Source organism: Pezoporus flaviventris, unplaced genomic scaffold (assembly GCF_033815535.1).
Source record: "Pezoporus flaviventris isolate CSIRO_AGI_PZ_B2104156 unplaced genomic scaffold, CSIRO_AGI_Pfla_v1 ptg000096l, whole genome shotgun sequence".
Taxonomy (NCBI): Eukaryota; Metazoa; Chordata; class Aves; order Psittaciformes; family Psittacidae; genus Pezoporus; species Pezoporus flaviventris.
In genome coordinates, this window is record NW_026892644.1 from 335260 (window position 1) to 462781 (window position 127522).

Genomic DNA, 127522 nt, shown 5'->3' on the forward strand with positions numbered 1-127522 from the left:
ATGTGTCGCAGATTACTGTTTTCCATCAAGAATCTGGGGATTTATTAAGGTGATAAAACAGTGATGAAGCAAAAACTGCAGCAAAGGATAAAGAATCACATTTCTTCCTCAGCTGTGCTCAGCACTGAAGTCCTTATTTTTGAGCAGTAGAAAGTACGCGGAGAACCTGATGAAACCAAACTGCAAAGGTCGTTCTCATCTTGAAGAGTAGGCCTTGTGGTAAGTTGGGCACGATGGCATTTGGCCCATAAAATCCCATATATACCAGAATTATGATACCGAGACCATAATGCTCATGTTCATTGGGAATATGCGAACACGGAATACCTAAGTTTTAAAAGCTGGGCACAGATGATAACCCTTTGTCATTCCAGGAAACAGTAAGTTGCATATGGGTCAGCCTTCTTTCCTGAAAACATGGACCAGAGGTAACAGAACATATCTGATGGCCCTGGGCTACAAACTACTTTGTGGTACTTGCTGGAAGTGTGCTTTTCTTCACTTAAAAGGTATGCAGAACCACGCACTGTGAAGCAGAGGTATCCTTAACTTGGCTCTTTGTACTGTACTCAAGATAGATAATGAGTTGTACTGGGCCAAAGTAAAAATCCTGTAGTTACAGATTCTGTTACCTTTCAATACATGAGTCTACTCCCTCTCCACCATTAAGCTGTGGTTCAACTTAATAAGTACTTAAAGGCAGGGTCATTTCTGAGGGCTTAAAGTGACTCTTATATCTTAGCAAGATGGTAAAGATAATGATTAAGTTAACTGCATTTTTCTTAAAGGGCACAGATGAGGTTGAACAGGAAGGAGAATAGCTCAGATACATGAAATACTGCCCAGCACATTAGTGGGTGCATTTCCCAGTGCCAAAACAGATTGGGCGTCATACAACCAAAAGGCACGTTCTCATTTAGATGGGAACTGTGCAAGCCAGGCTTTTAAAGCCTATTTTCAAGCTAAGAGTTAAGATGCAACCTGCTGCAAACATTGTGAAATACAGGAAATAAAATGTTTTAGAAAAACATTTGCTGGTATAAACATGTGATCTCATGTAACTGTTGCTTTCTGTCAGCTTGATTATAACACTAGAATTTTAAGACGGAAAAGTGCTGTGATTCTTTTTTTAACATCTCTCATTCTCTTTACAGTTGATGTTTTAGCATGGGATGTCCTTCTGTTACTCATACAGGGCAGATAGGTACACTACAGCTTTTAAGCAGATAGGTACACTTACAGTTTTTTGGTGTGCCTAACATGAAAATGAAATTTCCAATTTTATATAAACTTAATATCACTTTCTTTAAAAGAATAGGCTCTTGTTGCTGCAAAAAAAAAACCCTGAAATACTGATTTTTTACATGTATCTTTTTCCCCACAATTAAAGATATATATATATATATTTTTTAGGTCTTAAGGCATCTAAGAGCTTGAAAAGGGTATGAATAAGTCCATTATTGCTTCTCTAGTAACTGCAAGAAAATCCAGTCCTCGACAGAGGACACCAATATACTAAGTTCAGAAATTAAGACAATTTTAGGATGCCAAAATAGCTTAAAGGTCTAAAAAACACTCACTGAAATAATGTTGATTTCTTTTAACAGACACACAGTTCATTCTACTAAAATGATCACGTTTAGATGCTGACATAACGACAGATGATGGGGATGGAAGAGTTGAGCAAAGAGATGTTAACCAAGGCATTAACGGGTTCTGAACCACTGGCCAACAAAAGCTTGAGTAAACACATGATTTCATGGTTAGGGAGCATTCTAGACATATCCTTAAGGTGTGGAACTAAGTGGTTTTTACATAAATGCCACTTAATCTTCCCTGTAATTAAGACAAAGTCAGCATAGATAATTGTGAACCTTATTTTTGAGCTAAACAAACTACTGCTTTCCCAACAGACTGAAACCCCTATTCTCACTGCAGTTTAATTGCCCAGTTCAGGAAAGAATTAAACTTATTAGCTGAACTTTTCTATTATTTCCAGATTAACTGATGTGACAGTGAAAAGGAAGTCATCTTTACTTGTAAAGTATAAACCAGGTATATTACGGATCCTCTCCTGTTGCTGTATTTATGTGGGCTTAGAAGATTGAGGGGAAAATTACTGCAACTGCAAGTAACTTGTATCTTTCTTTTCTTTTATTATTATACTGGTATTCTATTACAAGAGCACCTACTTTCAGAAATCTAATGCTATGATAGTATTGATGTTCTAATCTTGAAGAGTCTACGTATTGCTATGGGTATCTGTGACATTTTCTTGTAACTATTTTATTTTAGACTTAAAAATAAAGCTTTGACTTCCATGCTTATTGTAATCTTATCAGGACAGCTCTGTCATGTTAACAGTTGGTGTACACTGACATTCTTGGATGTATACTGAATTAAGCCAGATAAATCTGTCCCAGATTTTCATAACACTGTAGGAGTGTCAAGAACAATACAAAACATTAAACTAACAAATACGAAAACTGGGACATGGTTCCTATCCTATGCACTGTTCAGTTTTTTACTACATGCGCTTTGCATGATGACAACAGGCTTGTCTGCCTTTCTTTCTGGCTCTTCAACACCTTCAGGCCATACTGCTGGCACTGCAATCGCTGCATGACAATGTTTGAAGCCAAGCCAATTGTAAGGAAATGTGTAACTGTGTTCTGTAGTAGCGAGATGATGAAGGTCACTTCTTTAAAAGGAGTAACATGATAGTCTCCAAAGGGAGAAAGGAGAACTGGCCAAAGAACTGTCTCTCTTGGTCGTTCAGTATTTACATTCTTGTATCCGTTTTTCTGCAGGAGGATTTTTCCTGGGGCTTCCTTTTATCCATATCTTCTTGTATTTCCAAAGGAAATGCTTTTAGATTTTCATTCACACAAGGGAGGCAGAACCTCTTCGAGTAGAACAGACTACATTCCTGCAAAGAAAGTAACATTATTAGCAGGATAAACAAAATGGAACTGCTTCCGTTCCAGTCTCATTAAACCACATTTATATTTAGAATTATTCTAAATTAAATTCTTCTTCTAGGTTGAAATATCCCAGCAATTTTGCTTCTTCCTATTCAATGACTAACATCTGGTTAGAGGTAACTGATTGAAAAACAAAAATGTTGGGTCTGTAACACTGCTAACCAAACCAGTTGTGAATGAAACCTGTCAGATCACAGCGTTATTCCACTTCAAGAGCAGGGAAAATACCTTCTTTGTGTACAACGGCTTTTATACTTTGCCATCAAAAGTTCAGAGAAGAGACATCAGCTCAAGCTTTAGCACCATGTATGTTTTTAGTTTCTAATCAGTGAGTACATTTACTTATTCAAGGTAAAGGTGGGTAATGGATGAGATCTCGGTTTAATTGTCTCAGCCAATTTACAGCACAGAGTTTGGGCAACTGGAAGAGAAGCTTATTAATGTATTATTCCTTTGCCCTGCAGCAAGACTGAATGAAGTCCATGGTTCTCCCTGCATGCTGATCACTAAATTCCAAATAGGATTTAATGGGTAAGCTGGTTCTGGTATTGCTGATGGATTATTCTTGGGGATTTAAGCATGAATAACGATATCAATTTAGATGGCTGAGGACATCTTTTGGGGAGTAATGGATTCCACTGCATTTTTCCTAAATAGCAAAGTTTTCTCTTGCCATGGTCATTTGTGACTGGCCTTTCTCTGGGGGCTCGGCTTGGGTATTTCTTCTTTCCTTCCTTTTGTATCCCTTGTCACTAGTGAGAATTTAGCAGTAGATGATTTTATCACAATCTCTATCAGCCTGCTTCTGTGCAGCTTCCAAGCCCAAGGAACAACTCTTCTTCATCCATTGTCCGTTTCTGCGCTGACTGCCAGGCACCTTCGTATTGAGAGCTAGCATGAGGACTTGGGTCTCTGAAAAGCCCTGAAACTGGATTTCAGTTGCACAACCTCCAGAGCCTATTGTTTTTTGTCTCTTGGTGTCCCTAATACTTTAAGCTGCCAATTAAAAGTGAAGATTAGAGTTTAAGTTGGCCGTGCTATTTTTGTTTGTGTTGCAAAATGACACACAGCTCCCCCTGCCTCCAGGTTAAGTTCATGGCTCCACAGTGATGGCCGCTGTGCCACCAGGCAATAGCAAAGCAGGGGAGAGGCTTTTCTTCTGTTCTGCAGATGGGGAACTCCGATGTCAAGGCGCAGCTCCTCACAGATATACAGGTGCTCAACTTACATTCTTTTAGCTGAAATAAGCTGCCAACTTTGGCCAGTGGGACTTAGACAAATGATGAATATGAACCACTGCGTATCTGAGCGCTGGGCCCATCACTGTAGAGCCATGAACTCAACCTGGGGGCAGGCTGTGGAATCAGAGTGGTGAGGCACTGGAACAGGTTGCCCAAGGAAGTGATGAATGCTCCATCCCTGGCAGTGTTCAAGGTCAGGCTGGATAGAGCCTTGGGCAACATAGTCTAGAGTGAGGTGTCCCTGCCCATGGCAGGTGGACTGAACTAGATGAGCTTTAAGGTCCTTTCCAGTCCAAACCATTCTGTGATTCTGTGATTATTCAGCCTAGCTGTTGTTTTAAAGCCTTACAAATTACCCTTACTATGTACAGACAAGCCCTTCTTTGACCATTATCCTGATAGGCTTCAATGCTTAACTGGAAAATTCTTTAATAGGTTTCACCTCTTCCATGACCAAGGCAGGATGAGGCCATTTCAATTTCAAATCTAACTATCTGGTTCAGGCAAAACTGTGCTGACAAAGCATACTGCCAGAGTTTATTTCTGTTGTGACATGGATCATGTCTGGAAGTAATATATACAGGGATAGTATCTTTATCACACTTGTCAAGGAAGTTGTATGTAAAGGAAAGGTTCTGCCTAACCGTGTCCAGGATTGACCCTGCATGACTGGAAGTCGAGTGGAAAGTAGCTGTAGTGTTACATTTATCACTTAATACCTACAGTCATGTCCAAGGTCAGTATCTAGTCACTGTCTGCTGAGGTGAGCAATAAAAGATGAAACTTGCTCCTTGTCCTACTTTCTTCTCCAAAAGACACCTCTTTCTTTTCCTATGTTTAATGAGTGTTGCAATAAAAAAGAAGTAACTGTTTTAAATTACTAATATGGTGAGATGGTATCACTTCCTCTTCCATTTTCTGAAAGGGAAACAGGAAGAAGGGCACTCAAGCTTCCTAAGGACTTTTAAAAGCATTTTTGTTGTCTTCCTTTCTGTGGGGTTTTGACATGTTTTAAGACATTACAGATAATAATTAGAATTATTTCCAGTTGGACCACAAATAACAACACTTACCAATACACTGTGATAATGATTGGTTCTGTAGGGTGATGGACACTGCAAGCTGACTGGAGTAAATTAACTGAGTGGGGCTTAAGAGAACATTTGCAGAAGTGAGTTTATGAACATTAAACAGAGCAGTTGTTAAGTCCTGACTTTCACTGGCAGAGCAGCTGTAAGGGAAGCCACTTCAGCTAACACAGGTTGTCTCATGAAAAGCCTAAAATCTGATCTGTATCTAAGCCTCCTTAGATACAAAAGCTACAGGTTAGTCCAGTACAATTTTGAGTCAACACAAAAATGAAAGCAACCTGCCACTGAAAACTTTCCATCACTTTGGTCCAGCTTCTTTGCCAAAGAGACCCAGGAAAGCACCATCTTCTTTAGTTTCAATTGTTATGTTACAACATGACGGACAGATTCGGAACAGGACTGAGTTGATCTACTTGGGTCAAGCACAAGCAGGAACCAAAACCAATCCACAGAGATATTATCCTAATTTCATCTCTCTCTACTGCCTTGGATGAGTCTTTGCTTCTCTGGACTTTTAATTTTCCTTACATGAAAGAGGAATAGTATGTGTTTACCTACTTTGTGGTGTGGGTGTTTAAAGCACTAATCTTCATTTCTGCAGGTCTCTTTCAATGTTACCTAAGCAGTATTGCTAAATACATTTTGAAACCATAGTCATAGATGTGATTCACTATCTGGCCTGGCCAGTTTGGTAAGAAATTTATTCTCAATTATTTGCAATCAAGGTTTTGCTTTGAGTGATACCATCAGGGGAATCTTGAAGACTCAGATAACAAGAAGTAAATGATTGATATATTTCCACAATGGGTGAAATAGGCAGGAATGTCAAAAAGATTAGAAGGGGCTTCTATTAGCTCATTGCTAACATCCTCTTTACATTGTTATGCTCTAGAAGATTAACAGAAATAATTAATAAATCTTTTTAAAAGAAAAAGCCCCACCTTCATTCAGAAATGCACAGTGAGGAAAGATACTGAGAGGCTAAAAGGCTGTATTTCTGACAGATTCAACTGCCAGACTTGGAAATGCCAGTTGAATCCTTCCTAAATTCAAGAAATTCATTTGGGAATGAAGACAGCTAAATGTGCTCAAGTTTGCCCAAAATGTGCCAGAACTGCCAGTCTTCTGCTGTAAAAAAAGAGGGCTAAACCTGACATGTCAGGGCAGGAATCAAGCTCAAAAGCCCAAACTATCTGACTAGTTGCATCTGCCTCTACAACTGGCTCTGTGGGGGAGTGAGTCAACTTCCAGCCAAGACAGTGACATTGTCACTAGGAGGATCTTGCTCACATGTGTGCTCTGCCTCCACACAACTGCCTTTAGCTACTTGGCACTGGAAATTTGAGCCCAGCTATCAAAGACGTAACCAGAGAGCAGTGGTACTTCATCTGACTCCCACACAGTCCTCAGGTAGTTCCAGAATGGAAAAAAAATCATCTCAGTTGCAATCCCTAGTCTGACGTTCTGGTGATTCTCATTCATTTAAATGACAGAAGAGACTTCAGAAATAGGAAACAAATTTAATCAGGAGCAAGGTGCTATTCCACACTCCTCTTAGGACAGGGGGTCAAATCCATCCTTGGTGCTAACTCCCTGCAAATCAGAATAGCAGCTAAACTTGTCCAAGTGTGCCAATTTACTTTTGGCTGCGTTTGTCCAACCCTCTAAATTTTGCCCTGTAATCCGACCCTTTGTTTTGCTCAAGAGAATTTCCTCAAGTCCCCGCACAGAAACTGTCTGGCATTGGCCTATGAGCTGTCTCAGTTGCCCAGATTACCTCACCTCGTGCTTTGAGGAGGCCAGGAGTGTTACTTTGTGAAGATGTAGATTTATTTATGTATTTATTTTTCATGTTTGGTGCCCAGTTATAGCTCTGGTGGGACAAAGTTTTTAGCAGGTCTGTTTGTTTTAAAACTCCCACTACTAGCTACCTGCAGTAAGGATCATGCCGCTGGACCTGGCACCTAACCACTGCAATTACAGAGCAGGCTGAAAAGGTTGAATCTGAAAACTACAAAAGCTGACACTGAAGACCCAGGTGTGCTCTTGCTAACAGCTCCTGCTACTAGCTGCACTCAGATTTAAGCATGTTACTCTAGGATAGCAAACAACCACTTTGAAAGAGGAAGCCGGGATCTGGCTGGCATTAGGGCAATGGTGTTTGGCATAACAGATACATGCCATTGTCCATGTAAACAAGGCAATGATGTCTCCTTGTGGGTTGAATCATACATGAATCCTGACTACTGCAGTCCCGACTCTCTTTCAACCACAGAACTGGCTTGTTGAGGGAAAGGAGTGGAGCCTAAGTTTTCTCAATTCATTTTACTGCCTCCAAGACGCACAGTACAGCCTCCAGACACTGATAACTGTGTAATAACTTGTCTTCATTTTTGCTTTGAACTCTCAGCAAACAAAGGGGCAAGTTCTGCACTGAGGAGAAGGAATTAAGACAACTGTAATTTTACACCACCCTTCTGGATCGCACTCAGATTTCATAGTTTTAAGGTTGCCTACCAGCTGCTACTCAAATGCTTTCTTCTTCAGAGAGCTATCATGCCACTTCACAGCTCTCCTCCCTGCTCACTTTGTACATTAACTTTTGCAAATAGGATGGTAGCCCTGTGATCTGGACAAACCTAATAATCCATGGATAGAATCATAGACTGGTTTGGTTTGGAAAGGACGTTAAAGCCCATCTGGTTCCAACCCCCTTGCCATGGGCAGGGACACCTCACACTAGACCATGTTGCCCAAGGCTCTGTCCGACCTGACCTTGAACACTGCCAGGGATGGCGCATTTACCACTTCTTTGTACAACCTGTTCCAGTGCCTCACAGTAAAGAACTTCTTCCTTATATCCAACCTGAACTTCCTGTTTAAGTTTAAACCCATTGCCCCTTGTCCTGTTGCTACAGTCATTAGAGGCAAAAAAGAAAAATCTATTGTTGGGTATGGTATGATCTACTGAAACTTTAAGGTCTTAAAGTGACATACAATCTGCCTTGCATTTCCTTGTGCTAGGAAAAGAAGTGGAAAAGAATACTCATTGTGAGGTTGGACTGTGCTCATCTGTATATAGGACACTCGAATTGCTGATCATTTTCCTTTAGTACAAAAAGCTTTATCTGTGGGAATCCACAAGAGCATACAATTAGCTTGCCTTACAAATAGGCTGTTTGTTTTTTTTCTGTTTGGTCTTTCTCCAACAAGTCACCAGGACTGAAACAAAAAGAAGCGCAGCAGCTTGTTTTACTTGTTACTTACTGTACCAACACACACTGATCTGCCACACAAACTGCAATGAGACCCAAGGATGAGGAATTTGTCCTTGTCAGGGGTGAAAGGATCCTTCATGACGTAGCTTTCTTCCAAAAGCCTATAAAAAAAAAAAAAAAAGAGTAATTTCAGGCTTTTAAGGGTACATTTCACCGTAGGGGAGAGTTGAAAGGCTGGGGCAATTGTGGAGGCTGAAAAGGTATCAGCCCTTTCTACCTGACTTCCTTGGCCTGGTGTTGCACATGAGGCAATGTAGCTCATATGCAGCTCCTTTCTTCTTCAAATACCAACGTTGTGGCTGCCTTAAGTCCTATACTGCACTTCCTATGTGTCTTCTAAAACTAGGGGAATTGGTGATCATTTTAACATTGTCTTACCATGTTTTTCTCAGTGCTCTACCTTGAAGTATTTTCTTATCTTCCATATTTCTGACAGGCACACCTTAGCATGGCCAACTTCAGTACCTCGTCAAGTTAGCATTTCGATTTCACAGCTTTTTATTAGAAGTTCTATTCCAAAGCTGTGTGCATGACAGTATAGAAAGTTTTTACTGTTCTTAGTTATGTCACTGCTGTAAAGCTACAGTTCCCACCTCTTGAAAGCTGGAGCTACTGGCACAGAGCTTTGCAATGACCTGGAATATGCTTACTTTATGTCACAGACTCCACTGTTTGCTTCAGGGTATTAAGGGAGTGTATTTATTAATAATTTGGCAATCTGCTTGAGAAAGACTAAGGCCTTATTCTTCCTGTGAGCTCCAGGCAAAGTATTACAGAAGTCACTTGGGTGCCTGTCTGCACACGGCATCCTGCAAGGCTGGCTTATTGCTGGACTTAAATCAAACTCAGATTCTGTAGTAACATGGAGTACAATATATATTTTAAAAGGTATTCTTTTAATTCATATTGCCTTCTCCTTGTCTACATACATACACTCTTATGTGTGCATCTTTGAGTGTATTCCTTTTTCTTTTTCATCTCCACCCAAACAAAAAATGGTATGGCTCAAGCCTTCCATAGGAAAGATCAGGCATTTTATCATTGGAAATCACCTTGCCAACCAGTCTCTCAATATACAAAGACTGGATTGCCATTGCAAAGTTTCCCTTGCAAGATTCAGTTAATGTAACATTGTCATCATCTGTGCAGAGACCTGGCCATTATACAAGCTTTTATGTCTGGCGTATGTTTCCCACATCAATTGCATTTAGGACATATGAGTAGGCCAGAAAGAAAGCCAATCAAGGTAGTGTGTAAAGCTACTTCTTATATGCATGTATAGAATTATTATGCTTCAGCATTATTATTTTGCTTTTTGAATCTCAGTCACCTAAATAAAGCTGAGATGATAACAGAGAGCTTGGATAACCTAAAGTTAAGATTATGTTCAGCTTTGATTTAGACTCTTCAGGAATGGACCTGATCAAAGGTAGGCCATTGCTCTGCTGAGTAGAAGAGAGAAAACCAGTAGCAGTGTGGGGTTTGGAATGATAAAAATACAGCTGCCCAATAAGAACGGCCCAAGCATGTAGTGATCAACAGCTGTGTCCATTTTGTAAGAAATTAGCAGTCTTACTAGGGTGAAACACTGAGTACATGCCTGACTTCCAGTTCCTGTGAGTTCCTGGCCATGCTTGCCTGACGGGTTCGTTGACCAGGATGGACACAACAGAGCAATTCATACAGTTTAATGCCTGCAGACAATATTGTAATGGCATAGTTTCTGGTCAAACTATCCTTACTTTGCAGAGATGGAAAAGGCTTTGGTCTCCTAAAATATAAATTTGCACTACATTTCCACACACTTAAATACCACACAATGGGCCAAAGAATTGTCTAATTCATGCAAAAAAGCGTGGCTGTTCAGAACTCCAAGTCAAACAGCTCTTAAAAAGTGTTTTTACCATATGTATTTAATTGATTCTGTGTTTACATGTTCCCCTGCTGACACAGCTGAAAGGAGAGGGCTATTCCCAAAACTGATAGGCTGACAATCAACAGCATTCTAGTTAGAAAATAATGATATAGTTGTATTCTAGGGTGGTCAGTGGGGTTAGGAAGTAAGTTAAATGAAAATCTTAGCACGGTGTTGATGCAGATTTGGAAAGTTGATTTTTGTCTTTGCTATGAATGCTAACAATTTTTAATATTTCTTCCCGTTGGAAATAGGTCACTTTAAGTACCAAGCCCCATACTAAGGGGCAGTATGATATGTTACTGCATTCACGCACTCTATGTCATTCCATGGTACAAGGCTTCTAATGTTCGTAACATAAATAACATCTGTAGTATCAAAGACTACTTACACAATAAAGCGTGTGTGTGGTGGCTTCTGCCCATAGTATGTGTATGGAGCTGTTAAGTTACATAGCTGACATGTGAACTCTCCTGTAGGCTGAACTTCTTTGGGAGCATCCATCTTTAAGCTACCTACAAGCAACACAAACACCTTTTAGTGCCAAAATGCAATACTGGGAACATTCCTGCCTGCAAGAAGATTAAACTGATGTGGGACATCTGGCTATGCAGATTAAAATCCAATGGAAAATTGACTACTGCAAACCTTGATGAGTAAATCTTTTCTCCTAAATCAAGTTGGTTTCTCTGTCCCAGTTACACTTACAAATCCCTTAGATAGCTTTAGGCTTCACTATAAAGTTCACCTGTTAATTTGGAACTTCATCCATAAAAGAATTTAGGTAACAAAGCACATGGCTGTGATCTGGAAAACCCTTTGCCCAACCAAGGCCTGCACTCACTCCCAGTTCTGCAGTGCCTGTCTCCTCCTCCCTGCAAATGGAGCCATGAAAGGGTTTGGGACCCTGCTCAGGAGGCAGGCACCAGAAAGGTGGCACTGCAATGATCTACTACATGTTTTTCTTCGCTTCTGGTTCACCTTTGAATGGTTTTGGAATCTTAACCCTGGCTCCTTCTTCTTATCTGGCTTCCTATGGAAATGAGGCTGATGTAATCACCCTGTGCCTAGGGTGATTACTGTGATTACTGAGTGCTGGCCCATACAAGTCACAGAGGACAGAGGAGGAGGTGGCACCTTTACAAAAGTTTAGGTTCTATAACTTTCATGAAAATAGGCAGAAGAGTGATACTCTGCTTTCCCCTCATGGAGGATACCTATGTATTTCTATGAATCAGAGAATCTACACATAGGAAAGCAACTGTATCTATCTGAAATACTTCAGACACTAATTACAAAGTATAGCTATCTGTCAATGAGATATAAAACCTAGAAAGCCATGTTTCATCAGCTTTGATGCTTACAAAATGACTTATTTAACATCTTGGCCATTGGTTTACACTTGGGAGCTCACCCTTCACTAGTACCACTTTCATACACCAAGCTTTTCAGAACGTGGTGTGGCAAGTATGCTTTTGGGACTGATTTTGGTGTGCATGTATGATCAGATCAAACACAGCTAACCATGTTATTTGTCCCCAGATTTGCACTATTCACACTTTTCATGGCATGCAGTTTGCTGATGCAAATCTGCCAGCTTTTTTAAGTGAAGCAGAGGTCGCATCAAGCTGTTAGGAAGGTGAGCAGTAGGAACTCGGATTTGAGCAGTATCTCAGCAGTGAGGTTGTGTGTGCTCGCAGCTGAGCAGACACACAGCCTGCCAAAGGACTGCAGCTGATTCCCACTCACCTAGCTTTGCAGTCATACCCTTCCCTTACAGAGCTGATTCAGTTCACTATGTGAACATCATGAAGCAGTCTTAAAGCACACAAACTGGACAGCTTCAGATGAAACTAAACTGAAAAATGTGCTCCAGAAGCACACCTAATACACTTCAACCTGAAGACCTAACTAATGGCCATACAGTCTACAGGCTAGCACCAGAGGTAATCTGAAACATCCTAAAATATAGAGTGAGCAGCTGGTATCCACCATCAAGCACCTTGGTTTACGGTTTCATTCTTACTGCATCTCACCAGTTATTATTGTAGTAACGAGTAAAAGAACTACCTTTTTTTTTTTTCCTCCAATGTCTTTTTCACTCTTATTTTAGGGAACTAAATTGGCTTGCAGAGGAATCCAACAACTGTTAACAGCAGTTCAAGGGAAGTGGCAAAACTACACAGCCAGGAGAAAGGGAGGTCTGAGACGAGAGACCTGTATTTCCCTCTTTCAATGACAGTAAGCTGCTATTTCTGCTCACCCTATGTGGTGAAACTGAATCCTTAGGGACATATGCTGCTAAGGTGAATTAGGGGCAAGGTGAAGCAGAGTTGTGACTACTTGTCACCTAATGTTCCAGAAGAACAGGGAGCCCCAAGCTATTCAGAGGTTACAGAGGCTTCATAACAGACATCCAGTTCAGAAAGCCCTAGCCTTTTAAATTTTGGGAATAATCTCCCTAACCCCATAATTCTTTCACCATCATCCTTTCTACTTCCATTCCTGTCATTTCAGTGGTACAGGGAATTCTTCAAATGTAACACAAATGGGGGTGGATACTGGTTTAATAAATAAATATGACTTATGAATACTTCTGGCAACTACATTTTTTCAAAAGTAATGTAACCCGTGGATATTGTGTATTTTCTCTACCTCATAGGGCTGCTTGAGAGAATTTAGTTAACTAAAGTGCTTTCAGACTTTTCAGTTAGATATAAGTCATGGACATCCTACCCATTTCTCCCTGTATATTAAAACTGTGATTCTTCAAACTATTCACAAACTTGACTAAGAATACGCTTTTTGAACCCTGCCTCTGCATTTTAGGATTACTAGGTAAGTCCCCTGAAATATATCTAAATTTACCTTTTCTGTAGGTAGTCAGTAGCATTATCAAGACACCAACCTGTCTGAATGAGATTCAGTCCAGTACATTTTTTATAATTTTTTGTAATCAATCTTTTTTTTTAAATGGGAAATAATTAACCCCACAGAGATAGAGTATGGAAAGTCACTTGAATCAAACAGAAAAGAATATCATGGTGATATTTTCTTTAAAATAATGCAAAGACTCAGAACAACAACAACAAAAAGAAGTATTTATGGCAGTGAGGGTCATAGACCTTGGAATGAATGTGTGCTGATTCCAAGTCAAAATAACAGCCATGGGTTCAGAGCTGAAGTACGTTAGATATAGAAACACCTGCTCTCTTATAGTCCATTGGCATGTAGAACAGAATCTGTTCAGTGACTACCACTGGGAAGGAATGATATCTATGTACGAACAGATTTTTGGCTATGCCAGTTGAAAAGCATATGATCCTGCCTGCAAGGCACAGATGAATTTATGATGCTTTCCATTTTACTCCCAGCTTACAAGTCACTGGTATCAGCTGTATCACTTGGTATAAAATTGGTATCAGTTTTACTTCCCTGGGAACATCATTTGTCTACACAGCAGCACTTGGGAATGTTAGTTACCAACTCAAGGTGTAAAGTGAATGTATAGATTTCAGAGCGAATGCTTCAATTCAGAAGTTATATTTATTAGTTACATATATTGCTATTAACCAAGTAAAGCCATTTCCCTTCTTAAGAAAGATTCAATGGCAAATGTAACAAGCTTTTAGTCTATGCATGTGCTTCACACCTTTAGTCTAAACAACCAAGCAAACAAGTCCTAAGATGCACTCTCTCACACAAGGCTTCCAAAAACCTCGTATGCAATTAAAAGAACTGTATGTCAGATAGCAAACACACAGAAGCAAATCTGGGATAAAACCACAGTCGAGACAGACACTGGTTTATCACAGAGTAAGTTTGTTGGTTTGGCTCCATACACCATTTTAGTAAGATGCCTGATATGACAACTATGACAGGGTGTCTGCCTCCCCTCCACGCAGACATATAAAGCGTGAGTGAGAACTTCTTTCTTTCTAGTATGCCAACAACAGGATGAAGGATCTCTTGAGCAGATAAAAGTCTAGGGCACTAATCCCTTCATGACAATGACAGGCAAATTTCTGACCTCAAGTTACTCAAATCATCACCTGTGCTACCACTGGCTTTTTGTCCTTTCCCTGAAAATTTCTGAAGCAGCAACATGTCCCAGTAACATGTCTAATATCTGCCTGGCTGGTACTGAAGAAGTCTTTCAGAACAGCTTGTTTAGAACTAAACTCTGCCCAAGCATTTGCCATTTTGGCTGGAAGCTGCAAGGTACTTAAATGCATACTTACTTTAAGCACATGCAGAGCTCTCCTGAAAAGAACTCGGCTACCCACACATGCTTGATTACGAAGCAAACACGGAACTAGCATGCTCAGCAGAAACTTGCCAAGTCAAGCCCAGAATGCTGTAGGATATGTGTGAGGTTGGCCCATGTGTCATGGCGAAAGGTAAAGAACACAGATTTGAATGCCATACTATGGAAATAATCGCAATGAAAGAAAGGCGCAGGTTAGACAGTGATACAGGAGTGTTTCTCCATGCTGTCTGTGACTGATACATGATATGGATGTGGGGTAATGGCTCTCAGTGCTGTTCTCTAGGGACTCCTAAAAACTTCAGGGCAGTTCTGCTTAGAGTGTTCTGCTAACAGGCCTGGAAGGCATGCCAGAAATAATAAATCACCATTAAATTGTCAGGGTCAGTGGCAAAGTAGCAGCACAGATAAGTAACCTGATTTTCTTTGCTTCAAACCTCATTAGCACAAGTCTTTACAATGCATAGGTTAAGCCCTTCTTAATACTCCACAGGAGACTCATGTATTTCTAAGTCACTGATAAACTAGAGAAACTATACAAGAAACAAACTGCTGATAGACGCAGGCTTTGATTTGAAAGGGTGTCAGATAAAACCAACACTGACACACCTTTAATCCTCTCCAATTAAACCCTTGTTTCTTTTACTTGCCAAGATTTTCCTGCAGTATCCACTGTTGATGACAATGACCTACTATAATATTCACAGCTTGATTCTCTATGGGAAAGAGTGTTCTCTCATAGGAGGGCAGGAGCCAGTAAGTTCATAGCCTGGTAAATGCTAACTTATTTTGCAGTGTGTGGTGTGACATAAATTTAGAGACACTTTGGCACCAAGAATGCACTCGCCTCCTTCAGAAAATTGCCTAATTGCTTAGATAGTAAATGAAACAGCAGAACCTTCTTACTTGCTGGTTAATCCCCAAGTGAACAACTCTCCCTCCAGTTCCTCCATGTTACTGGCCTGAAGGCATGTTTAGGTCACCCGTTGGCTGCCTCCCTGCTCTTCCTTTGAGGTGGCTTACCTTGAGTTCAGCATAACAAATTAGCCCAGGAATGCAATTTCACCAAGCATGGCCACTTTTTACATCTTTTACCCTTATTACCTCTTACAAAGATCACTTGATTGAATTAAACCTTGACTTGTTGAAGCAACTTCTCCCCTTAGGCTGCAGGGACTGTGCTGGTATTGCTATGCTTTCTCTGCTCTGAAGGAACTGAGATTGCTGCAGCACACAGGCTTCTCTCTAGGTATCACAGGGTCATATCACAGGCCCCAAGCCCTGCTTTTCAACAACAGCTTGTGCAGATTCCCTGTGGATATCCCCTAGGACAAATAACCTAGGTAGTCACAGATGTGAGCATGTTTTCTGAACAGTTGTAGGGACTGTAGGGTGTGTCAGATGAGCAATACGGACAAGCAAATCAAAGCACCACCTTAGGTAAAAAGGCTTTATGAACACAAGATGAATCTCTAAAAGGCATCTATTGAGAAGACATACGATTTAACAAAGCTGAGAAAACAAAACTTAAAAAAATCTAGCCCAAGTACTCCTTACTTGAATATGGCAGGCAGCCAGCTCTTAATTAGCATTTAATAATCAAGGATCTCAAATTAGGCGAGAATGTAACAGCTTCACACAAGAACGCTGCTAACCAGCAGGTACCACTGTCCTCTAGTGGACACATAGGACCTGCACTGCCCTGGTGACTAGCGGTATCCCCGTTAGTAGCTGCAGGGAATACTCGTCTCAGCACCTCAGCTGTTGAGAGTAACTTAGTTGCAAAAGCCCAGCTAAGCGGATCACACAGTAGGAGTGAATGACAGAATAAAATAAAAGCAAGCTGCCTAAGCATGCCTGCTGGAGGCCATCTCCACGTTTGTTTGGAGAGGCACAGTGTGTGGTGGATCTCTTTTCCGTGTAACAGAAAAATTAGTCCTGATAGAGGAGGGAGAACTATACTGTCATTAGTTCTTCCTTCTCCCAAGAATTAACCTCTCATCATACCAGGTTTTCTGCTTAATACCCCTCCTTCCTCTTCTCCTTCTCTTCCAACATGCCTTCCTAAGCAGAGTATAAAGCTTATCACGTCATCATCCATGATGCCATTCTAACATTCTATCAGTAAAATGGCCTAGAAATTAAAGAAAGGCAATGCAAGATTATTGCTCTTCTCACAGCACAGTTACAGGGACTTAGAAGAGAGGAGGTTAACTGCAGCTCCCTATTATAGCTTTGTTAGATTAATATCCATAGTGGGGAAGAATAAGTCAGTAAGGCTCTATTAATATAAGTGATGATGATTCCTTTTAAGTTGTCCTTAAAGAATAATTAAGGACACTGTTCAACAGAGTCTAAAAATAGGAACTCCAAGAATTTGTGGAAATACATGAGGAGAGGCTAACATGCTGTTTCAGGAAATAAGACACTGCAACATGCCATAATCCTGAAAGAAATAAATATAGCTTCACTGATTTATCTCCCTACAGAAAGCAAAGTTGGTACTGTAAGGAAACACTCAGCTCCCACTGTGTGGGGTTGCAAGTTACAGTGTCCTCGCTGGGACAGCCACTGCCCACTTTCCCTTGTGTTCAGCATTAATACACCTGTGGAGATTTCTTTCCAGTAAAATGTGAATGAAGCTGTCAGTTTGTTAGGACTGGGCTCAAGCAGAAGACTTCATAATGAAGTAAAACAAAATCTTCAAAAAGAAAAGACAACACAAAACTATTGGTGGGGCAGGGGGCATGGGGTAGTGTCAGCTTCAAGAAAGCCTGAGAATAAAGAAAGATCTGTACCTACTACACTTAACAACTTTCTCATGCCCATAGTCACACACACACACCTTCATACAGGCATGCCCATTTCCTCCAAACAACATGTTCATCAAGTTTTGTTATCCCAGCTGTTGAGAAGAGCGAGCACAAGAAAACACCAGAATATTTCCAGTGTGTCTGACAAAGCAAAGAAGTCCATTGTCACTCAACCCTTAGAAAGTTTTCTTTTCCAGGGTACTTGCTGGGAGTTCTATTACAAGAACTTACAAACAGGTGCCTTGTTTCACACCTTCACACAGTGGTCATTTTGGTTTTGCCCCTTTGGTTACATTTTACATTGGAAATTAATCCTTCATTCAGGGGCTAACAGCTTCAAGACTTCCTAACTTTCATCTGGTAAATTCATTTTTTTTCTAGCCATGTAGCAACATGAAATAAAGTGAAACCAGACAGGTACAGACACTGAGTTTTTTGCATTTTTTCAGGTTAGTCTGTTTGCTCCTCTCAGACTTTGCTTCCCTACTTGGATTACTGTGCCTAAAAAACAGGCAGGTACTAAGGCTGCACTTACTTCTTCCAACACCTGATACTCTCATCAAACAGGTATTGAGGCACATATACAAGAACCACTTCCACAATTTTCTGCAGGACACAGAGAAATTACGCTTATCGTTAGGCAAGTATGTGGAGACATTTTGCAATAGACAGCCAAGCCATTTTTGTGCATGCTCTGCAGTCTGCACAGCCTGTTCTCCAGAACACATGTGTTTATGTTCTTCCCTTCAAGAAGTTCTTCTAGACAAATTCGCTGCTCTGTTCATCACAGGTAAAAGAGGAGAAAGGTGGGGTTTTGCCATGTGACAAATTTAATCATGGATAGAGAAGTGTGGACCCTGGAATTCTCTATAAACAGAGTAAACTGCCCCTACTGGGTCATATGCTAGGAGGGCAGATGTTCAAAATCTTTGCAATTGTGTCTTTTTGCCCAAACAGCTCAAAATCCAGTGAGAATTAGCAGCATCCTCAATGTGTCACAGATACTTAAGGAACTTTCCTTTGTTTTAAGATCTTCGTCTGTTCAGCAAGCATAGATGTGTCTGACTAAGATTTCACCGAGTTCCAAGAGGAAAGTCTGGGCTGCAGAGTAGAGCTAATTAAGCAGGAGAGTTGATGGGGTCTTGACAGACGTTTTACATGCCATATGCTTACATCAAGAGTTTTCAAAAGTACTGGCCATAGCTAGATAGATAAGGCTTAAGAACGCTGTGATGTCTGTTACAGAATTAAACATGTTTTCTTTTTGCACATATGCACAACTCTAAGTGTGGTTAACTAGTAGTAACTTTACTCAGTGTTAGACAGAATAAATGAAAATGCGGGGAAGAAAGCTTAGTGGAAAATTGTTATGGCATGTAGTTATAAGGAGACTTTACAGGAGGCAGCACAGTTCATGTTAGCTGGCCAGTAAAAAAAATAAAACATAAAGCAGGTGAAAAATGCTTTCATTTTTTACCTGCTCAATACCCAAGGTATTGAGAAAAGGAACATAACAAAACACCCTCTCTTGCTTTATCCTGGCCTAGAGCAAAAGCGAAATCTCGAACTGTTGCAACCACAGAGATAACTTATTTATTAATCCAAATCTCAAGTTTTACTTATCTATTTTGAGTTTTGGGACTCTTTGCAGTTTTTTGGTTGACTGACTTTTGTGCCAGTAAAAGCACTGCTTTAGGAAATAGGCCAGTGCAAAGGTAATGCACAGGCTAGGAAGTTTAGCATCTCAACAAACCTAGGGAGTAGATCTTAATTCCAATTCAGGTTAACAGCAGAATCCAATCCACTGTTATTTATCACTAAATAAAAACCTCCTTTGGTCAGAATACCTCCAGGCAACCCCAGATTGCTGTATATGTGCAGAGTAAAACTTGCAGGGGATCCTCCACTGTCTTGATGTAACCTTATCATATTTGTAGAGATCACAGATGTACATCTTGACTCTACTGGAGGCAAGACAAAGTGAGACAAGGTATAAAGTAACACCCTTGTAACAGCTACTTTGCCTGGCAAACTTCTCTGTTTACATGGAAATTAAGGCATAAGGAAAACCTTATTTATTTTTTTTTTTTTTGGCATGGAAGCATGAAGGTCTTACATTTTACATTTTGTTTTGTATAAAACATACAATTTCAATTATAAGCATATAGTTAAGGCAGTGTTATAATTAGTTACACTGACATAAAAGGGTTTGTATCAATACAACCTGTAAACTACACCAATTAAGGGAAATTAATCAGCACATGGTGTCTTTGCACCACTAATGTCCATCCAAGCTGATACACTGGTAACATCGCCAATCTGATCTAGTTGAAGATGTCCCTGCTCATTGCTGGGGGTTGGACTAGATGACCTTTGAAGAGCCCTTCCACCCAAAAACGTTCTATGATTCCGTGATTCTGTGACTACAGCAGGGGAAAAACCCTAACAGAAAAAGAAAATAAAAGCAAATGTAACCAGTGCACAAACCTGTGAGTACTAGTATAACTAGCCGCTAGACATAAATCCAATTCTTTGACTCACAGATGTGTAGAGATGGAAGACAGCTCAAGAGATTACTTAGGCCATCATGCCTAAGGCACGACTGGCTTTATTTTGATGGCATTTTGCAGTGTCTGTAGAGACTTCAACCAACCCAAGTGCCTTAGAGACAAGTAACAGGTCAGCAATCAAGCCTGGATTGAGTATGAAGGAAAGCCATGTGATTAACACCTCTCCTTAAGCAGAGACCATTTCTAGCATCACTGAGATACGGATATATTTATTACTATATAGGCTCTCAGAGCAGAGTCAGAGAGAAATTGTGGCACCCCATCTCTCATACATCTTGCAACCTCCCCTCATGTCGCAAGAGGAGTTGAGCACCCAATTATTTACATAGCTCTACAGCCCTCTAAGCCTAAGATTGTAGTCCCAATACCACCTAACCTAAGTGCAACCTCAAACTGGAAATGCCTACATATGACAGGAAACAAGGGTTTCCCCCAAGATCTCTGGAGTCCTTCAAGCTCCACCTTTGTGTATATCCAAGAGCAGTACCCTCAGACAGCTCAGAATTTCCCTGGAATACTCTCCCCAGTCTCCTCTGAGGCTGCATCCTGTAGCTCCAACCTCAGCTCATGCAGTTCCTCAGAAAAAGCAATCTATGGCCACTACATTCTATTACACAAAGAATATACTTTATGCTAAAAGCCCTGTGTTGAAGAAAAGTCAGAATCAAGCTTTGGCTGTAGATCCAGAATCATGAGTGTCTCCCAGTAAGCAGTCAACCTGCTCAGCAGGCTACTCTCAAGAGACTCATGCTCTCTCTTGACCTCAACGCTTTCCTCACTTGGTTCAGAAATCTGAAGGGAAGAGGCAGTTTAATTCATGCTCTAGCAAGTCAAGCACCCTGGAGGTGGGAGGTGCAGACTTTAAACCTTCCCCACTCCAAGCAAATCATAGAATGGTTTGGGTTGTAAAGGACTTTAAGACCACCTAGTTCCAACCCCCTGTCGTGGGCAGGGGCATCTTCCACTAGATCATGTTGCCAAAGGCTCTGTCCAGCCTGGCCTTGAACACCGCCAGGGATGGAGCATTCACCACTTCTCTGGGCAACCCATTCCAGGGCCTCACCATCCTTACAGTAAAGAACTTCTTCCTTGTATCCAACCTGAACTTCCTCTGTTTTAAGTTTAAACCCATTACCCTTTGTCCTATTGCTACAGACTCTGATGAAGAGGCCCTCTCCAACATCAAAGGGGAAAAAAATCCACAGTTTGAACTCTGCGCTCCCACCTCTGCAGGGATGCTTTGGCACTGCTGTGCGCTCCGATGGAGAAGCCTCCACAGCAACCGCTGAGCCAGCCCGGGTCCTGTCCGAAGGAGGGAGGTCTTCAGTAAGGGACCACGGCTGATAAGAGCACAGAAAAACCTTTCTCAGATCCCAGCTGACGTGAGAATAAAAACTCGCTCCTTTCAATAATACAGAATCATAGAATCACAGAATAGTTTGGGCTGGAAAGGACCTTAAGATCATCTACTTCCACCCCCCATGCCATGGGCTGGGACACCTCCTACTAAACCATGTCACCCAAGGCTCCGTCCAACCTGGCCTGTTGCCGGGGAGCTCAGGCTTCCCACGCGGCCAGTACACCGGGGGGGAGAGGGGAGCCCCGGTTCTGTTCCGCTCCCTTCGGTGCACCCCCAGGCCAACTCCCGGGCACCGCGACACGCACCATACCGACCCGACCGCTACCAGCGCTCCGGCGCAAAGCCCCGACGTCAGCTCTCTGCGCCGCTCCTCCTTAAAGAGCCAGTGCCGCAGGGCGCGCGCGGTTGGGGTGCGCCTGCGCGGGTGTCTCCCGTCTTCCGTTCAGCACCGCGGCCGATGGCAGGCGGTGCCGGCGCCTTTCCTGGTAACCGATCCGCCGGGCCCACGCCGCGGTGCTTGAAGTTCCTGTAGTCTAAGGGAGAAAAGGGCTTTGGTTTTGGTCTCGGTCGTCTCTGCACCGCGAGGAGCAAGTGGCTGCGGGCCTATGGGCGACACCATCCCATCGCCTGGAGTGCTGCCTGTAAACTCGCTGCACCGCGAGGAGCATGTAAGACTTAACTAAACAGTAATAATAAAAAATTCAGCGGGCTCTGTGCATTCGGAGGTAATTGCCTGGAGGACGCCCCCTGCTTTATAAATAAGGGTTTTCACCAAATTGCCCTGTCTTCCCAGTTGACTTGGTCAGTCCGTCCTTACTTACGGGGGGTTTCAGGGTGACCCGTGTGCAGGTACAGTTTTACAAGACAAAAAGTCTACTTCCCCCCTGGCCCTGGAACAGGATTTTACGGTCCACAGTTGATGCCTTCCAAAGGGACATCCTAACAAAGTCATCTGCATATAAATGCAATGCAGTATTGTGAAGCTCTATTTTTAATTGCCGGCTGGCACCCTGCTAACTCGTCCGGTCTTTTCCTATCCCTTATGCTCCGAGTGGGAGGGACTTATCACCATTTTCAGATGTCAGGCCACTTCTGCTCTTATGGTAGCCTGTGCTCAGCCGGAGGGGAGGGTTCTGCGCACACTCCTGAGCCAACTCCTTATGCACCACCTCTGTGATATGGGCATCCCTTCCTGTGCAAACCGGGCCTGGCTGGCACGGAGTTAGTAAAACCATGAGATACAAGGTCACACTTCGCAAGAAAACTGGAGTTACTTTTTGAAAGTAACTTTGACTCAGAGACTGGCAGGGCATCTGCCTATCCGTGATGAGTGACTGCTTTTCATCACTTGTGGGTTTGGGGTTTTTCTCCTCTTTGCTTCTTAAGCTGTCAGTACCTCAACACACAGTGTTTTTTTCCCTCCACTTCTCTCCCCATTGTGCTGCGAGGGGAGTGTGTGAGCAGCTGGGGGGGAGGGGGGGGGGGTTACCTGCCAGCCAGTGGCACCATGACAGACAAGTGCCACTGAAATTGATGCAGAACAGTCTGGAGAGCATCTAAGCCCAAGCACTAGTAAGGGGATGAATGATAAAAAAGTCTTAAAAGTAAATAATTTATTCATGAACAATTATTTGAAATATGAATATTACAGAATAAAGTGGTCTTGAATACAAAACTAGTATCTCCTTTCTCATATGACAAGGTAAACCATTTTCTTTCCATGTATTTTTCTGCTCTTGAGTCCTAAATGTCGCCGACATCTTCTCTCAGACTGCCCATAGACTGCCCTGCGAAAAAGGTCGGTCTCACTGGTTTTGGATCTTTTACAGATCAGAAGATAAAACATCCTTCTGAGCCTTTGCAATACAAAAGTAACCATTTGTGTTTCATCAGATGGTTCTTCATATACAGGTTGTTTCATATCTAAATAGGCAGACATAATGACACCTTGGAACAGATTGATCAAGACACAAACCATCACCACCACAAAAGAGGCTAGGAAAAGGCCCCCCAGCAGCCTGTTGGATGAAAATTCGGTATCTCTGAAAGCTGAGACGCAGTAAGAGACTATGGTCTGAGCCGAGTGAATCATGTTATTGTAACTCTTTTCATGCTGACCAAACACAAGGTAACCGAAAGCCAAAAATATAAAGAAGCACAACACTACTATGATGGCCATTGAGGAGATTCCAGGAAGGGCTACCAAGAGTGATCTTTGTGCCAGGTGCATGTCATAAAAGAACTGAGAATATTTTAGAGTTTTCAAAATTACAAGAAATGCTAAAAAGCCCATCGTACCCATTAAAAACTGATCTAAAAGAGAAACTGCATGAAAATAAATGAAATCATTTGGGTGAAGTAAGTAAAAGTTCACTATATCTGCTCCCATCTTAAACTTTATGCCCTTTAAAAGAAAAAGAAGGAGGAATGCTAATTTTAAGGCAAAGTTGATTAGATTGGAAATTTTTTTCACATAGTCTTTTTTTTCTCGGCCTATGACATAAAGCTCATCTGCAATGTAAATGATCAGAAAGGCAAAACCAATTGCAGACACAAACATCTGAGCTTTGGTTTGCTGATTAAAAATTGGGAGCGCAAAGGAGTGGACTGACAAACTTGGTTTGATGATCCCCAAATGAGACATTTCAAATATGACTGAGATGGTACAAAAGAGAGCTGCATCTGAGTTAAATGTAGTTAGTTCAACGATCACAGCCCATGTCTTTTCATCAAGCCAGTTGTTCTGTTGTAGAGCATCCAACCTTGTTGTTGAATTAGATCTTCCTTCTTCAGGGAAGAAGTAAAACGTGTATCCTGCAGGTCCATACGTGTACAAATCTCCATACGAATAATACATCCATGGAGTCTTGTTTGGCTCATATGTGAAACCACTGTAACTGCTGGCATACCTGGAAACAGACTGGTTGGCAACTCTTGTCCAGGTGCCGGCGTAGTCGCCTTTCTCTGGGATGTCGCTGCCGTACTTGTGAAGACAGTGGCTTTTCCTGATCACAGAGCTATTTAGAAAGCTCTGAGGATGGAAACATTTTTTCTCAGTCCCTTTAGCCCTCACCTGCCTCATTCGGGGCAAGCCGATGATTTTGGACCAGCTCTCAGGAAGAAAGGTTGGCTGAATGTCATTGTGGATCAAAGGCAAGAACACATCTTTCACCCACATGTAGATATCTTCTAGCTTATCTGCACTGGAAAGTTGTGGAGAGAATTGGTGATGTATGAACTTGTTGTAGTGGAAACTGCTGGCTTTCTCAGCAGAATAGGCAAAATTTAATAGCAGTGTTAAAAAGACAAGGTGACTGATGAAACCTGTGGTGAAAATAAATGCCTTGACTTTAATTTTTGCTCTTTTACGCATTTTTGCTACATCATCAGCTTCTAAAGGCCTGTAGCGCTTGCTGCCTCTGACTTCAGCCAGTTTCAAGTGCGCCTCTCTCATCTCATCAACAGTCATTGTTTCCCCAGCCAACGTAAACTCACAACACTTGTCCTGAGTTAACCATGGGATGTCTTCACAGTGTTTTGGGCGAATCGTCCTCGCTGCTGAGAAAAAAATGATTTTTAGAATTGAAAGGAAAAACACGCTCTCAATAAAGGAGGCTGCAGATGCTATAAGCCACTCCAGTGAAGTCTGATAGCCATAAGACAGACCATATAACACAATGAAAAATGATGATAGCCCAGTTACAGCTATAACTAGTGCCCACGAGACATAGACACACCAGCAAGGGAAAGCAATGGGTGTTGTCTTGCACAGGAGTGTAGAGTCAGTTCCTGGTGGTTTCCTTTCTTCCTGAGACTTGCTGCCTGCTTCTGCATAGTTCTTACTAAAACTGGAATGTGATGGTGGCCTTCTCTGGCAGGCTTCAGCCGCTGGAGGGGAACTTGCAGTTATCACCTGCTCTTCTGTTCCAATGATATTTGCATCTCTTTCAGGAACAGTGCAACTCCTCCAGTTTCGTGGAACTCCCTTGCTTCCTGTCCTCTTGGAATGTAGTGGGCTCTGTGAGTTGTTGGGACCAGGAAGGGTCTCTGAGGGACTGATACTCCTTGATTGTTCTGAGAGGTATGATTTTTGCAAGTGTTCCTTCAAATTCTTACAATTTCCAGATAGGAGGTGTGAGCTTCCCTTTGGGACTCTCTGAACCACACCATGAGGAGGAAGAGGTTCCTTCTGGGAATACTTAAAGAAGGCAGTTATCATCATTTCCACAGGTATGGTAAGCAAAGCGCATTCAATTCCTAGTGTTACTGATCTCAAATACCTCAGGTGTATTGATGATTCTTCATTCTTCATAGCATTAAAGAACATGATGTTAACAAGCAGGTTAAATAACAGTATTGCTAAACATGAAGACAACCTTTGGAACCTGCTGTAAGTGCCAGTGAGATAATTAACAAAAATGGAGAGCCACAGATGCCCCTCTATTAGACTGTTGGCAAGTTTAATAAAAAAATAGTCAGTTCTGGGCAGCAGTGTTTTGTGGCTTGTGACAGAAAATGTCCTTTCTATTAAACCATCGCCCCTGTTGACTGCAAGCCATTTCCTGCACATAAAGAACCAGGTCTTCCTAGTGGACATGTTCTCAACTTTGGCTCTGCTTAAGAACCAGCTTGGAGAGGGGCCCTTGTTATTGTGCCAGACCCTGAGGGAACAAACATCTCCCAAGTCTTCCTTAGCAGTTAACAGAAAGCAGTCCATGCTTCCTGTTCGGAACGATGGAAAATGTGGGTGCCATAAACAATGGACATCGCTCATGCCATTTTGGCCGATGAGCTGAAGAAAGACATTGGCTGTGGTTCCAGCTCCCCAGCGACTGCCTGTGTATAAAGTGACCAAAAAGCTCACTTTGTCAAAGGGGTCATTGTCTGGCAGAACTACAGTCTTGTTTTTGCTTACCCTGTCACCTTCATCCTTTCTTATGGCCCAGAGAGACAAAAGAAAGTAGATGGCAAAAATAAACAACACTGTTAAGAGAGTCACTGGGTTTTTATAGATGTCTGCTATCAGGATTTTTCCCAGATCTACTGTGTTGGGGGTAACTATTACTTTGGCTGCCAGGAACCTGATGTCGAATGTGGATGCATTTAATGCAGTGTGTACTGACAGGCTTCTGTGACGCCGCTTCATATTGCAGACACAGTGTATCGTCTGCCAGTTGGTCATGGAGCCAAGCCTGCACGTGTCTTCTCTCCACAGACTTTGAACCCCCTCCAGGAACAAGCACTGGTCACTAAAAACATATATGCTCACCAGTCTCTGGCTTTGATACCTTACAAAATAGGGTGTCATCAAGACAACAGAGATGTTCTGAGTGTTGGTTCCGCTTTCTTGAGCTGTGGCTGTCAGCAGTGACTCTGGGAGACAGATAATATAGGGAGCCTTGATGTTACAGTCAGCGCTGGCTGTCTTGGTTATGCTTGCAACCACTGGCATGTTATGAGAAACAGCAAACGAAGCTATGGGATGAGCATCAGTGATGTTGGAGCCTGTAAATACTAGCACCTTGAAAGTAACTTCTAATTTTGTCAGGATCTGGATGTATATGCTCTTGGTGTTTCCATTGACTTCTAAAGTAAATCCTCCAGTTGTGTAAGTTTCTGTTTTATCAGGTCCCATTGTTAACTGAAAAGTTGAAGATTCCTTATCCTTTCTAGCAATTGTAATTTCTGCTCCTTCAGGCACTATCCCTAGCTGATCCCCATTAGCTTTTGTCTCTGCCATTTTGAACCCAAAGACCGTTGTTACAATTTCTGTTGTGTAACCTAACCAGGGGAAGGGATTCTCATCAAACTCAAAAAGGGCAGTGGAAATAACAGCATTATGGGGCAATTCAGAATAATTTCCCTTTTTCAGTGATGGGTAAAAGCAATTCCTGCAGGTGCTTGTTGTAGAAGAAGCATTTACACTGTTCAGGTTTTCATCTTTCTTCAGAGTGATGTTCCAGTGTTTTGTTTCCATTAGAGTAGTTGTTTCTCCAGGGACTTTGCCTTGGAGAACTATGTCCGTTAAATTTTCCATGATGGAGAAGACTTGTTTAACTGCACCTACATTGACATTTCTATGATGCAGAAGAGCAGCTCTCAGGATGTTGGACAAGCATGTTAGTATTCCACTACTCTGAATTTCTGCTTCTTCAGACCAGTGCTTCTTGTTCCTCTGTATCTTCAGCAATCCCGTAACTTCTGTCAGTTTCCTAACAGCAAGGTCTTGTGATCTAAAGTTCAATTCACCAGGGTTGTCTGTGACTTGAGAAAGAGAAGCAACTACTTGATTGATTTCCATTATGCTTTCAACCGAAATATTCACAGCTATTTTAATCAGGCTTTCCCGAAACTGAGTGTTAGGGAGCTTGATGGTTGGTGTGGCTTTAATATAGTTTAAGACTGAGGCTGTCAGATAAGCCAAATATCCTGCGCTAAAATAATCTCCAGTCTGGAGATAAGATGTCATTGGTGCACTAAAACCGCTTACTGAGGCCAGCAGTTCATGAAACACAGCAGCTACTGGTCGACTGTCAATTGGATTTTGCACGCGGGCATATAAGTTCACTTGGGTAAATGCTCCAAGGGAATCATGGATTTGAACGTAAAGTGTCAAGATGTACTTCTGAGATGGCACTCCAATGGGGAGAAAAGATGGAGGAGTTTTAGGCTGATAACCAAAGTACATAATTATGCCAAATGTATTTTCCTTCACAGAACTTATTTTGGTAGTTTTGTCAGAAGCTACTATCACTTTATATGTCAGAGGTAAATTGCTGTCAGAAAATCCACTGCATTGAACAACAAATTTTGTTAGAAAGGCAGTACCCCAGCGTGGGTTGATGGTACACTTGCCAGACCTAGGAGGAATATTTATCTTAAAAGCGTACTTGTAGATGGAGGACCTGCCATCCCAGGTAGTTACTTTTAACAGAAGTATGTAGGATTGATGTGCAGTCTTTGTAAAAGTCAGAGCATGTATAGATAGGTAAGTCCCGTATCTCCCTGTTGAGGTTCTGGAAGACCAGTCAAAGCTAATTTCTGTAGAGTTTTCTGACAAAAGGGACCAGTAGTAGACTGGCTGGTTGTGTGTTCTACAGTTCAGGCATTTTCCAGACAAGGTAAATCTCTCTGTTGGAATGAGACTGCTCCCACAGTTTTCAAGACATGTCACGTCCAGAAGGAGCTGGGAGCCGGGCTGCACATTTACAGTTTGGTCTGCGTAACTCATCCTTGTATCCTTCTGAATCACTAGACGGAAGTAGTACATGGTGTTTCCTGGGAGGGATTCTGGTGGCATTGCTTGAACTGGACCTGAAGATCTTAACCATTTCAAATCACTCTGGGCTGGATGGCATTTTCTTCCTGGGCTGATTTTCATGTTTTTGTAGTCTGATGCCTCTTTAGTACAGTACCAAGTAAATGTGATTCCCACTAGTCCTTCCTTTGTGTATGAATCAGGATCATAGGATGCAGAGCCATTGAGAACCCAGCTGTCATAAAAACCCACTGTGCGGAATCTGCCCCCTGCAATATTTGCCACTAGACTGCTTCTCTCAATCAGAACGTAAATCCCATCTGAATCCTTGACGACTTCTTTGGTAGCAGCAACGATTATCTCAAAAGTGAAATTAAACAAATACAGCCCATAATCTAAAGCAAATCTGGGAACTGTTAAGAGTATCTTTTCTATACCATCTAATGAAGAAATGTTCATTGGGTTTGTCCAGTCTGGAATAGTGGTTATGTCCTGAAGAGGATAGACTCGCCAGAAGGGTTTAATAATTCTGACAACTCTGCAATCTGCTATCACTTTGGCAGAGAGGATGAAAGTTGATGACCTTTTCTGATGCAAGATAGAGGTATGAAGAGTAGGTCTCTGTATATACACGCTGTGTATTTGACAGGTTTTTTCCTGGCAAGACACAGGTGCTTCTATGGTTTTTTCAGCATAGTTGTTGACTCTGGCTCTTAAAAGAGCCGGTGTAAGTGCATTTCTGGTACAGTTCACTTTTGCCACAAACCCTGTATATTTCTCTGCATCAAACGGTAAAGCAGAGCGACGGACAAAACGTGTGGCATTTCTTACATGATCATTGTATGTGTAGGTGCTATTCTGGAGAAGGTGGTCTTTTTGTGTTCCAAAAATCTGCAGGTGGAAGGTCCACTCACACTGTAGCATTGGATGTTGTGCAGGGATAAACCACACTAAATAAGTAAAGCTCTGCAGAAAAGGATGGCTGCTGCTGAAAACATGGACTTCAAGGTCTCTTTCTGGCAGGGACCTAAACAAAGCCCTCTTCTGATTTACATAAAGGTACATATTGAACTTGTAAAAATAGAAAGCCACAAACTCTATGGAGAGTAAGTACGAGAGGCCCTTGTGTTGGTAGAACACGGTGTGTGTCTTAGGGCCGTCTGCGTAAATAGGGCTGTGGTTATCTTTGGTTGTGTAAAACGTTCTATGGTTGTACCTGAAAATGTATGTGCTACTGTTGGTCTTCCCTGGCTGAAGGTTGACATGGGTGGGTGTTTCTTTGCCTGCAGTTAGACTGAGAGTACCATTGAGTAGATGTATTTCTCCTGTCAATTCTTCAAACCTCTTTCCATCAACAGGAAAGTAAATACTGGCCACCACCACCTCACCCCGGCTCTGAGGTGTGGGAATAGCACAGAAGTTGCTCTGCAAAGTAAAGGCACTGTAGGAATGGACCCAACCTCCTATAGCCTGTGTGTCCACCAATCTGTAGGCCAGTGCCTGCAGGGTAAGAGGCTGAAACCTCCAGGAGAGGCTGAGTGGCTGTTGAGAAACACTAAGGAGTTTGGAGCTGATGCTGAGGACATGCAATAAGTCAGGCTCTACCTTGAGAGAGATGTTGATACTTATCTGAGGCATCTGCTCAATGCTGACTGAAGCAACATGGAGCCCGGGGTGCCTGTAGCGCACAGTCAAGCGGTAGCTGTAGTAGGTGGCACAGGTCTGCTGCAACTCAGCTGTTGGGTAGATATCAAGTGGTAGCGTCTCTTGGTGCTCACTGCTGGGAAGGAGAAGGGTAGAGGGGCTGCCTCCCTGGCTGTTGAAGCGGTACTGCCAGTTGACACTCTTGAGACGTGCACACCAGCTGAGCTCTACTGGCTGCCACACAAGGATCAGGTGTGTCTGTGGCCAAAGCACAAAGAGCCGCATATCCTGGGCAGCCATCTGGATGCTCACATTGTGATGGAAGCACTCGGGTGCAGCACATGAAGCAGATGAGCACTGCACAGTGAGAAGGCTGGAGCCCACAGGTGGAGGATCACTTCCTGGTAGAAGGCCTGTTTGCAGTGTAACCTGGCCCAACCAGCGTGAGGTGTTCTTCACCCAGGCTGAGTTCAGGTACCAGGAGCAGTGGGGTGGGGACTGTGGCCACCCCGCTTTTCTCTCTACCTTGGGCCTTGCTCCCAGGGCGGGCTTGTAACGCAGGTTCATGGTGCTGCTCCACAGGCATGAGACCTGGCTCTCGTTGTCCTGCCGTTGAAAGACTTGCCCGTGACTGCCCCAGCAGCTGACCAGCAGGGGCGGTGGCTGGAAGCAGGGAGCGGAGACCCCCGAGCCCTGGGGCCTGCAGCAGAGCAGCAGCAGGAGCAGGTGGAGCGCTGCCATTGAGCGTGAGGCGCAGGACACCGAGCGAGGCACACGGTCACTGGAAAACGTTGTGGGCGCTGACGGTTAGGTGCCCGGTCCCGCGCCTGGCCCGGCCCCGCCTCCTCTTCCTGCTCGGAGGCGCGAGGCGCGGAGCTGCCGGGCTCTGGCTGCGGGGTTCATGGCGCTGCTGAGGGACTGCAAGGTGAAGGCAGGCCTGAGGGGAGCGGGACGGAAGCCGCCCGCCCGACAGGGCCCTGCTGTCAGCGGACTGTGGCCCCTGCTCCTGCCAGGCGGCCAGGGGAGGCGCGGTGCGCCCTTGTGGCGGGTGTCCTTACGGGTGGGCCTTGGAGGGGTCCCGGCCCGCCCGAGAGCCGGGCGGAGAGGGGAGGGAATGGTGGGAGAGCCGCTGGGTCTGGGACGGGAGAGCAGCGAAGGCGGCCTGGGCTGGCAGGAAGGCGCGGAGAGACCCCCTGCGTGGAGAGGCCTCTGCTGGAGAGAGCCCGTCAGCCTCAACCCGCGGAGCATGGCGCTCGGGTGGATTCGTGGAATCAGCTGGGTTTGAAAAGACCTTTAACATCATCAGGTCCAACCATTACCCCAGCACTGCCAAGGCCACCAGTAAACCATGTCAGTGAGGGCCTCATCTACATGCTTTGTGAACACTTCAGGGACGATGATTCCACCACTGCCTTGGGCAGCCTCTTCCAGTGCCTGAGCACCCTTTCGGTGAAGAAAAGTTTCCTAATAGCGAGTCTAAACCTCACCTTGTTCTGCTTGAGGCCTTTTGTTCTGTCACTGAGGAGAAGAGAGCAACCCTCTCCTCACCACAACCTCCTTTCAGGCAGTTGCAGAGAGCGATAAGGTCGCCTCTGAACCTTCTCCAGACTAAACATCCCCAGTTCCCTCAGCCGCTCCCCATCAGGCTCGTGCTCCAGACCCTTCACCATCTTTGTGGTCCTTCCCTGGACCTGCTCCAGCACCTCAATGTCTCTCCTGTAGTGCGGGTCCCAGTACTCAGTGTGCAACCTCACCAGTGCCCAGTACAGGGGGATGCTCACTGCCCTGGCCCTGCTGGCCACACCAGTGCTGATATAGGCCAGTATGCCATTGGCCTTCTTGGCTGCCTGGGCACAAGCTGGGTCATGTTCAGCTCCATCAGTCAGCACCCCCAGGTCCTCTTCCACTGAGCAGCTTTCCAGACACTCTTCCCAAGCCTGTAGTGTCGCATATGGTTGTTGTGGCCCAAGTGCAGGACCCGGCTTTTAGATCATCCCTCTGTGCTTGGAACTAGTGAGGCACTGGTGATACAAAGAGAGGAAATGGCCTCAAGCTGCACCAGGGGGAGGTTTAGACTGGACATTAGGAAAAATTTCTTCACCAAAAGGGTTGTCAAACATTGTAACAGTCTACTCAGGGAAGTGATTGAGTCCCTCCAGGTATTTAAAAGACTTGTAGATGTGGCAGTCAGTGACATGGTTTATTGGTGGATCTGAGTTAAAGGTTGGACTTGATGCTCTTACAGGCATTTTCCAACTTAAACAATTCTATGATTCTGTGATTTTAAATCATCTGCTGTTTTTCACCAATTCAGTGTCATCACTTAATACTGAATAACCAGCAGTGACATAGCATAGAACTTCAAAGAATTAATGAAATGCCTCATGTTTTCAGGTCAAGTTATGCCTAAATAAATAATGCTCTGCTTGTCTAAGTACCTTACATCACAGAATGTCAAGCCACTTTGCATGGAGTGATTGATGCCAACCGAAAATTGGTTCCTTGTCACATGGGCCTTAACCCAGCATTTTTAACCATAGACCCTACAATGTTTGCACTGTAATCTTTCAGCTTTTTAATAGGAATCCAAAGGTGGAATTGTTTTTTTTCTGATCATCTGATCTGTAGGCCTCCAGGTGACAGACACGTAAATAGTTTTGTACTGTAACATATTTTTTATTACTTCGCCAAATTATTTTCATCTTTAGACCAAGCAGTATGATCTGGAAATCAGATTAATACTGCACAGAAATACAAGTTGACAACACCCCGATATTTCTAGTGTTTCAGAAATGAAACTGAGCTTCAGGAATCTTACAGAAGCCAAGATAAAAGCAGTTCTGGGGTATGCACTTATAAGGCTTTTTCATTTTATTAGGTTTTCCCATTCCTGAATACAATCAAGATACGTATTACAGGAGTAAAGTTACTGTGAGAGGACACCTAGTGGTATTTTGCAGAAAGGCACAGACATACATTGGATTTTCTGAAGGCACTCAATTCTTTATATCATGTTATTCGTTATTCCCTTCTTACGTCTAGGTTATGATATGGAGTACTAGATATTCCTTGAGCACACTAAAGAAAGTATCAGATACCTCATCAATTAAGCAAAAGAAAGCACAATCCCAGTTTATTTGTATAATCCTACAGAATATTGTATAATTCTATCCACGGCTTTAGGGATGAAGCATTATTCCATGACAAAATGGCTTAGTGTGTGAGGCCACTGGGCACTGGCAAGCAAGACTGAGCCCAGCCATGAGAAAGCCACACAGAGCAAAGGCAAGGCAGTATAACCCTCTGTGAGCTACTGTGTACACTTTGTAGCTCCAGATTTGGAAGAGCAACAGCAATGAAGCTGAAGGCAAGTGTGCAGCAGTGCCATATTTAGAAAAGGAGGTCTTTGTCCATGATGGAGCCATCATCTACTTCTTGTATCTAGGTAAGCTAGATGAACATCCCAGAGTATCAAATAAAGAAAGCCAACAGCAAGGTGCAATAGCACAAGCAAATAGATGATAGTCCAGTAAGCATACTGTCATCAAATCCATGAGGCCTAGCAGGCCATGCAAGGTTGCAAGCCTCTTCCCAGCTATTTGTAATATTTTTTATGCCATTACAAAAACAGATACAAACAAAAGCAGATACTAGCACAAAGGACAGTTAAAATGAATTGCAGAAAGATAAGATATAGCAGTTAATCTTGCTTGAAGCTTGCCAAGAAAGAAAAATCTGGTGGAACTACCAGGGAGCAAGTGAGTAGGAACACTACCCAGGGGCAAACTGCTCTTGCATGTTTGAAGTGTGCCTTGCACCTTGCTCTTGCACTTTGGAAGGCAGATGCAGGGATTGTGAGAATGAAGACCCTAGGCCCACTGTAGGAGAGGATCTGGTTAGAGACCATCTTAAGAACCTGAACATACAGAAGTCCATGGGACCTGATGAAATCCATCCGTGGGTCCTGAAGGAGCTGGCAAATGAAGCTGCTCAGCCACTGTCCATCATATTTGAAAAATCATGGCAGTCAGGTGAAGTTCCCAACAACTGGAAAAAGGGAAATATAACCCCCATTTTCAAGAAGGGGAAAATGGATGACCCAGGGAATTACAGCCCAGTCAGTCTCACCTCTGTGCCTGGCAAAATCTTGGAACAGATTTCCCTGGAAAGCATGCTAAGGCACATGAAAAACAACAAGGTGCTTGGTGACAGCCAGCATGGCTTCACTAAGGGGAAATCCTGCCTGACCAGTTTGGTGGCTGCCTATGATGGGGATATGGAACTGATGGACTGGGGTAGAGCAGTTGATATCATCTACCTGGACTTGTGCAAAGCATTTGATACTGTCCTGCATGACATCCTTGTCTCTAAATTGGAGAGACATCAATTTGATAGGTGAACCACTTGGTGGATAGAGAACTGGCTGGATGGCCGCACGCAGAGTTGTGGTCAATGGCTCAATGTCCAGCTGGAGACCAGTAACGAGTGGTGTCCCTCAGGGATCGGTGTTGGGACTGGACCAGTCTTGTTCAACATCTTTGTCGGTGATGTGGACAGTGGGATTGAGTGCGCCCTCAGCAAGTTTGCCGATGACACCAAGCTGTGTGGTTCGGTTGATACCCTGGAGGGAAGGAATGCCATCCAGAGGGACCTCGACACACTTGTGAGGTGGGCTGATGCCAGCCTTATGAAGTTTAACCATGCCAAGTGCAAGGTCCTGCACCTGGGTGGGAGCAATCCCAGGCACAGCTACAGGTTGGGCAGAGAAGAGATTCAGAGCAGCCCTGTGGAGAAGGATTTGGGGGTGTTGGTTGATGAGAAAGTGAACTTGAGCCATCAGCGTGCACTCGCAGCCCAGAAAGCCAACTGTATCCTGGCCTGCATCAAAAGGAGTGTGACCCAGCAGGTAGAAGGAGGTGATCCTGCCCCTCTACTCTGCTCTCATGAGACCTCACTTGGAGTATTGTGTACAATTCTGGTGTCCTGAACATAAAAAGGACATGTAACTGTTGGAACAAGTCCAGAGGAGGGCCACGAGGATGATCAGGGGGCTCGAGCACCTCTTGTATGAAGACAGGCTGAGAAAGTTGGGGCTATTCAGCCTGGAGAAGAGAAGGCTGCATGGAGACCTCATAGCAGCCATCCACTATCTGAAGGGGGCCTATAGGGACGCTGAGGAGGGACTCTTCATTAGGGACTGTAGTGACAGGACAAGGGGTAATGGGTTAAACCTTAAACAGGGGAAGTTTAGATTAGAAGTTCTTTAGAAGAAGTTTAGAAGTTCTTTACTGTGAGGGTGGTGAGGCACTGGCATGGATTGCCCAAGGAAGCTGTGAATGCTCCATCTCTGTCAGTGTTAAAGGCCAGGTTGGACAGAGCCTTGGGTGGCATAGTTTAATGCGAGGTGTCCCTGCTCATGGCATGGGGGTTGGAACTGGATGATCTTAAGGTCCTTTCCAACCGTAACTATTCTATGATTCTAACTATTTCTACTAGCAAACATACAAATAAGCATTAAAGAAACCAAGATCCATATCAGAAATACGGACTTCTACTATAATTTCTTATACAAAAGTGTACAAGTATTTAACATGTTCTTTACTCTGGTTTCCTGGTTCTCATTTCTGTGTCTCATTTGGTAATATTAATTTCTTACATGTGCAAATGTTTTGTCTTCTTGCAGTTTGATAGCAGTCTCCTCTTGTAGGTACTTTCTGTTCCAGTCGTTTCTTCCATAAAGTGTCTTGGCATAAGTAGGGAGTTTCAGCTTTTCAGTAAAAGGTTTCAAGGTATGACAAACCCTTAGTAAAAACCACTAGAAGCAAGTTTAAACACCAAGTATCTGGTAAATATTAGCAATTGCTTGGCTCTATACCCCAATAAAGTTTCCATTATCTACAATACAGGGGTTCACCTATTCCTAACCATTAGCCCCCTTTTTAGAAGCACAGGCTCTATAATCTTGGCAAGCTTAGAAAAAAAGAGGTTTTTTCTCAAGCCATAGAAGAGCATCCCATGCAAGATAAGAAAAATAAAGAACAAAGTGGAATTGAGACAGTGGTAATGACTCGAGAAAAAAATACCAACATGTAAAGTGCCATATCTCAAGATAAAATATCATAAAGCCAGAAGACCACTTGAGAAGAATAAGGACGATCCTGTTTAAATAGCACAGGCCAACAGGTTCCCACTGGATTGTCAGCTGCCTGGCCAGCAGGCTCAAGAAATGCCTGAATGGGAGTGCTAGGCATACAAGTGCTTAGCCTATTATCACATTAGTTCTAGCAATCTGCTATGAATATTAGCCAGAAATGATTGATGTGTACCTCAAAGTATAATCCTGCTTGCAGGGACTCTGAACATACTGAAAGATGATCAAATAAAAGCAAGCAGAGAAGGTTACAGCAGGGTTGTGCTACAGGGAAAACAATATTTTTGTTTCTTCTGTGGTTAAAAGTGGTAATAAACTTGATGAATAAAGGATTGAGAAAATGAAAGCTTTTATCCTTGTTTAATAGCTTCCAGTTTGGTGGCTTTGATTATGAAGTAGCTTTCTCCAGAAGATTTATGTGATTCCTTTGGCTCTGAAGGTGTTTATTCCCAGCATTTGCCCAATTTAATTTTTCAGTAAGAAGAAACAGGGAAAGGAACATGTTCAAGTAGATCACCATCCTTTTGTTATTGGGGGGAAAAAAGAAGTCTAAATTGGTGAAAAAGTGTGTGTAATTTAAGGGACACCTTAAAGCAGCACTGTTCATCATTTACTTTTCTTTAATGGAACAATGGCATTGCTAGCTTAAATCACATTCTACATATCCCAATAGTCAAATCCTTGGGCTGCTTGAAGAACTTAACTAAATAAAACCCTTCAATAGTAAATGATTGTATCTAAGCAGTCAAATTTTCAAGCAGCTTAAGTTGCTCTGATGAGCTTCTTCCATTCATTGTTTTCACTGGGGTAAAATATCCACTCCTCTTGCAGATCACAGTGAAGACAGCTGAACCAAGATCGCCACAGTTTAACAAAAATAAACCTGAAGTTACTAATTATGCAGGACTGCGGAAATAATTTGTAAGGAACAAACATTGAGATGGAAGGTTTTTCAGTCTTGCATTTTTCAGAATTCACTATGCCTCCCAGCTGTTTTGGCTATTCTTTTTCAAAATGCTCTGGTTTTGAGTTGGCAAAAATAAAAATAAGGTGACCAGAACAAGAGGAAGAAACTATATCCAACCAACTGTGCAACTAAGAAAAGGTCAGAAGGCGCAAGCACGAGTGGTAACTTGGACAGCTGGACTAAGAAATCGAAGAGATGACTGGTTGGTTTTGTTTTGCCTTTTTAATTACCACTCAGCAGCAACACAGTGAAAGTATATATATGTAAACACATTGCAATCCTACACATTGCATCACAGACACAACAGTCTGAGTTCAATGGGGTTATAGCTACCCTTACCAATATTTCTTTCCAACATGCTACCCAGTTTGTTGTTTTTCTTACTCTGGTAGCAGTGCTTTGAATCACATCAACAAATCATTATTTTTCCTTCAGAAAACATTGATAAAGTACAATGATAGCTCTTTCCAAACCAGCTACTGCACTTCCTTTTTTCTATACTGCTCTATTTAGTTACTACAGCATGGTTAAGTATTATGAATTACTGAAAGATGTAGCTTTTGGCATTAAAAATTAATTTGTATTTGCACTAGTTCAATGATGAAATGTACCTGCAGAAAGGGGTGTTGTTCCTCAACAAATATCTCCGTATCTTTTATTTATTTACACTTGATGGCAATTTTTCTAGTGCTGCACGAAGGCTTGTTAAGCTCATGCCTTGCAAAGCCAAACACATTTTTTAGGGGGGAGGGTGGGATGAGGAAAGAAAAGGGGATAGATTCTGGGGATAGTCAATACTTGTCCTGGGTTCAGCAGTAGCAGTCATTTTTCTCCTTCTTGGTAGCTGGTGCAGTGCAGTGTTTTGACTTTCAGCTCGGGAACAGAGCTGATAACAATGATGTTTTGGTTTGGCCAAGGACTTTGTGAGCCTCATGCTCTGCCAGGGAGGAGGGGAAGCCGGGAGGAAGCAGGGACAGGACACCTGACCCAACCTAGGCAAAGAGGTATTCCATACCACAGCACGTCATGCCCAGGATGTAACTGGGAGTTAGCCGAAAGGGCTGGTAGACTGCGGGGTTGGAGGAGGTATGGGTCGATGCTTGGTCGGGCTGGGGGGGGTGAGTTATCGGTTGGCTGGTAGTGAGGTGATGTATTCTCTTCCCTTGTTATTTCCTTTACCATTGTTATTATTGGTAGTAGCAGTAGTGATTTGTGTTATACCTTAGTTACTAAACTGTTCTTATCTCAACCCATGGGAGTTGCATTCTTTTTGACTCTCCTCTCCATCCCTCCGGGAGTAAGGGGAGGGCAAGAAGGGGGGGGGGGGGGGGGGAAGTGAGTGAACGAGTTGCCTGACTGCGTTTAAACCATGACAATACTCCATTAGGAATAAAGAGTAACTATTATTAAGTGTGAAGGTCAGCGGCTTTAAAACTAGTTTTGAGACATAAAGCAAGCAAACACGGTGATGTTACTCATTTTCCATCTCAAGCCACCATGTGCACACATGAAACAGGCTCAGAGCACTAAGCCCAAACCAGCTCAGAAAGTCACGTGTGTGTGGACTTTCAGCAATTCCATTGTCTATTAAATCCTACCATCTTTTCAGCTTCCAGTGATGCTGATCAGATTTGTGCTGAGCTTTGGTATTCAAGACCTCATTTTGACTACACTGTGTTAAAATGTTCTGCTATAACAGAAGTTGGTAGGGTGGCGCATCGAGTCAAGATGCGTCAAACCTTGACTAACATAACACAAGTCAGCTGTTAGAGGGCAGCATAGCAAGGCACTAAGTAGCCATTCTCATATGGCAAGGAGAGAGAAATGTACCAGCCTCTTCTGTACATAAAAAGGGTGCTGTTCAGGCTGTCAGGATGCATGGCTCTTGCAGAACATTTACAGGATTGGTAACACATTTACTATTAACTGTGGTGCTTGTCAGGTTCTACCATTTAAACAGTACAGGCATGGCCACAGGAAGTTTCTGAGTGTGTAAATCTGCATTGAGTTTTAGCACTTAGAAATGTAAAAAAAAATCAAAGCAAAATTAAATGAAACCAACTCCAAACTGCATGTGTGATTCTGTCATTGGTTACTGAGAGTGCCCACCCCATTCTTCTTACATAGAAAGGAGATGTTTATGCATGTGAAAAAGAAAGCTTGAGAGGATGGTGAACTTGCTTGTCTATCGTCACGCAAAAAGACAGAGAGAGAACATTGACTTTCAGAAATTGCAGATAAGTATAGAACACAAAGAAACAAAGCAATAAGCTTGCACTTATTTCACTATTAACGAGGTTAAAATTAAAGACAAGGAAAAAGTATATTTGAAAGTTTAAAGAAGATGTCATTGTTTGCAGCCCTTATGAGTTTAGAAGTCCTTATATAATGAATTCTAGACATCAGAGGCAATTTCAGCAATACAAGCTTTTTGCAAGATTACTTTTCTACTTCTGAATCAAGTCTTTGAAAAAGACCAGATTTCATAGCAGAGATAAATGTATATACAAATTTTGGTAGGAGAGGCAGTATTTGAGCTGAATTATTCCATCATATCCAAGAGAATGCTTGGGGGGGGGGGGGGCAGGGAGGACACCAAAATACCCAGGTAACTGTGTGGGAAGTAGGATGTAAAAGCTTAAGATCTTCAGTAAAACAAGGTGTGTTACTGATTTTTGCTGCAATAATAGCCAAAGACCTCAACAATGGGTCAAGGCTTTACTCTGTGAGGCACTGGACAAAGCAAAGTCTTTGCCCACAGAGCTCACAGTACCCTAGGAGACAGACTCTCTGCAGTAGTAAAATGTTGAAGTGGATTGCGAGCATGGGGCATGGTAACATTCAGAGTTTATAGCATTAGAGCTAGATGACATTTTACTGGGTGTACGTGGCAAGGTTGTTTGTTTTTTTTGGGGGGGGGGTGCTGCAAGAATGGGTTCTGTTAGATAGTTTTTTATAGCATTATAACATGTTAAAAGTTGCCAGGAGAATTCAGGCAACATTCTCTACTACCTTCAAAAATGTTGAAGTTTTTTTTGGTCTAATCTTGCGCTTCTAAAACATTTTTAGCTTGCTTCTGAGTTTAGCACTGAACATCCAACAGCTGCCAATGGCAGCAAGTGTGTTTCAGCTGTGAGAGTAAAATAGTTGCTATTTTGAAAGGCTGCATCCAAAGTTCTGCATAATGGCCAAGGGGAAGATTTTCAAAGATCAGTATGTAAGATGAAATTTAGCAGAAATCAATACAGGCTTCGTTTGGGAGGAAAGGCTGAGGAGAGCCATAAAAACTGTTAGAATCCACCTGGGATGGCAGGTGGACTTTTGCGTTATCTGACATGGACAGAGCACCCCATCTGTATCCACTCCTTGTTCGGATCAGAGCTAGAACTAGCTTTGCAAAATCTGGCTTAGAAATTACCCTGCTTAAAATCTGTGATGCACATCCATTCCTGTGCAAATGGGGCCTGAGTGGCATGGAGTTAGTAAAGCCATGATATAGAAGGTCACGCTTCACAAGAAAACTGGAGAGAGGGAAGCTTTTTGAAAGTAACTGACTCAGAGACTGGCAGGGCATCCGCCTGCCCATGGTGAGTGACTGCTTTTCATCACTTGTGGGTTTGGGGTTTTTCCCCTTTTTGCTTCTTAATCTGTCAGTACCTCAACCCACAGTGTTTTTTTCCCTCCACTTTTGCCCTTCACTTCTTTTCCCATTCTCCTGAGAGGAGAGCGTGCGAGCAGCTAGTGGGGGGGCTTACCTGCCAGCCAGGGTCAACTCCCACACCGTGACAGACAAGTGCCACTGAAATTGATGCAGAACAGTCTGGAGAACATCTGAGCCAAAGCACTAGCAAGGGGATGAATGATAAAAAAGTCTTAAAGGTAAATAATTTCTTCATGAACATTTATTTGAAACATAAGCGCTACAGTCCTTAAAAAATGAGAAACTTGAAGAATTTTCAAAATGAAATAAGAAATGTTCTGTTGTAGAGTGTCCAGCCTTGTTGTTGAATTAGATCTTTCTTCTTCAGGAAAGATGCAAAACTTGTATCCTGCTGGTCCATACATGTGCAGTTCTCCGTGTGAATAATACATCCACAGGGTCTTGTTTTGCTCATACGTGAAAACACTGTAACTGCTGGCATATCTGGAAACAGACTGGTTGGCAACTCTTGTCCAGGTGCCAGCGTAGTTGCCTTTCTCTGGGTTATCGCTGCCATACTTGTGAAGACAGTGGCTTTTCCTGATCACAGAGTTATTTAGAAGGCTCTGAGGATGGAAACATTTTTTCTCAGTCCCTTTAGCCCGCACCTGCCTCATTCGGGGCAAGCCGATGATTTTGGACCAGCTCTCGGGAAGAAAGGTTGGCTGAATGTCATTGTGGATGGGAGGCAAGAACACGTCTTTCACCCACATGTAGATATCTTCTTGCTTGTTTCTACCCGACAGTTGCAGAGAGAATTGCTGATGGGTGAGCCGGTCATAGCTAAAACTGCTGGCTTTCTCAGCAGAATAGGCAAAATATAATAGCAGTGTTAAAAAGACAAGGTGACTGATGAAGCTGTTGGTGAAAATAAATGCCTTGACTTGATTTTTCACCCTTTTCAGCATGTTTGCAATCTCACCAGCTTCCAAAGCCTTGTACCGCTTGTACAAGGCTTTGACTGACTTCAGCGATTTCAAATGCACCTCTCTCGTCTCATCTGTACTCATTGTTTCTCCAGCCAACGTAAACTCACAACACTTGTCCTGAGTTAACCATGGGATGTCTTCACAGTGTTTTGGGCGAATCGTCCTCAGTGCTGAGAAAAAAATGATTTTTAGAATTGGAAGGAGAAACACGCTCTCAATAAAGGAGGCTGCAGATGCTCTAAGCCACTCCAGTGAAGTCTGACGGCCGTAAGACAAACCATATAGCACAATGAAAAATGATGATAGCCCAGTTACAGCTGTAACGAGTGCCCATGAGATGTAGACACACCACCAAGGGAAAGCAATGGGCGTTGTCTTGCAGAGGAGCGTAGAGTCAGTTCCTGGTGGTTTCCTTTCTTCCTGAGAGTTGCTCCCTGCTTCTGCATAGTTCTCACTAAAATTGTAATGTAACAGTGGCCTTCTCTGGCAGGCTTCAGCTGCTGGAGGGGAACTTGCAGTTATCACCTGCTCTTCTGTTTCAATTACATTTGCATCTCTTTCAGGAACAGTGCAATTCCTCCAGTTTTGGGAAGCTCCCTTGCTTCCTGTCCTCTTGGAACGTGGTGGGCTCTGTGTGTTGCTGGCATCAGGAAGGTTCTCCAAGGGACCGATGTTCCTCGATTGTGCTGAGTGGAACAATTTCTGCAAGCACTCCTTCCAGTTCTTAAGATTTCCAGACAGGAAGAGCAAGTTTCTCTTTGGTTCCTGCTGAACCACGCCTTGAAGAGGAGGTTCCTTCTTGGAATACTTAAAGAAGGCAGTTATCATCATTTCCACAGGTATGGTAAGCAAAGCAAATTCAATTTGTAGTGTTACTGCTCTCAAATACCTCAAGTAGACTTGAGGTTCTTCAGTCTTTGTAGTGTTAGAGAGCATGATGTCAACAAGCAGGTACAAGAACAGCATTGCAAAACACAAAGACGACCTTTGGAACCTGCTGAACGTGCCAGTGAGAACGGGAGCAAAAATGGAGAGCCACAGATGTTCCTCTGTCAGGCTGTTGGCAAGCGTCATCAAAAAGTAGTCGATTCTGGGCAGCGGTGTCTTGGGGTTTGTCACAGAAAATGTCCTTTCTGTTAAGGAACCACCCTTGTCGAGTGCAAGCCATTTCCTGCACATAAAGAACCACGTCTTCCTAGTGGACATATTCTCAACTTTGGCTCTGCTTAGGAACCAGCTTGGAGATGGGCCCTTGTTATTGTGCCAGACCCTGAGGGAACAAACATCTCCCAAGTCTTCCTTAGCAGTTAACAGAAAGCAGTCCGTGCTCCCTTTTTGGAACGATGGAAAACGTGGCTGCCGCAAACAGTGGACGTCACTCATGCCATTCTGGCCGATGAGCTGAAGAAAGACATCGGCTGTGGTTCCAGCTCCCCAGCGACTGCCTGTGTATAAAGTGACCAAAAAGCTCGCTTTGTCAAAGGGGTTGTTGTCCGGCAGAACTAGAATCTTGTTTTTGCTGTGGCTTTCAGCCTTGTCCTTTCTTATGGCCCAGAGAGACAAAAGAAAGTAGATGGCAAAAATAAAGAGCACTGCTAAGAGCATCACTGGGTTTTCAGGGACGTCTGCCATCAGGGCTTTTCCCCAGTCTAATGAGTTGGGGGTAACAACTGCTTTGGCTGCCAGGAACCTGATGTCAAATGTGGATGCGTTTGATTCAGCATGGACTGACAGGCTTCTGAGATTCCGCTTCATGCTGCAGACACCGTGTATCTTCTGCCAGTTGGTCATGGAGCCAAGCCTGCGCGTGTCTTCTCTCCACAGACTTTGAATCCCTTCCAGAAATGAGCACTGGTCACTAGAAACGTGTATGGTCACCAGTGGCTGGCTTCGATACCTTGTGACAGCGGGTGTTGGCAAGACAACAGAGGTGTTCTGAGTGCTGGTTCCTATTCCTTGAGCTGCGGCTGTCAGCAGTGACTCTGGGAGACACATAATATAGAACACCTTGATGTTAAAGTCGGCGCTGGCTGTCTCAGTTTTGCTTGCGACCATCGACGTATTGTGAGAAGCAGCAAACGACGCTATGGGATGAGCATCAGTCAGGAGCTGGATGTATATGCTCTTGATGTTTCTGTCGACTTCAAAAGTAGATCCTCCACTCGTGCAAGCTTGTGTCACACTGCTTTCACAAAATGCACTGGCCGGATGACATGTCTCTCCCAAGCTGACTTTGGTGTTCCCGTAGTCTGGCACGTCTTCAGTGCAGAACCAAGGAAACGTGATTCCCTTTGGTCCTTCCCATGAATCCAAACTGCAGGATGCAGAGCCATTGCGAATGCAATTATTAAGGCGGAGGCAGAGAGAGGAAGGCCCTGAGCCTCGAGCCCTGCAGCAGAGCAGCAGCAGCAGAATGTGGAGAGCTGCCATTGTAGTGTGCATGCAGGACAACTGAGCTGAGGGATCACAGGGGCTGTGATTACAAGGGCTTATACATAGCAACCCCCCACCCCCACCCCCCCGAGTGCATTATGATGTCGACAGTTGGGTAGTTACCGTTTGGAACCAGGACCTGCTCTTCACCCTCCTCCCTGGCACAGCTGGTAAGAAAGGTTCTTCATGGTAGGAACAGCAGATCGCCTGGGGGTATACACAATGCCACAAGAAACAAGTATCTGGGGGCCGGTAACCTCCACGACGCACATCTGTTGGCAGCACCAAGGCCCACCTCGGTGACGTGGGGGCTCAGGACCTGTGTGGTTAGAGACCCTTGCCCACAACTCACGGAACATGCATGGTGAAATAAATCTACACTGTGTCTTTAACAGATGAGAGAATGTAGGAGTCCATGAATGTCGATTGCTGACCAATCGCTGCAAAAATGGGGGTTTACCGCCTTGCAACTTGTGTGTATAAACATAAGGAAGAAGCCCACATTGCATCGGGTGTACTTGCTTTGTGGAAATGCACCACTGAGCACCCTGTGCAGAATAAAGCGTCTCTAAACAGACTTGGAGTGTGCCTCAAGAGCTCCCTTCCAAACAGTCAACATTCCCAGTTGACTTGGACAGTCTGCCCTTATTTACAGGGGGTTTCAGGGTGACCTGTGTGCAGGTACAGTTTTACAAGACTTTTAAAGACCCCCAGGCCCTGGAACAGGATTTTACGGTCCACAGTTGATGCCTTCCAAAGGGACATCCTAACAAAGTCATCTGCATATAAATGCAATGCAGTATTGTGAAGCTCCATTTTTAATTGCCTGCTGGCACCCTGCTAACTCGTCCGGTCTTTTCCTATTCCTTATGCTCTGAGTGGGAGGGATTTATCACCATTTTCAGATGTCAGGCCACTTCTGCTCTTATGGTAGCCTGTGCTCAGCCAGAGGGGAGGTCTGTTTCGGCGGCTATAACCTACACGAAACACATCCATCAGCAGCACCGCGGCCAGGCCCCCTAGGCCACGGGTGCTCGGGATAAGCCGCTGCCAGCGGGCCAAGTGGCGTCCTGCCCTCCCCTCTGCCGCGCCAGGCCCAGCCCCGCCTCCACCTCCTTCCGTGTAAGAGGCGCGGAGCTACCGGGATCTGACTGCGGGTTCATGGCGCCGCTGAGGGACTGCAAGGTGAGGGCAGGTCTGAGGGAAGCGGGACGGAAGCCGCTCGGCAGCCCGACAGGGCATTGTCACGGAGGCCGCTCTGCCCGTGGCCCCTGCCGGGATGCGCCCTTGTGACGAGCGGTGTCCTTACGTGTGGGCCTTGGAGGGGTCCCGGCCCGCCCGAGAGCCGGGCGGAGAGGGAAGGGAATGGCGGGAGAGCCGCTGGGTCTGGGACGGGAGAGCAGCGAAGGCGGCCTGGGCTGGCAGGAAGGCGCGGAGGGACCCCCTGCGTGGAGAGGCCTCTGCTGGGGAGAGCCCGTCAGCCTCAACCCGCGGAGCATGGCGCTCGGGTGGATTCAGGTGGCGTGAGGCTGCTGTTGGGATCTGAAAATGGGGACGAGTCACTGCAGCCTCGTCTGCCACCGGGGAAGCAAACCCGTGGCTGAACATCTCTGGGCCTTGTTCGTAGTGCACACCAGTCACACCTGCCCTTTCTGTGGGTCTCAAAAGTGAATCAGGCCACTCTAAATCGTCTTTGAGTCCAAGGGTTCAAAATCTGTCTGTAGGGGCTAGTTACTGATTAGTTATTTGAGTGCTTGCTTCCCGATGAAGTTCATGTTGTCACTCCTTTTTTTGTTATTTTTTGTTTAATTAGGCAAGGGGAAGTAAACAGAAATCTTGAAGATCTTCTGACAGAGTCATAGGTTCATGAGCAGCAGAGCCTTGGAGAACTGCCACTCTATAGAGGATGTGCTAACAGCAGCATGCAGAGAGCATATTTCTCAGATGCAGCTGGGACTCTAGCAGAACAAAATACAAATAAACAGCAGATCTCATGACTAAACTCTTACAGTAAAGCAGGAGAAAGGGCAGGGCTTTGGTCTTGCCAAGAAGAAGTAAGGAGAGCCAAGGCCATGGCACTCTCCTGCAACAGGCATCACAGAGTCTTTTCTGGAATTAGAGAGAAAGGTTGTGGGAAATTTGTGTAATACAACTTAAAGTCAGCTTCTGTGGGAAGAGCAGCTGATAATGTTTTACAGTGTCTTCTGGCTGAGTTTTACCTACTTCCTTTCCCTCTATTGTGGATTTCTTCAGTCACAGTCTGATATATGAGTACAGACAAGTCACAGGGCATGAGTGTACCAGGTAGTCTGGGCAGGACCACTTGTGTATGATGGAGAGGACAAGGGTTGCCAGCTGTTCTGTGCTCTTTGGTTCTTGGTGACAACAACTGATTAGGTTTGGAGCAGATACTTTCTTTTTCTGAGGAGTCAGCAGCTGTTACAGGGTGGTTCTTCCCTGCAGCTAATTGTCCTGGTATGCCAACAGGAAGAGCCTTGCTGCCATCCTCCTGTTGGCAGAGTGTGAGTCTTCCAGTGAGGAATGAGTTATGTGGGCTGGAGGCTTGGCAGAGCAGAGGCTTGCTAGAGTGGGTAGAAGTAGCATGTATGAGAGAAACGGTGTTGTTTTCACGTGCTGGGGATGGGGCTTTGCAATATTAAGGCTTTGTAATATTGGGGCTGGGGTTACGTTACTAAGGGAATGAAGGAAAGGGTTTGAAATACCATGACTTAAACCAGACACACTGTAGTTAAAGACAGCGTCATCTTTGGGCAACAGACCCACTCTGTGGTTAAAAAGAATACTATCTTTGCACAACCTATGAACCTAAGCTGGTGTAAACTGGTTCTGTAGTTAAACAGTAAGTTGGGGGTATCGCATGTATGCCAGAGAGTTATAAAATCGAACCATAAAAGGAGATAAATAAGAGGAAGGTGTGTACGAAATTGAGTAAGGGGAGATGTAAACAGAGGTGGGACAGTTAGCACGTAAATGGATAGGCTGTAAACCTTGGAGTACCCAAGCAATGGGGAAACAAGGGAACTTGTGGACGGGATAGGAAATATAAAAGTTCTGCCTTTGCTGTGTGTGCCTACTTGCTAGGACACCCATTTTTGCAAAAATGCTAATAAATAGCTGCTTTACAGCTGTGTCTTCCCTGAGCTTTTACAAGAAAAGTTTTTATCTAGAGACCATTTCTCATAGCATGTACCTCAGCTAGATCAGCAGTGCCCTTAATCATGGGTGCAGGCCCTTTTTTTACTAACCCTTTTTCTGCTGTTTTTTCTGATGATACAGAAACGTTTTCATTCCTAATAATTGTAACATTAAGAAATCTCAAAACCAGATGACATTTTCTACTTGGCAAGTACCTTAAGCTGTTGTGCAAAACGGGCTGTGGCAAAGAGCTGCTTCAAATGGAGCATCTTCAAATGGAGCATGACTGGTGATGAAAGTGGCTCCTGGTCTATCTTTTAGGGCACTGTGAAAGATAGCCTGTAAGTAGCAGGCCTAACTTTGCTACTCTCTTGATTTTTCTCTCTACACTGTTTCTGGATACAGCATGAATTGTAAAGAAAATCTGTAATTTTATTTTCAGGTCTAATCTTTCAGGCTTGTAATTGGAACACTCAAGTGCTTGAGCTGCTGGAATGTGAGCCTTTAATCCAGTCACAGTGGGAAAGCTTTAGAATATATTAACAAAGATCTCATTGCCTAGGTACTTAAAATTTGTGAAAGTTGGGTCATTAGAACCAGGAATTATGTTAAAGTGTAAAATGAGATGAGCTGAATTTTTGCAGCATCTGCAAGGACTAATCTCCTGTTAGGAGGACTCTAAAATTGGTTTGCCTCGGGTCTTTTTTAATGTCTATCCTGTATGTTCTCTGTTCTGGAAAAAAAGTGATGCTGAAGTGATTGGGGCAGCTTCTCAAATGTGTGTATGCTTAGACAGGAATGGATATGGTGTGCTGAATATAAATTTGTGCTTGAGAAACAGTTGTAGAGGTAATGATGGTTGCAGTATCAGAATACTGAATGATGAGTGATTACTGGAAATAAACCCAAACATATTAAAAATATCTGATAATAGATTGCTGAGGGAAGCACCTCAGCTTGTGAAATGACAGGCTTTGTGGCTGTGTGGCCATCCTGTGTAGGGGAGAAGGCCTGCAAACAACTGGAGTTTACATGCCTGTTTGCCTGAGTTACTTAATAGAGCAGTCATGGAGACAGTCATGAAACAGGGTGCTGCCAGCTCAGTTCCACCATTCTGGCTAATGAGCTGTTTTCGTTTTTCGGCAGCTAACCAGGAGATGTAGCACCTCAGTCAGTGTTGCATAGCTTCTGAAGAAACTGCCCGATTTCTGTGGTTGGTGAAGCGCTGGCACAGATTGCCTGGAGAAGCTGTGGCTGCCCGGTCCCTGGCAGTGTTCAAGGCCAGGTTGGATGGGGCTTGGAGCAGCCTGCTCTAGTGGAAAGTGTCCCCACCCATGGCAGGGTGTTGGAACTGGATGAGTTTTAAGGTCCCTTCCAACCCAAACCATTTTGTGCGACCCCTTTTTGTAAGGCTTCTGTACAAATCTGTGGCCCAAATTCTTTGTTCTTTAACTCCAGCGACTTGGTGGATTTGCTCTGCCAAGCTGTTCGGCCTGCAAGATACCTGAAGTATTGATTTCAGTTCTAAAAGAACAGGGTTTTATTTTACCATGTCTCTACTTCACATTAGGTGTGTCTGCAGCAGGGGGACTAGCCAAAACTTGAGTTGTAATGAATTAAGAATGAGTCTCTCATAATGAGATGCGTAACCCATCAAGATCTATTATATGTTACAACTTTTTGTTACTTTATTTCCACTGCTAACCCCAACTAATTGAATCCTTATATGTGACTACAACAAAATAAAAGTTCGTGTGTCTGCTCATGCTGTCCTTCCAGCTTTTATTTATTTTTTTTTTTAAAAGCATAGTTGACAAAAATACCGGTACATGATCAATTTGAAAACCTGTTGGAGTAGTTTGGAAAACAAGTATGCAAAATGAGTGTGTTTGTATCCGTTTGTTTTGCAGGCCTGGCAAGATGCTGGACTTGTCCTGTCCACTACTAGCAATGAAGCCTGTAAGCTATTTGATGCTGTGTTGGCACAGGTATGACCAAAAAGTTTAAGAAAATGTGTTTTGAAGGAATTTGTGCATGAAATAGTCTTCGCTGTAGTTCACCTTCAAATTTCTTATCAACTGTGAGAGCCTCAAAATCAGGCTGCCAGAGGATTTCAGCCATTAGCAGGCAGCAGAAAACCCTCCTGGCGCAGGTCTATGCCAGGTGCTGCCACTGTGGGGAAGGTCCCAGCCAGCATGCTTGTGCTGCTTGATATTGGAGAATCAACCCATTAACATAAACCACATAGAAATCCAGGGTATTAGTTCTGCAGGTGGCCAAACTGTCTTGAAGAAAACTGGTTTTCTGGTTTGCTACTATGCTAACCCTATCGGAATGCAATGTTTGTCTTTTAGTCATTTGCATTGCTTGCTTTTGAATTTTAAGTGCCCAGGAGAACGAAATGAAGAGCAATATCATTGGGCATTCCTTGACTGCCTCTCTCTGTGTCTCTTCCAGTATGCAACCTGGACCAATAACGAGAGCCTTGGAGGTATTGAGGGATGTCTCTCCAAGTTAAAAGCAGCAGATCCAAATTTTAGTGAGTATAACCTTTAATTCATAGCATACAAAGTGTTGGATAATACCTGGTGTCTTGGTGTGATGGCTTAGAGAATTCTGTAAGGTGTCTTCAGAATCTAGAGCAGGCTGGAGTGGTTTTGTGTGTTTGGGCTTGTTTTCTTTTGCCTTCAATTTCAAGTCCTTTAAATGGCTTTCATGAAAAGCCTCTAAGAACTTTAGGCTTATAAGACTTTCTAGACCCCTGTGAGTACAAGTCAATCTTTTTCAAAATAAACAACTCTTATGTTTATGTAGGGATGAATGTAGTGCTGTACAGTTCAATTTGTAGTGTGTTGCTTTCCATAGCAATGGGACATGTGATTGCTAATGGTTTGGAGCTGATTGGTACTGGAAGTTCAGTGCGGCTCAACAAAGAGCTGGACAGTGCAATGAGAACGATGATGATGCTTTCAAAATCAAAGCCACTGACTGAGCGAGAGAAGCTTCATGTATCAGCATTGGACATGTTTGCAAGTGGGTAAGTTTGCTGTCATCTCATTTAAAGGACTCTGAAGAGTTTTAGCTACCACATGTGGAAGTGACAGTTGGCAGTAGTGTTGCCTCATATGCACTGACATCTAGCAAAGGGTGAGATGTCAGTGGTTGTCCTTCACCTTATCTCTCCATACTGTAAGCACCATGACTAGTTAGTGAGCAGCACTGTAGAAGGGGAAGTGCTCTTTTGCCATTGCTTCATATCATTAAGGACTCCATGTTTTAAATGTCATAGATCCATCAGTGGAATAGTGGTTTAAGACTAGGATGCTAAATGTTTGACTACAGTAGGGTCCAATATAATAGAACACAGACTTGTATGCACAAAAGCAAAGCTACAGACTTTTTTTCTCTCTGTTGTCTCCCTGTGTCAAAAACTATTTCCCCTGTAAAACAAGAAGACAGCAGAGGGTCAGAAGTGCTGTAAAGGCTCATTGTTATGTTCAGTATAATGAATTTATGTGCACTTCAGAAAGTATGGGCTAACGCTTCACTTTCATTATTTGTCAAGCAAACAGGTGAGCATGGATGTACCTCACATACTTCTTAACAAAGGTAAAGAGGAAGCTACTGAAACCCTGTTACTATGGATTTGTTTCTCAGTAGAAGGGAAGGTGTCTGTGAATGTGAAGTTAGGCTAATTGTGGTAGATCTCTCTCTGTAAAAGCTATTCAACCCTGTAGGAAAATTGTTAGATTTATGGTTTAAGGTTGTTTAATTTTCCTTGGGTGTTACAGTGACTTGTAACCCAAGGACACATCTTTCAGAAGAATTCCCAGAAGGTGCTCAGTGTAGATAGTGCCATTATTACTTTAAAAAGACTAAGAAATTCCATCAAAGAAAAAAATCCAAACATAATTTGATGTTGAATTTTGTATTTTTCAGAATAGCATGAGTTCAGAACTAACAGTAGAGACATGTGTATGTGCCTTCTTGCAGCAATTAAAATACTTTTTTATTTCTAGACAGCTTCCAAAAGCTTGTGATTTATGGGAGCAGATTCTGCAGAGCTACCCAACTGACCTTCTAGCCCTCAAATTTTCCCAGGACACTTACTTCTACCTGGGATATCAGATACAGATGCGAGATTCTGTTGCCCGGGTTTATCCTTTCTGGACACCTGATATTCCACTAAGTAGGTGGGTCATGCTTCATTTTGAAAACTGCTCTTTATCTGGTGTGCGCATACTTTGTGCTTTCTAAGTTCAGACACATCTAAATAACAGGATCCATTGGCAAACAGACATGTAGATAAAATCAAGGGCATATAAGTGAATTAGACCTGGCCACAGCTAGAACATCTTTCCTGTATCCCTGTTGACACTGTTGTTTTTCTTAAGTGAGCTGAGGCTCAATTAGTAAATTTTGCTGTCAAATACAGCACATGACATGTATCCCACAGGATAAAATCACATCCTCACTGAGGGCAGTGGCAGAACTCTTTTGAGCTTTTATGGGTACAGTGTTTCACTTGGGGATCACATTGTGAGTGATAGAGCACAACAGTGGAAGGAAGAAAGGAATTGTAACTTGGAATACCCAAGTGTAGTTCTGAAATAAAACTTTTGAATATACTTTAACAGCTGGTGCAGCAAAGACTGAGAGGAAGGCAGAACTTTTTAAAATGTCTTTAGTTCAGACCTGAACTTTTCAGTTTCCCAGAGTTAGTTGAGGATAATCCAAATCTATTGACACACGTGAATCATTAATAAAAAGTAATTTGGGATGAGTTTTTTAGATTATTTTCTTAAAGGATAAAACCCTGGCAAGTACCCCTTATCCTCAAGCTTACAGGTATGTAGAGTTAGCGCGTTAATTGATACATGGGCAAAAAATAAATCAACTTTTACTCATCTCGATCCATGGAATAAATGTTTTGCAACATACCCCACGTTTTAATAGTTCCTGTGCTGTAGGAGTTTGAAACCAAAATCCCAACAGATATTTTGAGAAGCACAAACATATCCTGTGGTATTTTGCAAGCTATGAATTTGCAAAAAAAGCATTTCAATATTTCTTAAAATGACTGCATCAGGTATGTGTGTAACAGCTTTTGAGATGCTCAGATAGCTCTGGTGACAGCACTGTCTCGCTTCCAGCCTCTTAATTGTGCATCTTGCAGCTGTTACGGAGATCAGCAGATGTTCTGTGTGACTCTTAATTCCAGTTTATCCAGCTGTCAGAATACTGGTGACGTACATCTTGTTACTGTTTCCTGTGCTGGTGTCTCTGGGCCTTTCATTTCCCCTGAGAGCTGGCTAGTTGTTCTGTATTCTGCAAACTTAAACCCTCATTGTAACTTGCATGTTTTGAGTTAAATGCTATTTGAATATGGTTTTCAGTCCTAGATGAAATCTAGTTCTAAATGGATGGTGTGCTTTTTTTCCCCTTTTTACTTAGCTATGTGAAGGGCTTCTACTCTTTTGGACTCATGGAAACAAACTTCTTTGATCGTGCTGAAGAGCTTGCCCATGAGGTAAGCTGCCTGCTACTGGTGCTAAAAGGTTTCAGAATTCTTAAACATGGTCCCTGTCTCTAGGTGGTGGTTTGCACAAATTCACGACCTGACTCTCTCCGTCATCCCAGTTGTTAGTAGAAGTAGCAAAGAGATAAAGCTTAACATGGAAATGCTTACAGTTTCATGAGAGACTATTAGTAACTGTTCCTTAGAAAGGTTTGCACACCTTTGCTATACAATGGCAGTTTCATCTTGACTGTATTTCCTTCATTTGCTTATGAACATAGCTTGTCAGATGGTGTCAGAACACCACTTTAAAATCCATTTATTATCCGATCTGCTGTTTCCCCCCCAGTATAATTGACTGTATACTCCCGCTAAAGAATGTTGGATTGTTTTGATGTAATCTGCTTTTGACAGTCCATCCTCTTTGGATTCCCCCTCCTTTATTCCCAGACGATTGTTTCTGGATTATAGCACAGTTAACTTTACAGTGTTCCTGGGGATCAATATTGGCTGGTCTATTTCATTTTTATGAAGATAGTAATTATGCTTGACTTTCTCCAGTCCTCAGGATTATCCCTGTCCTCCAGGAATCTCAGTTATAATTAATTTCTCATGGGTATTTTTGCAAAATGTCTGTTACATCAAGTTGCTGAAAGTGACAACAAAGACTAAATATTAACATCTAACATTTACCAGGTTAATAGTTAACCTTGCAAAATGCCTAAAACCTAGTGGGAGTTGTTAGAGCCAGAAAGAGGAGTTTTCTGAATGTTCAGAGCTGGCTGTGTTCTTGAAAAAGACACGGTTACCTGCAAGGCACTATGTAATGGAATATATTGTGCCTGTACACACAGTTCTTTCACAGCTGGTATTGATGCATGTCTGTGAAATAAAATATCATTTGATAGTCTTCATCAAAGCTTGCATTTTAAAGTGTTCTGCAGGTGTTAATCTCTATGCCGTAGAAGCTGGGAAGTGAAGTCAACCAATAAACATTGTCTTCTGTCCAAACTAAATTTCCAGGCTGTGGTTAGTTGCAATGGTACCTGCAGCAAGTAAAAAGTAGTCCCTTATTTCTGTATCAGCAGTGTTAAATACTGTTAAATAAAGTTCATAAGCTTTCCCTTTTTTCACTTGCAGGCTTTGGCTATAAATAAGACTGATGCATGGTCTGTTCATACTATAGCTCATGTAAATGAGATGAAAGCAGAGGTGAGGAAAGGGTTAGAATTCATGAAGGAAACGGAAACCAACTGGAAGGTAAATATTCTTGTAGCATCTCTGAAAAACCTCCTTTTAGATCTCCTTTATCTCCTCCAGCCAAGTTCTCGATTCCTCTGCATGCAGTTCCTTCCTATCTGCAGACATATTACAAGCAATGCAAAGTTTGCATATTAGAAGAAACCATCACTTGAGGAGCTGTTATTTATCTGTGCTACTTTTGAAGCAAGAGGCAGGAAAAAATGGCATACTGTGAGGGACACATAGCTTGGACCACTTTTAAGTCATCATTCCTACAACTACCAAGATTAGAAAAATGGTTTATTTTGCTTGCTTCTCCACCCCGTAAAAAAATCAGGTACCATTTAGTTTAATGTATATTTCAACCCAAAATCAAAAGGGGCAAATTATCTTACCAGAGAGGACTTCTCTGCCAGTGAGGTTTACTATTAAATGGCAGTGGGTCTTCTCCCGAGCTGTTGTGGTAAGTTCTTATAGCCTGCTTGTATTTCTTTTAGTTATCTAGAAGCCTATTCTCCTGTAGCAGTTTAATCTCGTTCAGAACTCAGAATCAGCAGCAGTAAAAAGGTTTTGATGTGTTTATGATGTAACCACATGTTCTTGTTTGTATGACATTTGGAATGATAGTATGATATTAAACTTGATATTTTCAGGTTTCTGCCAAACACTTCACTACTTCAGTTGCTCAGGTTTGGTTTCTGATTTAATATTAAACAAGTAAAGATTAGCAGAATGTTTATTTTAGCCCCATAAAGCTCTGACATGTGCTGGGAATATTACAGATGTTACCACGAACATGAAGATGCTTTTTCCACTTGTAAGAACATTAAGTTTAGCTACAGCACTGGGAGAGAGAATGGGAGGAGGGCCATGAACATTTCTGGTATTTTAATTTTCACCAGAGGATTGTGAAATTATATGCGTGTTTGTCTATTCTCAATGCGCTCACAAAAATGAACCGCAATGACATTGTCTTGAAGTGCAGGCTGGGGAAGAGTATTGGAAGTTTTGGTGCCAGCTGAAAAGGACAGTGAAGAGTTGGTACAGTCCAGCAAATATTCACCTCATCTGATGAACTGCCAATGTGTTTGCTATCTAGTGCAGCTTCTGTATTCTCTAGTAGAACACGGTTACAAAGTGATTCTCTATGTCTGAGATAGGTGTCTAGATGGGCAGGATGAATGGCCCTCTTAAGGTGGGTTTCTTTTTCCACTATTTAGGTTACTTTACACAAGACACCTAGGTTTTAGATGGGATTTTTTTTTTCCCTAAGGAAAAAAAAAGTTGCAAAAGAGTGAATTCTGGGGCATCCAAGTTAAATTGTTCTCTGGAAAATGATGTGGGGGAAACCTTGCTTTTGAGGTGTCTGCCTGAATAGCTGCAAGAGCAAACATACCAAATGAGATGGTGTCTTGGCCAGCCGATTTAAAGTTCTTGTCTCTTCTGTCTTTTCCATCTGGTGAAATACTCATTTTTATTGAAGAAGGAAACAGAAATCTGACTAGATATGTTTAAATGGAAAGTTACTTTGTAAATAATGTTTTCTTTCTTTTCTTTTTCCCCAGAACAGCGATATGCTTGCTTGCCATAATTACTGGCACTGGGCTTTGTACTTCATTGAAAAGGTATGAGATATTTTCATATAGGTGTTCCGTGCTTCAGATAGGTCATTCACCTAATGCGTCCTTTTAAAAATGAAGGCCTAACATTTATAGGTTTTTTTTTCAGCTGTTTAAAGGGGTGTTTTTCTAAAACAGCACAATGCCATGTTTACAAGCTAGTTGTTATTACAGTTATTTTGAGAACTTTTAATTACATTGGTCAAAGTTCCAGGATCTTTGTTAGAATGTTGAAAAATTGCTGTGAGATTATTGCATGTTTGAAGATGAAATAGTCTCATTAATTACACTTGGCACAGTTATTTGATAGAAGGATTAACTTGGATCTCTGATTTTAAGCAAAAATCTCTTCAAATTCAGTATGAATTTGTTGGTCCCAAAATCTGACTAAAAGAAAGAGGCGGTAACTCTAAGTTTGGTCACGAATGTCATTATTTTTTAATGTTAGTAATTCTTATTGTTCAAACCCTTTAAAAAATGGTTGCAGTTTTACCCAACCTGTCAGGTTGCAATACAGAATTCCCTTGGATTTAATAATACTTAGCACTTGTGGGGTTCAGTTCATTAGGGAGACAAATGTGACAAGAGAAGGCAGTGTACTTTGGGTCAGAAAACAGTAACTTCCTTGTGGTCAGTATTATTAACATAGAAGGAGCATTATTCTTGATAGTAGTCTAGTACCCTGTTTATATTGCCACCTTCTATGTGTACAACATTTTTGTAGCCTTCTTAAAATTATTTTTCTTCCTACCTTCTTGCATACACCATGGGATGCACTAACTTTTTGCAAAAATCCCTGAAAGGAACATTAAAATGAGAGGTAATACCTTGTCTTTTTCCTTCATGTGTACCTAGTGTTAAATGAAACCTAATTGTACTGAATATTTTGCCTAGTAAATCCTGGTTTATCTCAGACTTCAGTCTTTCTTTTAATACCTTGGTTTGTTTTGATGAAGTCATGAGGTGGTTGTGAGGTAGTATCATGACATTATAATTGTATGTATGTCTTTTGGTTGCTACCAGTCACTTCTAGTTACTGTATCTGACTGTTAATCATGCAGTGCTTCTTTGCTTTCACAGGGTGAATATGAGGCTGCTTTGACAATTTATGACAATCATGTGAGTAGGGCCTTTTTCTTCTTTACCGAGAACTAGCTTAAAACTGTGATATGTGCTTTCTTCCTTCTGTATGAGACTTAAACCTATCACAGAGTGTCGTATATGTTTGTATATTGTTTACATCTGTTGTTACAGATTTTAAGGGAAAGTATTTCTGAGTGGTTTTGGGTAAAATGCCCAAAAGACTCTCATGTAGTTCAAGTGTTTCTTACACTTGTGCTTGAAAGAGCTACAATGGCAATGTTGGTACTGTTTGTTTTCCTATAAAGTCTCAATGTGCCTTTACAAAGAACTGAATTTTGCATGTATGGCACTAAGTCAGCATAAGCATATCTTTTCTTTCCTGGCTAATTTATTATAGTTCTTCACTGTCTAGATTTCAAGGCAATCTTTGTAAATAAGCAATATCAAACTCTAGGATAACGTGTCTTTGTAAGGGTTATAAAAATAGGGAAGCTATAGAATAGAAATACATAGAATAGAAAGCTGCTGGGCTGTCCTGTCTACTAACCTTGCCAAAGTGAAGTAATACTTACGGCATTTTTTTTTTTGAAAAAATGGGATGCCTTGGTGACTCTCCATACTTACTGAGTTTGACTTCATAACAGGAAAAAAACAGCACAAATGAAGCAGCATGTTTGTCACTGCAAATTGCTGTATTCAGGAAGGATGCAATTAGGGCTATTGCAAAACAGGTATTTTTCAATGCATAAAAAGATAATACTGTACTGTGAAAACAAGTTTGATTATCTGACTAAGTTCCCACTAGCACGTCAGTTGGGCAGCTTATGAATATCTGTGATTACAGATTGCTCCTCGGTGTCTGTCAAGTGGAAGTATGCTGGATATAGTAGATAACTGTTCAATGCTGTACAGGCTTCATCTGGAAGGTAGGATATCCACCTGCCATTTTTTTTTTTTTAGAGCTGTAATTTCTCCTCTTTGCCTGCCTTGCATTTTTAAGAAGTATTGAAATACACTTAACAGAGTGAGCTTGGTCAGTGTTACAGAGGAATTCTGTTACAGAAGAAAATTCTGCTCTTGCAAAAAGCCTGAATGTGAAATTCATAATGTCTGTAACCTTTGTTCTTCCCAAGAGCTTCTTTTTTTTCCACCATGCCACTATGGTGTATCATTCAGCTCAAGCTAGCATAGGTCACATACTTTTTCCTTGAAAAATTCACTTCAGTTGTCCCTGGAGATTGGAGGCTGAATGATCAAGTACATAATCGTCTAAAAATCTCTAGAGCTTCCTTGAAGTAAATGTCATGCTAGATGCTTAACCTCTTATTTTGATACTGATTGAAATTGCTAGTATGTATGAATTATCCTCTGGCTTTTGTGTACTCTGCTAACTCAGTGGCATTTCTCCTTTACTTTTTTTAAGCTAGTGTTTATACACTAGAGTTCATGAAGGGGAGGGGATGACAGGCAGATGGACATTTACAGTATTCTGCTAAAGCATTAACGATACATTGGCTTTGCTTATGAAATCCATCTTGTCACTCTGTTTTTTTGATTGCTACAGATGCTTCACTGGAACCTCATCTCCAAGAAGACATAGAATCGTAGAGTCATACGATAGTTAGGGTTGGAAAGAACCTTAAGATCATCTAGTTCCAACCCCCCTGCCATGGGCAGGGATGCCTTGCACCAAACCATGTCGCCCAAGGCTCTGTCCAACCTGGTCTTGAGCACTGCCAGGGATGGAGCATTCACAACTTCCTTAGGCAGCCTGCTCCAGTGCCTCACCACTCTCACAGTAAAGAACTTCTTCCTTATATCTAATCTAAACTTCCCCTGTTTAAGGTTTAACCCATTACCCCTTGTCCTGTCACTACAGTCCCTAATGAAGAGACCCGCCCCAGCATCCTTACAGGCCCTTTTCAGATACTGGAAGGCTGCTATGAGGTCTCCACGCAGCCTTCTCTTCTCCAGGCTGAACAGCTCCAACTTTCTTAGCGTGTCTTCTTACAGGAGGTGCTCCAGTCCCCTGATCATCCTCGTGGCCCTCCTCTGGACTTGTCCCAACAGTTCCATGTCCTTTTTATGTTGAGGACACCAGAAATGTACACAAGAGCAGTGCCATAATAAAGCCAGAACCTCACATAATGCAGTCTAGAATATTTGTGATAAATTACTGATAGTCAGTAAACTCTGCCCAAATACTGCATGCTGCAGCTGAGCATTACTGTATGCACTTTGCCATTTTACCATTTCTTGAGTTTAGTAGCAATGCTGTTTATGCTGAGTGGCTGAAAGTATATTGCAAAGTCATGCTTTTGTGTGTAGTATTTGTACTGAGACAAACACTTTTTACTCTTAGGTGTAAAGCTTGGAGACAGGTGGAGCAATGTTCTCCAGCTGACAAAGAAGCACAGCAGAGATCACGTTCTTCTGTTCAATGATGTACATTTCTTGATGTCCTCACTTGGAGCCAAAGACCACAAAACTACTGATGAGCTTTTAACAACTCTTCAGGAGCTTGCCAAGTAAGCAAGTGAATGGAAGTATTGTATTTAATTATTTTATCCTCTATTTAACTGTTTTATCCTCTGATAATGTCTCTGGCTTTGCTTTGTAAAGCAAAGCACTTCAGCATGCTCTTTGCTCTAGCATGTCACTGGAACATGTCTGGTTCAAGTAGGTCAGTCTCCAGTTGGGAGATCCCTGTAATTATTCATTTTTTGAGTTAATGTCTAGAGGGGTTTCTTACCTTGCTAAGCAGAGATCTCTTATACTTGAAGTCATGGACACCAACTGAACAGTTGCTATCTGTTCCCTTTCAGTGGGTTCACATTAAGCTATGTTACGTACAATGAACAAAGTATTTCACCTCTATATTAGTAAGGGTATTCAACAATGTACTTCAGCTGTCTATGGTGGTTCTTTTTTATGGCTCTGGTTTGAAAGATTCTTTTATAATAGAACATTGGTAGTGATATTCTGGTACCTAGTGTTTGATGTGTGAGAAGTACCTCTGCAAGAAACTGAATTTCAAGTACTGCTAAAGTAAAAATAGAGAATATTTTGCTTGCAAATTAAATTATTGGAAACATTTGAATATTTAAGTATTTCATCTAAACAATGTTATGTTTTTTTTGTGTTCCCTTATGTATTAAATAACTGTAAATTGCCTAAAGTTTTTGAAGGGGTTGATATATATAGATGCTTTAAATGCAATTCCCTCTCCCCCATTTTACCTCTGTTTCATCATCTATTGCTTCACTTGCCTTCAAAAAGGAGGGAGAACTGAAATTGTCACTATTTGTTCCTGTAATACCCATCAATCAAAAGTAATAAAAAGTAAACATAATTTTAAAGAATAGTTACAAAACCAAGTAACTGTCAAATCAATCTTAAGCATGTCTGACTAAAGTAGAAAATGGTAAATATCTTTTATAGAAGTACATAAATAGATGTAAGAATATATAAAGTATTAAAACTACACATGCACACCGCTTCAGGGAAGCTTTAATAAACATATGCTACTTATCCTTACACCCAGTGCTTCCTTTTGCTTGTGTGTTGAGCCTTTTGTAGTAATTCAGCTGTACATTTTTAGCTGTAGGTGGAAGTACTATAAAGTTTAGTTTTATTATTTGAGGAAACAGACTGTGAGATGAAGGGATCATATAAAGATTAGGTTAGTGGAATAATTTATGTGTATCACAAGATGTAACAACTAAATTATAGCTAAGATGGGTTTTGTATGTGTTTCAAAAAGCAGTCATGAAACTTTGGCGCAAACAACAGTCATCCTTGGCTTTTCATTAATATTTTTACCCAGCCTTTGCAATTTGAAGTTGACAAGAATTTTTTTGGTGAGGTATTTCCTGGCGCTCTCTGGTGGTTGCTGTCACGTGCTTACTTTTGGGGATAGAAATGTTACAGTTGATGCAGGGGATATGTTGTTCTTCATGAACCAACGCGTCAGATCACTTGAAAGAGGAAAAAAAAAGAATCTTCTATCTCTGTGCATTTTATCAGAGAGCTGGAGCCAATGTTTAAGTGAAGAATTGTTTCATCATTTTCTTCATTAGCCATCTCAAACTGCTTACTTAAAAGGCACGTCTCTTGTGCACTTCTAACTTTCCAGGGTGCCATGTTTTGCTGAAGAATTGATAAAACACGTAGAGCAACACTGCATACTGAAAAGTCAACATTGACCTAGTGGAAGAAATGGGAAGTTTGTAATACTGACTCAAAAAGGAGAACACAGAGCATCTCTGTGTTTGGTTAATTTAAGGTACTAGCATGGGAGTGTGACTCTTGGCTGTCATTGCAAGCACTCAAAACAGATGATAGTGACTAAGGCTCCTCAGTGTTAAAGACTTAATTGGAAAACTTTAGTACAGAAAAATCTGTATTAAACAACAGTTGTAATTTAAAGCATTGAACTGTGCACTCTGTTCTCAGGAATCACTTATACTGCTTCAGATAGAAAGTCCTCCTGTCCTCGTATTGCCAGCCAACCTTCTGGCACTGAAATGGCACTACCTCTAAGGCCTGATCACTGTCAGCTGCTGCTGTAGCAGTGGAAAAACAAAGTTCCACATTGTCCCAAAACCAGCTCTTTAGCTACGGTTTGGTTACTTTATTTTTTACTCCTTTTTTTTTTTTTAATATTGGCAGAGGTGCCCACTAGAATGTCTGTGTCATTCTGCAGGCATATTGTCATGCTCTCTGCCTCTTCCACTCTTAGGTGGGTTAGGATATAAGCACTAAAACAGGAAAGAAAAGCCAGTATCTTCAGAGCTAGCTAAAATCTATTGCTGTTCATGGGTGTAGAAGCAGTCTGTCATGGTTAGAATGAAAGAAACTTTGAGAGCTGTCATGGGGAGTATAGTTCATATTAGAAAGATGGGGAGGCAGGCACTGTGCTTTGTGGCAAGCTCTTTGCAAGGACTGATGGCCACTTTTGGCGAGGTGAGGACAGTCAAAGAACTAGCAGCAGGATGTTCTGATCAGATCATTTGACGAGAAACTGTGTAGTTCTCACTTTTCTGACCAAAGCTGTTCATTGCAAAGGCAGGAGGGGTTGGGCTTGGGCCTGGGCCTTTTGCAGCTCTGTTCAGAAGAATGAAAACCGATTTCCTGGTGACTAACAAAAGGATGAAAGTAACATAGCCACAGCGAAAGATACAGAATCGTAGACTGTTTCACTTTAATGCAGGCTGTCTAAATGAAGTACCTGAAACATCAGGCTTTGTACAGTAAAATAAATCGTGTTTATGATGGAGTGACACTGAAATATGTGTATTCATAATTGACTTACAGGAGTTAAACACTTTCTCATTCTACAGAGCACCTTGTGAAGACCACGAGCTTTCCCTGGCACCTCATTTGGGGTTGCCACTGTGCCAGGCATTTGTAGAGTTTGAAAATGGAAATTGTGACAAAGCTGTAGACCTGCTGTACCCAATCCGTTATCAGCTGATCGAAGTAGGAGGCAGTAATGCTCAGGTAAAGAAGATCAGTAAGACTTTCTGATGCTACTTAATTCTCTTTCAGTAGCCTCCGTTAGGCACTTGCATTATTAACAACCCTTCATTCTTGAAAAGTGAAAAGCTAAACTGTGCTTGTGACTAAATTCTGTTTGCAAACACTATCAGCAGTGTTGGCTGTTTATATTTTCTTGTTGATACCTTTCCTTCCTCAGTGGTTTTAATAATTTGGAAAACAAGACACTGTAACCAGCAGTACTTCATAAGTTACTTACTACTCTGTATTTTTCAGAGAGATGTTTTCAGCCAGTTACTGATTCATGCAGCTCTAAATTCTAAATCACAAGCCAAACAAAACCTTGCAAGGTGAGTATTTTTCCTGCTAGATATTTGGGGAAGTAGTATTACTAAAAGTATGAAGCAGCAGGTATTCTCAAGCCAATAAATTAAGGTAAAATTGTGTCATGGAATGGTTTGGGTTGGAGGACCCTAAGATTATCTAGTTCCAACCCCCTGCCATGGCGGGGACACCTCCCACTAGGCCAGGTTGTTCAAAGCCCCTTCCAGCCTCGACTTGAACGCTGCCATATTTGGGACAGCCACAGCTTCTCTTGGCACAGGAGCATTTTTGTTAACTGCAGCAACATTTAACTAGGATAGCCAGTAACATAGCTTCCAATTCCAAAAGTACACTTGTGCAGTCTGGAGGAATGGTCTGTATTTGTTCAAGGGCAGTTGATTTTCAAATGGCTCCGTCTTAAAACGTGGCCTCCTGCCTGTTTGTCAGTGGACTGCTAAACTTCTCTGTGAAGTGCTGAAAATCAGATCTGTCCTAATGATGACAGCTGCTGTATTGGGAAATAAGGTTTGCAGAGTCTGATGTGTGAGCTTGCCTTAGTATAAATCACAAGAGTCTCATTTGGTAGAAATCATAGGTGTTGCTGCTTCATCCACATGGAGTTCTGTTGTGTTGTCTTGATTGGGACTTCTTAAAATAATGGATCCTTGGGACAATGTGAAGCCTTCCCTGTTCTCCTCCTGAGGTCTCTTTGAAACTTAAAATTACATACAATAACGAAGTGATTCCTCTGTGCACTCTGATCTTTGGGTGTTCATTTTCAATCTCTCCCAGTGCTGAAAACAATGCCGAGAATTCTGCCTAAACTTACTGCCAAGGCCAACTATTTCCCACAGGGGAAACCTTCACCTCAAGAGCAAGTCTTTACATACTGTTTTCCTCCTCTTAACAAAGATACTGATGATGATCTCCCTGTTTCTCTCCTACCTCTTCTTTCTCAGGTGCCTCCTGAGAGAACGTGATGTGATGAGACCAAATTCACCGATGACAGAGCGACTTATTAGGAAGGCAGCAGCTGTTCACTCGATGGCATAGTCTTTCCTCTGTGCTTCAGCTAAATTGCAATACGCTTACCAATCAAAGTGTGGGTGAAGGGAGCGGCGGGGTGCTCTGCTATAAACCGTGGTAGACATTGATGGTAGGTAAGAGTACCTGAGGAGTCAGAGATCTGATGATGATTTCCTTCCAAAAAATAGCTGTTTCAGGAAGTTGTATCTTACCTGATTCTACAAGGAAAGAGAAAGCTATCATGCTGATAATGCGTAGTTTTTGGAAGCATTCTAGGACACTGCTTTTCTGATATATTTTCCTGAAAGTTCCCTCTGACCTTGATTACATACAGTGCAGTAACAGGGCCTGGATTTGAGTCCTTCATTTGCCCAGTTTGTTATGTCTTTTAAACATAGCTAATAGGAAAGTGTGGGGTCAGGGCCGATACAGGGATAAACCGAGTTCCATATCAGGCCTCCTCTCCATTCAGGCACAAGTTGCAGACTCTGTCCTAAAGATCTGTCTGCATTCAGGCTCTTCCCAGGTGTGTTTTGTTGAACTCCCTCTCATAAAATGTTTAACTTTCTCCTTTCAGTGTAACACCTCAGAGCTTTCTGATATTACTGTGTGAGTGAAACCAGACAAGAGGGATAGTAGCTGCCTGCAACTATTACCAACACAGGTACTCTCTTGGCACTTTTAAATCTTTCAGGGAAAAAAGAAAAAAGCTTGGATTTTAGCTCAACCACCATCTCTGGATGGCAGGTTGGACTTTTGGGAAGTCAGGCTTTACTACCCTCTCAAAAGCACAAGGCTCTACATGTTAGCAAAGCAGAGTTTAAAAACAGTGTTTATAGAGGTGTATCAGAGCAGGTGAAGACTGGAAGGGAGCTTCTGCCATAGAAAGAGAGCTAATGGGAACTGACACAAAGCTTTGTGTGGCACAAGCAATGTGATAAGCTTTGGTGCTGCGAATGAGGTACGATGGGAGCCATGTACTTCTGTGACATTCTTGAGCCTCTGGATTCCTGCAGCATAGCAGAGCTAAGAGATTGCCCTGCAACAGTAACTCAGTACTCCCTCATGAAGGAAAAGATGATGTTTCAAACCAAAACTGAGCCTAATGCCTCCTCTTCTTCTTTCTCCTGAATAGACTCTTCAGCTGCCTGAGCTCTGGCTTTGATATTGCATCTACAAGCTCTCCTTCACACAAACATGCTTGTCCAGCTCAGGCTCTTCCCCATGTCCCACATACAGTTCCCTTTTGACCTAAAAAAACACTTCTATAGCTGGCCCTGCTCTGCCTCTGGAGGTCCTGCATAGAGAAACAAGATATGGATAGACAGATAACTTTTCCCTCAGGGAATATAAAGTCATTTTAGGGAAGACAAGTCTGAGAACTCTGCTAGCTCTTTGTGAAGTGTGTAATTGATGTGATGATCCATTGCTACACAAATTGAAGAATAACATTTGTAGTACTTTTGATATGTGATTGAGAATTTTGCCTGCTTTACATCAATAAATTCAAAGATGTGCTCAGCTGAGCAGCAAGTATATGACTTCTTTGCATGTATGGATGAAGCTTTAAATGGGTTATTCAGGTTCATTTCATAAACCTGTAACAGTCTGTAACTTCTCTGGACAATCTGTTCCAGTCTCTCACTGCCCTCACAGTAAAGAACTTTTTCCTAACATCTAATCTAAATCTGTCAGTTTAAAGCCATTCCCTCTTGTCCTTTCACTACAGGCCCTTGTAGAAAGCCCCTTTCCAGATTTCTTAGAGCAGCTTCAAGTGCCTAAAGGAGCCACAAGGTCTCCCCGGAGTCTTTTCAATGCTGAACAATCCCAGCTCTCTCAGCCTGTCTTCATAGCTCAGATGCTCCAGCTCAGATAATCTCTGTGGCCTCCTCCAGATCTGGCTCCTACAGTTCCACAGCTCTCTTGTGTTGGGGGCCTCAGAGCTGGATGCAGGATTATAGGGATATAGATACATTTATTTACAAGGAATCCAACTAAACTACCACAGCACTTAGAATTTTAAAGTATCTTAAGAAAGTTCCTTTACAGAAACATCTTCCATGAATCAGACTGTACTCTATCCTTCCTGCTTAGCTAAGAATCTACACTAAAATGCTAACCTGCATCCTTGCAGTTCCCTGGTTTAGAAACATAGGGAAGACATAAGTTCACGTATGGAGAGAAACTGCACACTAATAAGCAAAAAGTGAGTGAAAACACATTTTATTTGCAAAGGCGGCAAAACTCAAATGATTCAAGAACTCTACAGAAAAACAAATGTGAAAGAGCTCTTCAAAAGTGGTAAAATCTTTTTAATACAATCCTGATGCATGTTTTCATTTAGTTCCAAGACAGCAGTCTTAGTTAGATTTCCTAGTTTTATACATTTCCCTGTGCTCTGGGTAATCTGCAAATTTTGAGTAGTACATGTAGTTGACAGATTAGTATTGAAGACATAAATAAGTGGGAGGCTATTCGTGTTACTGTAAAGCTTACTAAAAGCAAAAGTTACTGGTCTTCGATCTTCGGCAATGGTTCCCTCTTGACAGCTAGACTACCTGAAGCAGACATCTTTGTACAGAAGGTCTTCAGTTCTGTTAACTTACAAACTTCTTACTAAGATTCAGTAGAGACTCCACAAGTTTACATATTTTCTTTTGGGGACAATACAATGCATGTAACTTTGTAAGAAAAGGCATAACCACCATTGGTAGGGTTGTACATCGCTGACGGAGGTGAGGCACATTTATCACGTCAGACCCAGGGAAGCAATATCCAGGAGCACAACAGCTACAAAGAGGAGCTATGCTCGTCAGCAATTTGCCCCATGCAACGTGGGTAACAAAACACAGAACAGCAGCTCTACCACTGGCCTCCAGAGGACATAACTGGGTTCTTCCAGTCAGGTTGTATTTCTGGAAGAATGAAAATTAACACCTACAAGTAGGGCAGGAAATATCTCTGCTTCTTGAGATGTTTCTCCTGTCCCGTAGCATTTGCTAAGCAAACGTTCACACTAAGAAAATAGGTGGCCACATTGACATGAGAGCCTGGCTCATTGAGACACAGCCTTTATATACCATCACATTTTAGTACCTACTTATTCATAGACTGGGATTTTCACAGTTTCACTTGAGCTCTATTTTTATACAGGTCACACAGCAAGTTACTGCAGATCTGCAAAGAGAATCTGAGCCAACCATTTTCTGATCCAAACAGTAGCTGCCATTGTACAGATGAAACTTGAGAATTTATGATACAGATTTAAAATAAGCTTTTGATGTTTTTGTCTTGCCATTTTAAACTTGAAACTTGTATCCGCATTAACAAGTGGTACTTTGAAAACTAAGTCAAGTCATTCTAAGGTAGATTGACTTGTTTAGAATTGCAATAGACGAGAGGACCAAGAACAATCGTATTCTGCAATGGAAAGAATCTTTGATTACTAGAAACCTGGCATCTTGCTTACAAAGAGCTGTACCGTTAATTCTTCTCTGAACTGAATTATTGGCAAAGAGAAATACTCTATATTTCTAAGAAAATACATTTACAATTATTTGCCCACAGAAGTGAAAACAATTTCCTGTCCCACAATTCTGATTCTTCTGCTACAGTTACCCAAATGTCTACACTTGATACAAGAGAGGAAAAGGAGAAGACAAGGCAATGTCTCAACTGTAACATCTGCTTTGCTAGTCCTCCTCAATACAGAAATTTCTTGGATTAGCATTCCAAAGGATTCTAGTAAAAAGAAGTATGCCAAGAAAAAGAAGTATTGCCAAGTATAGGAACACTTGCAGTACAGAAAATACGACAAGGGATACAAATAGCTCTGATCCCCTTAAGACACAATACATTTTTTTTCTTCCTCTGTGTACTCTATTGTAAACTCTGGATAAATCTGGTATTTTTCAAAGACAACAAAAATGGAGGGATTTGTCTGGTTGTCCACACAACTGTCATAAAACCGGAGCCCATCAACAGACTTTGTCGGGGGGCGCACATAGGCTGAATTGCCGTTAACGTAATCTCCAACCAACACACGAGCCACAAACATGATTTTTTTTTTCACCGTGAGCTCACAGTATGAGTGGGAATAGGAAGCGTCTCTAGCAAAGTAACTTCCTAGAAAATAATACGAAAATGTGGTTATAAGAAAAACGTATAAAGGCACAATGAAAACTGAGCATCCCCTTGTTTTTCAGGCGGTATTCAACCCAACCTTCAGGTCTCTTCTTACTCAGTTCACATAATCCCATAGAAATTTTTACAAGAGAAGAGATTTCTGCACATGATTTTCACTTGGAATTTGCTATTACAGGAGTTCGTATTTTAAAAACGAAACCACTACAGGTGTGTGTGTTACAGTGAGGAATAGATAAGAAAACACGATGACCTTCACAATCCTACTGAGGGAATGCATGCCCTTATTGCTCCCTGCTGTGAAGTCTAGCAGCCTTCATGGCACTTCATGTGCTCAATAGCACAAAGCATCCACAAATTCCTGTCTGAGTTAATAGGAACTACCTAATGCTCTGTTAGAAGCGGGCATGCTGAGGCACACACGTGGCAGGCACACCAGCCAGAGATGCGTACATAGCAAGTTAACTGAAGACCTTGTGGCTATTCATTTCTTCTAACCACACACATCTTCCTTTACTTGTGTCACAAAGTGTTACAAGTGTCATGGCACTTGTGTCACTTTGAACTCTTGCAAGTTCAAATTATGAACTTGAGCCTTCAGAAGATCCCACCTTACAGCAGCAGAGGCTTTTCCAAATCCCTAGACTCTTAACACCTTATGAAAAGCCTTAACCCTGCTCAAAGCAAATCCTTGTCCTCCCCAGAGGGAAGGAAGATCATAAAAATCACCTACTCCTTTTTTTTCCACCCTCTATAGCTCAAAACTTTGATTGCTGTAGTATCAGGGGAGTGTAAGCAGACATCTAACACACAGAATCATTTCCTACGTACCCTTCCCATAGACAGTTCCATTGCTTCCACAGATTCTCCAGTCAAAATTGTGACTACAGATGGATTCCACAAAGGAGGTCTTGGTTCCATGGAAAAGGAGCTTTTCTTTTACTTCCTTCCCTCCGTTTTCCCTTTTCATCTGTTCCTTTTGCCTAACAGAAAAATACAGAGGAGAGCAAGTGAGCCATAGAATAGAAGGGAGAAAGTAATTTTTAAAAACAAGTGTATAATGTACATGTAGGTGTCAGCTAAATGAGATATATTGGGCTGAATCAAAAGAAGCGTGACCAGCAGGTTGAAGGAGGTGATTCTGCCCCCTCTATCCTGCTCTTGCAAGACCTCACTTGGAGTACTGTGTACAGTTCTGGTGTCCTGAACATAAAAAGGACATGGAACTGTTGGAACAAGTCCAGAGGAGGCCATGAGGATGATCAGGGGACTGGAGCACCTCCCGTATGAAGACAGGCTGTGAAATCTGGGGCTGTTCAGCCTGGAGCAGAGAAGGCTGCGTGGAGACTTCATAGCAGCCTTCCAGTATCTGAAGGGGGCCTATAGGGATGCTGGGACCCTTCATTAGGGACTGTAGTGACAGGACAAGGGGTAACAGGTTAAAACTTAAACAGGGGATATATCAGGTTAGATAAAAGGAAGAAGTTCTTTACTGAGAGTGCTGAGGCACTGGAGCAGGTTGCCCATGGAAGTGGTAAATGCTGCATCCCTGGCAGTGTTCAAGGTCAGGTTGGACAGAGCCTTGGGCAACATAGAATCATCATAGAATAGTTCGGGTGGAAAGGACCTTAAGATAACCCAGTTCCAAGCCCCCTGCCATGGGCAGGGACACCTCACACTAAATCATGACACCCAAAGCTCTGTCCAACCTGGCCTTGAACACCGCCAGGGATGCATGGTCTAGTGTAAGGTGTCCCTGCCCATGGCAAGGGGGTTGGAATTAGAGGATCTTGAGGTCCTTTCCAATCCAAACCATTCTATGATTTTCTGTTTTCTCCTCTCTCAGTTTGGAAGATGAGACAGACGAGCAGTATGATGAACAAATACAAGATGAGCAATATACTGGTACCACTGCCCAGCAGTTCTAGATAATCCTGGCTTCCTTTAGTGAATTTAAGGAAGTACTGACACTACTACTGTCCCCTGCACTGCTGTACCAACCTTTTGCTCCTCTGTAGGGTCCTACTAGTTCTGCTTTTTTGTCTCATCCCGTCCCACCCAGAACACTCTGCAGAGGTACCCACAGACCCTCCGTGCCCCAGCAGTAACTAGGAGCTAGAGGCAGCTTATTCTTTACTCCATACACCCTGAGCTCTTGCTCCTCTGTGAGATCAGTGTGGCTGAGGAGACAAAGCCAGGAGAGAAACTGAGCCTCCTTGAGATTTTACTCATTTAGGCCAGAGTCAGACTGAGCTATGACACATATCAAAAGAGGAATCACAATGGAAGGCAAAAATATTTCACAGCACCCAGACATCCTACAGGTCTTCAGAAGCTGTGGAAGGACAAGACAACAATAATCTTCAGGAAGTGATCAGCTACACAATAAACAGAGCTAGGGAGAGGGGAGAATCCTTCTAACTGGTAAACTGCATAAATGAAAAGAGCAATGGATTGAAATTTGTTCATTGAGAACTTGTTAAACTCTGTCTGGTTAGCTTAAGTATCTCATTATAGAAGGATAAACAGTATGCGCTACTACATGTTTTGAAGTGCCTTAAGTTTCACTACACGAAAAGGTTTTATGAAATTATTCAGTCATGTTGCAGGTGAAAGTACTTACCTGAGCAGTATTTTCCTTCTCCATTGCCATTCCATACAGTCCTTGAATACTTGTGTTAAGTATCTGTGCCTTTGTTTTAAACTAGACATCGTTTCTATGCAGCAGCTTAATCTGTTACCAAATTAACCTGAACATGGTCATGTATTGTCACCAGCATCAGCTGAAATGTATTATCATCTGTCTTGGTATTCTGCTGCAAATCAGAAAGGAGCTCTGATCTCAGGGATCATTAAGTTAAAGCACAAGGATTCTTTCTCAACAAATACTGACTTCATTCAGCAAAGGTACTCTTGAGAAGGCCTTCGCTACATATGACTGGAACAAAAGCCCCAAGCACCTTGTAGCCTTGCTCACTTTCTCTAATGCAAGAATATTTGTAACGGACAGAACATGTGTGCAGCAGGCAGTCACTGTTCAATCCCTGAGACAATGCACTGTGCTGCATTACTGTGGGCATCCTCATCCCAAATTCTTCATCATTCATGTCTTTGTGTCTGTATTTGTCCCCCCACCTTCCAAAGAGACATGCAAAGAGAACCTTCTCCCAGAAGCATGGTGTTCTCTGGAAGGCCATTGACACAAAATTTTACTCCTGAACTGCTCCGAAGATGGAAATATCAGTCACGTTAAAGTACAGGTGGTAATGTCTTTTCTGTCCTAGGAAGCAGATACAGGACATCAGGACAAACCCCCCCCCCCAGCCTCAATAAGGATGAGGAAAGAAATACTCACCACTGAAACACTTTCCAGAGGGATGGATTCTGAATCCTCTTTATTTTAAGGATGCTGTATTTCTTCATAGTCTGATGAAACAGCTGCTTTATTTGGTTGTATTCAGCAGTTGTATCACTGATCTCCACTGCCTATAAAACATAAACCAAAGCAAAAGAAGACATGAGGCTTCAGTTAGCTCATAACACGCAGAAGCCTAATTACAGAAGGTACACTTTCAGAAGAGGGTCCCCAACTATACTTATGAAGGTTAACATAATGCTTTAGATCATGACTTTGTGCTAATTAGAACAGGTACTTAATGTGTAAATCAGTGTGTCACTCCTGCATTGCAAGGACACCTCGCTTCTCTTCAAGAAGGATGCTGAAAGGGTCAGTTAAATGTTTATCACCTCTAAGTAAGGGTTGACACAACTTTAGATCTCAGTGAAGCAGAAATTTCAGAAAGAAAACTTGACTGATTATGGCAGATAATCTTAGTTTTATATACAAAGCTGTTTAAGAACAGAAGGTGTTAGATAACAGTGTCATTTGTAACCAGATATTTAATGAAGCTTCAGCTATTAAAGGTGAAACAAATACATACAACCTCCCAGGATCACAGCTCCTTAACTTGCCAAAGTTAAAACTTGGAAAGTTGCATTTAAATACAGACTTAAGAAAAAAAGCACCATTTCTAAACATAAGAGAACAATCAGGATTCTGATAAGGTTCCACTAAACACCTGTTTAAGCAAATAGATCTCCTTTCCTAAAGGAAACAAAGTCTATTTATCCATATTTCTTGTGTTTAAAAATCCACCAGGAAATGCACATTTTTCCCAAACAAGAGCTAATGCAAAACATAATTAAAATATGATTGGATCTCTTCTGCTTTCTTGTGTCACACATAAAATTTCCACTTTTTCTATGAAGTAATTTGTATCTTTAATCTTGTAGAATAAACACTTCTCTTCCATAAGCTTGACTGAAAACGCATAATGCTGGTAGACTGATGTCACCTGGCAGTACTTTGCACTTCACCGCTGCCTAAGCAAGCTGGGACTCAAGGTGGCATCCCATACATCAAGGTTGTGTTTAAAGCACAAAAACTGCTTTAATGGAACCAACATCTTAACCAACATCAGGCAAAACCTTCATGTTTTAAAAAGCTGAGTTTAAACAGGAGATAAAATCAGACTTATATTTCACAACTGCATATAAATAAAGAGGTGTTTTTCTGGACACCATGTACAGACTGTGCACCGAGGACTTGCTGATGAAAAGGCCTTACAGAAAAGTCTTCTGAGGATTAAAAATAAAGTCAGCTACACAAGGAAGAATAATTTCTTTGAATTTATTAAAAAGTTTTTACAAGGTTGAATGGAATTTCTCATATCTTAATACAAGAGTATTTTCCAAAGCTTTTTTAAAACATAATACATAGAACAACCTGGATGGATATGTATTTATTATCTGCAAGCTCGTTACACCACAGCTCAAGTTGCTCACTGTCACCTAAGAAGATGAAAATTATGTCACTATATTTCAGTACTAAATCTTTCATTCCTACATAAACAATTCTTCTTTAAACTACAATTACACTTTTGCTATGCTGCATCTTTTACTGAGGAACTGTAACCTTTCTGGGTAAAACAGAGTCAGCTATGTGATACAAAGCCTAATCCTGTAAGAAAAGTACTTAAATTATTTTATCATATGATGGCCTTCAAGGAACCAAGCCAGTTATCTTTCACATGAAAACTCTGTGGGATTGTCCATATTTCCCCAAGGATGCTTCTCCTGCTAATAAAGGGTAACAACACATTACTCTTGCAGGTTGATACCTATCATAGAATAACAGAATGGTTTGGGTTGGAAAGGACCTTAAGATCATCTAGTTCCACCCCCCCTTCCATGGGCAGGGACACCTCACACTAGACCATTTTGTCCAAGGCTCTGTCCAGCCTGGCCTTGAATACTGCCAGGGATGGAGCATTCACAACTTCCCTGGGCAACCCATTCCAGTGCCTCACCACCCTCACAGTAAAGAGCTTCTTCCTTTTCCCTAACCTGAATTTCCCTTGTTTCAGTTTGAACTCATTACCCTTTGTCCTAGAGCTCCAGTAGCTGATGAAGTGTCCCTCTCCAGCATCCTTGTAGGACCCCTTCAGATACTGAGTACTTCTTAACAACATTAACTTTTTTAGCTCTTTTCATCTTCATAACTAAAATGGAAAAACCTAGAGAGCATAAGCATTTGCTAACCCTCTGTTAAGGAGTGGCGTTTCTGAGGCAGTGGATGAATCCCTGCCCTGACAGTAATTTCTGTTAGGGTGTGACTACAAAAACAGTAATCTCTGATCTCAAACCTTGATCTCTGGTTAACTTGGGTTTTGGAAGCAGCACAGGTTGTACTAGCAACAACAACCCAACTAGAACTGCTATCTGTAAAGTACACAGACAGACTCTTCACATTGCATCAGCTCTCATTCCTGTTACAGTACAGCAATCTTTGGGACACGTGTCAGGATTCCTCAATATAGCAGCCAAAGACTGATCCTCTGATACAAACCCACACATTCATCACAAGTATTTCTCTGCTGTACATTAAAGATGCATTTTAATACCCATCATGAAGTTCCAAGACAATATCAAATCTTTCAGAGACAAATACAGAAAAGAATTATCAACTACTAATCCCACTTTGTTACACAAAGAAGAAATTCACACCAACTTGCTACTTAGTGTTCCCAAGTTCCATTGGGCATTTCATACATTACTTTCTACAGAACTATGATTCTAAAGGACTTACAGATTAAGACACTGTAACACTCAAAAAATAAGCAACGTTACCAAAACACAACTGCTTTTGTTAAGCAAAGATGACTTTCTCCCTGTCTCATAGCTGTTCCTTTTTAAAAGGCATCACTTCCAGTGCAGCAAATTTTGCCAGGATTATTTGTCAACGTCTGAAGAATGCATCAGTTAGTAATTGTCAGGTCATACGATAGTCATCACATGCAAGTAGAATCCCAGCCAGTCCCAATATTACCTACTAAAAAAAAAAAAAAAAAAGCAAAAAAACAAGCATAGGGTCCTACAGAAAGATTTAATCTAGCCCAGGCTTTCACCTGAAGTGCCAACAGGTACTGTGGGCTTTGTCACTTTTTAGGTACAGAATTAATGTTTCCTTTCCTGTGAAAGGTACTCAGTTTACGTGTTAAGAGATGTTTTCTTAAGCACCAACTCAGCAAGCAAACGGAGCTCGGGGGAGCAAGATGAACTCTCCACCACACACTTCCCTACAAGTACTTCTAGTGATACCATGGACCTGTACATCGCATTCCAAAGTGTCTCACACTCACCTCAGTGACTCCAGAAACACCCCAACAAAAGGGCTCAATTAAAATTCAGACTGAAGTTTGCGGAGTAGATAAGGGAAGCAGCCAAGCACATAACAACTCAGGGACCTATAAGGAACTGAGCTACCTGTCTTCCTGGCATTCTTCGGAAAAATTTAAGCTTATGTCAATCAGTGAAGTTGCTGCTAAGCCAAAGGGTTTGCTGCTTAGCTATATCCTTTATTACTGTGACAGAGCTCAAAATATCACAGGCCCAAGTCTTCAAAAGGCCTGGCTACCATATTTCCACACAAACTCCTTAGTTCATTTGGTGGGTGCCGGGCACTGACACTTTCACAATTCTGAATTTTTTGTGAAATTTCACAGTTTTGCTGATTGTGAAAACCAGCTATTTGAAGTGAGCAGATGTACACAGCAGCCAACTTCAGTTTTACCTGCCGATGTTGCATTGGGACTGGGTTTAGATGAATTTGCTGCATTCACATGGCCAGATACAGGTGTTACACTAAGGCATAATCCAACACAAAAGAGGGTACTCAGAGTAAAATGAAATATTCAGCACAAAGCAGAGTAACAGAAATGAGGCCAGAGAAGCCAAGAGACAAGATATTTCTGGTTCTCATGCCACTGTCAATGTAACTACACTAGGGAAAATAAAACGCAAAGAGTGACAATAGCAATGGAGGTCTCCATCAACTGAACCTAGACAGAAAGATCTCCCAGTTCAGAAATACGGTTATTACTTCTGTCCTGTCCCTCGCCATCACAGTATTTGTGCCAATACAACTTGGTCACCATCATAAAAGGCTCTGACACAGTCAACAAGGAAAACCTTATGCTCCACATTATGTGCTGTCCTCTAACCTGGGGCAAAAGCACTATAAGGAAGGCCAAGTGTAACACTGAAAATACTTTTTTTTTTTTCTAGCATTCTAGTACTTCCACAGTCTGTGTTGCTCTTCCAGGACTGCTTCTTAATGCATTAGACCTAGCAATTTAAAAAAAAAAATTGCTAAAACAAAGAATTACTAACGTTTAAAAACACCTGAACATTTTTGTTCCTGGTAGATCAAAGAGGAACCTAGACCTTGGGCTGACAGGGGTTTGGTTTGTTGAAGAGATCACTGCAAACAGTTTTTTTACTATTGACTGTAACTCTGCTGCCGCCGTTCCTTGAGGCCATGGCCTGTGCTCAGATCTGTGATGTACACAACAGTACTGGGTGACTTGAAAGAGCACACAGAGATTTCCTTTCCTGTATCTCCAATCCAAACTTTATCCATCAACAGCCATTATGGTATTATTATTGGATGGGTTTTTAATGTCCTACACAGGAAGAGTTTGGTCTCAGCCCAGCTTCTAGTGAAGGAACACACTTCATAGAAGCCCCTTCTTTAACTGGCCCACCAAGTCATCATTTTTTCCTTTTTAACAGGAAATCTTTTTGTACTGAATTTGATGAGTTTTGGTTTTATGTGTAGGTAAATGCCTAAATTCTGAAGTTCATGGCAATTTGGCACCTTTTTTCATGCTCTTGGGAGATCACCTAGTTCTTTGCCACACCAACCCAAGAAATCACTCCTGTCCCTTTTTTGCATCTGCCCAGTTACAATTGCTTCAGTTAAGCATCCTCCTCCGTGCCTTTCAATCAGAATTACAAAAGGGAAAGAATAAGGAGGGAAGTGGGGGGAAGAAGATACCTTGTATCCGAAGTCAGGCAGTGCAGACTGATCCCAGTGGACAGGACAGGACTGACTGGGAATAGAAGAATCCTTCTGGCTGGTGGCAAACAGACAGAAAATGAGGTGTTAGTAATTTCAGTAACGCTCCAAGCATCTGAAATGGCAGCATCCCCTTTGGCCAATTCCTACATTTACAAATACACAAAATAAGCCGCAAAACCCCTGGGAAACAGCCTCAGTCTGTGAGTTGGGCTTTGCATGCTGCCATTCAATTGTCACAGTCCTCTTTCATTTGTTTTTTTTTTAATGAAAAACTGTCCATCACCAGTTCTGCAGACATGGTACCTGGAGTAACATGTACCCCAAAAAACAGGTGATGCACCAAGCTGGCAATTTGTGATACAGCTTCTGCTAAGCCAAATGGATACGTTTCCTTCCACCAACAGCTCTGCTCTTTGCACAATTACTGCCAACACTGGAAGCCATTTTGCCTTATAATTACTTCTGAAATATGAAGACCCAACAACTTAAAGTGCAACACTTACCCTTTCTTTATCTTCTGCACATCTTCAGAAGACACAAACTTTGGTCGCCTGCAGACCCATCTTCGAGTTTTAGAAGAGGTGTTTGTCTGGGTCATTTCTTGAGGAGAAAAGGCAAGGAAAAAGTCACAAATAAGCCTACAAGATGGGGTCATTAATTAATGACAATTATTCATTAATGAAAAGTGTATATTCATTGTCCATTCTATCTGCTGAAGAATGGTGGCATAAACACTGTGTAAGCTTCCTGTTCTTCCTGTAACTCTTATTTAAGATGCGTCTGTCTTGCTTGCTCCCTTAAGTCATTCATGCTCTTTAAATGTTTTGCCAGTGGCAGGGAAAGATGCTTATTTTTCATTTTTACCATCCACAAGATTAACTTAATTTACTTAAGGTTTACTATGCCTTTATGTGAAGGCTAAGAATCTTTTTTATTTCTGGTCCAGTGTGAGTCTGGAGTGTGTCAAGGAATAAGGGGGAAGGTTACTTTTATAAGGAATTTCCTCTGGGCCATCGCTAGCTCACTTCCAATTTCAGTGAGTAAATCTGGTAGTGTTAGTAAAACAAATAATGGCTTCTAAAAGCTGGGATAGCTTGCAAGTTGACCTTTGTAAAGCACTTCATAGTTGTAAACAAGAATCTTTAAAATGAGTACCTTTAAAATTGAGCTCGTACTTATACAAGCCAGCCTGGAAAAACACGGTGCCATCTGGATCTCCTAGATACAAATTCTCAATAACAGCAGAAGATGGTGAGCTCGCACTATCCCCTTCTCCCTTTGTGGGGAAAAAAATGAGAAAAAAAGAGAAAGAAGAGTAATGAGCAAACATAGTCAGGACTAAGCCCTGGATGACTAGTTTGGGTAGAGGGAGAAAAGACACAAAGAGTAGGATGAAAAGGAATCTACATTAAGTCTAAAATCTCCCCCGCAACAAACTGGCATAGTCAGCAGACCCTAAATCTGCTCCATGACACCAGGGTTAAACCACAATGCAAGTATAATTCTCTAAAGTACAAAAACAATGTACAACATGCAAAAAGTTCATACTGAACCTCACTGTAAGGAGATAAGGCACGTTCCCTCCCCACAGCCTATCATCATTTCATCACATCTGTTACGAATATCTGTAGCTTTACTGCCTTGACACTGTAACATTCAAGCATAAGTATTTACTTAACTAATCCTGCTGAGTAAAAGGGAAGAGGGGAAAGAGGCTCCACACACTTCTTCAGAAGTGATTCATAGAATCATAGATTCCTTGCACAGGGTGTGGAGTCACCTGTTCTCCATATTCAATCCACTGGCCTTTGTCATTCTTCCAATACCAAAGCCACTGCGTGGTCAATACAAATGTGGGTTTTGTAACTGATGATGGTGTAGAAAGGCGTCGAAGTGGAGAAGAGCAGCAGGTCATTGTCTGGAAATCAATGTTCTTACCCGCTATACTGTAAGGACAAGATCAGGTGTTTTGTAGTTAACAGTATATATATTATCCTTTAATCCCCAATTTAACATGGTGGAATTTTCTTTAATATAACGTGACTGCCTGAACTTAATAGGCCTGAAATACGAATATTTCTCACAAGCTGTGTGGCAGCTCTGGAAACTGTTTCCAAGCTTCAGAAGTGAACTATGGCCTGTGAGACACCGAATGCCAACTCAACCACTAGCCACATGCTGCACTGCCAGCTTCACAGACAGTCTGGGGCTACACATACAATGTGGCAAACAGTACTTCTGAAATAAGTATCACATTTAGTTTTTCTCAGTGCAAAAATGGAAGTTGGTAAGTACCTGCCTGAATCTGCCAGTAAACACCTGCAGCGTACCAGCTTTGTTCTTAATGTGGCTACAGAGGATGCAGTCCCAGCTGCGAGGCATTCATCACTGGAGCCACCTGGGCTCTTACTCTTGGGAGGCTTGAAAAATTAACTCTCGGGCAAAAAGACTTTGAAAGCAGCCTCCTGTTGGGAATCTTGCTTGTGATTTGTACCATCCACAGCCTAATTGAGATGCAAATCTAAATCATCTGCTGTCAGAAGAGGCACAGGTCAAAATGTCTATACCATTTTACTGAGGCCAAACTTGGGGTCCCCTACAAATCCATGTGGCTCACACGGGGGCTTTCAGCAAGGAGTTAAAGGAAAAATGCACTCTCTTAAAAAAAAAAAAACAAACAAGATTGGCTGCTTACGCAAAGGGCCATTTAATAAATTCCTCTAGGCATATTATAGATACTATTAAATTATTATGGATACTGGCTGTATTGGGAAAGGAATAGCCATAGAGAAGGACCATCTCTGAACTGCTGTTAAAAGGCACAACTTAAATTATTATAAAGTATGATTCATTATCTGAAACACTAATATTTTAAGCACTGAATTCCATCCACTTCTTTTTACCTTCGAGTTTTAAATGCAAGAGTTTTGTTACGTTTAGAAGACAAAAATGGGGTGATAGTTCCATGCAATCACTTTTACTTTTCTTTTTAAGGAGAAGAATGCTCATTTGTATATCTTGCAGATCTTGAGCATCTCAGTAAACAAAAGTTATGGATGTCAAACACCTTTAGGAAGAAAACAAAATGGTCATCCTCCAGGGCTCAACTACAGTACTCTAGCAATCAGTGCAGCATCACTATACCTGCTAGTCTGTGGGTCACAATAGGCCTTTTCAACTTCCTCCATCATGGCGAGGTCATTCCAGGTCACCCCATTATATACCTGCCATCGATAGGGCAAGTGGTAATGAACAAATTTGCATTTATCTGTAATGAGATCAGACACAGTCAAGAGTGCTGCAATCCTAACAGTGAGACAAGGCAGGGTGGGGAGGGAAGGAACAAGCTTTTTTTTCTTTTTTACACTCTTGGCTTTATCTCCTGGACTTTGGTATGAGCAATAAAGACAGAATGCTGAAAATAGAATTTGAACGATAGGAAAAAAAAAAGAAAAAGCAACATAAGCTCTCATACTGCTAAATATATTCCAAAGAAACCACAACCTTCCCTTTGCTGAGACTCAACAATGGCAGCTGGGAGAGCAGTGCCACAGATAGGAAATGTGTGTCCATGGGTCACACCACCACATTTCTCAGCTGTAAAAACTCTAGTCTACACATCACATAAGCATTCAATATATTTGGTTCTCTCTTTCCTTTAGAACATATGGGGTGGTTATCAAAACCTGCATACTTTTTTTTTCAGGCCAAACCCAACGAATGAGGCAGCATAAAGGACTGCAATGCTCCGCAGAACATCCCCCAAAAGACACCCTACACTCACCCCTGAACAGGTAGCATGCTAACCCACTAACGAGACTGCCAGGCACTCTTGGAGCTGTTGCTCTGCTTCTTAGAACATAGGAAGCAGCAATTCTTAACTGTCTTGCATGCAAGACAGTTGCATGCAGCTGTGCTATATACCATTCACACAGGAAGAGGAAGACTTCTGGGACTTTTTAAATCATCTGTTTTCAATGCATGTATGTCTGCATGTTTGAGCTCAGATCTGCTTAACACCCCTGTGCATGTGGCTGGATACAGGCAGAGGCTGCCCTGCAAGCCTCCATGCTGGGAAAAGCTGATGTGCTCCACATCCAGTTATGGACCAAACCTCTTATTTACCACTTTTGAGACAAATGTGGCACAGCAAAGCACCATAACCTCCAACCGTTACTTGAGTTTAGCTATTTGGTGGTCACAATATAGCTGCTTTGAGCCTGACCTCCACAGCCAGCACACAGGTACACCATTATGCAGGTCCAAAGGTTGATAAACTTCAGCCTCAAGCCTCATCCTAAACACGCAGATTCTGAGAAATCTGACACAAGGCTGGAGTAGCAGCTGCACAGACAGAGCCAAAAGGATTTTCAGTATTCATGACCCCTGATGTCTCTGACCACAGAACATATGGAAATTAGCCCTAATTATGAAGACAAGAGTGTCATTCACTTCTTTCTTCCTTCATTTTTGTTAACAGAGCTGGAGTGCTGTTTGTTGGCATACTGTAGACAAAAACCACACTTGGTCTCTCTTGGCCAGATTTCATTTCTATTATCCATAAAATACCCATAAAAGAAATAACTTATTTTTTTAAAGTTCTGTCTCTCTTCAAAGTAATGATTAAGAAAAGGTATTGTCAAGCCCTAAAGTAACTTACTCATCTACATCTCAGAAAAGGAGCTTCTGACAGGAGAGTGGCACCTTTACCAGAACACACACACACTATGGAAATGCTAAATGCACAGAGACATCTCAGACCCATTATCAGCCAACTTACTGTGCATATCCTAAGTGAAAGCAAACACAGTCTGATCTATTTAAGCACCTCTTTTACCAAGATCAGGTGGTCAGAAAAGGAGTAGTCCTTTAGAAAGAGACTGGACAAGCTCAGTTAAAGAAAATCTCATGGTACCTCCTCATAACCAAGGAAGAGCCTAACCTGGGGGTTAAGCAACTGTTCAGGGACAGCCCCCAAATACAGTTGTTATACTTGCAATTTTCCCCAGACCTCTGATATTGGCCACTGCCAGACAGACAATGGACTAGATTTACTTTTAGCTTAGCTGGTAGAACTACTGTTTTCTTAAAACATTTTAACACCTCAGATCACTTTAAAAAGGACTTAAGAGGGAAGAGTATCATTATTATCTGATGTACATAAGATACTGCAGGAGTACAGGATGACCTATTACCTGCTGTCAACGATGACAACGTAAGAAGAGCTCTTAAGTTGATTTAATAGTTACAGAAAGTGTAATATTTAACATCTGAAGAGTGTTTGACACAGAAACACACACAAAGCCTGCCCCCATCAAGAGGGCTGAAATAGGCCATAGATGGATTGCCTAGAGGAGAAAAGGTTTAGAGTACCCACCTGACTTCCCTCTGATTATGTCTGTAATTCTAACAATGCTTATTATTGACTTGGAAACAAAGTAAATGCAAAGGCAAAACTGCCAGTCCATATGGCACCGTTATTGCCATATGAGTGGGGAGTGCCTCTGTAGACCCTGCTCTCCAAAGATAACATTACTTTTTACAAAGCTTACCTTTATGCTTGCAGTACTTCCAGACATAGAACACACATATCTGATCACAGTTATCTTCTTTGTTGCCCTTTGGACCTTTAGCAGAGGAATCACCTTTATCTACAGAAAAGAACACATCAATCCTTATTTGCCCTATCAAAATATAGACCAAGATGCCTAAGACAAAGACACTGCATTTGGTATTTCATCCCAGAAATAACAAGGAGTTGACTGCAATATCCAGGTCAAGTGCTTTCAGGATCCAACTATCCCACATACATGAAGCCCTACCACCTGAGTTAGGGCTTTGTGACTCACCAGTAAACCCCTACAGTGGAAGAAGCCTCAGCAGAAATGGGCAAGGGAAACGTCATGAAGTTCAGAGTTACGCAGGGTATGACTGACCATGGCTACTGCAAAGAAGCTGACTTTTTCTCAACACAAAGGGGACCAAAGGGTGGCCTTTACTGTAGATAAAGGGCTACAACAGCTGAGTGAATCAACTGGCAATATAAATGTTTCTCCCTTAATTAGCCAGACCAGCATGGGGGGAGTGAACACAGAGCTGAGCCCAACATGTGGGGCTAAGCAACTAATAAAAGAACTTCAAAGAGAGCAACAGCCTTGAGCTGGCTTCAGCCTACATATTTGTTCCTAGGGACCGGGAACATTCAGCATCATGACAGTGAGCATATTATACAGACCAGCATGGGAATCACATTGGTATTGACTAAATGTGTATTGCAATTGCTACGTTTTGGCAAGTGTAACTTCACATTTGTATCTTGTTTTCAGTGTATTTTGCATTACTCTGCTGCATTAGAAATCTCATTGTACTGGGCCACGCTAGGATATAGTTAATCTTTCTCATAGCAGCTCATATGATGCTGTGCTTTAGATTTTCAACCACAACAATGCTGATAACACACAGATGCTCTAGCTTCTGTTGAGCAGTTTTTGCACAGCATCAAGGCTTTCTCCGTTTCTCACAGTGAATAGACTGTGGGGTGCACAGTAGGTTAGGAGGGCACACACCTGGGAAGACCTAAACTAAACAAAGAAATATTCCATATAACACTACGCTCAGCAATCAAAGGGAAAAAAGGGTGTTTTAGAAGGGTTAGCTATCTTTTGCTTGGGAACTGGCTGGGTATCAGCCTATCTGTGGGAGGTGGCGATTGCCTTTGCAGCACTTGTTTCCCTTTGTTTTCTTACTTCTTCCACTTACCCTTCACTTTCCCCTCTTCTTGACGCTCAGGTTTTCTTGTTGTTGCTTTCTTTTTTTCCTCTTCCCCTGATCCACCAGTGGTGAAGGGGAAGTGAGCATGTGGCTGTGTGGTGCCCAGCTGCCCGCTGGGGTAGCTCACACCACCCGTGTAATGGCACCTATCTTCAAGTAAGTAAATTTGATATTAGTCATCACACCCTCCATGCACAGAACATCAAAAAAAAAATTGTTCAGAGTACTGGACTCTGACAGGTTTTAAGGACAAGGCCCTTCTGCTCAGGAGGACAGGAGACATAGGAGTTCTTGTTCCCTCACTGGAAGGTAGATCAAGACTACTGCTCAACTGGCAAAGCTATATCCATTCCCTGGGCACAGAAGGCAAGGAAAGATCTCTCTCACACAGTCACAACTCTGTCTCCTTCCCAGGAAACAGAGTGTTAAGAGTACAGAGATCAATCCCAGACTACTCCACATTGTGCTGCACAGTGCTTGGGCAGGTATCTCAACACTCCTGCACAGGCTGTCCAGTATCATGGCTTTCAGCATCTGGTAGAGTAAAGCACAGAAACTGTACTCCAACTACCACAGGGAGCTGTATGAGAGCAGATCCCAAAGAGACCCACTGATCCCAGGACTGAAGGTTAGAAGCAATCCATACCTTCATCTTTACCTCCAGTTCCTGTTGCAGACTGGTGTTGTCTCTGACCAGGTACATGGCTTCTGGGACCTGCACGAGAAGACTGAATGAACAGCACTGCTGGACCAGAAACTGAGCTAGCTGGTAACATCCCAATTTGTGTGTCGAGGATGATGTTTCTTAAAACTTACTTTTCCCCTTCTTCAGTTCCTTGTTGAACTCCATATGCTTGTGATTACATATAGTCTGCATGTTTGAAGCTATCTTCACATCAATGCCTCCAGTTTCCAACACTTCCAATGAATTGGTATCCAAGAGGTTATGGGACCTCTTGCACCAAAAAAATCTACATTCCCCTTTGAGAAAGTGTCGACAAATATGAAGCCTGTTGCAGTTATTTTGCTGGCTGCAGTTACTATCCTTTCTGTTGTAAAGTTGGCAGATCTAGAAGTGGGGAGGACAGACGAAGTATGAAATGGAATCAGTAATTCCACTAGAATCACATTAGAATCAGTAAGTTTTTTCTTTCTTCTGTAGACATGCAGTTTTAACAGCAGAAATACAGTAACAGAAAGGCATGTTTTCATTGTGACTTTTTTAATCTAGGCAGATTTCTTGTACGGAAGAGCAGGCATTTTCAGCTGACTCATGCATTTCCACTTTTGAAGTTGTGCATAAGTGGGGTTTGGTTTTTGGTTTTGTTTTTTTTCTTTCCCCCCACCAAGAAAAGCCAATCCAACAAACATGCATTCTCGGCACTCCTAAACAAGACAATCACGTAACAACTGAGTGGTTTACAGCTATTCTATTAAAAAACAAACCAACTCCTGCAGACACCAAGGTGAGAAGAAAGAACAAGGGGAGGTGCTCAAGGTACCTGAGCAGAGATGCTGCTGCAGGGCCCAGGACTGTGTCCAGATGGATTTTGAGTATCTCCCAGTGGGGAAACCCCACAACCTCTCTGGGAAACCTGTGTCAGTGCTCAGTCACCCTCCGAGTAAAAAAAAGGGAATTTTTTTCCTGTGTTTCAGTCTGTGCCCATCACCTCTGGTTCTGGGCACCACTGAGGAAAAAAAATCAGTTCTGTGCTTTTTACACACTCCCCTTAAGGTGTTTGTAAACACTAATGAGATGAGATTCCCCTGAGCCTTCACTTCTCCAAGCTAAACAGACCCAGCTCCCACAAACACAGCACACACACAGAGACAGTCAGCACTTCAAAACAACAAAATGGGCTTTCACACCCCTTTCCCCAGCTCTCAGGTTTATGAATGGCCTGCATGATCACTGTCTTCTGCTGTTTTACTTCATAATAGTTTAGGTGCTCAATTAGAGGTAATCAACAATGCCTGACAGCAGTGAAGTCTGAACAGAGCTATAGAAAAGAGCTTAGAATAATACCAGTCAGTGATGGTTGCCAGTCTCTGGTCATTACCAGGACTAATTAAACAAGTAACACAAGTTTTAGATGCAGCTGAGCAGAGAGAGATTTTGTTAATCTTCCTTGCTCATCGCCACCATGCTCCTTGAACCTGCCAGCACAACATATTTTAAAACACTACCAAAAAGCAAGAAAGGATCTATTTCATCAAAGCCCCACACTGTCACAGCAGGGAATAAGAAAGCAGCAGAAGTATTAGGCCAACAGGTCTGTTGAGATTATAACCTCCAAGAAACAAAGGTAACAGGAAGTACTCTGGTAATTTCTTAACCAGGAACAGCTGTAGCCAGAACAGGATATTCTTGGCTCTGAAACACATACCTTGAAGATAGCATTGCCCTTATGCACGCATGCAGAACCACAATGGATTGTTAGGCAAATTTATCAAAACCAGTTACTTGCATACAAAGAAAGAAAAAAAAAGTGCCTTATAAAAAATCAGTGTACAAAAATTCAGTGCACTTTAGAAGGGGGAGATTTCAGACAAAACTGACTGCACTCATTTGGTTGTTTTCTCACAGATTTTTCTCACTCCCCTATACCCTCGAGCACCAAAATGTGCAGGCCTATATAGGCTGGAAAAGGGAAGGGGCCCTTGCTTCCTGGTCTCCATCACATAGGCCTTTTGTCCTGTAAGCACAAACAGTTATTGTGATCTTTCACCTCCATCTTGTTTACCTCACTGTAAATCTCTGGTGAAGCTGCTGATGTTTTTTGCTTGCTTGTTTGGAGTACCCTTATAGCTATCCTGTTGGGATAACAGGAGTAGCACACAAAACAGGCCATAGCCTTGTTGTCCAATTCCTACTGTCAGACAGCAGGTCATCTGCTGACAAGTCACAGATGACACAGCTTTATCCAGGTGTGACCTTTCTGGTATTTACATAAGCAACACATTCCTCAGCATTTAGCATTTTTATTGCTGTTATTTTTTTCATTATAAGTATTTGGCACTTTCACAACCCCGGCTCTATGTTGTTTCTTCCAGTGCTTTCACACCCAGCCATTCCCATTCCTACTTCATTCACACTAATCTTGGCATTACTGTTACATAGCATAATAGCTTGAAATTGACATCAGAACTCCACATTCTCTCGGCCCCTCTCCCATTCCAAATGGACAAAAGCTTCTCTTAAGAAATCAGTACAACTCACATCAGGGAGGAAGAAAGGGTCATTTTGGAGAAGCAGGACTCGCAGCTCATTCTCATCAAGGCTAGACAACTCATGGGACTTTAGAACTTTTTTGTTCTCATCATTGATGATGTCGTGCGGGTACTTACAAGATCTGCAGGAAAACACACAGAAATATCAGTGGTTACTTCTTCAGTCAAGCTGATGTAAAGAACCACCTCGGATAATATGCAACCTGGGAAAAGCCATGGAGAGAAAGGTAATTTGGCAAAAGCCGCTGTGAACATTCAGATGGTGTCTGTAATTATGTAGAGAATGGATCAAACAGCATAACAACTGTGAAATACAGTAGTGTTACTATCCCCATTTTAAACACTGATGTGGCCAGACCACTTTTAAGGAAGCTAGCAGCAGAGTCTGCCTACTCCACGCTTTCTTTCCCCTCTGTAAGAGGCAAGTCAAGTCACACGACACAAACAGCTAGAAAGCAAGCTAATTTTAGAGGAATACATCAACAGAGGAAGTTGAAATACCCTTATGTTTGTGAAGTAAAAAGGTTGTCTCAGGGTTGGCATGTAAAGAAAGATGCAAGAGTCGGAGAGTGCAAAACAAAGAGACAGTGAAACTGAAAACAACACACTTTGTTATGTCTGCTGGGTGGGAATTTAAACAAACAAACCCCCCCAAACACAAACAACAAACCCAAAGGAAGTTCATTAACTCCAAAGTTTCGGATAAAGAAGCAATTAAACAACAGTAACAAAGATGCTGGTAGCATTTACTAACCCAAGAGAAATGTCTGAAGTGGGTATGAATTAGAGATTGCAGGACTTTTTGCATTTATTTGAAAAGATAATGCAATCAATAAGAGGAGAAAGAGTCAACCTATGCATTAATTCAGTGCAGTAAAATACAGCTTCCTAATGTCTTGCTCTTCAAAAGCATTTGATACAGCCTTTAGGCTAGATACACTCAACCACTAAAAGTACCTGTGAATGCATCAGACCCAAGCCTCTGTTTCCTTTATTATTTTAACCTCCCAGTTACCTTCTGAAACTCTTCTCACAAAAGCTTTTTTACGTCATGTTGTGCCTGATCCAACCCTTCTGTACAGACCCTTGGGTAGCCAGTTCGCCCCTGATCACCACTACCTGTTGGACTCATTGCATTGTAAGTTAATAAATAAAAATATATACATATAATACATAATAATAATATAATATTATAGTATAGTATAGTATAATATAATAAATAATAATAAATGCAAAGCCTGAAGGGCAGAAGTGTGCCATCTTTGGTCCTAAGAATATTAGATTCTGTAGGCACTTGATTAATGGCTATGAATGTAAGTGAGCTATCTGTAGCTCAGGTGAGAGCCATCACCAGCATTCCTCCACAGAGAACTTCAGATTCCACTAGTTACACAGTGAGCTGCATCACTTGAGCACACAGTTGTAAGTCAAAGGTTGAAACAGTCCACAAAGACAGTGATAACTAATCAGCTGAGTTTAATAATACATTTAGAAAAAGCAGTGAAAAGTTACTTGCCAGGCACAAGTTAAGAACAGGTTTAATGGGATTAAAATCCTAATCCCACCAAGTAAGAGGACCCCCGTATTTGCACTGACATTTTTATTTCAAGAGATTCAAAAACAAAAAGGGTGCAAGATCTGGAAGCAGGGGCAGATTTTACCTTACCTGTTAAAAATACTCTCCGTCTTGATCCATGTTGTCCTTCTAGCAGTACTTCTGCATTTCATTTTAATCAACCTCCCTCCCCATGAAGGCCATACTCTTTGTTTTAATAATCATTAATGCATACAAAAGTGACTTTAAATACTTGGTGCTATTTGAGAGGACAGAATCATTTATCATTATGAAGGGTGTCACCTCACTACACATTTTAGTTCCCCTCAACTCACCCAGCACAAGTGCCTACATGCACTTGAAAGCATTTCTACCAGCGGGTCACGTCGAAGGTTATTGTACTGCCAGTGATGTGAGAAACGGTAAGAAAGTTTCAGCGTCCTAACCCTTTGCTAGTACCACTCTGAGACATACATAGCCTTTCCCCTCCGTGCTCCTCAGATCCCAGTGCACTCTGAGCTGGTTTGCTGGGACAAAAGAGGAAAAATCTGGTGGTTATCAACACAATACTGCAACAGCACAAGGCCTGGAGGGCTTAAACTCTTCTAACCAGAGCTCACTGTTGCCATTGACTGTCACTGAAAAGCTTCTGGGTCGCACTTCTGCCCTGTTTTATTTGTTTCATTTATCTTTTTTTTTAACCCTTGGCCCGCCAGGCCTACGCTTCTTCCTGTGGGTCCTCCATATATACAGGATCAATGTGCAAGGGAACTCAAATGATGACTCGCACAGACAACGATGTAAGCAGAGCAGCAACTTACGTTGGTAACTTTATAGCTTAAAACCAGCTAGCACTTCAAGGGTTTGAGCGGTGGGTGTGACAGGCAGGAGGCTTTAACAAACAAAAAGTCGTAATACTGGAAATACCAGTATTTTCCAATAGGAAAATCACAACCCACCGCAGTCACTTTGAAAGTGACCAAATGTAAAAATATATAGAGTATACAAACGGGTTTAACAGCGAGACACAACAAGAAGCAGCGAGAAACGCGCGGTACGAGGCTGTACCCGAGGCGGGGACCGGAAAAGACCCTGGGCCAGTCTCGACGGCGGCCGGTTCCGTGAGAAGCCCACCGGGGTCGGATGCATATGAGGAGGGTCCCCCGTGCCCCGCCCTTGGCGAGGGCTGCCTGCCCCGGGGGCTCTCACCTGGACCCCAGGTTGCACTTGCCCATGAGATGCAGCTTGCAGAGATGCAGCCGGTCGCAGCCCCCGCACTCCTTGCGGACGCAGACCCGCACGGCCGACACGGCCAGCACCCACACGCCGTCGCCGTCCCGCTGCACCAGGAACCGCTGGGGACCCACTGCCGACAGCGTCTCCTCCAGCTGCTGCGCCGAGAGACCGACGTGCTGCTGCAGGTCTCTCAGCGCCAGCCGCCCACCGTGCGCGCACAGGGTCTTGGTGAGGAAGCTGCACACCGACGGGTCACTCATCGTTCCCCTTTCGCTCTAACTCGACGGGTCCGGAGGAGAAAAAACTAAGAAGCTAAGCGGGGCGGGGCGGATCTGCGCGGCTGCCGCCCCGCCGGCAGCACCGGGAATCGAAACCGAAGGTTTGGGGCGGAGCCCGCAGCCGAAGGCAGAGCCGAGGGGAAAAGCGGGAAGCACGCACTGAACACCACTCAGGAGAGAGACGAGAGGTGAGAGCTCGTTGGAAGGGATGTGTGGCTTCCGGCTTAGGGCAACCTGGTCTAGTTTAAGGTGTCCCTGCCAATGGCAGGGGGTTGGAGCTGGATGAGCTTTAAGGTCCCGTCCAACCCAAACCATTCCACGATATCAAGTATGGATCCCAGCTAGTCTCTCTCAAGGTGTGTACCTAGAGGAGAGCGCCAGCGTCCACTGAAGGATTTCCTTGTCTCCCTCCTAACTTCCCTCTCTACCTATACATGACAGTAATGTACAGAGCATTAAGCCTATAATGTAGGAACAAAACTTGGGACCCCCAAACAATTCTAGTACTTATGTAGCAATGCCATTACTTCTCTTTCTTCCAGATGGGCAGTCAGCTGCTGATCAATGCTGGTTGCAGCAGTGGGTGTCCTGGCAGGGGGTGTGAAGCAGAGAAGTGACTGACTGGTTCCCATTAATGCTGAAGGAGGGCCTGTGAGTGCGTGAGGAAGCATGGCAAATGCTGAATCGGAAAGATGGGGGTAGGGCTGAGTACTAAATCCATCTGAGATGAGCTTCAATACTTAAACTCTTCAGCAGTGCAAGTTTAAGGAACAGTAAGTATCAACTGCTCCCTCTGAATCAGGAAGTTAGCCTTGAAAATAAAATCAATGATGGCCTGTGTTGCCTGGTGCAAATGCCTGATTTGAAAGGCATGTGAAACTACATAGACGCAGTCACGATCACTGTTTAGGTCATAGAAAGAGAACCACCTCAAGGAATGGGACCGATCTGTCACAGTCTGCGGGTTTGTTGAAGGAAAGGCTATGGAAGGTCATAGTTCCCCATATTTGCCCTGTTGCTATGAAACTTGAACAAATAATTTTTTTTAAAGCAATAGAAAAGGAGAGGTAAAAGAAGAATTTTGCCTCATCAGTTCTAGCTTTAAAAAACTAAATTGATAGTTCTAGGCTGGTTTATGTTCTAGGCATGCATATGTGCGCTCTTGGTTGTCAACAGGTCGAGGATGATAAAACGTCAGATCTGTGCTTGATGTAGTTTCAGGACTGACTGATAAGGTAGAAAATTATTCGAACAGTGAATCAGCACAGTACTGCCAACTCCAGGCAGCAGAAGAAAATCATTAATCAGGCAAACCTTTCAGTCATTTGCTTATATTTATGTCTTCTGCTTTTTCAGCCAGTTCCGGTGAGAACATGCATTTGTGCCTTAACCCACTCTGAAAACGGAACTATGTGGTGGGCGGAGCTTTACTGTTAGAGCAGGAAAGGAAAGTGAAGTACTGCAAGCAGAAAAAAGATGCACACGCAGCCTCGGCAAGCATGTTCTATTCTACACTTAAATGCACTTAAGAAGGGCTTTGGATCAGTTCAGAGTGAAAGCAAACTAAGAAACATCACTGGATTTATTCTGGGTTTTGGTATAATGTTTTGCAAATACAAATGCCCCAAATACTGGACTTCCTTACCAACTTCAAACAGAACCTACTTATGTGAAACACAACTAGGTGAGACAGAAGGGACCGCTCTATCAAGGAGTCACAAATTGGTATTATTTTCACAGTGCAGTGAGTGATTCTGGTCTTAAATATCAAGCAATTTGCTTAAAAAGTTAGAAAACATGGAAAAAGTGGCTGGGTTGATGCAACCTCTTGTTGCTGCTAAAAATGTCCCTGTACATCTTTCTCTCTGGTGTCCTCTACTTCCAGCTGTAATGTTTGCTTGTTTGCCCTGGCTCTGGTATTCACCTGACTTCTTAGTAAGCCAAATCAGCTTTCAGAGAATTGAAACTGAAGTATTGATTGGTATGAGCAAAGTCTGAATGGAAATGGGAATGGGTGTGTGTAAGCACCAGCAGAAATAGCAGAACAAAGGTTAAAAGAATGGCCTGTATTGGTAACTAAAGACACAGTTTAAGGCAGTAAAATTGGGAAAGACATGATTTCTCTCAAACCAGGAAGACCTACACTCTAGAATAGACTTGTCTGAAGAAAACCCTGCCATCTGGCAGCTGGACATGGCGGGAAGATACAGAACATCACAAAGGACATTTCTTTTCCTGTTGGTCCGACTGGAAGCAGACCACAGCCTCAGAAACTCAAAATGAAGAAACACAGATAACAGGTAAATGAGTTGCCTGAAGTGTGTGAAAGCAGAAGTAGCCAGACTGTAAAGCACAAGGATGCCACGATAGTAAGTGTTGGATCCCAGGTAGCTTTCCTACCCTCTGTTAGGCATAAAAGACCTGTCCAAGGCAGTTTGCCACTGCCAATGAAGAAAAACCCAAGAGATGCCATTAGGGTGTGATAGTTGGTGCCTATCTTCCTTTACACTGTATGTCACATAGATCCTGGCCAGACATGTTGGGCACATGCACCTCAGTGCTTGTGAGTATGGGGTTTGACGGCGTGAATGAAGTTGAGTAAATTGAATGAATGTGCATGAAGTGGGGGAATTGAGTAAAATGAATGCACACCTAAACACAACTGCATTGCCAGTGAAGACCAGTGTTCCCAGGACACAGCTCTGTGACTGTCCTGGGGTGGACAATCCTGTCCAGTTTAACTCCACAGAGTATGGGCTCCTATAGCAAGCCTCTGTTCTTCATTTTCTTCATTAGCAAAAGGGTCTTTCCTGAAACCCAAAACCTCTTTCCCACTCTGTTCTGCAGCTCCCCAGCTGTCTTCCCTTATCACTCTTTCTCTACAGCCAAGGAGGTTGTAGTGAGGTGAGTGCTGTGCTCTTCTCCCAATCAGCAAGCGATAGGACAAGAGAAAATAGCCTCAAGCTGCTCCAGGGGAAGTTTAGATTGGAAATTAGGAAAAATTTCTTCACCAAAAGGGGTGCCAAGCACTGGAACAGGCTTCCCAGGGAAATGGTTGAGTCACCATCTCAGGAGGTATTGTAGATGTGTAGATGTGGGATATGGTTCAGTGGTGGACTTGGCAGTGTTAGGCTTGTTGGTGGACTTGGTGATCTTAAAGGTCCTTTTTCCAGCCTAAATAATTCTGTGATCCCATGTGAAAATGGTGCTTAAACTTCTTATTGAAAACCTTGATGACAGAACAGAGCATACTCTCAGCACAACTGCAGATGGCACCAAGTTGGAAGTAGTTTCAGTAAGCTGAAGGGCATGGCTGCTATTCAGAGGGGACCTAGACAAGCTGGAGAGGTGGGTTGACAGGAACCTCATCAAGTTCAATAAAAGTAAATGCAAGTCCTGCACCTGGAATTGAATAATGCCATGCAATAATGCAGGCTGTGGCAGTGTCTGGGAAGATCTACAGAAAAAGACCTGGAAGTCCTGGTGAACAATTGGTGACCAGGAGCTAGCAATGTGCTCTTGTGGTAAAGAAGCCCACCAGTGCCCTGGCATGGGAATAACATGAGACCACCAAGCTGGCTGAGTCTCTGGCACATGATGGATGAGGAGAGGCTGAGAGGGCCGGGTCTCTCCAGCTTGGAGAAGGCAAAGGGGAGACCTTATTGCTCTTTACAACTACATGATTGTGGGATGAAGAGAAGACAGAGCTAGACTTCCCTCTAAGGTGCACAGGGAAAGGATGAGCAGCAAAAAGCACAAGTTGCAATATGACAAATTCAATTTAGATATTAGGCTTCTTATTTTCATGTTTGGTGGTTGTTTGTTTGTTTTGGTTGGTTAGTTGGTTGTTTTTTTTTAAACTCGAGTGTCAGATTTGGCAAAGGTATGCAATAGGATGTATGTTGGATCTTTCTCCTGAGGAAAGGAGGGTCTCTCTTTAAGCATGTTTTACACATGTGCATTTGTAAACCAAATCCAGCAGCTAATTCCTTCACAGTACACTTGTAAATATTTTTTCTGTGGGAATGCAGTAACATAGGAGCATTGCACTTCAGTTATTATATCACTATGTCGTGGTTTAAACCCAGTCAGGTAATTCGTTCGCTCACTTCCCCCACTTTCTTTCCCTCCCCCTGCTCCCGGAGGGACAGAGAGGAGAATCAAAAAAGAATGCAACTCCCACGGGTTGAGATAAGAACAGTTTAGTAACTAAGGTATAACACAAATCACTACTGCTACCACCAGTAATAATAATGATAAAGGAAATAACAAGAGAAGAGAATACAACACCTCAGCACCAGCTGACCAATAACTCGCCCCCCAGGCCCGACCAAGCACCGACCGATACCTCCTCCAACCCTGCAGACTCCCAGCCCTTCCGGCTCACTCCCAGTTACCTCCTGGGCATGACGTGCTGTGGTATGGAATACCTCTTTGGTCAGTTTGGGTCAGGTGTCCTGTCTCTGCTTCCTCCCAGCTTCCCCTCCTCCCTGGCATAGCATGAGGCTCACAAAGTCCTTGGCCAAACCAAAACATCTCTATCAGCTCTGTTCCCGAGCCGAAAGTCAAAACACTGCACTGCACCAGCTACCAAGGAGGAGAAACATGACTGCTACTGCTGAACCCAGGACACACTATAAGGCATGGTGCTGTCAAAGAGCAAACCTTTAGAGATCTTCGAAAACGCACCCCATTGTGCTACTGCCTTTGAAGAGCAACTGATGTTAAACATCTCCAGAAACTTGTACAAGCTCTACAAGGTTGACTGCGCTTGCAGCTTCATTTGCTCTCAGTTCAGCACCCAAATGTACAACTTTAACAAGATAACTTGTCAGCTGTTGACCTCTGCAGATCCTTCAGCTCAACGTTTCTCAAACAAAACTGGTTTCTGTCTGTCTAGCCATCAGTAAGTGATATAAGCAAGAGTATCTTAACTCATTCCTTTGACTAGGTGATCTATCCATTCCCTCTGTTATGCAGTACTCTTCCTGCAGCTGTGACTGCACGGTTAAATGTGCCAGTCAGGGCGCTGGCAGCATTCACTCGCCCCCCTGGGAAGCCGGGATGCCTGCACTCTTGGCCTACACTTAATAAGCAGCTGTGTGGCCTTGAGCGGAGTTCTGTGAGACAAAGCTGGCAGGCGTTTCTGTGGGAGCTGCCCCTCTTCTCATGGGAACTATGCTTAAGCTGAGAGTCCTGTCCCTCATCCCACCTGCTCTGGGCTGCAGCTGCCTCGCAGCCGTGCATGTGCCTGGCCGCTGGCAAGTGGTGGGAATGGTTGGTGGCTGCTCACAGGGCTACTGCTTCCCTTGCTCTCCTGCTGCTGCACTGCACTGCACTGCAGGCATCAGGGAGCAGCAGGAATGGATGGGGCTGATGGCATGGCACAGTAGTGAGGTGAGCCAGTCATGAGTGACGCTACCAACAGGGACCCAGAATAGCAAGCCCAGGTTGGGATCAGGGCTGGAGACATCAGTCAAGATCAAACAAAGCTCAGGGCAGGTGACGGGGCACGTTCAAGTTCACGCTGGGAAGCAGTCACTCAGTGCGGGTCAGGGCTAGACTGGCAAAAGTCTAAGGCTGAGCGTAGGTGTGTTTGTTGCCCAGCTGCAGCCCAGCACTGGCAGGGACCGGCAGTAAAGCTTCAGCTTCAGAGCAGCTCCCAAGGGAAAGGAAGGGCAGGCCCTCATGTCTTGCTTTCTTCACAACAGCTCTGATCGACAAAGGAGCTGGCTTTGGACTCCGCCAGGTAAACTTTCCTGTGACCAACCAAATGCCTGCAATACCAGGATGCTGTGGCTAGTAACTTTGTGCATAGCGGTTCTGTGCCAGAAATCTGTGCCATTGTCATGGCCTCACACTATAACATAACGTGAGAATCTCTGTTGCTGCCACTCGTTGCTTACTCCAAAGCTACTTTTGCTCCTTTGGCATTGCTCAAGGCTTATGTTTGCCTTGAGGTCTTGATTAACATTGCTTGTATTTTCTTGAATAGCTTTCCAGAAAGCCCAGATCCACCTTCCTTCGGCAGCCAGCGACATGACCAAGCTTTGAGCCTGAAGCAACCCAGCCGTCCCCCTTCTTGCATGTATTGGAGGAGCAAGAACATGACCCATCTGGCTACTGCTGATGCCTCAGAACAACACAGGAGGGTGGTGGTCTTAGTAACTGCAGCTTTTATGGGTTTGGACCAACAGTCAGCATTGAAAATAAACCAGATTTAGGACAGTGGATCACCACTAAGCTATTCAGGGACATTCTTCCATTGTGAAGACTGAACCTGTTCTGCTGAGGGCTCCCAGGCTGGATTTGGTCCATGGGTGCTTCCATCAAATCCACTACTTTTTGTTCTTGAAAGGCTTCCTACTCCCTCTCTCCCATGCTTTGGAACATCTCCTGTGCCTGACAGAGCCTTGTCACTGTGCCTGTGCTAGGCTTTGATAACTAAGAGCCATAATGTCCACCATGGCTCTTCAGTGCATCTGCAGCAAGGAAAAAAGGAAGGTGTACCCCATACAAAATAAAGTCCTGATGAAAAACCAAGCAAAAGAGGAAAATTTAACCGTCTGGCCCCAACGCACGAGGCTCATCAGGTGCTGTGGCAGTCACACTTGTTCTTTACTTTTCAGTTTTGTTTTGTTTTTTTAATAGAAGAGGGTCTTCTTTTCAGTAATCTCAACTTTCCACAAAAGTCAGCCTGCTGTCAAGCAAAACTTACACTTTCTGAGATGGTTAGTAGGGTCAGCAACCACCAAACCCAGTTCTGACGTAGTTTTCAGCCACCCCCCTGGTTGTACTAGCAGGAAGTCCCAGATTGAAAGCTTCTTTTGCAGACCAGCCAAGTCTGGCACTAAATCACTCCAGCCTTACCTAGTGGGTGGGAGATTACGGCTACCCAGAGTTAGTAACAAAGTCCTATCCCTTTGCTAGGGTGACCATTCCTACAAGCACTGCAGAATTTGGAGTCACTGTAGCTAAAACTCTGCTTTGTCAGCAAAGTCTGTGCAAATTTAAGCCCATGATTCACAGGGAAATCTGTTCAGAAATCTCTGGCTTGCTTTTGAACTACTTTGAGTCTCTGTTCTTGTTGGGTTCATGGTGGAAGAGAATTTTAATAGCTGTCTTTAGAGACCTTGATTTCTTCACTGCATACCAACCAGTCTTTACATTCACCTGTTCATTTCTCTCTGGAGAGCTTCTTTCTTGTCAGCTGTGTGTTAGTCCAGTCTTTGCTATAGGCGAGCCAGTTAAGGCCAGGGCCATCGAACATCAATTAGTCAAACAAACATGTGAGGATGGAGGCATGGACCCAGAGGTAGAGTGCAAGCTGGATCGTTTATTGCAAAGATTACCTGATATTTATATGCTTCAAAGCAATTAGCCAAGCACATCTGTGTTTGCCTTGCAGTTACATCAGGTGAAAGGTCTATCTGATTTTCCTATCGACATCCTCTTTCCAGTTCCGACGTCCTTGTTCCTTGCCAGTTCCAACATCTTCCAAGTACCAATCAGGGACAGGTCACTCTTAATTGCCTGCTGTAGTTCCTCCTTCCCATGGTTACTCTTAATTGCCAGCTGTAGTTTCTCCTCCCCATGGTCTCTGACAGCTTTGATACATTCCAACCCCCACAGTTCCCCCTTCTTGTTTTTGCAATGCAGTATACACATGTCTTTCAAAAGCTTGGGATAACATTCTCTGCATACATTGTAATAAGCAAAGTACAACGTATATGATGCCAAAGAGAGCAAGCAAAAAGATCATTCCTCCCTTAACCAAAGTCAATAGCCACCCAGTTATACCCCAATCAGAGAAAAGTGATGATAACCAATCTTTATCATCCTCCCTTAACTTCATTACACTGTCTTGTAATTTACGGATACTTTCATGTATGGATTCTGAATGGTCTGACAAATTCATACAACACATTCCTTCCAAAATTTCACACCCATGTCCATGTGCTAAGAGGAGAAAATCGATTGCTGCTCTATTTTGCAAAGTCGTGTGTCTTATAGAGTCAACGTCAGTGAGCAACGCAGAGAGAGCAGATGCTGTAACATTAGTTTGTTTAGCAAGCCAACATCCTAACTTGCCAAAGCTTGAGCGCTAGCTACTCTGGGACCTAAAAATGAGGCAGCTATTATTTCACCTGGGTTCCAAAAATTTACTTTGTCATTGCAGCTCGGTTGAAAAGTGTGCTTTGACCTTCGAGAACGCAATCTTCGTTTATTTATTATCATAGTGTTATTAGAGATAAACATGCCTAAGGTCCCTACTGCACATGAGCCATCCTTTATATGGGATAGCACCCTTTGCCAGGCCTGATCTTGTGGCAGCTGAGGCATGGACTCTGTTTCTGGATACAGACGAAATCTGTTATTGAGTGAGCTTACAGGTTTTTATAGTATTCTGCTTAGAGGTTAGTAGCGGTTAGTTCTTTTGGTACTTTTCCATCACAAAACAATCTTATTGATCACGCACTCTTTCAGCCAACCACATTACTGTCCACTCGCCTTTGCTTGAGTAATTATTTCTAAACATAGTTCTCTGCTATCACTACTCATTACAATCTCACTTCCACTTCCCCTTGACTACACATTCTTTATCTTGTCTTAAGCATCCTCCTGTTTCCAAATTTACAGTCCTCAGAAATCATCTTTATGCTTTCTTTGGTTCCACCCCATGTTCTTTCTCCAGCTCTTCCTAACTTGTCCCGTTCAGTTCTTCCAAGGTTTGTGGCTGATAGGAGTCCAGATGTCCGGGCTCCCGTCCAGGTCTACTGGTGCAGCTTCTTGTGCAGCATTCCCCTCATCTCTCCCTTCTTTATAAACTAACAAAACATTGTTAATAAACTTAGCAAACAAACGAATTATACAAGCAATTAAACAAGGAACTGTGATTAAAATATATAAAAAGATTTTTACACAGGCTACTGCGATTTTAATATCTTTCAACCATGCACTGCTGCCCTATTCTGACAGCAAACTTTCTAGCCAATTCCAGCTACTCTCCACTTGCAACATCTGAAGTCTGTCCTTTAGTTTTTGAATTACATCATGGACAGACCCAGAATGATTGGACAGGTTCATGTAACACATTCTATCGAAGTCTTTACAACCATGTCCTTGAGCTAATAGCAAAAAATCTGTGGCAGCTCTATTTTGAAGGGTAGCGTGTTTGACTGAATCGTGCTCTGTTAAGAGAGCGTTGCTGTGGGTGAAAGACCTCCGGGGCAGAGGCTGGGTTTCTTCCCGCCTCTCACTGGGAGGAGTGGACCCCGCGCTGCCCCGCAGCGCGCATCTTGGCGGGCGCAGCGCGTACTCGCGTCTGTCGGAGCACAGAAAGGCGAGGGGCGGGCGAGTATCACAGCCCTCTGCCCGCGGGCAGGCAGTGGGGGGGCCCGCCGGAGCCTGCTGATGCCGCCGCCGGGCGAGTGAGTGAGGTCGCTGCAGCGGGGAGGTGGAGGCGGCGCGCCCGTGCTCCGCAGCTCCTTGTCCCGCCGCTGCCACCAGGCGCAGCCCCTCTGCCGGAGGGGAGCTCCCGCCGCAGCCTCCGCTCGGCTCCCTTAGGAGCGCCGTTTTCCTCCCCGCCGTCCAGCCCGCGGTTCGCCTCGTGACGGACGGGATGTGGAGCATTCAGGCTGTGGGGCAGGTTCACAGCACCTTGATTTTCCGCTTCTTTTTTAATGTTTTTCCACATATCATGCGGGTCGGGGGGTAGAGGTGGGGTTCTCTGTCAGGGTCTATTACTCTGGGATCAAAAGGGTCATCTTTGCCTGGCTCATTTGCTGTTGCAGCCCGCCGGCAGATATCTTCCCGCAGATCGATAAGGGCGGGAGGGTGTGTGAGCACCGGCAAGGCTTGTGTCTCATGGCAGCCAATGCCAGGATCAGGCGGGAATAGATCTGGCTCAGTTTCTGGGTCTACTGGCCCCGAGTCGAGAGGATCTGGAGTGTTTTCATAGATTAAGTGCCATATGGCCAGCAATTTGGGGACCGCCACGTCATCCCTTGTAGCTGCGTCCCAAAGGTAGACCCCAGTCTTGTCCCATACTCCCTTCTGATAAATAGTAGTTGATGTCGCCTCTGGGGCATGGGCCGAGGCCCATATTAATAAGTCTTTATCTTCATTTACAGTAACCCCCTTCTTCGCTAGGAATTTTACTAGTACTCTGTACATCGATTTGTGCTCGGGGGATACTGAGTTTCCCATGTTCCCGTTCCCAGCCGCTTACCTCAGTCAGAGGTATCGGTTAATTGCTGCAGCCTTTCGGAGTTCGGCTGGGCGTCCTCACCGGTCGCCGAGTCACGGCTCTCTGTCTTGTCCCTGTTCGGGCACCATTTGTGAGGACGGAGGCACAGACCCAGAGGTAGAGTGCAAGCTGGATTGTTTATTGCAAAGATTACCTGATATTTATATGCTTCAAAGCAATTAGCCAAGCACATCTGTGTTTGCCTTGCAGTTACATCAGGTGAAAGGTCTATCTGATTTTCCTATCGACATCCTCTTTCCAGTTCCGACGTCCTTGTTCCTTGCCAGTTCCAACATCTTCCAAGTACCAATCAGGGACAGGTCACTCTTAATTGCCTGCTGTAGTTCCTCCTTCCCATGGTTACTCTTAATTGCCAGCTGTAGTTTCTCCTCCCCACGGTCTCTGACAGCTTTGATACATTCCAACCCCCACACAAGCAGACATTTAAGGAGATGTTCACACCACCTAAGGTAAAGCACCTTTCTTGGACAGTGTTTCAGCTGGACACTCTGGGGACTACACAGGGAGCCTGGGAGAGGTGACTGAAGCACCCTGTTCTGTGTAGTTATGCAGATAAAACAGTTTGGTTAATATTCCCCTGAAATGAGTTGTTTGGTGAAATTCCTTCCTCATCTGTGCAGCCTCTGCCATCACTGTTTCACTAAATTTGGATTCTAGTGTTACTGTTTTGGGGATTTCAATTCTCTCTTTCAGGCAAAAATAAAGCCTCAGAGGCACACAAGCAGCCTGCATCACCACATTAACTAACTGCATACTGACATCCATGGCCTGAATGCTGCTCAGGACACCTTTTATTACAGAAGGTGGAGGTTATTGTTAGAAGGTCAATGCAACTGGGGTAATCCTTGCTGTGAGGATTGCTCATGGAAGAAATGGTCAGTTCAAATAATTTAAATAAAAAAGGGGATCAAAGGAGTTTATAAATTAATTAAGGGCACATATTTAACTGGCAATCACTGATCTATACAGTAAAGATCAATACTGGTGAATCAACAGATACATTGATAGGTGCTTATGAAATCTCAGTAATTATCTACACGTTTCTAAAGATCCTCCTGTTACTCATTTCAAGAAATTATAATTGCACCCATGCACACACAGAGTTACAGGGGTATATGCACAAACCTCTCATGTCATAGGACAAGCAACCCCCTACCCCACCCTTCTGGAAGTAAGGGTTTGTTGTGGAACAGTTAGGCACTTCACTCAGAAGAGAGAAGCAACAATATACTTTATTCAGTGAAAAATGTGACAGTAATTTAATATAATTGAGTGGGAAAATTCACTTGATTATAGAGGACAGGGTTAGATAGAACTGTCCTCCTGTTGGGCCATGAGGGAGACCCTCCCATTGAGTCATGAGGTTCAGAGATAACCCCCTTGCTTTCTAAACTAAAAGAGGTGTTTAGGTACAGCTGGATCCATTCCTAGTCCCAGACTTGGTCTAAGGTTTATGTCTAAAGATATATATATATTTATATGCACTATCAATCCTTTAATCCCTTGGTCAAGATTTCAAAGTTTAGCATGCTGTCACTGTTGCAGAGGCCCACAGAATTGACTTAGGTAGTTTACAAGCCCCAAAGGAAATTTATTCCAATAAAAACCAATTTAATACTCCAGCATCATTAGTAAATTACAGGTTCTGGATGCCAAGTGAAACCAAATACTACACAACTGACTTAAGTTTTAAAGGGAATTAACCCAAAATGTGTTTCAGTTACCAGTCAAGATGAGGGCTCTCAACCTCAAGGAGCTACCTCAGGCAGTGTCCCAGCTAAGGAGAGAGTCCTCAGCTGCAGACCCACTGCTCTGAGGAGTAGCAACTCAATCCCTGTCTGCCGGCAGGATCTCATTCATACCGTAGTAGAATCTGATCTGGGCTCAAAAATATGGTTTGAGGGTTCTTGGCTTTCGACCAAAGTGTGGGTCTAGCAGTAGCCAGCTGTGCAATCCTGCTGTGATCAAAATCAGCAGACTTCGTGGCTACATGAGCCAGACTAAAGCTGGCAGATACTTGTTAGAACTAGCAGATACAGTTTTATATTTCAGCAGAGACCAGAGCCAGTAGATATATTTATAAGCAAGTATTCAGGCTCAGTGGTTCTTCCACCAGGGTGGGTGGAGATGCCATTGAGTTTCCCTACTTGCATTTATGTTTGTCCAGCCTTATAGGTGCCCATGCCACCCCATACCACCCTATATCCTCACATGTGCAGTCCCAAGTGTGGGTTCCAACTGGCTGCACTGTGCTGTGACTTTGCTGGCTGGGTGCAGGGTCTTCACAGCATCCAACAGGGAGACTGCTCTGTCTGGCCTAAGCAGGAGTCAGGATGCCAGCAGCGTGACTTTGGGCAGTGCCAGACCAGATTTTGGCTCCTGCTGTTTCCAGTCTAAGGTCTCTCTCCTCTTACGACAATTCTTTATGCTTCTCTCCAACTTCTTTTCATGCTGCTGCTTTGTTTCAAAAAAGTCCTTGAAATTCCCTGTTTGATCTGGGTGATGACCATATTCCCCTATAACATAATAAATTTTTGGGCACCTGCCTTCCAGATAATTTAGATATTTGATCCATCGGCTCCCTGTGTTCACTCAGATTTTTGTACTAATAGGCGAGCTTTTTCAGGTCATTTGCCAAGTCTTGGACATGAGCACCCAAAAAGGCTCTTGCTGTTGTAATTACAACTGCAAATCCTCTAGGTATGCTTATGTCAGCCAAAGGAGACTTTGTACCCATAGAGTTAAACCAAAAAGTAATTTTTCCAATACAAGTGGCATTCTCATGGTTTGTGGCAGTAAGAAAAGAAGGAGAAATTTTCCGCTAGGGATCAAATTTTTCTTGACCCTTCTGAGCAAAGAGGTACTAAGAAAACTCAGTAATGCAAACCTTTAAATGAAGCAATGTTGAAAGACCCTGCATGTGGGAATAACCTCAGTTCTAGTCTCTTAGAAGATTATGGAACAAACCCTCCTGGATATTCATATGACATCATGTTTAACATCTTGTTATCAACACACTTTATCAAGCTCACAGATCATGTGAAACTGGGAGAAGCAGTTGCTACACTGAGAAGCAGGGCTGCCACTCAGAGGGATCTTGACATGCTGGAGAAATGGGCTGACAGGAAACTTGCGAAGTCTGAAAAGAGCAAATGCAAAGTGCTGCACCTGGAGGGAGTAACCCCATGGAACCATACAACAGAGGCTGTTGGATCTCCACTCTTGGAGTTATTCAAAGCTTGACTAAGCAAGATCCTGACAAAAATACATCGATGGGTCCAGATGGAATACATCCGTGGGTGTTGAAGGAGCTGGCGGAGGTCATTGCTGGGCCACTCTCCATCATCTTTGGTAAGTCGTGAGAAACAGGTGAGGTGCCTGAGGACTGGAGGATGGCAAATGTCACACCAGTCTATAAGAAGAACAAGGAGGACCCAGGTAATTATAGCCTGGTCAGCCTTACCTCCATCCCTGGAAAGGTGATGGAACAACTTATTCTTGACACCATCCCTAGACATATCAAGGATGAGGGGGTCATTAACAGCAGCCAACATGGCTTTACCAAGGGGAAGTCATGTTTGACCAACCTTATAGCCTTCTATGAGCAAGTAAGTAGGTGGCTGGATGATGGTAGAGCGGTAGATGTGTTTTTTCTTGATTTCAGTAAGGCATTTGATACTGTCTCCCACAGCATCCTCATAGATAAGATAAGGAAGTGTGGGCTTGATGATCAGGTAGTGAGGTGGATCAAGAACTGTTTGAAAGGAAGAAGGCAGAGAGTTGCAGTTAATGGGGCAGAATCTAGCTGGAGGTCTGTGACTAGTGGAGTCCCTCAGGGGTCAGTGCTGGGACCAGTGCTGTTTAATATTTTCATCAACGACCTGGATGAGGGAACTGAGTGTACCCTCAGCAAGTTTGCTGATGATACTGAACTGGGAGGAGTGGCTGACACACCAGAGGGCTGTGTTGCCATTCAGCGAGACCTGGACAGGCTGGAGAGTTGGGCGGGGAGAAACCTGATGAAATTCAACAAGGGCAAGTGTAGAGTCCTGCATCTGGGGAAGAACAACCCCATGTACCAGTACAGGTTGGGGGCTGACCTGCTGGACAGTAGTGAAGGGGAAAGGGACCTGGGGGTCCTGGTGGACAGGAGGATGACCATGAGCCAGCAATGTGCCCTCGTGGCCAAGAAGACCGACGGCATCCTAGGGTGCATTAGAAAGAGTGTGGTTAGTAGGTCAACAGAGGTTCTCCTCCCCCTCTACTCTGCCCTGGTGAGATCCCATCTGGAATATTGTGTCCAGTTCTGGGCCCCTCAGTTCAAGAAGGACAGGGACCTGCTGGAGAGAGTCCAGCGCAGGGCAACTAAGATGATTAAGAGAATGGAACATCTCTCCTATGAGGAGAGGCTGAGGGAGCTGGGACTCTTTAGCTTGGAGAAGAGGAGACTGAGGGGTGACCTCATCAATGTTTACAAGTATGTAAAGGGTGAGTGTCAGGATGATGGAGCTAGGTTTTTTTCAGTGATGTCCAGTGGTAGGACAAGGGGCAATGGGTGTAAACTGGAGCATAGGAGGTTCCATGTGAACATCAGGAAAAATTTCTTTACTGTGAGAGTGACAGAGCACTGGAACAGGTTGCCCAGGGGGGTTGTGGAGTCTCCTACGTTGGAGATATTCAAGGCCCGCAGGGACAAGTTCCTGTGTGATGTACTCTAGGTTACCCTGCTCTTGCAGGAGGGTTGGACTAGATGATCTTTTGAGGTCCCTTCCAACCCTTGGGATTCTGTGATTCTGTGACCTTGGAGATGGCTCTGTTGTGAACAGGAGGCTGGATGAGCAGACCTCTGGAGGACCCCTCCAACCCAAATTATTCTGTGATTCTATAAAGGAAGGGATGAAGAGTGATATTAACTTCCACCCTCCATTAAAGATTTCAGCTTGAAACCTCAGTCTGCAATGCTGCTGTCATATGAACACAGGCACATAGAGAACAGGACAGTGCACAAAGGACATGTTCTTATCAGCCCCATCTGATCTAGCATGTTCTGTGTTTTGTTACAGGGACTAATCCTTCTAGCACTGCCTATTGCCTCCTCCAGCACCCCATCCACGACTGGGCTCTGCTGTGCTGTGTTGCCTCAGGCCTCCTTACAGCTTTTTATACCTGCTAGTTGTAGATACCCATTTTTGAGCTTTTGGGCTCTTTTGCTTGCTTGAAAAAGGCCCTTTTTCAGGGCCAGCTCACCTTGTCTCCTGCTCTATTTATCATTGAACTTCTGAAGGACATACAGACTGTCTTTTATATTCCAGTATTCTCATTGTCTTGATCCTTTTTGCCTTCAATGTCCAAGATTACAATTTCCTACAAGCACCCTTAGTTCTGTGCTGGCCAAAACCTTCCAGACATCAGCTAAAAGTGCTTATTAAAGTGCCCAGCGTGCTCTGATACAGCCATTTCAACCAGTCATCCATTTGCTCTATTAGTAGTCTTTACAGGCATTACCTAATATTTGCCAGTTTTTAGCATAAGCCTGAAGTCACAAGAGTTAATACTACAGTGAAGACTGCACAGCAAGTCTCTCAAGCACCTCAATCTCTCTTCAGTAATCTCCCCTGCTGTGAGATAGTGGGATGCTGAAAATCTTCAGGAGCTGCTTGCAGCTCTTTGGGCTAGATGAAAGATTAGTGTGATTTAGAACCTGTGGAGTAAGCTAATAGCAGAGGAAAATAAGAGTTTAAAGAGAAGGAAAAAGGAAGCTAATGAAAACGCAGCTAAGCTTCAAACCTAACCAAATATTTAGACTGCTAAAAAAGAAAATAATCCACAAAATTTCCAGCCCTAAAGGATAGAAACTGAATGAAGAAAAAAGCCGTCCCAAACAATAGGGCCATTTGCAGACCAGATTGTTCTCTGCTTAATGTCAGACCCACCAAATCTCATGCTGTCAGTGCAAAGCACAAGAATTTGTCACTTGGGTTTGCCTTATCTCCCTTCTCACCTGCAGGACCAGCATCTCACACAGCTGTGGAGCTTCCTCCTCCCACGATGCTTCCTGGCCCAGGAGCCCAGAGAATAAGAGCAAAACTAAAAGAGCAGGTGGTAGGCAGAAGAGCAGTGGGTATCAGTGACTCAGACAGATAAAAGACTAGTCGGAAATCAAGTAAAGGACCAACCTGTAGTGGTGACATGGTAAAAAATGTATTGCCATGGCTGCCCCCATGCTCCTAGGTCGTAGGAGAGAAGGTTGCCATAAAAGTAGCCCATGTGAGAGACGTGGCTGCTGGTGAGTCTGTAACCACTAGATGGAACCCAAACACTTTGCGTGAATTCGCTCAGTAGCTGTCGGGAGCTTACCCCGATTTTAGGTAAGGCTGTCGCTCTGGTAGCTGAGTGTCAGCACCTGTGCATAGTAGCATAAGGCTTGTATGGAACTACATCAAAAGCTCCCAAAATGCGGGTGAATAATTTATTCACTCTAGTGAGCAGGGGCACTGAATATTTTATGTCCAAACCATGGAAATGTTATTGGTTCCTACTACACAGCACAAAACCCCTCTGATGACTTGATGAAGAGCACTGGGATACATCCTCTATTAGACAGACCACCAACATGTGATTTTAGGTAAGTTGTTTAAATTGACTGCTGCTTGGTTCCCCCATCACTAAAGCGGGGTTTGAAGCTGGCAGCATTGAAGTGTGCTAAATGTCTAATACGTTCTTTTTGAAATGATTTAATACCCTTAGGTGGGATACGTTGTGCCAGTACACAGTGGCAGACAAAAACGTGGTCATCTAGACACTGCTGCTCTACTAAAAATCCTGCACTCTGCTGTCCCCTGGGTTTCTAAGCAGCAGGACTTGTGTTCTTACAGCCCACTAAGTAAAACAAGCTAAAGCAGAGCTACCTCTCTTTTCTGAAAAGCTTAGAATTGTAATTATTTTTAAAGAATAACCAGTATTACAAAGCTGAGGGGCATGTGCTGTACCGGGCATGTGCTGTACCAGGCATGTGTTGTACCATGGCTTGTAGAAACAGAATAAGAGGAATTCCTTCCCTTAAGCAGGTTACAGTCTTCACAGAAAAAAAAACAAACACCATACCTGGGGACAAAGCAAGCAAGCAATGCCCTAGTAAATGCAAACAAGACATCACTTTATGTGACGGAATCCAGAGGGAAAAGAGTAGCTCAGTAGCTGGTGTAAAGCTGACATAGCACCAGTGATGCTGTGAGCTTACATCAATTTATACCAGCTGAGGATATGCCTAAGGTAGGTGAAGTGTCTTTCTTAATGTCATATTCAAAGCCTAGCCTGGAGTTGCATCAGATCTTCAGAATCACAAGGTTTTCCTTTTCATGCACTTGCTTTCCCACCAGCCAGCTCCTGGAAGAGCTGCTTGCATGTCAGACTGAGCTCCTCCAGGACTCAGCTGAAACATCACACCACATAACTTACAGGATCGTAGCTGGGATTTTAGATGGGCACACAGAAACACAGAGGAAGACTCCTTCAGATCTGAAAAAGAAAAGAGTGAAAAATTGTAATTTATGGTTTTAAAGGAGTGTTCAGTGGAAGAAAAGTAGAGTTCTCACTATTAGCAAGCAAATTTTAAAAGTAATTCATATACTAAATGATGCTTGATGATTGAATGATGTATTTTCTCACTGAATGCAGTGCGATATATTGCTGTCTAACCTTTTATCAGGTAATTGAGTTGCATATGAATTGAATATATTGCTCCAGATGCATTAGCAGCCTGCAAAAGTCATTAAAGATTATTTTTCCTTACCTACATTGGGATGATATCGTGACTATATTAATAGCAGCCATACAGTACAGAGCGATATGGAGACAGTTGATTTATCAAGACATATGGGAAGCAGATGGCTCCAAAATATTGCTCAACCTTCACCTTTTAAATAAAAAAATCAACCCCCTCCCCAGGATAACTGGTAACTATTCTGGGAAATGCTTAGAAGGTATCCAGCTGAAGATAAAAAAATAAGCCATTTTAATCAATTTGTATATATAAATGAAAGGCACACTGAGAAACCAGTAGAAGTCACCAGAATATTGAAAATGGAGTGGGAAGATCTGCTCTCTTAGTACGAGTCTAGTGGTCCCTCTGGTACTTCAGGGAAAGAAAAGGCAGACCTCTTACAAGGACATTTTGCCAACTGCCAAAAGCATGCAGGGAAGTTAGTTCCTACTCTGATTTGTCAATTAATTGATAGCTTATGTGAAATAAATGAATTGATAGAGGAATAGTCCAAAACTGTAACTTAAAAGTTTGTAGAGTATTTAAACTTTTAGACTTCTAAATTCAGCTTGTGGGTTTACAGAACCTAATTCAAAGCCAGGGAAGTTCCCTTTGGAGGAGTCCAACTGGGAGAGTAAAACTCCAGAGGTAACATTACCAAGCAGAGTTAGTACCAGTCACAAGAAAGGTATGGGAAAAGAAAGAGGAAGAGTGTTCTGCATGTGGAAAGCCGGTCTTCTGATACGCAGACTGAGCTAAGAACACTGCATTTCCCACTTTTGGCATTTCTTCCTGTCTGTGCAGTAGTATTAAAGCAAGACACAAAACTCATGCTTTGGAATGCTAGTGCCTAAAGGAACATCAGTCAAATGAGGTAGTGGTATTGAAAATTGGTTGAATAAGATTGGGGGTTTTTATTGAAAGCTTGCTGTGCACATGGATTCTGAATTTCCTGGCTTTGATCAGTGCTCTTCTCCTCCTGTTTCACAAACACTAACAACTGACCAAGTCTATCCTCCAGCTCTTGGAAAAAAGCAGTTTGCCTCAGAAACTTTCTGCAGTAGTCTTGGAAATAAGGACATAAATTAAATGAAGAAAGCAAATGACTTGTGAAAAGAAGGGTTGTTGTATCAGTTTCTGTGTATAAGAGACTGTTCTTATAATGATAAATATTATTCATCTGATATAAAGTGGCAAAACTTTAAGAGAGTAACTAACATTTTAATGAGTCATTGCTGATCCTCCTAAGAGAGTAAATAATAAATGCCCGTTCAGCTGTTTCTTCACTTTCATAAAACTGTTTTACACTGACCACACAGAAATATCATCTTCCAAACTGAGTCTACTGACATGTATTCACAACTTGTGCTTAATTATAAAATCCCTGTGGTCTTGGCTGGAGACAGTTTTCCTAGACTTTGGGCTTGATTATCTTCTGTGATATGCAGGCATCTGTTTATTGGAGGGCACAACTCCGTATTAAGAAAGCCTGTTATTGATGTGCAACATTCACAAGTGATTAAAGCTCTACATTTAGTTTAATTCTGTTCCATCTATTCTGGGACAGTTCTGCCTCCAGGAAAGGGCAGCTAACTGATTCTGGTTTTCCAAGTAGTAGTTTCACAAACCACAACAGGTTTAAAAATTAAATACAGGATCATGTGTTTATCCAAGCAGACTGTACTCTCATGCTTCAGAAGAAATTGGAAATTACATAGGGGTTACATACTGCTATACTGTGACCTTACCAGCTCCAGGATGTTTTCAGTTCAGCTCTGAATACCTGCAGAGACAAAGGACAAAGACAGTGATTGCTGGGGTCAGAAAGAGAAAGGGGAGCAAGATGAGTTGGTTTTGGTGATTCCAACAATGAAATAAATGGTGTGGATTTTACCAAGCTTTGTCCTATTTAACCATCCATTGTGATTGTAAGCCAGAATTCACACCACTAGTTGACGCAGACCTTGTACGCATTGTGCAGCTCCATGTGACTGGAGTAGGACAGTGACAAGGCTCTGTAGGTGGGACTGAGTTCAAGGAGGTGTGTATGATGGCTGTGCTCCCCTGGTCTCCATAGTCAGTATAGTTCTAGATGATACAACCGAAGGATCCCAGAGGGTGACTCAACTGATCAACCATGAAGGGATTTCTTTAGGGTGAGATGAAGTGTTCTTTAGGCTCTCTTGACTGCACTGACTAGGAATGCAATTCAGTTTCTCAATCCCAGGCACCTAGGGCCATCTGAGATGTGCCATATCCTGCAGCTTTCCAGCCAATGATACAGAAGTTCACTGAGCCTCCCACAGACCTTGTGCCGCATCCACCAACCAGTCCAAGGCCTATGTCTTCAATACCCTGTTATTTCAGTCTAGGTAAATCACACATACAGACTGACAGGTGCTTAGACATGGTTCTCATTTTCTGAAGGCAAATTTACACCTCCTTTCATATTGATGTTATGAAGCCAACAACATCTTAAAAGTCCAACCTTTGCACGTAGAGCAGTAATGCTTTGAGTCAAAAGTACTGCATGCCTATGCTAGCAATTTATGTGGTGTCAGGGAACATCCTCAGCTACGGGAGCACAGTCACCTGCCGCGTTCAGTCCTTACAGCTGTCCTTGGTGACACCTTTTGGTTTGTATCAACCAGTGTGCTCAAGAGCAAAGCCTGGGCATGGTTCAGGTATTGATAGGGGCCAGGGACCATTCCTCAGAGAGGTTTGGGTGCAATCAGGCTGATTTGGAGGGGTGAGCTTAATAGCGAGGTTGTTGGCTGTCCCATACCAGTTGGCAGAATGGAGAAAGAACTGTCTTGGGGACACTATGTTTACTCGTATACACATTACCTGAGAGTCGCAGATATGGTCTGTATGCACTGACTAACTAACCTTGCTGGGAAAAGGGAGATATTACCCCAGTTAAATCACTACACTAAAAAGCTTGCAGGACCTCCATTACCTGCAGAGCCCTGGGCATCTCTAGATGTCCCGTTATGACAGGCACTGCTCAGACACAGATTGTTTCTACCTGCCATTGGGCAGGAAAGCTTTGCATCCAGCAGTTTCCTTTATGACTGGTGCCTTGTGCTGAGGTAGCATGTTTTTTAGCGTTCTATCCATGGATAAACATAAACTTTTGCAGCACTCAATGTGTATGATGTGATCAGTGGGAGCTCTTTGTGAACATCTGCATGAATGAAGGAAACAAACCTTTCTTCTGTCCCATAAACTGTATCACCCTTAAGCTCCTAGTGACACTCGCCAGCTTACTCTGCTCTCAGACAGAGAGCACCAAGCTTTCTCCAGGGCTTAGACTTTCTCCTATGCTGTAGACAGAACAGCAAATTAGCCCCTAGACGTCTCTCTTGGCTTTCAGCCCTTTCTAGCTTAGGAGAAACTAACAGATGTGCCCTTTTGCTGTTCTGCTCTGAGCTCATTATAGGTTTCCTGGCAGGGGAAATTAGCAAAGTCTCCTTAGCATCTGCCTTTTTCAGCAAAGGAGGAGTCACATGCAGTCTCCTCAGCCCTGGCTATCTGATCTTATTTGGGCACAGATCCCTGTAAATTCACCGCCCAAACTGTCCTTCTCCTTTGCTTTGCTACTTGTGCCTGCCCCAGCTGGTCCTCCTGGGTGTATGTACCTATTCTGCTACTTGGGAAATGAACTTGCTGTGCTTCAAGAGGTCAGTGCCTTTGTGGCACTGCTCCAGAGAGTTTGCAATTGGTTTAGATGAGGAGTCAGGAAACTGGAAAAAAACCCAAAACAGCCCTCTAAGGCTTTAGTTATATTTCTTTTATGATGGTAAAAATAAGCCACGGATCTGTTGTCAATCAGTTGCCATGGTTATTTATTTTTCTTAAAGCCTTAGTCCTACAGCCCAGTTACTACCTAAGCACCGTGGTTCTTGCTTTAGAAGGAATTATAATAGCAGTTGTGGAGAAAGGCATGAAAGTCTAAGAGGGAAAAGTTTTTTAAACCAAAACCAAACCAACCAAGCAACCAAACCCAGCAAATCCATGGGCAGATGCATGGATGTGAAGGGGAGGAGGATAATGGCTGACTGGGCCACATCTCTGGTGGCACATTTCCATGCCACCAGAGATGGTGGCACATTCCTATGACATCTGATGAGGACCAATCTCAGTTTTAATGTTCGGGGGATTGGGCTATATGACCTTTAAAGTTCCCTTCCAACCCAAACTATTTTATGATTCTAATTCATGTGATGAGGCCCGTGCCAGACCCAGTCATAAGATGAGGAAGGGAAACCTCGTCTCTTCTGCCAGGCCCTGTGCCCTATGGCCAGGCCATCTAGTTATGCAAAGAGGAATGTCTCCCTGAGGCTGAGGAAGGTCTCTCTTGAGGCCCTTCGTGACATGGTTTAGTGGTGGACTTGGCAGTCTTGGGGTAATGGTTGGACTTGATCATCTTAAAGGTCTTTTCCAACCTAGTTGATTCTTTGATTCTTTTCCTCCTCCCTGGCTGTGTTGCCTCAGTTGGCTCTGGCTCAGACAGACAAAGGCTGTCACATTGGGCTTTGAACCGAAGAGTTATGAGCACTTTAGAGAGGCAGGGAAGGGCAGGTTAATCACAGATCCCTCATTTGGCAAAGCAACATCACAAAGTAAATTTTGCTCAGTGGTGTTTTAGAGCTTGATGGTTTTAAGTAAGTGTCCACACGGGGAGCAAACCCTTCATTTATTGATCAACCATTATCATGACTGATAATCACAGGGACTGTAATATGAGAAAATGGCTTTGCAGTACTTCTTTCCTTGTAGTAACTTCAATATTAAAAATGAAAGCTAGAAAAAAATCTTTATACCTGTTTCTTTCACCAGCAGATTATTACTGGGAATCAAGATGATCCTATTATAGTGTCTAATAGTGAGACATATATATAATATAAATTATAGGAGACTCCTATCCAGGATGTGAAAGAGTTAACTCACACTGGGGGGCTTAGAACAAAGAGAGAATATTAATTTTCTGAAGTTGGTTTTATTGAGCCTCAAAGTGTTGTGAGCTTGATGCAGGAGTTATCAAGGGGAATCTATACATCGTGTGAAATGCATTGGTGTGGACAAGATAATCACAACAAAGGTAGGGGTTGATGAAATTATTGGAGTTTACTGCAGTTTTGTACTAATATAAATCCTCCTATGCTAAGCCACTGGCCATGATCATGTAACTGCACCTCAGAGGGAGCCAGGCAGCTCTGCTTCTTCTGCTGGATATATTTTTAGCCTTGGAGCTGTGATAGACCTGCCACAGTAACACAAAGCCAAGGCAAATTCATCACAAGCACAAATGGGACAGCCTGGAATATATGTTTGTGTGACACTGGCTAATCGCCTAAACTCCTGCTATAGTCAATAGAGACAAAGAGATATCCCTTGTTCCTCTGACCCATTTCAGACACCTGTGGTAGGACTAGATGAACTAAAGTTACTGAAGTAGGATCTTTCTCTCTCAATGCACAAAGTGATAGGGGAACAACTGATTTAGACCACCAGCTCTGTTGATTGCAATGAATGTTTTTTTGTTAGTGTCCACCAGTAAAGGTGGCAGCAGAATTAAACCCCATTTGAGGAAGGAAGGGGCATCTGAAGTTGATATGGCTTTTTTCTACTTTGGATACTGCTTGGCCATATTAAGAACTGACCAGTACTGAATGAGTCAGTAGAGCTAGGAAACTTGGGAAATATCCAGATGTCAGAACAAACAGATAATATTAATATGGAAATTACCCATTCAGATTGTGTGAATGGGAAATCATATAAATTGAAATCTGGAAATACAAGATTAATGAGATAAATCTGACAGTGATCTCTATGCTCGGTCACTGCCTGCGCTGTGCACTGTGCCAATGGCTACTCCATATAGGGTGCTTTTGAAATATTAAATGAAAGACCAAATGAAAGTCTTTTTGCAGTAAGCAGAAAAAAAATATCCAACAAATTGTAATTAACCAAGTTACATGATGGTCAAAATGAAGAAAAGATGAAACTCTCCTATTTAAAATCAAATCAAATGCCTTGCAATAAGACACAGATAAATGCTTTACAATTATGGGATGCAGCACCAGTGCCTGTAGGGAAATACAGAACAATATATTCTAATGCCAGACACTCGAGAGACTATTTATTTAAATCGCATGAAGATTTGCACTTCGGTAATCTCATTATGAACCATACATAGGAAACATGGGTTGAAGCACATTATATGATAAAATCGGACCTTAAAAGATTATCACATTCATAAGGATCTCTTCCTAAATAAAAGTAGCAAGGCACTTTATATTTTGTAACACCTAGCTCCAGAAAGTAATGCTGCTAGAAAACATCAATGCTGTTAGACTGGTTTAATGAGCAACTTCTCTTCCAGGATTTCTTTTTCAATTGAAAGTCATCATTAACACCTGTCAGATCCTTATAAACACCTTCACCTTTCAAATCATATGACCTGCTTGTATTGTAGCTTATATGCGTTCTGAATTCGTGTCTCTGAGGGTGGTAAATGGAGTGACAAAATAAACCTTTTCTCCTACGCAATGATAATATCTAGTTCCCGTGCTGTCTTTTTCCTCCATAAGTGCTCATCTGCTTTACCACTGTTCTCGTTTGTGCTTTGTGAGAAAGCTGTAATGCACAGGTGAACTTACATGTGCAAATTCACCAAGCCCCAAGCTTTTCTGTTCTCTGGGGCCCTGGAGGTATGGATGGCACTGTAGTACGATACTGCTGATGACACTGTGACAGTCGTATGGGCAAGTACTCTGGTGTTGACCAATGCCTCCAGGCACACTGGACAAATGTATGATCAGCAGTGGGCAAAGTGGCAGTTCTGATTGAAAATCATGTGCCTATTTGAAAAGACCAAGGAGCTGTTCCCGTCTCTTTTATCAGACGTCCATCACCATTTGGAAGACAATTGCCTGGCTGGGCACTTCACCCACTGTGGCTCATTGCATCCAGGTAATAACGATATTTTTGTATGGAATTGCCAGGCCTTAGATCTGTCTATCTTCATCACGCCGCATCAGCACACACTCTGCACGGGTATCTCAAACTGCTTCAGCTCCTGGAGCTCAGATCAAAGATTTGTGCTTTCCACAGGGTACAAAGAGGCCAAGGAGGTCCTCCCACAGATAGGCATGTTTCGGCATAAACTCTGATGGAACATGAAACATGCACATGCCTGATCTATCTCCTAATTATCTTATCCATAGAATCAGGGTATGCATACATCCATCATGTTGCAATCCAGTTAGGGCCTCGGCAAATACCAACGTTGTTGTGGGAAGAGCCATAAGCAATTAATTAATAAGGCTCTGGTCTGCTTGAAGGAGAGAGACCTACCAAATCTAACCAGGTGAGTGTAGAATTCATGCTCCTGTTTTATCAGCCCCTCTGGCAGCTGCTGCTGCTGCTTCTCTGCTTGTTGCCCAGGAGCCACCTCATGGTGTGACCAGAGACCTACTGATCCACTGTGTATGGCCTGTGGGCATGGAAGCTATGCAGGGCAGTGGCAGACCCACATGGAGGACAGGATGATGAGAAACCTCCCTCAGGTCCAAAGTGACCCACTGTGGAGGGACTCAGCTCCTGTCCTGTCACATGGCCAGGAACATGACTTTGCTGACTGTAGGCTCAAGATATATCGGTAGATATGGTTACTGAAGGACATCACCTGCAGGAGCATTACGCCTGTGGCTCTTGCCTGCACATTTATTCCCATTTTTTCCCTGTTCCTTTGCCTCAGGAAAGATAATATCACATCCATGGGGGAGGGAGGGAGGGAAAAGAGCAGAGTGTAAACAGGCAAGGAGCATGATTTAAATGACTGAATAACAATACTAAATTTATTAAAGGAGGCCATTGAATTAGAGTCACTTATATGCAAAATAGATTAAAATGCCGTGACAAGATTATCTGTTTCAATTTTCCTTTGCCAGAAAATGACTTCAGAATACAGAATTTTCTTTCATAAGCTATCTCTGGTTCCCGAAGACAAATGTAATTCATAATAGTGCACAGAGAAATGGCCTCTTTTTTACAGGGCATGACGTGCTGTGGTATGGAATACCTCTTTGGTCAGTTTGGGTCAGGCGTCCTGTCTCTGCTTCCTCCCGGCTTCCCCTCCTCCCTGGCAGAGCATGAGGCTCACAAAGTTCTTGGTCAGACTAAACATTTGAGCAGTAACTAAAAAACATCGGTGTTGTCATCGTTGTTCCCAGGCCGAAAGTCAAAAACAAGGCACTGCACCAGCTACCAAGGAGAAAAATGACTGCTACTGCTGAACCCAGGAGAAACCTTACCAGAGTCTTCACAGACCCATGTAACTTACTTTTTTACAAACAGCTTGAGATAACCTCTTTTCCATTTGCCGTCACTGAACCATCTATAAACTGAGGATTTACAGACAATATGTATTTTAAAATGCCAAATTATGAGACAAGGTGGTTCTATACTGCCATAGAGATCCACTCATTGCAGCAGCCTGTATGTACAGTTAAATGTTATTTCTCCCCGAGAGTCCAATAGAACTCTGCTGGCCTTAGTGCCAGCCATTTAGCCTCTGGAAGAAGCTGAAGTGTTATTTCATAAAAGAGAAGCTAAATTTTATTCTGACATTTGTATTCTTTTGAAAATACCAGCAAATTTTTCACAACTAATTTAGACTACTTGATGGTTTTAGCTGAATTAAATCAATAAATATTTTTAAGTTTGGGCTTTTCTCACCTACTTTTTCATCTTTTTTGATTGGAAAAAGAGGTAAAAAAATCTCACAAAAGTCAGCTTCTGAATTTTATTTTCATTTGGAATGAAACTTCTCGCTTGAGCACACACACATATCCATAAAAATAAATGTTCTTAAGCAAACTGCAGAAGGTCTTGTCACTCATCAAGCATTCATGGCACTGACCTCTAGACTTTTAGATAGTTTGAGTTCTGTCTCACACAAACTAGGAAGCAACCGTTCAATCAATATGTATAATAATATGGCACTTGACATCAAACAAGGCATTTTAAATAGAGCCAGCTGGTAGAAAACATTTCAGGGAGGAAGCCCGGACTTGTGATTTTCCTCGCTTTCCTCATTACAGATTTAGTATCTTTAAACTGTAACACTTATCCACTTACCTATTTTCTCCATCCTTTCCTCTCTGCCATATTAGTCAGACATGCTGGCTGATAGGCAGCTAGAAGGATTTGGGGCTCGATCAGTATAGGAAGCAGCCTGTTGACTTGGGATCTCTGGAGAAAAAAGTATTGTAGAAACTACACAAGCTACTGGAGAAACAAACAAACCATTGTGTTATTTCTGTTGCAAAGATATTCTGAAGTTTTCCAGCTTGTAAGGAAGTTTAAGGAAGGACTGTCTGTGTCTTGGGAGATCCATCTGTGGGAAGGTGTATCAAAGAGGGACACCTAGGACATGCCCTCTTTACCTCTGGTACTAGGGGAGGTTTTGATGGAAGACATACATACTTGTGAAGCACAGGGATGTGTCATTCAGCCTCATGCATGTCTTTGCCCACTCAGCTAGTGAGAAATTTAGAGTCATAGAGCAAGAGAATACAATCGCTTATCTTGGTTACAAATAGGTGTTGTAACTTCCATCAAATATAATAAATGCAGTAGGGTATCTGTCTCCCAAAAGGAACACACATCATCTGAGAAAATAAGATGCAGCAAGGGAAATCTTTTACTGATTAACTTCTTCACTAGATCATTAAGTTGTGGATTTATTTTGGTTTTTATTATTAAAGGCATCATGTCATTAATGTTAGAAAATAGCTTAAGCAGCAGTCAAACCTTGGCATAGAGAGCCAATAGATTTACTTGCCACAAATATCATCACCTGAAGACACACAATGGTTGTTGGTCCCCAGAGAGGAACCAAAGGTAAAGTACAGTCTTTGTGGGAAGTTCATTCAACTTTGAAATTTGTTCCTTTTCACAGCCTGTGTCATGCCAGTGTCGGCCATTGAAAAGCATGATGCAAGATACCTCAGTGTGCCATGGCTCCCTCTGCACCTGGGCAGGCAGCCAGGATCTCTCTTGTGGGTGGAGGTGAGAAAAGGAAAGGCAAGTTCTGATGTGTCAAGAGCTGCTGTTTTGAAGGTTGTTTGGTTTTAATTTTGTGAAGCACGTTTCCATTGCAAAATGGTGGGCACAGAAGATGTGGTTTCTTTTGTCTTTCTTCTTTAAATAAATGAGCTCTTGGGTATGGGCAGGAGGGTAGATGAGAGGAAAAGAGGAGCAGTTTATTTTTGAGAAGTGCTAGAGATGCTACTGGGCTTGTCTTTTTTTCAAAGGGGAAAAATTTGTGAGCAACATGGTTAGCATTCAGATATGCACTGAGATTCCTTTAAACACATTTGTGTACAGCAATTCTTAACATCAGCCTAGCATACAAAATTTACACATCTATACAAGGGCCCTCTTCTAGAGGAGGAGGAGGAAAGATAAATGAATTTTAAAGAAATAATTATGTTCTGCAGTATATGCACATCCACCTGTTGGAAATGATGGACCTTCTCAGATATACACTCTTACATATGAGATAACACACATATAGTACAGTGGCCTTAGTACAGTGAATAGCAACTGTGCACAGAAGTATCATTGCATTTGAATAAGTTTGCTTCCCACAGTGCAAGTGGCTGCCCAGTGTGCTAGTGACAATGCATGATGAGCTGGTGTTTCTGCTTATGTCTCTTCAGCTCAGCAAGGTTTGGTAATGAGACCCGCTCCTAGCAGACTGGGATACTGAAGTACCCCTGGTGTCCCTGGAGAGGACAGGGGGGTTTAACAGAGGAGTACACTAACCATGAATGACATTGACAGAGTTAATAAAGCTACTCTTCATTACCTTTACTGTTACAAGAGCCAGGGGCCATCAGATGATGCTTCTAGGGGCCAGGCTGGGAACAAACAAATGGCGATCATGCAGCTGTTGGTAAACCTGTGGCACTCCTTGCAAAAGTACGTGGTGCATACAAAAGCTTTACAGGAGCTCAAGAAGCAGTTAGCCAGCTACTTGGAAGAAAAGTCTATTGAGGGTTACTGACAAATGGCATGAGATTCAAAGGATGCTCTGAGCTAAAAACAATGAAAGCCTGGGAAATAATGGGGGAAATAATGGGTGAATTGCATCTGCTTCACTTGTTACTACTTTTCCCTCAATGCCTGCTCATGAACCCTCATGGAAATAAGATCCTGCACTAGATGGATCCTTGGTCTGAGCCAGTATGGTCGTTCCTATGTTTTTATATTCCTCCTGAGGAACATTTGGAGTGCCACACCACCTGCAACTGTGGTGTCTGAATGCGACCACATGAAACTGGCTGCTTTTGGAGACATTCCCAGGCCTAGAAGGGGAATGTAATAGACCAGCCTCCACTTCCATTGCTTTCTTTAGTCAGCTGCTTGGACTAGACCCATTCCACAGAATCACAGACTATGAGACCTAGACTAGATGTCCCAGCAACCTCTCCAGCCAAACCTTAAAAGTGTCCAGTGTTGGAGAATCCACCACTTCCTTGGGGAGATTATTCTGATAGAGATTTGTTCTCACTGTGAGAAATTTTCGTGTCCAACCAGAATCTCCACAGGAGTAACTTGTACCCCTTACTCCTCATCTTTTCCATGTGACTCTGTGTAAAAAGGGAGTTCTTTGTAGCCACCCTTTAAATTGGTGACTTTAATTTCCCCCCATTCCTGGTGTGGAAAACAGAATAATTCCTTTTCCCAAGGCCATCTCAACTGCCACAAAATGAGACGCTGATCACAAGATACAGTGGAGCTCTAAAGAGTCCTCCCACTTTGAACCTGATAAATGAAGTAGCATTACTGGCACTTGGGGGTTGCCTATACATGGAAATTGTAGGACTTTAACTACCCCACTGCTGGGACAGTAGTTTAGCCTTCTAATATTACAAACACCTGTATAAAAATACTAATGCAAATATAGCTGTTATCAGGCAAAAAACAGACCATAGAGTATTGAGACGCTTACATTGGAACATTACTGTCCACACAACAAATTGTACTGTAATGTGATTGCACCAAGGGGAAAAACCCCAAAACCCACTTCCAGGATGAACTGCTCTGCCAGCAGAAAAATCTACACATAGGCTTAAATGACTTACCAGGGAAGCTAAATCCTGCCTGAAATGACCATTTCTGGCATTTTACTTCACCAGGTTCTTTACAGGGTCACCAGGGCCTAATATCGCAAACCTAATAGCACCTTTCAAGAGATTTTGGAGAGCAGGTGAGGAGTTTGAGTGAAGTCCAGTGAACTAAGTCCCAGTGAATCTAAACCCTCCTTGTTGCCTTACCCACAGCACTGTAGAAAAGGGTGTGGTAACCTGTCACCTATAGGGAGAGGGTGTAACCAGGAAATGATAAAGAACAACAGACACTTTCACTGCTCCTTCAAACAGGACAGGGCCAGGGTGATCCTCCATCACTCCCAAAGAGCTATAAAGCTGGTACAGTTCTGCAGGAAAGCACTTTGTCACTTATGCTCCTGAGTTTCTTGTCCTATAATGGTTGAAAAGAACTCATGGTTTGGTTGCCATAGAAAAAAAAATCATGCTGGAACATGCCCTTTGAATTTTGAAGCCACTGTTTCCTTATGAGACAGTTTTTCTCTCTATGCCTTTTTTCATTGCATATTTTCATGCATAAAATATGAAAAGTTTTTTTTTTCATATTTTATGAAAATTATTGCTTATTTTCATCAAAATCAGTTCAGTCTGTTGACACAGAACCATGCAAAATAGTTCTTGCATTCCAAGTACTTTGGGCTTTGGTCACAAATTCTTTTTACTCTTCCAGTCCTTTCCACTCTCTAACTTCTTGCTGCTCCTTGGGAAATGAGCTAGAGGTCTCAGTGCAAGTTCTGATGGGCAGAAGGTGCCCCTACTAATGAACAGCTCTGCAGGAGTCTCAATGTTGGTAATGCCAGTACAGAAAGTCATGGACGGACTGCTATGAAACTTGGCATTTTTATATCCCTGTGCTCATGCAACCAAAACCATTCATGAATTCATCACAGCATCATCCATGTGCAAGAGCTCAGGTGCGCAGTCTGCATTTTACAGCTGTGCAGCTGGGATGCTGAAAGATAAAGTGTCCTGCTCAGGGTGCCATGGGAAATGCCATTCTAACACTTTGATCCCCAAATGACCCAGGAATGTCTTGTCTCACAAAAGACATCTTCAAGTAGGAATCAGCCACCATTCTAAGATGCTGGTCACCCTTACAAGGAGTCACAAGGAGATGAACCCACTGGCAACATGTGCTGGACCAGTGGAGGACCAACACATTTGGAAGTGATGACCTTTGCATCCTTCACCCATACAAAGTCTCTTTACAAAACCAAGAGGCCAAAACAAGCCTCATGTAGAGCTGCATCAGAAGGTGTAAATCACTGTATCTCTTTACTGGGTACACTGAAAGGCAGCGTTTGGGGGAGTGGAGCTAGATGATCTTTAACGTTTCTTCTAACCCTAACCATTATATTATTCTATGATTCCATGATTTACCCCGCAGAGAAGATGTACGAGGCAGATGGCTTGAGTTCAGGACACTCCGGCCGACGGAGGACTGTGGTGTTGACGGTGGCCAACCAGAGGGTGGTAGCACTGCACAGCTCAAGTGCCACAGCCCTCCGCATCAGGAGGAGGGAGAGGTGAGGCGAGGGAGCCTCTGCTGCTCCCGAGTAGCTGAGGAAGAAGAGGTGAAGTTGGAATAACTGGTGGAAGCTTTAATACCAAATGGTATTACTAAAAATAGGCTCTATCTTTTATACTGCTCTTTCCTGATTCCTTCAGCAGATGTGTTACACGGGTCTTCTCCTCTCACTTTATACTGCAGGAGGCTTCTCTGCCCTCCTCAAACTAAGCTAAAAATAGCTACAGGTTTTTCATTGCTTGTCAGGAAAAGGAAGAAGAAGAGGTGAGGAGAGGTGTTTTTTTTTTAAATCAGGAGGAACATTTACAAAAGCATCTCACTTTCTAGGCCCTAAGAACACTATGCTACCTCAAACAGTGAAATCCACCAGTAACACTGGCGGTCATTTTCTGGTCTTTTAATTTTTAGATGCTGCTGCTTCTGGTGTGGCAGCCACAGGCTGATAGACGTATGGTTTCTGCACTGTGGCACATAATGACTGCAGACAAATAACCCCTCCAGGATAGTGGTCATGTGCATTTCCAGACAACTGTAGGTCCTTTCCAACTGTAATATTCTAGTCTAGCCTAGTCTAGTCTATATCTCATCCTATCTCAAAGCATTTGGGAACCTAAGAATACCCGGCATTGTGGAAGTCTTCTGGGGCACGGATATGTCTCCATTTTGTAGTTGTGGGTACAAATTTTTACCTTTATTTTGCTGAAAGGAAGGAAACTGAGGAAATAACCTAAGAGCACAGACCACACTAGTGCTAGCATCAGGGCTATTGTGTGCACAGATATTTATGTGCGTGTGCATACAGTGGTGTGTCTGCCTGTTAGCATTCATTAGACTTTAAGGCACAGAGGATCCAAAGCTCATAGCCTCAACCTGTCAGTTTATTTGATGCTATGTTTTCTAGAGCTACAAAAAATAGTTGGGCTGCTGACATCAGTCATCTCCTCTCTTCTTCTCTCCTATGCCACTGACAACTGTATGTCCCTGTATGTCCTACTCCTACTTCAAGTTGCATTTATCTTAATAGTTTAAACCAGAACGATGTGCTGACCTTACTGCATTACCATAAGCAAGAGGGTTTGCTGCTCAGAGCCTCAGTTCTCCTGTAGGTGAAACAAAGCTAATGATGCTTATCCCGTTCTGCAGACTGCTCCAGGATCTCCAGCTGCTGTGCAAGAGACACAATAGCATGATTATAATTGTCCAGGCACTGTAAGACCCCATACTTGGTGGCACTTCTCTGCCTCCTAACGCAACAGCTTTCAAACACCATCATGCACCCTTGCTGGATGTTTTTTCTCCTTCCCCATGCCCTTATCACCGTTCTTCCCTCTCTTGCTGCCTCCTCTCCTCTCCCCTACACCTCTCAAGAAAATCTATCCTCTTTATTCACCCATTTTCCTCCTCTGTCATTGGGTTCTGGTTTGTCAGCTCCCTTCCCTTCGTAGCTGCTCGTACCAACAGTTACTTCCCTACCATTCCCTTTCCTGCTGCCCTCTGAAACTCTCCCTCAGCCCTGACACTTTCTCTAGAAACAGCCGCAGGCTATTTCTAACCTTCCTTCTCTCATCAAAGCTCTTGAGAAATCAGCTCACTTTCATCTCTCAGCAGAGAGGCTGTCACGCCGCTGCCATGGCCGCGGTTTGCGGGCCGGGCTGGGAACCGGGAGCTCCTGGTTGGCGATGGCAACACCACCACTGAGTCACTGCCTGGCCTTTGGAAAGCCGCTCACCCTCTCTTCTCTCCTGGCTTTAAAATAGGAGCCGTAATTGCACACTTACCTCACATGGGTGTTGTAAAAATTTAATTACCACTTGTAAGATGCTATCTAAGAGTGAAATGTGTCTTTATCTCTTGCAGTGGTAGCTATGACCACTGCAATCTGTGCTTAGTTCAGGCCCTGACATATAAAACTGGTTTTCCCCAGCAGCAAAAACATCCCCTTCTGCTGGTCACAAAGGTCCCTGTGCCGTAGTCCTCTGACACAGTGGAGACCCCCTAGCTGCGGGCAGTTCCTTCTGGGTAACAGGCAGGGAGGCTGAATTCCCCTCCAGTCAAAGTCACCCATCCAGCCACTCCTTTGATCACTCTCTCCTCTCTCTTCCCCTGAAATTGCTAGTGAGCCCTCTCCTGAACCTAAATCCTGGTCCTTCTCTCTTCTTAACTGCCTTTTCCACCATCCTCACCCACTGGCTCGCTCTTCCCTTTCCCTCTGCTATGGCTGACAGGACTTGTCCAAGCCACCCTCCCTCCTCCTCCTTCCCGGCTGCCCTCTCAACCTGTCTCAACTGGTACAATCCAAGACTTGACCTCTGCTTTCCTCAGGCAGTGGCCACAAAGACAGGTCTGTCTAGTGAGATGCTGTCTGCCCGTGAGGATAGGAAGGGGTGGTGGATGAGATATTGGGTGGGCAGCAGTGGTGATGCTGCCATCCGACCACTGTCCAAGTGATGAACCACAGGTTGCAGAAAGCAAGTGAGCAATTCGTCCAGAGCCCATCGTCTCTGTCCTCCCATGCATGCCCATGAGGGCTCCATGGTCTGGTCCTCCAGCACCACCCATACTCATACCCAACTGCCCCTTTATTAACATATTGCCCCTGCATGCTGCCCCACAAAAGGACACAAAACTCACTGGATTTATGTTGCCAAGAGCAGTCCTCAAGGTGAAATCCAGAGTAAGGGTCTGGAGGCCCTCTGTAGCCACCAGAGACCCGTGCAGCGTTAAGCCCAATAAGGTCAGGCCTTGGCACCCAGGTCCATTCACCTCTGTGCCTACTCTCAGTTCATCTCCCAAGCTAACATTGGGGTCAGCTCAAATTTCCAGTCTTAATTACGCCTACACGCCCCCAAAAAGCTCATCAGTGACTTGGGCTGATTACCACCTCTTTCCTGTGAGAGGGTGATCTGTTTGCTCTCATGGAGACTGCAGAACATGCAGTGCCTGAAGAGGCTGCAGTTAACCCTTCTGGATGTGGACCTGCTCTTGGAAATGGAAGACAACAAAAGAAATGAAGACCATTTTAGATCAGAGCAATGACCTCAATGGGAACAGAAACATTCATATTTTTGCATTCTTGGCCAAAATCTTTGTCTTTGGGGTGTATTTGGCAGTTTCTGAGCTAAAGTTGTAAGAGGGTGTGAGGATGGAGTAAGACCTGCAAGTGGAAACTGCTGCTCAGCCACGGGAAGGCTACTTCCTATCCATAATGCATGCATTCTAAACTATATCCATAAACGTCAGGCATGATTTAATAGGCTATAAAATCCTACATCATGATGCCACTGGAACTACTGAAAATAAAAGCAGATAAATCACAATTCTGTACAACTAGCTGTACTCACACCATTGTTTTTTTCCCATTTGCAAGGGTTTCATTCTGCCATTTGCTGAGCACGCACTCCTCTCATTCAGCCTTGAGCTGAGCTCCAAGCTTCCACATCAGCTCACTGACTTGGCAGCTGCATGGTCATGCTGCTGTAAGCCCCTGCCCCAGAGGATGCAGAGCTGAGCAGAAAGGTGCTGAGCTTCCACACTGTTGGAGCAGCAGCATCCCATTTTTTTCCCCCAGCAATACCGGGTAATCATTGTAAGCAGATTGACTGCTGTTGCTCATATAATGTTATTCCTCACATTAGATTACGGGCATTAAATGTACTAGACAATGTTTATCTGGCAGGAAAACAATTTGTGTCACTCTTTTACAGCCAGCAAGATACAGAGTTACAATGACATGGATGACAGAGTGTGCACCACAGCTCCGAACGGAGCTGTAATCCTGTCACCCCATGGAGAAAATGATGCTGAAAAAGGAGGGAGGAGGTGGGGGACCTGTGAAAATATTATGAATAGAGAGGACTGGGGGTTGAGAAAAGTTTGGCTCACCTCTGCAGCTGAGGAGAGCGATCTGGGGAAGTAAAACCCAGTCATTGTACACGCAGAATGTAAATCCATTGGGACTTACCTGACACAGAATCTGAACTCTGTCCCTCCAGCTTCGACTTCTGGGTTTTATTTAAAATGCTTTCCAGTAACAGAATATAAGTGGGGAGGTTCCACCAAGTGCATGCCAGGCTCCTACCCCAGCTCATCCACAGTTCCCTGCTCTTTCCCCAGCAGACTTCCCTCTGTGACTCTCAGTCCTCCCAGGCTCAGGACATGTTCTCCCTCCTCCGAAGAGCCTCCAAAACAGCCTGCCTGGCCTTGCCCGTCTCAAGCCAAAAGCAGAGGTCCCCTGCTATTTGTTCCTTGGCCTTTGCATGCATGGCAGCCCTTCCACATTCTGTCGGGGCAAGATTTTACAGTGTCAGGGCAAGAAGCAGTGCCTGGCCAAGCCTCTCATTGCTTTTGTAGCGAGCAAGATGGCTACAAGGATGAGATGAGGGGAGAAGGTACATCTATTGCTTTGAAGGACCATAAGATTCCAGTTTAAGCCATCCCTGCCAGTCTCCACCTGTTTGCACCACAGCAAGGGGAACCGAGCTGGCTTTAAACATAGGGATGCACACACAGAGATATTCCTTGTGGCTTTTCACAGTTCTAAAGGCAGCTGCTGGCATGGCCAAAGGAGGGTATGGTATCACCTGCACAGCATAGTAATGTGGGATGGGGCACTTTTGCAGGGTGCTAGCCCTAGAAACTTTGCTTTGTGGCACCATATTGTAACCAGAACACTAGAAGAGGTAGAAAAGGACTTGACTGTAACAACCTCGTGGTATGAGAGGGGCCAATGGTCCCACACCATTTAGCCCTACCTGATTTAGCTATTGCAAGGTTGCTGACGTTGGAGTTAGTGCTCTCAGAAGCTCTGTCAGGGCCACTTACTGCCTCATTTTCATGTGCTGCAACTTAAAAGTACATACCAGGAGTAGCACTGCCAACACATGTCTAAGCAGTGACTTGTGCAATGAAGTATGCTTTTCAAATGAGACTATAAACTTGTCTCTCAGAAGACACTGCACTGCTTTGAACAACAAAGAGGAGTTAAATCAGTACAGTTCCCCTTTCCCCTAAAAGAACAGTCACACTTACAGTGGCAGAAAAATGTTTCTCTTACTTACAGAAGCAATACACTAGATGATTCAAAATAATACACTATATGATGATGTGTGAGGATGACATAGCTTAGAGCATCAAGCATGTTCAGGGTTATTTTCTTTGCTGCTGTATGAATAGGTGTCATACCAGGATTTTGGCATTTCCATTGTGACTATTGTGGGTTTCTGAAACGGAAAAGCTATGTGAGTGCCTATGTAAATTGTGTAAGTATCTTTATATCAAATGCCTGCAGCTTTAGGGTATGCACTAATATTGCTATTTTGATTTAAACAAATAAACACCAACCCAACAAAACCAAACCTTTTCCCAAAATTGTTATACTGGTGCAAATCCTATTCCTAGAGCCAACCCTGAGCATTTAGAGGACAACTGAATCTCAAATATTAGGCTCGTAGGTGAACAAATGAGAATGCAAATAATATGGATACAGCGTTTCTCAGTCTAACACCTCAGACTGAATTTCATGCCCATTCCTAAAAAGCTAAGGAAACATTAACCTGGCTGAATCTTGGAAAAAAGGACTTGCCTAAGGATATGAAGTGAAGGCTAATCTTCTGGCTAATGATAGGAAGCAGCATGACTGATATATACTATGACCATAAAATGCAATTTGGGTTCAGAAACAAATTTGATAAGGGAAAAAGAATCGTAGTGCTAAATGTGCAATGGGGTTCATTTCCACTGCACCTCTGTGCACCAGCGCTCATGGATTTCCTGGTGTGTCCTCAGGACAAAAACTCTGTTGCCTGCTAACATCAATGTACCCTTGCATGTTCTTGGCATTTACTACTGTTTCCTACTGCGTTTTGTTCTTTAAGAGCTTGATCCTGTCCTTCAAGCTGGAAAAGCATCTCTGCTGAAGCTCAGTAATGTCAGCAGACCCATCAAGTCACATCAAGGGACTATAGGTATCTGCTCAAACACTTGAAGACAAAATAAAAACTATTAATACAAACTAAGCAAAGAATCAAGCACTAAAGAAGAGAGACAAGCTGTGCTGGGGAAAGATAAAGGGAAG

At 43.0% G+C, this 127522-nt stretch overlaps 4 protein-coding genes and 1 long non-coding RNA gene across 7 annotated transcripts; 2 read left to right on the forward strand and 3 right to left on the reverse strand.

Moving 5' to 3' along the window:
• Nucleotides 1-2016: 2016 nt before the first annotated feature.
• On the reverse strand, nt 2017-21442 carry CDPF1 (cysteine rich DPF motif domain containing 1). Its single transcript, XM_061476456.1, has 4 exons — nt 21385-21442; nt 10901-11024; nt 8584-8695; nt 2017-2929 (listed from the first exon to the last, which is right to left on the reverse strand). The coding sequence occupies exons 2-4, from the start codon at nt 11011-11013 to the stop codon at nt 2783-2785; spliced, it is 372 nt and encodes a 123-aa protein (XP_061332440.1). The 5' UTR covers nt 11014-11024; nt 21385-21442; the 3' UTR covers nt 2017-2782.
• A 1675-nt stretch (nt 21443-23117) lies between these two features.
• On the reverse strand, nt 23118-31300 carry PKDREJ (polycystin family receptor for egg jelly). Its single transcript, XM_061476449.1, has one exon. It carries the CDS (start codon nt 31160-31162, stop codon nt 23210-23212), a length of 7953 nt encoding a protein of 2650 aa, XP_061332433.1. The 5' UTR covers nt 31163-31300; the 3' UTR covers nt 23118-23209.
• On the forward strand, nt 31269-65169 carry TTC38 (tetratricopeptide repeat domain 38). 3 transcript variants are annotated; one of them, XM_061476453.1, is made up of 14 exons: nt 31269-31346; nt 49668-49745; nt 50215-50296; nt 50623-50794; nt 51777-51950; nt 53212-53287; nt 54416-54535; nt 56083-56142; nt 57217-57255; nt 58064-58145; nt 59582-59747; nt 62562-62721; nt 62995-63068; nt 64002-65169. In XM_061476453.1, the coding sequence occupies exons 1-14, from the start codon at nt 31323-31325 to the stop codon at nt 64093-64095; spliced, it is 1401 nt and encodes a 466-aa protein (XP_061332437.1). In that variant the 5' UTR covers nt 31269-31322; the 3' UTR covers nt 64096-65169. The 3 variants fall into 3 exon arrangements, with proteins under 3 accessions (XP_061332437.1, XP_061332439.1, XP_061332438.1); XM_061476454.1 differs by lacking the exon at nt 31269-31346 and adding an exon at nt 45709-45786; XM_061476455.1 differs by lacking the exon at nt 57217-57255.
• Nucleotides 65170-67849: 2680 nt separating this feature from the next.
• On the reverse strand, nt 67850-89812 carry LOC133281189 (zinc finger CCCH-type antiviral protein 1-like). Its single transcript, XM_061476457.1, has 14 exons — nt 89400-89812; nt 86625-86757; nt 84221-84473; nt 84051-84119; nt 83393-83554; nt 82186-82284; nt 79778-79901; nt 78414-78579; nt 77789-77909; nt 77137-77233; nt 76610-76688; nt 71567-71697; nt 69043-69194; nt 67850-68193 (listed from the first exon to the last, which is right to left on the reverse strand). The coding sequence occupies exons 1-14, from the start codon at nt 89684-89686 to the stop codon at nt 67910-67912; spliced, it is 2157 nt and encodes a 718-aa protein (XP_061332441.1). The 5' UTR covers nt 89687-89812; the 3' UTR covers nt 67850-67909.
• A 5467-nt stretch (nt 89813-95279) lies between these two features.
• Nucleotides 95280-100549, forward strand: LOC133281113 (uncharacterized). Its single transcript, XR_009747383.1, has 2 exons — nt 95280-96993; nt 100394-100549. It is a non-coding gene; the product is annotated as an uncharacterized LOC133281113 (long non-coding RNA).
• Nucleotides 100550-127522: the final 26973 nt, after the last annotated feature.

Excerpts from the sequence above, each read along its gene's own strand:
- CDPF1 (XM_061476456.1), bottom strand. The coding sequence starts at position 11,013 with ATGGATGCTCCCAAAGAAGTTCAGCCTACAGGAGAGTTCACATGTCAG. Across the intron at positions 8,696-10,900 it reads CCACACACACGCTTTATTGT|GCTTTTGGAAGAAAGCTACG; the intron begins GTAAGTAGTCTT and ends TTTTTTTTATAG. Across the intron at positions 2,930-8,583 it reads GATCAGTGTGTGTTGGTACA|GAATGTAGTCTGTTCTACTC; the intron begins GTAAGTAACAAG and ends CTTTCTTTGCAG.
- PKDREJ (XM_061476449.1), bottom strand. The coding sequence starts at position 31,162 with ATGGCAGCGCTCCACCTGCTCCTGCTGCTGCTCTGCTGCAGGCCCCAG.
- TTC38 (XM_061476453.1), top strand. The coding sequence starts at position 31,323 with ATGGCGCTGCTGAGGGACTGCAAG. Across the intron at positions 54,536-56,082 it reads AAACGGAAACCAACTGGAAG|AACAGCGATATGCTTGCTTG; the intron begins GTAAATATTCTT and ends CTTTTTCCCCAG. Across the intron at positions 58,146-59,581 it reads GTACAGGCTTCATCTGGAAG|GTGTAAAGCTTGGAGACAGG; the intron begins GTAGGATATCCA and ends TTTTACTCTTAG.
- LOC133281189 (XM_061476457.1), bottom strand. The coding sequence starts at position 89,686 with ATGAGTGACCCGTCGGTGTGCAGCTTCCTCACCAAGACCCTGTGCGCG. Across the intron at positions 76,689-77,136 it reads GTGCAGAAGATAAAGAAAGG|CCAGAAGGATTCTTCTATTC; the intron begins GTAAGTGTTGCA and ends GTTTGCCACCAG. Across the intron at positions 68,194-69,042 it reads TGGAACTGTCTATGGGAAGG|GAAGTTACTTTGCTAGAGAC; the intron begins GTACGTAGGAAA and ends ATTATTTTCTAG.